This window comes from Arvicanthis niloticus, chromosome 16 (genome assembly GCF_011762505.2).
Source record: "Arvicanthis niloticus isolate mArvNil1 chromosome 16, mArvNil1.pat.X, whole genome shotgun sequence".
NCBI classification, from domain to species: Eukaryota; Metazoa; Chordata; class Mammalia; order Rodentia; family Muridae; genus Arvicanthis; species Arvicanthis niloticus.
In genome coordinates this window covers 50578433-50722611 of record NC_047673.1, presented here as the reverse complement: position 1 = coordinate 50722611, position 144179 = coordinate 50578433, and the positions used below count along the sequence as shown (strand labels likewise).

Below are 144179 nucleotides of genomic sequence, written 5' to 3'. Positions count from 1 at the left end.
AGTGAAGTAAAGGCTGGTCTCAGGAGTAAACATGACACCAGAAGTGAGATATAGAATATTACAGCTCGAAGTCCTCAACATTCACAGTGTCCCATCACTTCTGCACATTTTGTGGACTAGTGTTGATAATGCTGACAACATTTGACAGTTGCTGAGCTCGGCAGTCACCTAGGCTGTGTGGAGTAAATCCCCGTTCTTTGTGTTATGCTTGCCACCCTCCTCTGCTCTCCTGCAAGGTACTTCCTTTAGTCCTCTGCACTTTGCTCTTTGTCACAGTTCTTGGTTTTCAGCAGATTTCCTTACCTGCTGATGTGTATGTTAGCTGATATGCAGGGTAGTCACTGGCGGTCGTTTCAAATATCATCTTGCCTTGTGATCGAAAATGAGGAGGCGGTTTTGTATTCAAAGAAGTGGGTTTTAATGGCTCAGTCACACGTACTTTTGATATCACTTTCTAGGACAAGGAAATCTCACATTAAGCCACTTATAAGAGGAGTCAGGTCTTAGCCCCCAGAGGTGCAAGAATGGAATGCACTGAGAACCTTCCATGAAGCAGGGAAGGTAGACAGGGAGCACTTTTGGTTTTACGTCATAGATTTTCCCCTGTAGATCCAGCTACTTGTCTATAGGGTGCTGTGGTGGTGCTGAGAGCAGACTCTTCAGGTTTTGCACAAGACCATGCTGAAAGGTCATTCATTCATTCATTCATTCTCTCTTTTTCTTTCTCTTTCTTTCTTTCTTTCTTTCTTTCTTTCTTTCTTTCTTTGTTTAAAGAAATGACACAAAAGGTGATGGACAGATGGCTTCTATCATTAGGACATAAAGTGGACAATGTCATTTCCTAAATGTAATACAGAAATAAGTACTTGGAAACCAGCTTCCATAATTCTGATGACATCTGACATTTTCTTTGCCACAAAGAAGTCCAAAGAAGAATGAGTTGATGTTCTGGCCCTTTATAAATGTGTAGTTATTCTCTTCACTACAATGGCTAATTTGTCCTAGCTTAGGCACACCATGTTTGCTTTTCCGGTTTGGCGTAAAATTCTTGGAATGAACAGAAAGTAAATGAGTTGTTCTGTGTACCTTCTCTATGTCAAAGAGTTCTGCCACAGGAAACCTTGAAGAACATTTTAGCCATATTTCAACCATAGCAAAGAAATAAGAGAGCAAGATTCTTTTCTTCGTCTATAACAGTATTAAATCTTATACAATAATTACCGAAGGGCATTGGAGATCAACCGTTTATTTCTTTCCTCCTTACTTGACATTGAAAGAAAATCCCTAAGCCCTGTTGAACTCCTGTGCGTGCACACTCACATGCATTCGCCATCAGAGGGCATGTAGTATCTTTCTTTATTATTCTCCACTTTATTGCGTTGAGACAGGGTTTCTCCCTGAACCTGAGTCTGGAGTTCACATTTTAAAACTAAGCTGGCAGTCAACAAACCCTCATGTCTCTGTCCCCAGGTCCCTCCCAATGCTGAGGCCACAGGTGTAGGAGACCATGCCTAGCTTGCTAGATGGGTACCTGGCTCAGATCACCATGGTTATACAGAGCTTTCAAACACTGAATTGTCTCCTTAGGCCCCTATGCCTTATTTTTAAATCTTAGCATATGCTAACTTCTTTCTTCACTTTCCAACATAAGGAGTAACCTTAAAATCTTAGGAATAAGCCCTCCTTTCTTATGCTGGGTTCACGATCGAAGCTGAGAAAACTCACCAGAAGCTTAAAAATGAAAGCTTTACTTTTTTGCTTTCACAGGGAGGTGGCTACGCCAGGATCTGAACTGCATCCCTGAAGGGAGACTGTACAACATTTTTATAGGATGGGCACGCAAAGCAACATGGGTGAAGTGGAATGTTGCACTGACCAACCATATTTTGACACAAGGGAAGTTAACATCTGTGATTGGGCCTTATCTAAGTCATCTGAGGTTAACTTTCAGAGTCCTTGAGTCAGTTTTTGACTCAAGGTTCCCTCTTGGACTCTGACCTGGAATCTAAAGTGGTATGAGAAGAAAGGAGCGGACAAGCAGCTCTTAATCAATCAAGCCAAGTCAGCAACACTATTGTGACGCGTGTGTCTCAGTTCAGATAATGGAGAATGCATCTTCCCTCTTTATACTCTTTACTGGTTAACAGACAAACATGAAATATTGGAAGAAGCAGGATAGGTGTTGGCTTCAGGGCCCTGGGAATGTGAACTCAATTTTGATCCTGCCAGCATGGTAGGACTCATTCCTGAGATGGTTGAAACCATCTCCTAACACTTAGCCTTTCCCATTGAAACAAGAGAATGCCATATCAGAGGTGACCGTCTCGCTCAGTCTCTTCTCCACTCTAGCTAGCAAAGTCTGCATCCCCAATCAGTCAGTGTTTGTACATCTTATATTTATCAGTGACCCAGAAAATGTTAAGTTCCTAATTCAGGGTCTGTAATATTTTTTCATTCTTTTCTCTCATATAAAAGTTAAAGTTTACAGAACAGTATAAGGCAAAGAGGGATTAATTTAATATGAGACTCCTGGCCTTGGCGACGATATGCACAGCTTTGCCATCTGGGGTTTTGGTAAATTAGATTATCTTTTACAAACTGTGGTTTGCTTTCAAAAAGGCCAAATACTATTTCCTGTGAGCTTTCTTAATTACCTGTCAAGCATAATTCCTCCCTTAGAAGTGATTACAGTGAAGGCTCTCAAGTTGTAGCTGGTCTAGTCATTATTTACCAGCAGAAGGGAGTGGGTAACATTCACATGGAGTTGTCAATAGTTAAGTCTTGGGGAAACGTCTCTAGCTCCTCTCTTTAGGCAATTGTGCAGGTTTAGCAATTCCTCATTGCCCGAGTTTTCCAGACCTTCAGCACCTAAAAATTCCTAACAAATGTGCAAACTCCTTCTGTCTGTGTGATGAGCAAAGAATGGTGAGTCACAGAGCTCAGAAAAGCACAATAGTCCATTTCGGGCTGAGAGGATGTAGGTGTTAGGATCACAAAAGGAACCTGGGCCTTGCTTGCAGCTCAGTCTACAAATCCTAGCAGTGACTCTGTCTACAGTCTGGTTCGAGGCATAGTTCTCATTTTAGTCCTATGAGTCAGGGATTATGCATGTCTATTGGGATGCTATAGGAACAGGTGGCATTCAAAAACAGAATGCAGGAACAGGTGCAGAGAGAAATCAATTTTTTTTTTTGGTCCCCAGTGAAGGTGGGAGAGGGGAGAAGAAGGAAATATGAGTATCTTTGGAATTTCCTCTGTTTGTTTGGTGGGCAGAGTGACATCCACAAACACAGTGCCAGATGAGGTAATGAACCAGTGGGGTTATAAATCAGCTAAATGTGCTTCCAGCTCCATTTATCTTTGCTACTGAGGAGTTTCCGTGCTTTGCTCAAGGAGAGTGACATTGCTGGGTAGGGAGCTCTCTCTGGTAAATTACTTGAGCTCCTCTTCAAGATGCCAGTCATCCCCCATTGTGTTTTTCTATCCATCCACTTAGAGAAGAGAAAAATCAGAATGAAAAATCACATACACAAACACCTACATCTCTCTTCTGTAGCTTCCCACACGTCTTGCCTAAGCTTGTTTCTTGCCTCTTTGGAAACTACAACCGGAACTTCCTGGTACACCTACACACAAACATTCTAAGTTCAACTGAAGCCTCTGTCTTCCATAAAGCTCTTCACTAGACAGTTTTGACTTCTCTGTGTCACTATTGTGATGATTCCATATATAAATTTATAGTATATTTTAATTATATATTAAATATCATATATATTTATTTTTTAATATGTTGTTTATTTTTGTTTTCTATCTAGACTGTGAGCAATTCCCATTATTGGTACCTTTGGCAAATGTCTTGAATGTCAGTAAACAGAATGCACATGGGCCCCTCTACACATACTGGCTGGGAGTGTGAGCTATAGAAATCCAGTAAGGTTAAGAACTTAAAAGAAGAGGGAGAAACAGGGGTGGAGAAATGGCTGGAGAGGCCAAGCCCAGGGCTTCTGCAGTCGTGCACCTACTCATGGAACGTCTTCAGCTGTTTTAGAGGAGAGGGACTGCATGCTTGATCCTGTGCCCAACAGCTGAAGGGTAAAAGACCTTAGAAGGAATAACAGAAGCTGGAGACTGAGGTCAGAGAAACAGGTGAGGATAGCCTGGTTTCTATAACAGTTTTCAATGAAGTTGGCACTAGGCAAGCCAGGCAGGGGGTTGTCTACGCTATGGATAAAATGAATCAGGGACAGTTGCCTGACTGACACACACTGTCACTCCTGCTACCCAGAGCACCTTGCCCTGCTCACCTGCTTCTCATCCGCTTTAGAGAAGGACCTGGATGTTATCTCCTACCTATTGCATCTGCTCTGCCTCAAGCCGGACTCTGTGCTGTGGCTCTAACAAGCCAAGTTATTCCTTTGCTTCTGTACCTCCTGGCACCTGAATGGCTTTTGATTTATTTGTTTCTAGTCTTACTTAAATGTCATCTTTCTAGGGGAGTCTTCCCAGGGCACCCCATTCATAATCACTCTTTTTTTTCTGTCACTCTTCTAAGTATTAGTTGTATTGTTTTTTTGTGACAAATCTCACCTCCTTACTGTATACTTATTATGTATCTATAGCTATACATACATACACATGCACAGTCATGCATTGCTTAAAGACAGGGAGAACTCAGTCATTAAGAGAGTGTGTCATCATGTGAGCAGCACAGCCTGCTTCCACAAGCCTTGGTGGTACAGATTGCTTTTACCAAAGCTATGCTACCAACCCAAATATCACCGTATATGTAGTCCACCCCTGTGTAGTGTAAGACAAACATATACACTTATTTTTGTTTAATATTACCTTTTTCTTCTGTCCGGATGTGAGCTCCCTCTTTTCTTACTAGGTCCTAGCTTGTATTAAATACCTATGACAGAAATGATTAAAGAACTCTCTCTCTCTCTCTCTCTCTCTCTCTCTCTCTCTCTCTCTCTCTCTCTCTGTGTGTGTGTGTGTGTGTGTGTGTGTCTTGCTGGAAATCAAATCCAGGGCCTTGGGTATATTAGCTAAGTGCCAAACTGTAGGACTACGTCTTCAGTTCCAGAAAATGACTTTTAAAACAGGCCTGGTTTTTGTTATGTTTTGTTTTTTTTTAATAGACTATTTACTCTTGGGAAACTTGCTTAATCCATCTAACCTGGCTTTTGCTGTCTGTTGATTGAGTAGATTACACGTAATAATAAATTGTAGGGAAGGATATTCAACACAGGACACTAGGACATATCACAAGGTATAGGTGCCCACTGAATGACAGCTGGGCTTTTCAACTTGCTTTGGAATTTTCAAACATCTGTTCTTCGCTATGTACATCTGTTAAGGGCCTGATTCTTGCCTTTGAATGAGCTGGGTGTTGAGGGAGTTGGTGACTTTCCATTCACAAGAGACAAAAATTCTAGTAACAGTGGTATAGTTCAACGCAGAAAATCACAAGCCTTTGATTTCCCTTAAAAATACTATATCATCTGTTCTCTTGGGAAGAGCAGATGTTTTGGCTTTGTTTAGTCTGGTACAGTTAAGAGAAGGACATGAGAGTCTGCTTCTAGATATATCTTGTCCATCTCTGATCAGATTCTGGAGATTCTAGTCATTGACACACTTTGGCCTTCCAGGAACAAGATCTCGCCTGAGTAATTGCCCTGAAATATGAGTCTCCTTCTTTCCTGCATTATTCTTAGTTACACCGAAGGTCAATGACAGTTGGGAACTGTAAGAGAAAAACACCTGGCCCTAGAAACAATGAAATGAATACTAATCATGGCATGTTTTCTAGAGAGACAAACAATGCCTGAAATTATGATCCTGAGGACCTCGTTGAATAGAAACCACCATGTGTCTATTTCAAGAGCTCAATGAAGAAAAGCTTAATGGTTAAGTAAAGCAAATAGCCCTCAGTTTACCATGTGCCAGGTAGACTTACTTTCTTCCTAAAAGAAAACCTACAACATTTAGTGCTCCACAGTTTGTACTGTTTTATATGAGACTATAAATATTGGGACACAAGAGCATCATCAATCTTGAGTTACTACTGTTTGAAGTATGACATGTGAAAATATAATCTTTTATATTATATAGGAAGCTATGGGAAACACAAAGACAAAATGAAGAGGGAGAAGGTTTGCTTCAGAAAACATTGCTACACAAACATCTGAGCTATAACCCTCACTAATTTTGAGAAACACTACATATGAGATTTTATTTTAAAAATCAGTGAACTGTTATTTGAAATGTTTCTGTGAGTGAGTGACCAATGACTTTCTGACCTCAATGACTAGGATATTGACTCATTTTAATTTTCTCAGATGATTTAATTTTTAACAGATTTTTTCCTGGTGTCTTGACTGAGATCTGCTTATACTTTGCTTATGAGAACAATGTCTAGACAGAGTCCTGCACTGAAATTCAGTTATTCACTAAGCATCTAGCAAGCACACTGAGTGTGATGTTGGCCATGTGGGCATCTTTGGATGCTGACAAACTGTTTTGTTTTGGGTAAGCCACTCTTCTTTTCTGGGCTTCTATTATTAGCTTTACAGGAATAAGATTATTGCTTATGAAATTATACATTACAGGGCATTTGTGCAGTTATAAAAGAACCGATGCAAATGCAGAATGTTACTGAAACATAATTGTTGTTTTACATATGTTTTAGAGAAAGGTTAAAAGAAGGAATTGCAAATTGGATTCTGTTCGGCAATAAAAAGGGCAGCTGTCAACTAGTGCCCTGAGCCCTCAGAAAATAGAAAAGGATGCCACAAACCCAGCATAATTGTTCTATCTGACAAAGGACTTGGCTTTCTAAGGCCCTCACCCTGCTGTGACTAATTCATCTTGTTTTACATCTCCCCAGCTACCTGCCTAGCTCCTGAGAAGTTCCAGAAAGGAAGGCAATTTGACACAAGTCTAGTGGTTTTCTGTGTTAAGTACTAAGTTTTACTCTTTAGGTCTTGTCATTATGGAAATTAAAGGCATTATGAATTTGAAGCATCAAATGGCATTTGCTTGGAGACTCTTTGAGGAGACCTAAGTCTTAGCACTGTTGGAAATAATGGTCATCTTTCTCATGTACTCATCTAGATGTCAGATGGACTCTTGTCCTAGCATAAAGGGGGACAAGGAGTTAGACGTCTGAGAAACACTGGGGAAACATGCTGCCTTCATCCCTTCAAATCACCTTGCAAGAGCCCTATGAAAGTAGAGTGTAGGGAGCTGGGTGTTGATGGCTACTGTCATGTTTGTTATTTATGGCTGAATGACTCCGATATTGAAAAGAATCCTATAGACACTTGTGTCTGGCTTGCATTACCCATCTTTTTATATTTTGGGAGTAAACGATGGGTCTTTATTTGTAGAGGTTGACTGTATCTCCTGCTAATCATTTTGGAAGAGGGCAATCCCAAATAAAACATTTGAATTAGTAAGGAAACTTTATTCTGGGGAATACTGGCAGAAAGATTTGGGATGAATTCTTTTTGCGGAGCTGGCTGAAGCCTGGGTAGATGTAGGGATTGGGTCAGGCTATTGGGCTCTCATTCTATCAATAGTTGTAACTAAATGTGTGTGTGTTACATCCTTGTTCCTCTTTTCCATTAAAGCTGCAAGTAGAACTTTGTAAGAGGCTTTATTAGGTATGGGAATTTTTCTCAATGTCAGAGACCAGATAGCTTTTGGTCCTCTCTATATAGAACTGGATTCTACCTATTATAATGTTGGACCTAAAGATCCAAACCAGTAAAGGCACTCCCCCAGAAACACTCACAGTCAGCAGATTCGATGCAATAGCATAAGGTGTATTGATGATAAGATGATAACCAGTATACTGGGGCTCCCTTACGTGCAGGTAAGAGAAACCCCGAGCTGAAACTAAAAGCAACTTATATACCATTTTTACAGAGTTCACAAGGACAATTAATTACAATAACCATAAAGGATTTCAAACAGCTGTTCTCAGGCCCAGTTTCTGGGTAACTCAAATTTGCACCTTATCTTTACAACAAAGAGGGTCAGCTTAAGTGGCTTCTGTTTACTCAGGTGTACTGTGTTAAGGGCTCATCTCCCTGATAAACTCCTATCTTGAGCCCTTCCTGGAATGTTTGTTCAAGTCTTTGGAATGTGCTCCTCCCGGGATGTGCCTTGGGGGGCAGCTAATACTTGAGTGTAAACTGATACTCAAACTTAAGAATCTTTTAATTTTAAGTTCAAGCTGAGACCTGAAATTACATTCTTACAGTAACACATATTTTTATACAGACTCAAAAGCCCATCTCAGAGTCTTAACTGAGTTCTTTTTCAAATCTTACAGATTTCTAAAACTTTTCTTCAAGGCTAAGTTTATTACAGTGGATACTAACAGCTGTAGGAAAGTCTGTATTTGAATAGTCTCTTCTTGGAAATAATGTATGGAGATGTATAGCTAAGTGAGAGATTCAGAAGAATATTTAGCTTACGCTGTTAGCAGATCATCCCAAGGGTTTTTTTTTTAAAGCAATAATGCATAAAATATGGCATATTTTAGTTTTTAAATATTTTCACCTATCCTCTGTTGTGTGAGTACATACTAGGTGTGGCTAAGATACTGGGTATATGACTGTGAATAAGACATTAAAATTTCTGCCCTCAAAGAAAAAGAGAAAGCAGACAATAAGTAACATAAATCAGAAAAATATAATGTGCCAAAAAGCAATAATTGTGTAAGTTGCACACTGCACAAAGGTACCACAATTTAAATGAAGGCTTGGCATTTAAAATATCATAGTTGTGTGTACTTATCTTTATAGTATTTGGTGGGGTGGGAAGAAAGGGTGACTTTTTCTAATTTTCATAATGGCTTTTAAAAATTCATAGTTGGGGTGACTAGCAGATAGTTAATGAGTCTGTTAGGACTTGGTTGTAGATATTCAGGTTCAAGATGATGATGGTTGGTTAAAGAAAGTTGCATTAGAAGTGGCACAAGAGTTGTTCATAAGTCCGAATAAACTTTAAAACAGTTGCTGATGGGATTTGCAATTGGAGGTGAGAGAAAAAAAAGACAAAAATAATTTACATCACTACCAAGTCTTTGGTAGAATCCACTTGAGAATGGAGTAGTCCTTAAGTGAGGTAAGGGACACTTCAGGTAGAGCCTGCCTGAGGGGTGGATATCAGCAGCCATGGCCTGTACACTGAAGACCAGATGCCTGTTATATGTCCACATAGAGACTCCAGACAGGCAGATGGGTGAATAGGTCTGAAGTGCAGAAATAAGTCCAGACTGAAGACATGAATTTTTAATTGTATTATTTTTTGAGAGCTATTGTGAGCCACCATTTGCCCCTTAATGGATGACAATGCTGGTAAATCTATAATTTTTATATCTAATATTTGTAACAAGGTCACCTCTATGAATAACTGAATAAGTAAGCTTGTGTTAGCTTGTAAATCAGCCTCAGAAAGAATTTTAAAATGCTTCCTACGTTTCATTGTCGAAAACACACAGTTCTTCAAAAGTAAGAAATTAGGAGCAGTGGTTCTCAACCTTCCTGATGCTGGGACCCTTGAATACAGTGGCCCATGCTGTGGTGACCCCCATCCATATGATTATTTTTGTCTCTACTTCATAACTGTAATTTTGCTAGTGTTATGAAGCATAATGTAAATGTTTTTTGAAATATGTTTGCCAAAGAGGTCTTGACCCACAGGTTGAGAAACAGTGCCTTAGAGCAACCCCTTCTGGCTAAGGCACAGGGGATATCTCAGAGGAGGAAGAAGGGAGAACAGAAGAATTGGCAGATTAGAGGAAGAGGGCCGTGAAATACTGTCTTCTCACAGAACATGCATGTCACACTCATTAATCACACAGGATCACTCTAGACAAAATTCTAAGACAGAGTAGACCATCTCCAGGCTCTGTCTCTTACTGCCGAGCTATTGGCAGCAGACGGTTGCTGGGGAGAAAGAATCATTCTATTGCAGATGTGGCCACTAGAAGGATTCCCACGCTCCCATGGTTGGCCCCACACTCACACACATATGATCTGTACCAACTGGACTTAGTAAATCACATGAAAAAAAATTAAAAAGGTATGACATCATGAGGAGGATATTTTGGGTAAATGAGATGTACGTATGGTTGCATTTATGAAATTCTAAGAATACAGACACTTTTCTAAAACTGTAGATTTTGGAAGTATAACATGTGGGGGATTTTAATGTGATCATGGATGATAAACTATTGAAATAATTTATATAGCAAGAATAGTATTTACTGTGACCAGTATATACTGTTATCAATTCCTATGTCAATCTAATGCTAATTTTTTTAAGGCTTTTAAAAAGTATTGGCAAAATGAAATTGCATAAAGTAAGTCTTGCTATGAGGAAGAGGATGCCATTGCTGTCACCCTGCTGTCTGTGAAGGACTCTAATGGGGATGGGGCAGTTTACAGAACTCAGCCATGAACTCTCTGGGCTCCAACACATTCACAATCAACTACCTGTTCGTAGACAGTCTTCGGTTTCACCATCCATGCTCTCTCATAGGGAAGGGGTACTGTGGTGCATCACACAGGCTGGACGTCTGTGGGATCAGTGTTTCCAGAAGTCCCCTTCAGTGTTTTCAGGGCGGTTATAACGCTGTGATATTTTAGCCTGCTGCCGTGTACATTCAAGAAAGAACACCGCTGCAGGCAATCCGGAGTATTTGAGAATAGCTAACTTCAGGGACATCATTTTTTTTTTCTTGCCCACTAACAAAACAAATGAGCATTTTACAACAACACCAAAAATCCCATTGGTCTTTATTTTCATAAACCCAAGGGTTCATGTACTGACTGGTTGACATTGTTATTATAAGTAGCAGTTTGCCTGTATTGAAAATTACAGTGTGGAGTGTTAGTAGCATTTTGTCAGTTGACTTGAAAAAACAGTCTGCTTCTTGAAATGCAGTTCATATGTCATGCAATCCACCTGTTTAAACCTAGTGAGGCATGGTGTCTTACAGGGCTCTGTTACTGTCATCATTTAATTTTAGAACATTCTAATCCTCTAAACAAAATCTGGTATCTGTTCACTCTCAGTTTCCACCTTGTGGTCCCAAGGAGCTCTAATGCGCCAGTAATGCTAATGTTTGATTCTGGGAATACTATATCTTATTCCAGATATTTTATACAAACGAAATCATACAAGATGTGCTCTTTGGTCATTAACTTCTTTCACTTAATGTAATATTTCATGGTTCATCCATACTGTAGTATTATAAGCTCTTTATTATTTCCATTACATGAATATAAAATTACATTTTATTATGGTATCCATTTAGTTGGTGGATAACTGAATGATATAGATATAGATATAGATGATATAGATATGCATATGTATATATATATATATATATATATATATATATATATATATATATCAGTTAAGTCATTTCGATTGAAACAATTAACTTATGCCTCTTCAATGGTGACTGCAGCATCCCACTACTGGCTCAATCTGACGGAAGTGATCTGTTCAACAATCTCAGAAGGACTGTGTAAATCAAGAATCCTCTTGAGGATCCCCATTTGGAAATGATCCAGTATCTTGGAACCTTCACCACAAGGTGTTTTTTTCTGGTAGTGATGCTATTGGCGGGCATGCGCACTGGTCTTTTCACTTTGAGATTCTTCTCCTTTGCACCGCTGATCAAGTCCGCACAAACCTCCAGAGACTTCATGTTGCTGCTGGTGAGCATGATTCCAATTCCGTGAATCCTCACTTCGGGCTCCGCAGGGGGCCTCTTTCCCAGTCTTTTCCCGGTATCTTTAAATGCCAAGCATGGCTGAGGCGCAGCTTTCTGAATGACTTGTTCCTCATCAGAAGCAAACGTCAGTGAGCCAGGATGGAGCGGACTGGCTGAACAGAGCTCCACAGCACGCTCCACCATGTCTCAGAAAACGGTTTATAATATTTTCTTATAAATAACGATGTTGTTGATAGCTGTGTGTAAGTTTCGGTGTAAATATTTATTTTCATTTTCTTTGGGAATATATATGTAGACGCCAATACGCTAACTCTATTTTTAGAGGGCCAGGTGAACTGTATAATCTGATTTTTGTTTTGTTTTTAATCATTTATTCTTAAACTCGTTTGTGTGTGAGGGGTATGTGTGTGTTTGATGTGGCTGCATACGTGTGGATAAGCATGCATGTGCAGTGCATGTGAAGTCCCGAAGTTCACATTGGGTCTCTTCTGCTATCACTCCCTACGTTACATATGGAAGCAAGGTGTCTTGCTGAATCTGGGCCTCACCAACTCTGACTAACATTACCAGTCACCTTGATCAGGGGATGCCCATCTCTGTCCCTTGAGAGTTGGGATTAAATGGCTGCCACAACTGCCTGAGTTTTACATGAGTTCTGAAGATCCAAACTCTGGCCCTAGTATTTGCAAGGCAAGCATTTATCCATGGAGCCACCTCCCCAGCTCCTCATTTGTTAAAAAAAATATATTGTTTCTACTACTTCCACTACCTCTTAGATATAGTTATTTTTTATTAATTTACATATTCCCAGCATTATTTCCTGTTTCATGTAGATACATACACTACAAATTGCCCCTTTAGTCATATTTTGAAAATATTGGGATGGAAGGAATTGCTTGTTTATACTACTCAACTACCATTAGAGATCTATTTCACATACCCCAGCCCACCGAGAGGTTGCACCAATTTAATGTTTAATTTTAAGCTATTTAATTTTATATAATATAATTAGTTTTCTATAATAGTACTTGGTTCATTGGCTTCCTTCCTTCTCTGTGCCACTGATACCCAGTTTCCCTCTCTGAGGGCAAATAGTATTGCTTCTGTCTTGGGTGGTCTTCCAAGGATGATATTTTAAGGACATTTTAGTTTGAATAACATAAAAAGAACTGGAGCAGAAGGGAGTATAAACTTTGTTCTAAACTTGCTTGGCTTGGTTAATAAAAGTCAGAGTCAGAACAGCATGTGCCCCAGTGGTGACTTTGTCTCAAGGCAGAATGCCAGTGAAGGACTTCACAGGTTAATCATCATCCCAAGTAGCCCAAAGCCCTCGTCAAAGCCGCCCACTTCTCTTTGACCTGCCACGCGTTCTGCTGCCGATTTCACTTTGCCTACATTCCTGCACACACGGTCTAATGGTTTTTATCTTCCTTAACTACATTTCTGCTTCACATGCTCCTGGAAATTGTCTTCTGAACTCTCCTTGCTGTCTCTTATCTTACTTCCAAATCTCATCTTGCATTTTGCTCCTTTGTCCTCTCACAGAACTCCTCCAGGAGACAAGACTGAATATTTTTAACGAGCAAGTTCTTCACCACATCTTGGCTTGGATCTTGTATGGTTTCACTGTAAGAGGGCTTCTCCTTTGCTCTTCTGTGACTGGTTCTCGCCCACTCTTAGGTATCAGCTTACTGGGGACCTCATGGAACATCTATCTTTGCTGAAGCTGGCCTCCTTCATCTCACTCTTCATTGCATTTGGTAGTTGATTTAATTCAGGATTCATTAGATATTTATGTGTTCACTCATTTATTGCCTGGGTTAATTTATTCTAGAGAAGCCTATAATCTAAAACAAGGAGTATAGTATAGCTGCTTCCCCATTTTTCTGTGGCCCCAGGAGTAAATATCAGTATACACTATTGAAGAACTGTTTGCAGTAGAAAACAAAGAATATGCTGCTGAGTATTTTGCATAAGCTGAAAAATTTTGAATATTTACTATATGGCTCGCTTACAAAAAATTGTCAATTGCTGTCTAAAACAAGGGTCTCTAAAGGGATACACACACATATATCTATATATATTTATATTTATATATACATACATATAAATATATATTTATATATAATATATATCTATTATAGTATATGTTATATATTATATATAATTAAATATAGCTTATGCATATGATTTATAATGTATTCATTTTAAAGGTTTATTTTCATTTACTCACCTGTCTGTGTATGTGTGGGTGCCTGTAGGAGTCAGAAGAGGGCATCTGATCCCCTGCAACTAGAATTACAGGGGATTTTGATGTAGGTCCTGGGAACTGAACTTGGATCCTCTTGCAAGAGTAGCAGGCACTCTTAACCACTTGGTCATAACCACTTTCTTAACCACTGTCTCCAGTCTCTGATTTATAATTCATGTATATATTGTGTAGCTTTTGTGCCATTGAAAGGTGAGACTGAAGGGAAGCAGGGTTTCTTTGGTTTGTGGTTTGAGGTGGCACAACCCACAACAGTCAGGAAGGCATGGTGGAGTTCACAGAGGCTCACAGCTAGGGTGGTGACAGTGGGAGGGTGTTTGCTTACATTTCAGGGGACCAGGAATCAAGAGGATGAGTAGGAACTAGGACATGGCTATGACCCACAAGGCCCACATCACAGTCATTTACTTCCTATATATAGCCCCATTAGTAAAGATGCCACTGTATCCCCAAATATCACCCGAGTTGGAGACCAAATGTCCAGACATGTGAGGTTATGAGAGACACTACATTAAAATCTAACTGCACCTGTGTGGATTACAAATGACTTTTCTGGTGCGCACGTGCACCCACACATCTGTGTGTGTGTGCGCGCGTGCGCGAGCACATGCACCTGGATGGATGCTCATGAAGGTCAGGGAAGGATGGGTGTCTTGCTTTATTATTCTCTACCATATTTCCTTGAGATAGGCTCTTCACGGAACCTGGCGCCTGGCTGCTGACATCAAACCCCAGGACCTTCCTGTCTTTATCCCCTGTGGCACTGACATTACAAGTGTGTGTGGTCATGCGTGGATTGCTGTATAGTGCCAAGATTCCCACTATGTTCCTCATACTCATGCAGCAAGCCCTTTTATCCAGTGATCCATTTCTACTCCTGGTTTTTAAAATTGAGTGAGCGTTTGTGATAAAAACATGTGAAGGGATGTGGATTAAAATACAGTATCGATGGGGAGAAGCACCATATTATATTTCCTTATTTCTCTCCATCATCTGATATATACCCAGTACATGTTTTTATAAATAATGGCAACTCACTTCTATTTATTGAGTATATGTCAATTGCAGGCAATAACTAAGCTCCTGGTATTTAATATCAGGACTTTTATAGACAGAATCTCACTGTGTTACTCAGCCTGGTCATGTGCTCTTCCTATCTCAGCCTCTGGGGTACCCGAGACTGTAGGGACATGCTGGTGTCCAACTAGATAGCATCTGTAATGACCACAAGTATCATATGAGATATGTCTTCTGTACCCTATCTTATAAATGAGGTAACTGAGGCCTGGAGAGGCCAAGCAGCTCCCTGAAGGTCATATTGTTAGTGAGATGCTAGTCGGACTCCAAAGCTAGGGTTTTTATTACTAATGACTTGACTTTAAATTCCCTTCCCTTGATTCTGTCTAGATCTAGATCTAGTCACAATTTGAATTTCTGTATGACACAGAAATGTTACTTCAGTTTCCCATAGATGTAAACTAAAACAAAGAAGTTATATGTATGTGTGCATATGTTTGTGTATGCGTGTACATGTATGTTCATGTGTGTGAAGATCAAAGGTGAACATTGAATGTTTTATTCATTTACTCTCCACATTACTTTTTGAGACAGGTTTTCTCAATAATATCTGGAGCTTGCTGATTTGACTAGACTGGTTGATGAACAAGCCTCAGGGATCATCTTGTCTGGTATTGTCCACATGTTCTGCCACACTCAGTTCTCAGACATCCATGCTTATGTGCCAAGGATTTTACAAATTGAACTATTTACACACACACACAAACACACACACACACACACACACACACACACACACACACACACACACACACACACAGTTTTTATAAGGAAAGTCAACTTCAAGATTCTGATGAGAGCCTTTTGAATTAAAATCGGTGTCTGTCCCTGCATTTCAGTACATCTGCATAGCATATTCAGAAACCTTTAGCTTCAATGGGCCCAATTTCTCATCTAATCTTAGCTGCAATATTTATACTAGGGAAGTTTCCAAGAGTACATACACATTAAGGTCTGTATTGTATGGACTCTTCTCTAATAGCCCTATGTAGCCAGGCAGGGCATAAATTTTCAGCTTTCACAACTTGGATTATTATTGTGGCCCACTCTACCAGACAAGTGACTTGATTTTTTAAAAGCTAGCATCACTATTTTCACATAGAAAGGAGTCTAAACCCAGAAACAAATTTGACTTGCTATATCTTGGCTTCTTGCAACCTCTAGATCATTTGGTCTTTGTCAAAAGTGCACAGCTGTAGTGCAATGCAGATTTAAGTGCAGGTTGTGTCCTGTGCTCAGTCTCCCCCTCCTTTATTGAGATGACCAGGACCTGGAGGAACACAATGTCTGACTGCCACATCCACTAACATGGCAATGAGAGTGGAAGTTACTGTTTAGATGTTGCCAGTGTAACTCCGACTTCTTGGTTACAAAATAACCCTCAAATTCTTTTTAAAAACGTACAGTTCTTTATGCTAATTTTATATTAAGCTGTAGAGCAAAACCCAAAGCATGTTCATATTTCCATTGCAAAGATTATCATTCGTGCCTCTAAAATAGCAAGCTCCAAAGACTTTCAGCAGCTTCTGAAACCCAAACGTTGTAAAGGAAAACAAAGCACATGAAGCCATCAAATAGAGCTATGACAGCCTTGCCATAGACTTTCTCCAGCTTTCTCTGCATGTGTCAGATCGTTTCTCTTCTCCAGGACACCTTGATGGAGAAAAAAGTCACATAACTCTTTTAACACCAGTCTTGGTGCAGTATCTAGTTTGGGGGACTTTAAGAAAGAAATTCCAAATACATGGACTGTATTTACCAAAACTCGTAAATATTTATAGACCCCCCCTTTCCCCTAATGGTTATACCAGTTATTGTCTGATATCCATTTAGCAATTAATCATGTTCTGCCATGCAACAATTTTTCTCCCTTGACTTGTGCCATTATCTCAATATTTCATTGCTGTTTAATTTTACATGAATCTGTCTTGTTTTCTGATTGCTTTTCTGCATCTTAAAATGGCAGGCCTCTTGCTTGTTTTTATCCCACATAGGGAGCAGAGTTCCTGAATGCAGTGCACCCTCTGGTTTCCAACCCAGCTCTATTCTGTACTACTCCTAGAACCCTGATCAATCTAGTCGCTTCCATGACCCTTTGTACATCTCCAAGTGAGATTTATGATACTGTTGCTTCGGTTGTAAGCTTTGTGTTATAATCAAGCATGCAGCCTTTTGCAGCTTTCATACTAACATTCAGATAGACTCTGGTGTATCCATTAGTGGGGTTGGTATAAAAGAGGCACTCAATAGTAACATTATTTTCACGGCTCCTCTCCTACTTTGAGTCAAATATGATATACATATCAAGGAGCTTTGCCATTATTATGTTTCTCTAAAAAAAGAAACCCAAACCAGTAAAGCAAAACAGAGGTGTACTTGTCTATCTATGATCTGGTGTGAGCAGAGCAGGGAAGTAGATGTGTTGGTAATAATCCCTGGGTAGTGTGGTCAGTGTGATAATGACCATTGCGCACAATAGAGAGGTCTTCCAGGCTGGGAAGTCTGTTAACTGTGTCAGGCAGGTTATCTAATTGATTCTCACAGGAGAATCTTAGAGTTCTAATCTTAGAGTTGTGCCAGAGTATCTTAAACACAGTCTTTTCTTTTTCTGGTTGGAAACTTAGAGCACAGCCCAAATTCTTTCTGTCAGTGGCATAGAGTGAATTTAGGAGCAGCCCTGGTGTTCTGCTGCTGAGATGTGTGGAATAAATAGAAGGCTTAGAGAAGCCAACACCAAAGGGGCATGCTAATGTGGAGTCAAAGAAGCACAACCAGTACATACCGCACTGCTGCCTGAAACTGAGACATGTGGCCCCTCAACCACCTGACTGTAGGCAGTAGCATGAGCAGATAATCACACTGCCATCAGAGACTGAGAAGCACACCAGCAATAATGAGACAAGAGTCTTACTAAGAAATACATTCCTTTTCCTTTTATTGGTCACATCATTTCTCAACGTACATTCTCATCTCACATTTCCTGCCTTTCTTAGAACGCTGGTCTAGACCTCTGTGAACCCATGCCTCCTGACCTGAAGTTTGTATTGATTAACAGATATAAAGTGACTACCTGAAGCCTCAGGAGCCCCCTTCTCTCTCAACCACTGGGTTTTCAAGACTATTCTCTTTCTGTGGGATCCAAAATTCTTACTCTAGAAAGCAAATCTTTCTTTCTCTTTACCTTTCTGAAACAATTCTAATTCTCCCCAAAGCCAACACACTCCACTGGTTGAGAGGTGAGGTGCTTGCTGTAGGAAAAAAAAGAGGGAAGGGAAAGGACTGAGAGTAGATTTAACTCTATCGTCTTTCTTTTACAGAATAAGTTAGACACACACAGATATTTACATACTCATTGTCTTTCAGGAGTCAAAGCACACACTTACAAAAAGACATCTGTTTTGACTTTTTGTGACTTTACTTGGCGTTGTCATTTCAAGTGTTTCTAGCATTTGGTCCTATTCATCTAGAAAGGAGGAAAATGCTCACCAAAGATGGTTGAGTTTAGTGAACACTTCCCAAGAGCTTGAAAAAGATGTTTCCATATTGGCCCTTTAACATCTTCTCTCCAAGCTCAGATGATGGTGAAAACATTTTCAATGGTCTCCATAGCAAGTGTCACTTAAAGTCATGGACTTACTCACATTTCAAATATAGATTACTTCTAACTGGGCAATTTCAGGCATTAATGTTTTAAGAATGTTTTTTCCTTCTTTCTTTCAAGTTTTCTACTTTGTAGTGGCCATTGATTTAATAATCTTCCTTTCAGTAAATTAGCTGATTTTCAATATTGATTATAGTTTCTACAAGACGTTAGCAAAGATCTCTGGCTTTCTACATTTCTGGATTCACATAATATGTACAGTATATGTATATATGTATATATCACTATATATATATCATATATATATCACACATATTTATGTATGTATGACATTGTCCTTTGAATAACTATGCTGATGACAGTGATCCAGAATGCCTATGATGATGTCTCTGGTTACATTTAATATAGTAATATGATGGGGGAAACCATGTTCATTATAAACACGAAAGTGTGTCTCCCATGCTGGGAATTATGCTTGCTAAATTTCATGATACACGCTGTGAATAACAAAGAAGAGGGTGCTAGAATTAATTTGTATAAGCTGTTCCGCACATGAAATAGAAATATGCCACTGGAAGACGAAAGCCTCTTTCTTACCTTTATTGTGCTATACCCTGGTCACTTAACGCCTACTGTCCTAAGTCAAAAGCATGACATTTATTTTAAAAATGGGATTATCTCTTGAAACTCACATTCATTGTAGATGCAAGTGCAATCCTAGAGTCTGTCATCGACATGGCTGACTGATGTAATCCTTGTACTAGATGTCCTCCCCTCTCCTCCCACCATTACCTTAAATACATTCGTTTCTCTGACTGTTGACATCTCAACCCCTCCTCATCCACAGCTTGGACAGAGTGTATTAGGAGGAACAAGACAGAAATGTATTCTTTCATGTTTTTTTTTTTTTTTAAGCACTTGTGATCGCTCTATCTTTGGTGAAATTCCACCCTCTGCTATTCTTGAAGAAGAATACATTTCAGAACCACCTGAAATAACAGGGTGCAGGGTTCTCGGCAGATACTTGTATGCCTGGACACTGGATGTCAAAAAAACCATGGCTAAGTAGCATCTTCTCTTTGAAGTCCAGCTTATTTATATGAATGCACATAGCTCTTTCTCCTTCTCTGCCTCCCTTCTTACTGTTTGGTGATTCATTCTTCTTACTTTGTCCCATCCCTTGTACTCACTCTCCTTAACACCCAATATCTCCATTAGAGGATGGAGAGAATATGTTTACATTCAGTGTAGAAGAAGAAACAGCAGCCATGCCGCAGAATGGTGGAGAGTCGTAGCATTCACTGCTGTGTACTGGGTACATTTGTCACCATCTTTATTATTTATTATAATATACCCAATGATATACACGGCTTCATCATTGACCTGGTGCCTTAATTTCTGTTGGACCTGCAGGAAAACTTAGTACTCAAATGTCAATCATTTAACAAGATGATTTGAAGATTTTATTTACTTGCCTGGGGAAACAAGCAAAACCATAAATTTATTGATTTTCCTTCTGCATGCTTCTGAATTTCTTTTCCTTTTCCTTGGGGATGGTTGTCCTGCTGTTCACAATGAGATCTGCCTAACTCTGAGCAGCGTGTCTAAATCTAGATATTCACTGAGATCCTGGAAGTCCAAAAACCCTGTGGTCTTAATATGAATTATACTAGGAAAAGAGGAGAGATGGAAGAAATGAAGATTATCTACTATCTGTCTATCTATCTATCCATCTATCTATCTATAATCTATCTATCATTTATCTATTATTTATTTATCATCTGTCACTGTTGGGAATCAGCAGGTCCAGCTTTCACTGTCTTCAATATAACTTTGTTTTGGCCAGGCAATCACCATCATGACATAGGGCTGTAATTTCTCTTCTGAAACACAAAAGAAAATGGAAAAGCTGTGAGTTAGATAATAGAATGCAAGATGGTCCCACTGCTGTTGGAGTCTGAGTTGTCCCCGAAATGAAATTGGGGCGTCCCCGGAGAACATGTTGTGCTGTAGAATAGCCTGCCTGGGTGCCGGTATTTCAGCTGGCAAAACTCCCATCTCTGCTTCAGACTCTTTGTTCCGCCAGCCAGGCTCCAGACAGTGGCAACAAAACATTACTCTGCACGGTCGTTTTTCTGAAATGCAGCTTCAGAATGGTACCAGCTTTATGGTTCAGCAATTGGGACATTTAAGCAAAATTCAAAGTTAACCTTTAAGGAATCTGCTAGTGGAAAAAAATTCAACTTTAGTAAAATAAAAAAGTTTAAATCAGCCTCACTCACCATGTGGGAAGCAATAAATTCAGCAACAGAGCAGACAAAACTGCTGTTAAATATTTTATTCTAGACAAGTTTCAACCTTCTCATTCACTGGAAGCTTTACATTTCCCCCCCTTTTGTTCGGTTATGGATGAAGTAAAGTGATCAGTAGTCTTGGTTTGTCAGAAGTTTATTCCTAATGTAGTGATTTACTTGATTCAGTGCTCCCCACAGCTGGTCCCAGAGAAACCACTGTCTTGTTAATCATTGAAGGAAATTTGTGTGTGTGTGTGTGTGTGTGTGTGTGTGTGTGTGTGTGTGTGTGAAAGAGAAGGAGCTGGAGAGGAAACAACAAGGAGGAGGACGGAAGAGAAGGGCGTGGCCTGGAGCTGAGCAATCTGGATTGACTAACCCCCAAGGCAGGGTCAGGAAGGGAAGGAAGATAGACGGAGCCAGATGTGAGTGAGACATTGCAATGACTTTGCTCAACAGTTTTATTTTGCCTCAGGGAGGCAAAAATATTTATTGAGTACTTCCTATGTATAACACATAAAAGGGGTACAACAAGGAAGAAAGAGAGAAAGGGAGAAAGGCAGCAGGAAGGAAAGTAAGGAAAAAAATGGTCATAAATGACAATGATTACTTCTAATGTCAAATTTGCTGCAAGAACAGTACAGACTACAGAATTTCTAATATTTTTGAGCATGAGTCACTCTTTATTATCTTATTGAGTTTATAGGGATCAACTTTATTAAATTGATCAAGATGACAATTAATTTTAATTAAGAAGGTTAAACTTCTTATATAAATACACATACTTACTTGAGAGGCTATTAATTAGAGCATAGTTCTTACATGACATAATTTTATGTATCACCAAGTACAATTAATATGAAGAATGGTTCGAGTCCAATTATAACTTGCTAAAGGCCATAGCCAGGCACTACAAAGAAAATCATGTCCGCTATTACATAGTTATAACTTTGTTACAGTTAAATTTAGAGCATCTCTCAAAGGGTCATGTTTTGTGTTAAAGTCCATAGCTTATGGTGATACTGACAGGTGGTCAGACCTTTAAGAGGTAGGAACTAGTATAAGAAAGTGGGGTTATTGGGAGCATGCCCTTGAATGGGGATACGTTGACCTCTAATTCTCCCTCCTCTTCACATGCTGGTGGCCATGAGGTCATGCTTCAGTTTTAATGCTCTGCCTCACCACAGTCTTCAAAGCAACAGAGCCTACCAGTCATGGACTAAAACCTCCAAAACCATGAGCCCAAATGAACCTTTGCTCTTTATCAGCTGATGACTTCCTGGTATTGTGTCACAGCAACAGAAAACTAACTCTTGCAGTATCATTTGGTCCAATAACAGTGATTGCAGACTGTAGAGATTAGAATACAACCTTATTGTAGTGTCGGGTCTCTGTGAATAAATGGTTCTGAAGAGTTTGGGGAAAGGATTGTACTAGTCGATGGCTCTTGGAGGGAGATTTAATTAGTGAGACTGCACTGTGCATTGTGCTTGTCCTAAATTCTGTACCTTATGAATGTACTAGAAGATGCTGGGTGTGGTGGCAAAAGACCTTAATCCTAGCTCTTGGGAAGCAGAGGCAGGTGGATCTCTGTGAGTTTGAGGCTAGCCTGGTATACAAACTGAGTTCAGCCAGGATTATTATTCCGAGAAACTCTGCCTCAAAAAAAAAAAAACAAAACAAAACAAAAAAAAACACACATACACACACACACACACTCTACCACCACCAACCAAACCAAACCAAACCAAACCAAACCAAACCAAACCAAACCAAACCAAACCAAACCAACCCAACCCACAGAAGTACTGGCAGAAATCACAGTGCTAGGCTGGTGCACAGTCACTAGATGCTGTCAGAACTCTGCACACTGTCGCTACCAGGAAATGGATGATCATACTTCTGGTCAGACATGACTCAAGCTGGCATTTAAGTGTGAAGAACTGCTCCTTTTGGAACTCTGGGGTCTTAAACTCTTTCTAACCAGCATTTGCACTAGAACTAGGCTCTCTGCTCTTTAAAACAAGACCTCATTGTCATCCCAAACTTTCATATTTACATTTACCTCAGGAAACAGTAAAAAAAAGCTCTTAATAAGATGTGTAGCTCATAGGGAAGTGGAGTTGTCTTCTAAGGCTGTATAGCAGATGATAGTTTGGGGCAGGGGGAGGGTAACTGCCTAGCTTGTACCAATGAGCATCTGCCATCCATGCTTGGTCCATGCAAATTGGCCCTTGTCCAAGTTGGTTAATCTAATACACATGACCTAATTTAACTGTTTCAATTGTTCATTGTGGAATTTGACTTTTGGACCTGAAAGGCACGACATGGGGGAGTCTTTAGAGTTGAGTTATTTTTATGGTTTGAATAGGAATGGCCCCCATAGGCTCATGTGATTGAATACCTAGCCAATACAGAGTGGCATTGTGAGGAGGTGTGACCTTGTTTGAGGAAGTGTGTCACCTGGGGGCAGACTCTGAGGTCTCAGACACTCATGATAGGTCTAGTGTGGCATTCTTTCCTGCTATCTGTGGATCAAGACATAGAACTCTCAGCTCCTTCTCCAGTACCATGTCTGCAAAATACGACCATGCTTCCACCACGATGATAGTGGACTAAGCCTCTGAATTGTAACCCAGGCCCAATGAAATGTTTTGCTTTATAAGTGTTGCTGTGGTCGCGGTGTCTCTTTACAGCAACAGAAACTCTAACACGGTTGTCTTGATAGAACTTTTTAAAGAGGGAACATGGACTGTAGTTACTCATTCTTGAGCTGCATGGTTTACTTCAGTGTAGTCTCTGGACTCTCCATGCTTGTCACTGTCCCCCTAAAACCAGCCAGACGGGAGTTCTTTTATTTGCTGCTCCTCCTCAAAAAACTTTACTTATGTAAGTCTTTGAAGTAAGGGAGTGAACTATTCTTCTTTGAACTTAAATCCATAGCTACTGAAATATTTTAAATTTCTTAAAATTGAGGATTGAAGTTCAGGTGTACCCCCAGGAAGTCACGGGACTTGGAGGACCTCAGAGGGGCTCTGAATAAATATTTACATGGTTTATGGCCAACCTTGTGCTGTCTTAGAAGCTAATGATGAACTTTCTTTGGATCTCGCCCATCCTCCATAAGGCTTCCCTATGAGCAGAAAATTTCTTCCTTCCTATCTCCACTGAAAGCTTCTTTACTGGCTTTGGTATCAATTAACTTGACCAAGCTTCCCTGGCCAGATGCCACTTTTAAAGGGAAACAATGCCTTTTGGTGCCATAGGCAACAGGGAAGGTTTACACAGAAGTGTGAGGAGAAAAGGGCGCTCAATTCAAATAGCTAGTTCTATGTTGACAAATGTAAAAATGTGATCTTTTTTTTTTCTTCAAGTTTCTCTGTGTAGCCCTGTCTGTCCTAGAACTCACTCTGTATACCAGGCTAGCTTCAAACTCAGAGATCTGCCTGCCTCTGCCTCCCTAGTTCTGGGATAAAAGGCATGCACCACAGCCTGGTAAAAGAATGTGATTTTGTTGTTGTTGTTGTCTTGGTGTTTTTTTCTTTTATCTTTTCTTGGATATTTTATTTATTTACATTTCAAATGTTATCCCCTTTCCCAGTTTCTTCTCTGCAAACCCTCTATCTCCCTCACCCCTACTTCTATGAGGGTGCTCTGCCACCTACCTACCTACTCCCACCTTACTGACCTGTCATTCCCCTACACTAGTGCATAGAGCCTTCACAGGACCAAGGGCCTCTCCTCCCATTGATGCTCGACAAGGCCATTCTCTGCTATATATGCAGCTGGAGCCATGAGTCCCTCCATGTGTACTCCTTGGTTGGTGATTTCGTCCCTGGGAGCTCTGGGAGGTCTGGTTGGTTGATACTGTTGTTACTCCTATGAGGATGCAAACCCCTTTTCAGCTCCTTCAGTCCTTTCTCTAACTCCTCCAGAATGGAGTACTACTCAGCTATTCAAAGCAATGACTTCATAAAATTCTTAGGCAAATGGATGGAACTAGAAAATATCTTGAGTGAGGTAACTCAGTCACAAAAGAACACACACTCATGCTTCCTTGTCCCATGGTCCCCACAGTCTATAATAGTCCTGAGAGCTTGAGACAGGGAGAGTGGCTGGTTTGCACTCACTGATAAGTGGATATTAGCCCAAAAGCTAGAAATACCCAAGACACAACTCACAGACCACATGAAGCTCAAGAAGAAGGAAGACCAAAGTGTGGATACTTCAGTCCTTCTTAGAAGGGAGAACAAAATACTTATAGGAGGAAATATGGGAACAAATTATGGAGCAGAGACTAAAGAAAAGGCCATTCAGAGACTGCCCTACCTGGGGATTCATCCCATCTACAGACACCACATCCAGGCACTATTGCAGATGCCAAGAAGTGCTTGCTGACAGGAACCTGATATGGATGTCTCCTGAGAGGCTCTGCCAGAGCCTGACAAATACAGATGTGGATGCTCACAGCCAACCATTGGACTGAGCACAGAGACACCAATGGAGGAGTTAAAGAATGTGATTTTAAAAGAAAAACATAAATGCATACCTATTGTGAGGCTACCTATATAATAAAATAAAAACCAGAGGGTATGTACTAATACTTAAAAGGAAATGGTCATGAATGCCAATAACCACTGTGAAAGTGTGGTAGAACTGCAGGCATTCTCTCTTCTCAGTTCTCCTTGCTCTCATGCTTCTTGTCCCACGATCTCCACAGTCTATAATAGTCCTGAGAGCTTGAGACAGGGAGAGTGGCTGGATACCTGTCTGCTTTGAGATTTAAACAGAGAGAGAGAAGAAAGGGGAAAGAGAAAGGGAGGGAAGAAGGAGAAAATAAGAGAGGGAGAGAGGGAAAGAGGGAAAAAAGGAAAAAGGGAGATGTGGGAGAGAAAAAGAAGAGGAGAGGAAACAATCACCAGCAAGAGAAAAGTGAGTAAGATAGTCTCAAGTACTGTCCAAAGAGAATGGAACTAGAGAGAAATGTGAAAAAGTTTAAATTTTGATATATATCAAATACCTATATTTACAATATATAGTAAATATAGAAAATGTATGGTATATGTATAAATATTTAATACTGTAAGTATTCTATATATATACTATATACTATATACTATATATACTATATATACTTTCTCATTATAAGTATATAAATATGTAGTGAATATAAAAATATATAAAATAAATATATAGAAATGTTTAGATATATAAGTATATATACTTATATAGAGTATACAATATATAGTATATATACTTTGTATACTTATATGATTATACATTATATATAGTATATAATATAAAATATTGTATGTATGTATATTTCTGTTTTGCTTTGCCTAGAGGTTCTTGTGCTTCCTTTCAGTTTATGGTTGACTGATCTGTCAACATTTAAAGAAAATGGACTAGGCACTAATGGACTTGGGTTTTCTTCCCTATAACTTTTGAGCTGCTGAGTGCCTCAAGGGTTGAAGTAGCTGTTTCTTGAGGAACTGCCCTGGGTTTTATTTTGCAAGGTCATTTGGTTGAGTTGTTCGCTTCATCTATTTGTTTCAAATCAACAACAAAGTCATATGAGACAGTACTTGTCCAGCATGCACAAGACTCTGGATTCAATCCCTGGTTACTTCCCACTTCACACACAGGTTACGGGAGACTTCCTCTCTATGGTAACCAGCAGTGCCATTTCTCCAGTCCTTACCACTATAAAAACCGAGTTATTCTCTTAACAGATGGGAGGGACTAGCCTATGGATGAAGCCAGAGATAAATTGCAATTGTCAGGTTCAGGGCGGAAGCCAAGAAAACTCACCAGAACTTAAAAAAAAAAATGAAAGTTTTATTGTCTGCATGTGCAGTGAGGTGGCCACCTTGGGATCTGAACCACATGCCTGAAGGAAGAGTGTACAACAGTTTTATAGGATGGAAACACAAAGCAGGAGGTGGGGTGGGCTGTTGCATTGCCCGACCATCAATTATTTTGAGACAAGGGGTTAAGTAAGGAAGTTAATGTTATTGTTAAGTGAATGACTGGGCCTTATCTGGGTCACCTGGTTTCAGGATCCTTGAGTCAGCTTTTGCAGTCAGGTCCCCTCCTGGACTCTGGAATTTAAAATGATAAGGGAACAAAGGAGTAGGCAAGCTGCATGTAGTCAAGACAAGCAGCTTGTTTATGACTTGGGTTTAGATAACAGGATAACAGCATCTTCCCTCTTCACATCCTTTACTGGTTAACAGACAAACATGAAACATCTGAAGAAGCAGGACAGGAGTTGGGTTCTGGCCCCTGGGAATGTGAACTCTGTTTTCATCCTGTCAGCAAGGTGGGGCTAATTCCTGAGATGGTTAAACTCAGGAAACTACTACCTCCTTCCAGAATGAACCAGATGAATCTGAGGGATCCTATCATTAAGGATCATTTGATCTATGGATCTTCTCCCTCATGCTCTTCTTTAGTACGAGAGAAGAACAGGCAAATCAAATAAATCCTACAGGAGAAAAATGAAGATCATATTTGAAGCTAAACTGACATACAGGGGTTAGAGAGATGGCTCAGACTGTAAAGTGTCTTCCACACAAGCATGAGGACGGCTCAGATCCCACTACCACAAAAAGCGTGAATATCAGCATACATCTGTAACCCCAGCACATATATGTGTGCATGTACCAACACACATACACACCTATATACATACATAATATGTAATAATATTATATATAACACACATATATAGAAATAATAGGAGATACACAACTATACTGTGTTTCCCAGGGATGTCAATCTTTGCTCTCAGTTGGAGACATTGTTGCCCATCTGTTTCCATTAAGTACCACACCCTCTAAAGAACACTCCAAGTCAACGGGTCTTGCTCTTACAGATTATCAAAGTGGATAGAAAGGTTGCAAAATACATATTTGGTTGATATGGTTGCTGGCAAAAGGAGGGTGTAATATAATTTAGAGCTTGGTATCAAGAGAGTACAACACCTAATTGCTGCCATAATTGAAATGCTATCTTTCTCATTCTGGTCAGAGATTATAGCTTTGTAAATATTTGTAAAGTACATGTTTAACATGTCTAAGGCCATAGGTTCTATACCAAGTACCATCCACCCAAATATCCAGATTTCGGCAGAATGTGGTGCTAATGCCACCAAGATCACAGCTTTGATCTCAGGATAAGCCAATTAAATAGAAAGTCTAGTTCACATTTATAGATCAAGCCACCAACTGGGACTGGCCTTTGGAGCAATGTGCATCACAGGATCTGAGGTGACTGGGCTGTTTATGGCTCATCAGGGTTCCTGGAAATGGCAGCACAAAGACCTTGGTATTACATTTGAAGGAGGGCATGTTTTTAACACGGTGAGAAGACTCTAGAAGCAAGCTTGAGTTCTCGCTACTCATCAGCTAGCTTTACAACCTTGGGTCTTTCAACCTTGCTTGTACCATGTAGAAGATAAATAATTATGACTTTTCTTGCCTTAAGCCAAGTGGGGAATGAATGGAAAAAATCTCTTTGTAACGGTAGAACATTTTTACAAGTAGGGCGTGTAGTTAATATTTATAGAGTAAACACTAGGATTTTTTTTGTTATTGTTACAGTTGGTCTTTTGTGTCTGATTGCTATTCCTCTGGGGTAACTAAAACATTGTGGCTGCATTTCTTGAATGATGAGGCTTCACCCTATGCGCCGCCAAAACCAGGAACAAACCTTTCTGCATCTTCCATACTGAACTGGAAATGCCTTATGCTTCCCCCCAGTGGCCCATTATCACCCACAAGTACTCAGCTGTGATGAACGGCTGTGTTGCCGAGTTGGTACCTCTGCATAATGAACCTTCCACATATATTACATTGAAAACAACATGTTGGATCACCTGGTAGGTAAGACTGGCTTTTAAAGAAATTACTTTCTTTGGAGAGGGTGGAAAGTATGGTAACAGCAGATACCTCTTGAGGAACTGCAACACATACACACACACACACTCACAAACACACATGTGTTTGTGTGTGTATACATACATACATATATATATATATATGTAAAGATATGTACATATACATATATGTGCATTGATGTTCTGCCTGCATGGCTGTGTGAGGATGTCACATCCTGTAGAACTGGAGTTACAAACAGTTGTAAGCTGCCATGTAGATGCTAGAAATTGGACTTGGGTCCTTTGGAAGAGAGGCCAATGCTCTTAACCACTGATCTATCTCTCCGGCAAGCCCAAAACACAACCCTACTATTTATGAGGCTAAAAGTTATCACTAATTTGAGGCCAGCCTGGCCTGCACAGTGAGCTTGATGTAAGTTTTGACTACATTGTAAGACTCTGTCTCAAATAAATAACCCAAGAATAAAAGATAAGATGAGCATTTCTTTGATTTTTGTTCTATGCTTGTGACATTTAATCTTGATTTGCTATCTTGAGAAGACTCAGAATCATCAGGAGACATGCCTCTGGATATTTGAGGGCATTTGAAAACCCACACCTTGAAAGTTGACATTATTCTATGGGCTAGACTCTCAGACTAAAGACAAAGGTGGAAGAGGGCTGAACATCAGATTTGTTTCTTTTGGCTTTTTGAACATGGGTGCAATGTGAGCAACTGCCTCCTGCTTCTACTGTATAGTTCTATTCTACTGTATAGATCTACTGTATAGTTCCACTGTATAGTTCTACTGTATAGTTCTATTGTATTGTATAGTTCTACTGTATGGTTCTACTGTATAGTGAGGCTTTATTGAACCCACTATTGATATAAATAATAACTCAGAAGCTTTTTAATATTTTAAAACTTATGTCTTTTGCTAGGGCAGTCTCCCAGAGCTAGCTATCTAGCTTAAATGGACTAATCCTGGCACTACATCCTACCACGCTTTCTAGCTCTACCTCTCTGCTCCACTCTGGTCCCACTGTTCACCTCCGCATCTGCTGGTGAATCTCCTGGGTCTCATTTCTTTTCCCAGCATATATATATATATATGTGTGTGTGTGTGTGTGTGTGTGTGTATATATATTTATATATGTATGTATATACATATATATACATATATATATTTATATATGTATGTATATACATATATATCCCATACCCATACCCATACCCATACCCATACCCATACCCATACCCATACCCATACCCATACATGTCTTTCTCTCCCTTTCTCTCTCTGTTGTTCTGCTCTCCACTTCCTGCCCAGCTATTGGCTGTCAGATCTTTATTACAGCCAATCAGGTATGATTCTAGATAGTTTCTAGGCTAGTGCAGAAGCATGGTTACTTACAAAACTATGACATAGATGATGGACAGTAGAAATAACAATACCAAGATGCTACCAGCATTTACCTCTCTGCTGGCACAGAATTAACGATTGAATATGCAGAGACACACCTTCACACAACGTACCCCAACACTACTGCCACAGCAAGAGCCCCTCTCTCATCAGTCTTTACCTTTCATGGTGGGCTGTGAGCCAAAATAAATGCTTCCTTCCTTCAGCTATCTCTGTTAAGTGTTCTGTTCATAACAAGAAAGAACTGAGATGATGATTCCTTTTTTCTGTGTAGTTGAGTCGTAAAATTAAAAAATCTTAGTCTCTTCTTTTCTTCCCTTTGTTGAACTAGGTTAATTTAATTTGAAAGTTACATAGGATCTCAAATTTAGTCTCTGAAAATTTTACTTGGTTATGAAGAGAAGTGCTTCCGAAAGAAGGCGTGATGAAAAGGGTGATCTTGGATCAACACCTAAAACTTACACACTGCTGACTGAGTTCATCCACTTTGAATACTGGAGGGAAATGTGCTTAAGAGCAATACAGGATATGATATCAGCATTTAAATAAGTGACAGAGAAAAGAGAAAGGAGAAATCTCAGACCCATTGGGAAAGTTCATTCACATTTAGTCTGGGTTGATATCATGTCTGTTGGGGTCCAAAGTCACCTCACAAACCACATGAACACCGACCTCTGTCAGACAGGATAGTTTATTGAGCATATGCCCCAGGACTGATCAGGGGCTATGGTTCAGACTTGGCAGCTGAATCCTGGCAGCAAGTCAAGATCCTATAGGGCTTTTTAAGCCTAAGATCTCCAAACATTTGAGTCAATTAGGATTTAGGGATAGGGAGTTATGAACTTGTCTTTGTTCTACACGTATCTTGCTCCTATTGGTTGGCATTCAACTGAAACAGAGGACTTGCCTTGTCTAATACTCATGTGTTAACTTACCAAGCAGGGTGTCAGTTACCCATGTACATGTCTCCTTTCTGCCAAGTAGGATTTTAGTTCCCAGGGAGGTCTTAGGAACTTAAACTTTATTTGACCCTTACTCAAAGAGAAGTCTTATTCCAAAGAGTTTCTTATATTGGTGCAGGTGTCTCTCTTATGTTGGGGTCCATCTGAGGGCCAGCAAATACCAGAAAAACTTATACACAGGTGCAGGAAGTACTTTTGGGTGGTTGATTCAGATCCAAGATTATTGTGGATAACTATTCAAAGCCATTCTACTGACTTCTATCATGATTGGCTTCCAAGGGCACAGAACGTAACAGAATATTTAATCAGCTTGGGCATGAGTAAGTTTCCTAGTAACAGCAGAAGCAACATATGAGAAGTTTCCTTATAGTATGAATGATAAAACAAAATGTCAGGCTAACCAGGTAACAGTTACCTAGGCCTTAACATTCCATCTAGGCCTTAGTATTTTACCTAGACTTTAACAATCTTGTAATGCCCTTAAATCATTACTCTGAAGATTGGACTATCACCTTTCCAGCCACAAATGGAGCCATGCTCTGCCGAGGTCAAGTAGATAAACTGGGCCAAGCAGAAAGATGGTGTCCTACAACTCTAGGATTCATGCCTGATTTATTCTGTTCAGGACTTCTAACAGAAACTCCTTGGTCCCTTACACCATGGCCCATGCTGGTTGGAGGAAAAAACAAGAAATCAACAGGAAGCACTCTCTCACTAAGAGAGGCCATTGAATATCTGGAGACAACTTAAATTCTATCTTGTTTCCCACAGACTGAAGAGTCTTGCCTACCCTTCCTGCTTTTCAACCTTAGCTCCTAAATCTTTGCTAATGTAGTGAGAGCTAATGCCAATTTATTTTAAATGATACTATTTTGCTTAGGGTAACTATTAAAAGTGTTGAGGAAGAAAAGGTATACATGCTTTTATGTAAATTTTAGAATCCCTGTAAGGGTTCCATGCCAATGCTTACCAGCTCCTGATAACCTTCTATTATAAAATTCTTACTGTGGGTATGTGGTTTGACAGCTCATTTCTTCATTTGATATATTAAATGTATTAATGTATATAATGTATTAATGAGCTGTTGTGTTTACAAAGGGTTTAATAGATCTAAAAATGACAGCTATGTTTTTTGTTAATCTTTTTTTGGAATTAGCTCTTAGGGGATTAAAAATGCACAAAATGATCTTAAAGTTATTTTACAAATTGTTCTACTATAGACACACTTTAGGGATTCTTTTGTTTTCTTTAAGAAAAGAATTTATTGTTTGTTTTAATTATTCATGTGTGTATATGTATCTGCCTGAAAACTTATATACCTGAGCAGGAGTTAATGTCAGGTGATTGTGCGCTGTCTGATGTGGGTACTGGGAATCTTGGATTCTCTGCAAGAGCAGTAAGCACTCTTAACTGCTGAGAGCAATCTCTCTAGCCCCCTTCTTTCGTTTTCTGGTGGCTACTGCCTTCAGTATATATAAATAAAAATACTGCAATTTTATGCACCACAACCCCACTCTTTATTATAAAATGAAACCAGGAACTAAGTATTATTAGATAGCTTTTAGATAATTTTAGGTAATAGTAAAGAAGATGCATCTTCTAATGAGGTTCTCAAGGTAGTTATTTATACAAAGGAGAACATCCAATAAAGAACTTTTGAAAACAATTTATGTTTAACAGTTTCTTTCTTGCCTGTGTATAACGAAGGTCAGTTGTTTCGATCCCTTTCACCCTTTGTTTCCCATTGAGAGCCTTCTTCCCAACACCCCTCCTTTCTACTTTCATGTTATTTTTACGTGTGTGACTCAGTGGGTTGAATTAAGGTTGTTGGAGTGAGCATAAATGGAAGGTTATTTAAAAAAGCATCGACTACTGATCAGCAGCTACACCACTGAAGAAAGTAGCTCCTCCTCCTCATCAACTTCAACTGTCAGTCCCCCAAGGAGGATGGGCCTCATAAGCCCCGCCTTCTCCCAAGATGGAATGCTTATGGGCCCAATCCCAGGCAGGTTTTGGGCAAGTGTTGTGAGCTCATGAATGCAACTGCCTTGTCTAGAAGACACTGAAGTACATTGTCTGGCTCCTCCATATTTTTTTCTGCTCTTTCTTCTGCTATATTCCCTAAGCCAGTCTTTTTGGCTCTGCTCTAAGCCTGATACCTGTGCCCTTCTTCCCTCTACATGAATAATATCACTTCATGAAAAGATTTTTAGTAGTACAGGGCAACAGATTGAGATCACCTTGGAGGTTCTAACCTTAAAAAAAAAATCATTAATTGGAAGCTGCCAAGGCCACATGCTTAAGGAGCGGCAAATACTGAAACAATCCTCAAGAGACAGCTGTTTGGCAAGCATGCTTTTCAACGTCTTCTAACAGTTTATAATGTAGAAAAATAGAAAAAAAATTATAATGGCTATGATAGATATATAAAAATGTAGCCTCTCGATAGGGTGATGGCTCAGTAATAGTGCTGAGAGCTATGCATGAGGACATAAGTTCAAATCCTCAGCATGAGTTTCAAAAGCTGAGTGTAGCCAGACACCCCTGTGTAACTCCAGCTGTGGTGAGGAGAGCTTAGCTTTTGGTTCAGTAAGAGACCCTGTGTCAATGGAATTAAGGCAGAGTGATAGGGCAGGCCACCAGGCATCTTCTCCATGCTCCTGGACCCACACATATACATGTGTAAATACAACACAAACAGAATGCAAATAAAATTGACATAATTAAAAAACTTGGGCCTTAGCATCATATTCTTTTGGCCCTGCTACAATCAACATTTCGTTATTATCTACGGTATAGGATGGAGTTGATGTCATTTAAGGCAGAGTGTGGGATTTTTATTTTGTCATTTCACTTGAGAATTTAAGTTCTACAGTCTTTCCTCCAGATGGCTATATGGTAAAGCAACTTGAGAAACGACAATCAGCCTATTGACACAGCCATGTAGGAGAAACAAAATGACCCTGGTTTCCAAGACTGACTGAAATAATCTCAGTTGTTTGCTGATATACTTCTCAGCAGCTTTTTAAAAAGAGGTTCCAAGTCTACTCATGGCTGTATCCCTAGGACTCAATACATGAGAGTGCTAGCTTTCTCCAGTAGTTCTCCAATTAACAACAATGGGAAGAGGAATGGTTTGGTTTTTTTTTTTTAAACTTTTTATTAATTCTTTGTAAGTTCCACACGCACCCCATTCCCACTCATCTCCCCATCCCCTCATGCTCACCCTCCACCCTTGAAACTCCCTCCCTCCAAAGAAAATAAAAACACAAAAACAAAAAAATAAACAAAACAAAGCATAAAAAACATCTCATCGTATAATCTGTACTGTGTCACAGTGTGTCCCCCAGAATACCTCTCTGCCCACACATCTTTACTTGCAAATGTTCATTGCAATGAGTCATTGGTTTGGTTCGAGAGCTCTGGCTTCTATGACACCATCAATATTGCATCCTAACAGGGACTCTTCTGGGTTATCTTTTTGTTATACTGTGTCATGGAGGTCCAACAGCTTTGGATTGGCAGTGCCTACCCTTTCATGCATTTCAACAGTTCACAGATGTTGAAGATTTTGGGGGGCCAACTCGGAGGCCTGAATCTGGGCCTGGGTGATAGCTGAGCTGGTCAGCACTCTAGCTTTTGGATCCCCACCACCAGGACGAGCTCTCCAGCACTGCTCCATCCAGTGCTACCATCAGTAGGAGTCAGGGTCAGCTTTCTAGCTCTGGGTTTGGGTTTTGTTGTTGTTTTGGTTTTCTTTTCTGAAATAATAATTTTAAAATAATAATAATTATTAATAATAATTTTTTTAGTAAGCCCAGACTCACTTCAATTTTTTTTCTCTTGCCTTGGCTTCCCAAACTACTTGGATTATAGTATGCCTTAAATTGGCACTGTTTAAGTTCTTCAAAGTAAATATATTAAGGGCCCTGAAATAGGACCAATTAACCAGTTTATCTCTGGTTTGGTGAAAATAGTGAGATAAAAGCAAATAGAGATGTGTACATGAATAAACACTTGCAAAGCAGTCAACATACAAGTCTTGGGGCTTCAATGTGTATCATAAGGCATGTGTTGGGTGCTGTTAGAACAACTAAAGAAGTCCCTAAATTCTCAGAATGTTTTGCCTTGTGGGAACAAGACGTTACACCCACAAGTTAACCAAAGGAGAAATGACAATGAGTAAATGCAATAGAATCATAATGAAGGAAACGACCAGCATGCAGTGCAATCAAGCTCTGAGCTAAGTTTCACGGAAGAGATATGATGGTCTGGGATACATGGAATCGGAAACTCTGTAAAGACCAAGAAGAGCTTCCTGTGCAGAGGGTAGGCATGACCTGAGGAAGAGAGTTGGCACAAGTATTTGTTTTAAATAGATTTTGCCCTTGAAAGCCCATAAGCAGCCGGAACAGATTCTGCTCAGGCTGTACATCTTTAGTATTCTCAGATGGTTAGAGTCCAGAAGCTTCAGAAAGGAACAACAGGAATATGAGGGACTGAAGGAGATCTGTGGTGATATTCTTTCCCATTTAAGGATCTGGTCATCTTTAAGGAGGAAGGGGGAATGAGTTTCACTCATGGATGAAAAACATACAGAATAAACATGGATCTTCTGACAATGCTTTGCTCTTAGGATGACCCCCGGTTAGAGTGATTAGAAGAATGTTAGAAGCTACGTGCTGAGAAGAGTTATTTGCTTTCAATCTGAAGTGGTTCAGATTAGATATTGAATAGCTTTCATGAGAGCCTTTTACACAGAAACATCCAAAGCCTTCTCCAAGGCATTGCTACTTATGGGTAATTACTAAATGACCATTGATCTGATTTTGGTAGGAATTGTCATAGAGAATTATGGGATGTCTCAACTTACACTCACCTACCTCTCTTGCATTTTTGGAATTCAAAGGTGATCATTTTTGTGAATGATCACCTTTGATAAAGATCCAAATATTTCTACTTTGTTGTGTAGGTTAGTTTTATCCTGGAACATTCTTCTAAAACCTCCATGGTAGCCGGGCCGTGGTGGTGCATGCCTTTAATCCTAGCACTCAGGAAGTAGAGGCAGGCCTATCTCTGTGAATTTGAGGCTAGCCTGGTCTATCCAAACTACACAGAGAAACCCTGTTTTAAACAAACAAACAAACAAACAAACAAACAAACATCCCCACCCAAATAAAAGAAGAAAGAAAAAGAAATGAATCCTCTCTTTGAAGATATATTTATTTTCATAATACAAAGCAACCAACACATGGATTGGGACAGTCTCTGCAGTACAGGAGTCGTACTAATAGGAACTCTTAGTTTGACCCCAGGACTTATGGCTGATGTCCAAGACCTTAACTCTAAGGTAGGGGATGTTTAATTGCTTCTTGGTCTCAATAGGTTTCATGTGGTTCCTATGGTGGTTTGAATAAGAGTGGCTTCCATAGGCTTGTATGTTTGAATAGTTGGCTCCTAGTTGGTGAACTGTTTAGGAAGGGATAGGAGACGTGGCCTTGTTAGAGGAGGGGTGTCATTGGGGCTGGGCACTGAAATTTTAATGTCCCCTGCTAGACCTAGTTTCTCTCTCTCTCTCTCTCTCTCTCTCTCTCTCTCTCTCTCTCTCTCTCTCTCTCTCTCTTTCTGCCTGGTGGGCGTTGTTTCAGTATGCAAGCTCTCAGCTAGTACTCAAGCCCATTCTTCAAGCTTGCCGGCTGCCATGCTCTCTGCCAAGATGGTCATAAGATCTGAAACTCTAAGCATGTTCACAATAAATGCTTGCTTTGATAAATTGCCTTGGTCATGGTGTCTCATCACAGCAATAAAACAATAACTAATACAGTGCTATGTGATGTTACTACTCTACAATCTCAGACATTGGTCTTTATTTCAGTGGCATCTCCATCAAAGTCCCTGGGTACTCCTTGGCAGATTATTTTCTCTCTGAATGACAGCTTTTAGGTTAAACCTGCCCCTCTCGAATTCATTGGTCTTTTACATCCTAAGACATGAAAGACCCTTCTCTGTCTTCACAGAAGGTGATGGTATCTGGGCCAGATAATCCAGGCTGTCTAACTATGCAGCCTTTCCCCTTTCACTCAGCCACAGTGCCCACCTCATCTGGAGCCAGACTGTAGGGCATCCTCCCCATCATAACCCTCCCTTCTACTTTCCTTCCTCTTTGTCTTTTTGTGTGATATGGACATCTTCAGGATATAAGCCTGGAAAGGAATAGTCATTCTAATTGTATCTGACCCTTGTCTCTTGATTTATGGAAAGCATTACCACCAAGGGCGGTATTGAAATGGAAAAACCAGCAGAGAGGCTACTGAATTTCCCCTGACCCTTCTTTGATGAAACAGCTCACAGAACCTAGGAAAGTCATCCCTGTCCTTTCTTATTCCCTGAACATTTATGGATTAAGTGTGCAATCCCAGCCCCAGCGGGAAGGACAGTCACACAAAGACCAAGGAGAATTTGAATGAACAGGTCTTGTTGAACATCTCCCAGCACCTCAAGAAGCATCCTCCCATCCTCCAACCACATCCTGTATTTCTGCCCATTCATAGATTTCCAAGCTTCTCTGGATCTTAATTTCTTAGAGGCTTTATATCATATAAAGCTGGTATGAAGGTATGAAACACATTTGTATGCTTTCCTCTTGTTAATTCAGCTTTCATTAAAGAAATCTAGCAATGAACTAGTGAGAGTTGAATAAAGTACATTTCCCTTACTGTTCAGTCGCTGCCTTTTGAAATGTACCGTGTGCAGGTAGAAGGTGGGGGCCTGCTACTTTCATTCACCTGGTAGTTACTTTTCCTACTCTATGTCCCTCTTCCTGTTTCCTTTCCTAGGACTATCATGGCAGTCATGAAGCGAAGAGAGAGACTAAGAGAAGATGCAGACTAAGTCTTTTTGTACCATCATCCCTCAGATCTGGGGAACATCAAGAACCTCTGCACTTCCCAGGCACTAAAACCCTTAGAGGTTCAAATGCTTTAAATGATGTGAAGCCCATGGACTCACGTGTCTGAACACTTGGTCCCCAGTTGGTGCTATTATATGGAGAGGTTATAGAACTTTTAGGGTGAGGAATCTTGCAGAGGGGCCACTCCTGACTGGAGGTGAGTGTTAAGTGAAATGGCTCATTCCTGGACAAATCACACCAAGCCAGCACATGTATCATGTGAGAGGCTTTATTACAGAGGCACCTCTGAGGGGGACAGAGGGGGAAGAAGTGAAGAAGAGATTGTGCTATTATGGGTCAGGGCTCACGTCTTTTATCTGGGCCTGGATACAGGTAACCCATGTGCAGTGGGTTGTACGAAAAATGTCATTGCAGGAGTGGAACTGTGGCCTAGAGTTGACATTGTCGCTGGGTTTAGGAGCTGGCTAGAAACAGCTTCTAGCTGTCCAGATGGACCTGATACTAACAGTGAGCTTTGAGGTTTTATAGCCTTATCTCACTTCTCATCTTCTATCTCTGCTTCCTATGTGGGTCGGGATATGATTTCTCAGTTTCCTGTTCTGTTCTGGCCACTTGCTGTCCTGCTTTCCTTGATATAATGGAGTCTCTCTCTGTCTGGAACCGTGAGCCAAAATGAACTCTTGCTTTTGTAGGCTGCTTTTTGTTGATGGTATTTTATCACAGCACCAACAAAGTAACTAATATACATTTCCATATGGGGTCTGTTTAATCCAGGAATTCAGAACCTGAGGATATTAAAAACCAACTATACTACTATTATTAATAGCATTTAAGAATTTTCAAGTTAATTGTCTAAGGCAATGGTGCTCAAACTGGGCTTCCCGACTAATTTTAGGATCAAATGACCTTTTCATAGGAGTCGCTCATCGATTATCAGATATCCTGCAAATTAGAAATTTACACCGTGATTCATAACATTAGCAAAATTACAGTTATAATGTAGCAACAAAATAGCTTTATGGTTGAGGTCACCACAACATAAGGAACTGAATTAAAGGGTCGCAGCATTAGGAAAGTTGAGAACCACTGGACTCTGAGGACACGTCTGCTCCAAATCTAGCAAATAAGCATCCTATAAGTTACTCAAGAAGAAATTAAGTCTTCTGGAGAAGGTCAGCTATATGTAGAAAGTGGGACAATTACCCTCTTGTGGAGAAACAACACTGCTCCTCATGCTTCCTGGTTATTGTCTTTGATCTTTCTGCTTGGCTTGAAGGGGAATAAATTGGCTAAAGAGCTCTGAACTTAGAATTGTAAATGAGAAGCTTTACTCTCAGCCCAGTAAGCAGGCAGGCAACTTGACCTTCACTCTGCACCCAAAGCCAAAACAAATCCTAGACAATTCAAGCGTTAAGTGAAAAGTAAAATTAAACAACAAAATGAGAGCCCTGGGAAAACAGTCCAGCAAATATCTGCATGGACAAACTCAAGGAATAGTAGAAGTCACAATCAAAGTCATGGGCAGGTTTGTGTTAACGAAATTAATCTTTAAATGAATTTGTTTTATTCTAATTAGATGCACTGGGAGGGCGGTCTTAGGCAAATTGGCTTTTAAGTGAATTTGTTTGGGAGGAATTGGACAGCTTCTTCTCAGGGGAACCGTGATTGGAACAGAGCCAAGAAGGGGAATGAGAGAATAAGAGATGCCACTGTTAGAGGCAAAGGAAGACAGGTAGGAGGGCGGAGTTAAGGATGAATGGGCAGCGAGGGAGGATGATGGAACCAATCAAACCAGGAGCAAAGAGGGAAGAGCGGTTGACAGTTGGAGTTCATATCACCCAGTGAAGGGACCTGTTTCTCACATTTCAGGCTGAAGATTCCCGTTACTGGGCTTGAGACCCAGAGTTGCTGAGTTAGTAGGTCTGCATTGGGACTGAAGGGTTATATTTCTAATGGATTCTGGGATGCTGCTGATGCTGCTAAAACAGTGGCCTCACTTTGAGAGCCATCATGTAGTTTGGGGATGGAGGTGATGAGACGTGTTCAGCAGAGTAATGTGGCCAGAAGACCTGGAAAGAGATTAGGACTCTCTTTCTTCTCTCTCTCTCTCTCTCTCTCTCTCTCTCTCTCTCTCTCTCTCTCTCTCTCTCTCTCTCTCTCTCTCTCGTGTGTGTGTGTGTGTGTGTGTGTGTGTGTGTGTGTGTGTGTGTATGTGTGTGTGTGTGTGTGTGTGTAAAGCTTCCCAAAGACATACCAGTAAGGGATAATAGACTTGAATATTGAGTTAGGTGGTGACTTGGCAGAAGCTGGAGTGACTAGAGCACTCAGGACTCATTTCTTGGCCGAAATGACTTATTTCAGAAGCTATGCAAGCATTATTATCGAATTTCATTCGTGTGCAGTTCTCAAAAAGCAAAAACGCTGAAACCAAGCACTTATTCGGTGACAGGTTAAAGTGACACCCCAATGAAAAAGATTGTATTATTATCCAGATTTATAGGGGGGTGGAGATGGAGGCTTAGAGAGGTCAACCCACTTTCTCAGTGTCACATGGCTGGAAACAGACAGATTCAGGATTAAAACCCTTGTCTGGCCTCTGTCCAGTCCTTGAACTTATAATCACACTGTCTGGCTTTTAAAAGATTTTCCCATTATCTATATAGGGGTGAGATTTAAAACCATGACCCTGAAAGAGATTGCTTAGGAAGAGAGTGTGGAGACAAATACTGATAGGACTGATTCCTAGAGCCTGCCATAGAAATGAAAGCAACAAGAAGCAAGAAAGGGGTTCACTGGTGTCATGTGCCTTGGAGCTGTGAGGAAAGAAAAATGGCAAAGAGAAATCAGCAGAGGCTACAGAACTTTTACAGAAAGTCAACAAGAAAACATCGTCTATGTCAAAAGACAAACTTAAAATCACTTTAGTTTGAAGATCTTCACTGGCTTTCCCTTATGTCTCTGGAATTTGGAAACACCTCACTATTAGACAGAATAACCATGTGCTCCATGAGTTGAACAGATGCATCTGGAGTTAAAGACAGAAAGGGGCTTGGGAGAACAGATGCAGAAGGGGGACAGGTCATTTCAAGCTATTTTTCTTTTTTACAGATTAAAGAAAGGGGCGTTTCCTAAGGATGTCCCCTAAAACCAATTTATTTGGGGATTTGGCTGTTATCTCTTACCTTCTTGATTTTCCAGTAGGCCAGATAAACGACTTAGTTTTGGTCGATGTGATGTGAAAGTTTAATTAGCATAAGTAACTCCATTTTGGTTTGGTTTGGTTGTTAGATAGTAGAAGCTCAGTTTGCGGCCCCATGGGGAGAGCAACAATACCAACCAACCAGAGCTCCTAGGGTCTAAACCACCAGCTTGGGAACACATAAGGAGGGACCCATGTCTCCAGCTGTATATGTAGGGGAGGATGGCCTTGTCGGGCATAGGTAGGAGAGGAGATCCTTGGTCCTGTGAGGGCTGGATGCCCCAGTGTGGGGGAATTCAAAGGTGGGGAGGCGGGAGTGGGTGAGTGGGGGCACATCCTCATAGAAGCAGGAGGAGGAGGGATGGGATTGCGGGTTCCTGGGTTGGGGGGAAATAGGGAAAAGGGATTACATCTGAAATGTAAATAAAACATCCAATAAAAAATCAATCAAACAAGTAAAACAAACAAACAAACAAACAAAAAACCCCAGTAGCCTACAAATTCTAATAAGTATGAAAGGAGTAAAGAAGAAAATTACTGTGGAATGTTCTAGATATTAGTTTCTGCTTAGCAAATAATGCCAAACTCAGTGCCTTACAGCATTAGCATCTTTGTTCAGGGAGACAGCGCAGTGGGTAAAGCATTTGCTATGTTCATGTGGACCTGAGTTCTACCCCCACCCTCAGAACACATAAAAGAGCTGGGCATGGTGGCACACGCATTGATTCAAATGTTGGGGAGGCAGAGTCAGGAAGATCTCTGGGACTTGCTGGTGACCCATGTACTCTAGTTAGTGTGCCTCAGGCTAGTGAGAGAGTCTCAAAAACAGAGAGGGTCTGAGAAATGGCACTCTAGGTTGACCTCTGACCTCTACGTGTACCCATACACTCACTCTCATGCTCCTGCACACATAGGTACATATGTGTAAACAATCATACTCGTGAAACAACAGCATCATTTACTTTCTTCTCACACTTGTGGATGCTTACTGAGTTCACAGAGCTAATTCTTCAGCTCCCAGTGGTATGAGCTGGGGCATAGGACTGCTGCACTTGTAGGTTTGACCGGGCAGGAATTCTAGTATGTATATGACATGTGACAGAAGTCAGTCCTGGTTGCCAACTGAGAAGTGCACTGGGGAAGAGGACACTGGTTATCCCCACATAGTTTATGCATGAAGTTTGGTTCACAGCACGGTGATGCCAAGGAGCTACTGTCTAAGTGTAGAAGGTACACATGTGATAATTCCCTGTGATGTTTGACTATGGACCACAGTTTCGATGGCTGGAGGCAAGAGGCCATTTTCATATTTCTTCCCATATGATCATGTTCACATGGGCCTTCCCCACATGACTACTTGCTTTCTCCAAGCCATTAGAGGGGAAGAATGGTCTGTATGACAAGCATGTGTATTTTATGTACCATGTCTATCATAATCATACATATATAGAATCATATATACTCTGTCACCTTTGTTTTATCCTAATTAATAGAAGCAACTCACAGGGAACACACAAAATTAAAAGTAGTAGGAAATAGTTTTGTAGGGTTCATATTTGAATCCATGTGATTCAAGATGTAAATTTGATCATAAACTGTAAAAACAATGGCCTCACTAGAAAGAAAATCTATCTTAAGAGGCAATTGGTTAGTGATAGTTGGTAGGCCAGAGTCAAAGTCATGTGTAAGTGAATTACATTTGGAAAAGTTTTCTTGTTGTGTGCTTTCAATATACAGAGAAAGAGAATAAGTGAGAGGAATTCTGAAGTGTGGGAGGGAAGTCTCCATGCAAGGATCATCAATCAGCCCCCACCTCCCTGGTAAAGTAGAAGACAGAGTTCTTTGCTGAGTTTGAGAGCAGAAGCAGGATTTGTGGGTTGAGGAAAAGGGAAGATGGCTAAGACATGGACTATGGGGTATCGTATGTGTAGATGTTAATTGGGAAAATAGAGAGATGGCAATGGATAGCAGACAGAGTCATCTTAGCATGTTACATTTCTTAGGTTGTGAATTTCTTTTGATCGTTTGGCCAGTGATGCTGGATATAATAGAGAAATGCATGATTAAGGTGTTGAAGTCATCTAAAGAGACACTATGAGGTCAACAGTAAAGTTTTACGTCCTAAGAGTAGAGGTTCTTCAAGGATAGGTTGCTGTGGGGGAGACAGTAGTTCAGTAAGACCAGAGGATTGGTAAAGAGAATTAAAATTTTTGAAAGTATTTTTTGAATTAATAGCAAAATTTGAAAATTAGCTTTACCTCATCCTCGGCTTTCACAACATGGGCTCTGGTTTCCTCTATTTGTGTGAAGCCTTCCTCTTTTCTATGCTCCAGCTTGAGGTCAGCCTTGTGGATTTCATTACTCTCGAAATGCTGCGGTGTCCCAAAGTTGTGTTTTCTACTCCAGCTTCTCTCATTAGTTTAAACCTCTGCACAGCTGTTTATGTGACCACCAGCCATTATAAGAAGAAGAAAACATCATTTCTTTACTTCTGGGATTTCCCCATTCCCCACAGGCAGTGTTCTTTATCCCAGAATGCACCACTGCTTCCTTACTTACTCAAGCAGGAAGCTCAGTGTCATGCTTCATTGCCCTTTTCTTTTCCTTCACCCCACACTCACTACATCCACCTTTCTCCTGTCTCTGCTGTCACTCTGTTCTAACCACCATTGTCATTTTGCCTGATCACTCCATCAGGCCACACATTGCCTCTCTGCTTCTCAAACTTGCCGTGATTCCTTCCCCCTTGTAACCAAAGGAAGTTTGTAAACCGCAGCTCTTGTGAGGTCAAGACCAGTCCCCTACACCAATCCTACCTTACAGACATCAACAAATTCTTGTCACTCATAGGGTAAATAAGACACACTGGTAACTTATTTTATAAAGAGAGCCATTCAAGCAGCACAGTGCTAAATCACCAATCCTTTAGGAAAGCATGCTGTTTCAGGACAATGGTGATCTGGTCCCAGAGTCACATTCTTTAGCTTCAAATTGTGTATCCCAGCCTGTTTCAATTCACCTTTCAATTCACCAGCTCACAGTTATGAGCTTGGGGAAACTTCTTTCTGTGGGTTCAACTTTGTCTGAGAAACTTAAAATCCACAGAATTCTGTTTTTCATGCGTCTCTAACACTACTTGATTTCATGAGCTATTATACTTGCAATGTTTTTTTTTTCACATTATGTGGTGTATAACAGTTACCTAGTAAATATTTATTGAACAAATTAATGAACCTTGAATGCAAAATTCCAAAAATTAACATATTCAAAAGAGAGTCAGGTGTGATTACATTATAATTGGTGGGGCCATTGTCATTAATGTGGTCCATCACTTACAGAAACAACCATGAGGCATGTGATTTCTTTTCTTCTTCTACTTCTCTTTGTCATCTCTGTCTGTCCTTTCTATTCTACATGTAATGTATCTGGGCACTGGTGACCTCCACTACCCGAGATCAAATCTCATTAAACTGGTACCATACCAGTTGGTTCTGAGAAGGAGAGGGGATCTGGATAGAGCCTGGACCTGACTCAGGGCCTGTGGTTCCCAGTGTGAGGTCTTCAAAGATGCAGCATCTGCAGTACTTGGGAAGGTTTGTGAACAACATGAATTCTCACATCTGGACTGAGATTAAAGGACACAGTAGTCCATGTCATGGGCTGTTCACATGATCCTGACTGGTGAGAGAGAGTTAGAGAACCACACTGGGTTGGGTTATTGTTCATAACCACAGCTATCAAGTACTTGATCTGTTTTTCATTATCTTCTATAAAAAGGGTTTCTATAGAGATGACATTAGGAGGTAGAATTTTAAATAGTGATATAGAGAAACTATATCTTGAAAGCATTGAATATTAACCTGGGAACTCAGCAGTTGCCAACCAGGACTTGTGTTGAAGTCAATGTGATTAATGGAACAGTTCCAAAGGGTGCTTGGAGCAAAGCAAGGTGGGATGGGTTGTGGGTCATTCTGTTCTTGGATGGGGGCCGTTATTTCTTTAGTAAAAGCAACAAAGATCATCCCATATCCTCTTATTAATTAACCATGGCCATCCACATGAATCATACTTGATGTCAATGCAATGATAGGACATGTGTGATAAAAATATAATCATGAAAAAAGTCCCAACCTCAGAGGCTATCATTTAAATTTTAGGTGATAACTAGTTGGGTATATAGACTCTTAAATGTTGTTTTGAAAATTAGACATAAAAGCAGTATTATAATTGGTTTACATGTGATCACTAAGTCAAAGACTCACCTCCAACTGAGAAAACTATATGCAGCTAGAATAAAGCCTCCAGAAAATGAACAGTCCCCAACAATCCTGCCTCTCACCAGTAGTCAAATCCTGACCCTTTGAGTCTGATCTAGTGACTTATAAATATACTATATAAACATATACAATATTCACATATACACTCTCTCCCACCCATATCTCTTCCTCTCGATCTGTAGCGTTCTTATCCACAGCGTGTCTTCATTAAAACTTTTAGTAGAAATTCAGGTCTAGTATAAACTTTTACTTCCATGCCCTGAGCTCATTATTCCCAGAAAAACGTGGCATTTAGCAGTGCTGGCTCAGACTTTACTCAGCATGCACACGGCAGAGCAAATGAACAAAATTCTCTGAAACATCACCAAGAGTTCCAAGTAGAGACAAACACAGCCAGCTAACACAGTGGAGAAAACTTGGTGGAAACAAACATCCACGCTACTTACCCATGTGAGCACGTAACACAGATCTATGTATAGTGAGTGAGAGCTGGCAAAGGAAGCAAAGCTCTTTGCTCTTGGCTTACTCCAACTGCATAAAATCAGTGCTTGGTAATCACGGGAAAGGTTTGGAAGCCACTGTCAGTTAACAGGTACGCACAACCCATGAAAGAAAAAAATCTATCCAGTGTCTTACTGCCTGCCTTCTGCCTTCAGAGGCCACAGATCAGCTCTGTCTTGTTCTGTGATGGCTCAACAAGAATGGTCTCAAGGAACTCTTATGCACCAGCACTGGTTAAGTGGCAGGAAGGGAAGCTTTCTCTGAGCAGATTTAAACTGAGATGGCCTGGCAGGATGATCCACAGGTCTTGGTGAGGTGGGGGCAAGTATTAGGGCAGGACTGCAGTGGAGTGTGTGGATCCTATTGGGTGCTTGTATGCACACAAGCAAAGCTTTTTATCTATTACCTTTAGTGTTGAGAAGTCTTAGAATCTGAGTCACTAGACAAAAATTTCTGGTGATTGGTTTAGAGAGATAGCTCAGTGGTTAAGAGCATGTACTGATGTTGCAGAGGACCCAACTCAGTTCCAAGGACCCAGGTCTAGTGGCTTACAATCACGTGTAATTCCAACCCTAGGGGATCCAATACCTCTGGCTTCTGTGTGCTCACAGGTGCACACACCTTCTTCCTCCCTAATTAAAAATTAAATAAATCTTCTCTGCTGTTTATAAATGATTATTTTATTTAAAACGTAATAGAATGTTATTTGATGTAATATGATTATGTGATGCAATGCCACATGTACTTTGTTCTGCAGACATATCATGTATACAGCATGTCCGAGGCTATATGTCACTCCACATATAAAGATGACAAGCTGAGAGCTCCTTGAGGAGCTCATCCGGTAGGTGTGGCCAGTAGAAGCTACTGTTCTACAGTGTGAATTAAGCCTATAATGTATTCACAGAGTGTTTAGGATCACAGAAATTTGTTCTGGTTGCTTTTACTGTGTAATAGATTAGTCCCGGTCACACTGGCATAAAGCAATCATTTTGTTATTTCTCACAGATTTGTGGGTTAGGGATTTGGAGAGGGCACAAAAGAAACAGAGAGGAGCCAGCTTGACAGTTCTGCAAGGCCTGGGATGCCACAGGGGAGACGTGCTAGGATTGCCAAGGGGAGTGTGAACACGTGGTCTTTGTGAACAGCCAAGCTACCTCTTAGCAGGGCTGATTCAGGCTTCATTCAAGTATGCTCCAGCCACACCAGCCTGTTAACATAGTCATACTGGTTATCAAGTATGACTTCTGCCATACTTTAATTCCCTACTGTATTAAACATCCTCAGATACACTCTAACTCTCACTGTGGGGAATGCCAAAATAACCTGCAGGCATTCAAAAACTTCTATGAAAAGATACGTTCCTACATCTATCTAGCACTAGGAAGAGCACAGGATACATAGGCTACATCTGGGAAAAGGGACAGATGTTTACCAGAAGGGGATGAGGTTTTTTTTTTTTTCACAGGGAAGGATGAGGAGACTGAAATATACCTAGGAGCCTGGTGAGTCACACTCTGTGTCTGTGAGAGTGTCCCTAGAGATGCCTAGACTATGAAAGTTCTGATCTAATGAGTGGACTGATCTCTTGATGGATTTAGGATTTAGGCAATTAAAGAATTTCCAATTCAGGATGTTATGTCCATTGAGAGAAAAGAGACTACTGTGGGCATGTCCTGGGTGTTGACAGCTTGTTGTAACTCTTTATTTTTTCTGTCTACTTTGAGCTTAGAATCCCCAACTATCCATTTTGACTGCCATAATATTCTCTGCTTAATTTCATGGGGCAAAGTGATCATAGACTGAGCCCTTTGAAAATGTCAATTAAAAATAATTCTTTCATTTTTTAAGTTGTTTTCATCAGATACTTGATTGCAGCTATGAAAAAATAAATAATACACTAGCTTTACGCACAAAATGAGCATTTTTGTTATCTATCTATCTATCTATCTATCTATCGCCAGATCTCCCATCAGTATTCAATACAGTAACACATTAAAATTGATAGATTATAACACAGATGTGTGATAGGATACACCATCTAGATTTGTATGTATGTAACTGTGTGCCCCACAGTGTTTGTGTAATGATGAAATTACCTAATGATGAATATTTCAGACTGTGTCACCATCAACAGCAATGCATGATGGTGTCTACTTGGGAAAGCTTTGTGAACTAGGTAGATGTGAAGTTAGGGTTTGAAGTGAAGGTACTGCTCTCTTTTGGAAATATGCTTGTCCATCTCCAAGCACATGGTAATTTCAACTTACTAAACACATCCCTACAAGATAGCTATTCTTATTGGTCAATCAAAGATTAAAAAATTGAGTCCCAGAGAGATTGAATAACTTGTCCAAGGTCACACAGCTGGTTGGTGGCAGCTGTAGGACTCAAGCACTGACTGTCTGATTTAGCCTGGGCATCACACCAATATAAGCCACTGAGATGATTGGAGCAGGATAATGATTCAAGGTGAAGGTAACACTAGGAGCCTCAATTTGTTTTATATGCCAAATGAGAGCCACTTTGTGCATCATAAATGTCAGTGAATATGGTATAAATGGTGTTCACATAGCTGTTGGTTGGGTAAGGTGTGAAAACTCGTCTCTAGGTTTTTAGCATCCTTTACTATGCCTAACTCTCTTGTGCCTGTAGATAGAATTTCTGTTTTTGTCTTTGTGTTTGGCTCTGCATCACTTCTGAGTCCCATCCCCTTCATTTATCCTCCCCTCCTCCTCTTCTCGCTTTGTGCTTGTGTACATGTTTGTATATGTGAATAAACATCTATGGCTGTGTGTGCCCACGGAAGTCAGTAATTAATGTTGGATATTTTGCCTTAAGTGCTCTCTAGCTTGCTTGGGGGCGGGGAAGGGTTTATCACTAAATGAGGTACATGGAATTCAGCCTGACTGGCTGGCTGGCAAGTCCCAGGGGTCCTTCTGTTTCTGCTTCCCTAGTTCTAGGGTCACAGAAACCTGGACTAAGCTTTTCATATGGGTGCTAAGGATCCTAGTTTAGGTCTTATACTTTCCAAGCAAGCACTTTTCCAACTGAGCCATATCTTTAGGCCCTTGAATCTCTCATTAAGCAAAAACTGAAGGTCTGGCTTCTTGAAGAAGTCAGCAATAAAGGTAACTCGTGGCATTTAGGTTTGACTGACCTAAAGCTCGATTTTGGACCCAATCTAGAGTCAGGAAATACATGCTTCTTTCCTGTGATTCTCTAAGATAAAATCCAACATGTCATTGGAATTCAATTTTTCTACTATCAGTTCAAGCTATTTTTTTTACTGGCATGAATGGTAGTTGGCCTAATATTCTGTTACATGTTGTGATACCATTTAAACATGCATGATTATACAAGTAGTCAAGAGGCAACAGTAGTAAAAGAAATGTGTCTGAATTAAAATGAGATTAAACTATCAAAATGTCACATGGTTTTCTCAGCAAACAGAAGCTTGGGTATGGAAGCTGAGGAGAAGAATTTTGTTGTTGTTGTTGTTGTTGGGTTTTTTTGGGGGAGGGTAATAAATTTTAGTCTCAGATCTGGTTAGAATCAGTTGGGGGCAACTGTTATGTCCTGCAAGTCTTGGTCCTGGAAACACGACTGGTTCACTGGGGGAATGAGGAAATGATAGAAATTGAAGAAATGACAGATAAAGATACTAAAAAGCTGGAACTGAGTTATAGGTGCTCCCTCTAACGGATTGCACCTTTTATGTAATTCAGAAACTCATCTTGTAGAGTAATTTTAATCCAGTAACATGGCTGCTCTAGCAAGGGGTCACATCCAAAGACCTTCCAGGTTGATGTGATCTGGCTGGAATGACACAAATTTAATCCCTCTAGGTAGAATATAGACATACCCTTAGTACAGACCTTTAATCCCAAACAATGAAGGTAAAGATAGTTTGTAGAAAAAAAGTATCCATATTTGAAGTGATGTCTAATTGAGGGGCAGGCAAAGTGTGACTCAGAGAAACACTTGACAGAATGAGTTAGAGAAAGGATATGTCAACTCTCATGTGACCAACACGGGGAAGAAAGATGATTTAAGAGATTGTGCAGAGAGGGGTAACAATTTTACCAGGACAGTTTTATAGAGTCAAGATGCAGGTGAAGATGGAATGAGTCAGAATGAGAACAAGCCAGAAGATTAGGACAGATTGCCAGAGTTAGTTTGAGACCAAGCAGAGCAATTCAGGCAGAAGCCAAGAAGAGCCAGTTTAAATAAGTCAACTTGGAGAGGAGTTTTGAGCCATGGCAGTTAAACCAGCCAGCCAGAGTTCTGAAAGAGTTAGAAAGGGTGCACTTATTTAGCAATAAAACAATTATATGTGGTAAATAAAAGTCACTTTTACACCAGCTACATCTAGTTTATTATGTACAATATAAGAAGAAGGGGCTAGCTAGTACTGGTAGAAGGTGTATGTAGGGGAACAGTCTTAGCACATAACACATTGGATGCTTTCTGTACACGCTGTCAATATTTGCACATGGACCAGGGAAATACTTTGCCATTTCCATGAGACTGAAGTGTTGAAGTCCTTGACATGGATGTGGTCATAGCAACAGCATAGATTTACTCAGAATTTTATCCTTTCCTTATGCATTAACTTACAATTTCCTTCACTCCCACGGGGCATATTATAACAACTATATCAGAAAATGGAATTGTTGGCAGCTTAATTTCAGGTACTTAGGTTGCAAGGACTTAGTGCTATTTTTATATAGAATCTATCTATCTATCTATCTATCTATCTATCTATCTATCTATCTATCTATCTATCATCTATCTATCTAACAGAGACTAAAAAGAAATTTAAAAACTACATTTCTCATATGTATGTCTATTTGAATATATGTCTGTATTCCATGTAATTTCTTTTTCTCTGGTGAAATGACCTCCTTGCCCCCTTTGATGTTTTATGCTCACTCCCAGCAGGGATGGAGAAGGAGGATGTCCTGCACTGAATTGTGAATGAACCAATGCCAGCACCAGGAACTCCTTTATTCTCTTCTAGTCCAGTGTGCATCTGCATATATGTTTGCAGTATAAAAGAGCCAAGAATTCCATTTGTGTGCCACCAGCATTCTGTCCAGACTAGTGACTCTGAAAGAGATATCCACACAGGCTGTACTCATTTTCTGGTTAAAGTAATGAGACTGATGGCCGATTCTCAAGTTATCACTTCAAAGACACAATGGTGGGGAAATTAATCTGTAAGTATTAAAGCGTTTTTGGTTCCATGTTGTTAAGGTGATATGAAAAAAATAACATTCCCTTCTGGACCAGACTTTATTAAGCATCCTTTGGAACTTATTATCTACAGTAATTTCTCTCTAGGAAAAAAAAAAACCTTTTTGATTGACACAGCTATGGTATTACTAGAAGTGGAAATTGAACCCCCCTACTCACATGGGCCCAAAGACTATATAATGGAATATTGAGAACTTCCTATTGATTTGTAAGTTATGTGATAACTAAGGGGTGCAGAAGGGTTTGTGCTATAGACTGGGATCTCAAATCATCCTTGCTTTGTAGCGCTTCATCTTTATGTAGTCTAGGCTGGCTTTTATTAAACCTGGCCTGCTGGTGTGGTCCTTTCATGCTAAGACCATATATGGGAAAGAAGTCTAATAAACCACGTTTTGGGAAAGAGTTTGTTTTTTCTTGCAGAATGAGTTTCCTATAAGGGGGGGGGGGAGAGGTTATTTTGGGATTCTTTTTTATATTCTGTTAATGTCAGCTCTGTTGAAACTCTTTGATTCTTCTACCCTGTTGCTTAGAAACATTGTATTAAATGTTGTCAGTGCTTCAATCTGATCTGATTTAAAATGTTATTTCTGTCACTGTAAAATGAGCTCTTTGATTTACCATCTTCCATTTTCTGGAAACTGTGTTCTAAGTTATTTATAGCTATTAAAAATGTTCTATTGACAGGGCAGGATAGATTGAGGAGCCAATGTCTTGTGCTTATCTATTTTAGGGGCATTATATTTGAGGTTGGCATGGCAGAATTTGTGATGGGCAAAAGAGGAATGAGGGAATGTTTTGAAATCTTTGACCTTTGATCTGTAGATGAACCCAAGCATAGGCAGGGTTGGGAACGCTAAGGGTTTAAGCTCTTTCCTGTAATTTCCTTCAACACTTCTCAGGTTTCAAGCATATGTCATTATCTACCTGAAATTTTATTGCCAATAGCAGTAACTTGATCTTACTTAATCAGACATTAGAATCCAGCTTCATTGAAGGTCTGTTTGGTTGACTAGCTGGATGATTGTGAGTTTCAGGAGAAGTGGGACACAAGACAGAAAGTTGGTATAAACAATGGGATCAGGAATAAAAGAGAAACAACAGGAAAGATGGAAAAGAGACAAAATCAAAAATTTGACTTCCTCTGTTCTTCACCAAGACCTATAGGCTTTGGTGAAGTCCTTAGGCTGTGGAGATATGGTTCAAGTGCAGGGAGAAAATCAAGACAGCCTTCTGTGTGCAAAAACATGATTAAGCAAAGTCAGAAAGTAGAAACTAAGATAACTAGATTCTTGTTTTCTTCACATACCCAAAGAATGAGATTTGATTCAATTGTTTCATTTTCAGATAAACACACACACACACACACACACAGACACACACACACACACACACAGACACACACACACACACAGACACACACACACACACACACACACACACACACACACACACACACACACACACGAACAAACACAGAGTTCACATTTAACTAATGATTCCTGTAGCTCATACTCCGTTTTGGAGAGAAGGCATCTTCCTGATATTTTTATGGACCTCAGTGTTCTGATTCTACTAATTTGTATAAGATGTAATTTTCACCATTTCAGAGTCCTTCATCCAGCTGGGTAAGACATAAAATGGCACAGTGATTATGGCCAATACAATCTTTGATAATAGAAAGCATGTTACCATAACAGTATATCAGTCTGCTTAATGTTTAAACCAACAAGGCTCAGAATTAAATTTCATTTGTAAGAGGTTTTCCAATAGGTAACCACACAAACGGGAAGGGAATATTTCAACTAAATATAATTTGATTATGACAATATCATTTCTCAAAACAAAGAGATTTTTACATGATCCCAGTAGGAAAAGTTAATAATAACATAGTGTGGAGTTACTGTTTTTGCCCATGTGCATTTGAATGTCAAAGCAATCAGATTGTGTGATTAGGCACATGTCCAGGCTATAACATATACTATGGCATAAAATAGTTAAATAGAAAAGCACTGAAAATGTATTTCAGCTTTTAAGAGAGTTCCACCTGGTGAATCAGTATATTTCAATGTAGCCAATGTTTGTGTTTCATGTACTTCTCTCCAATGTTTTGTTTTGAGATAGGCATTTGCTATGTATCCTAGGCTGTTCTATAATTCCTTATTCTCAGAGTGCTGGACTTACAGGGGTGTGCCATTATACTCTGGCTGTGAATCTTAAGAAAGTGGTCCCTAGGAGTGGTATACCTGGGTCCTCAGGTAATACTATGTCCAATTTTCTGAGGAACCGCCAGACTGATTTCCAGAGTGGTTGTGCCAGCTTGCATTCCCACCAGCAATGGAGGAGTGTTCCTCTTTCTCCACATCCTCGCCAGCATCTACCATCACTTGAATTTTTTATCTTAGCCATTCTGACTGGTGTGAGGTGGAATCTCAGGGTTGTTTTGATTTGCATTTCCCTGATGACTAAGGATGTTGAGCATTTCTTAAGGTGCTTCTTGGCCATTCGAATTTCCTCAGTTGAGAATTCTTTGTTTAGCTCTGTACCCCATTTTTAATAGGGTTATTTGGTTGTCTGGAGTCTAATTTCTTGAGTTCTTTGTATATATTGGATATTAGCCCTCTATTGGATCTAGGATTGGTAATGATCTTTTCCCAATCTGTTGGTTGCTGTTTTGTCCTATTGGCAGTGTCTTTTGCCTTACAGAAGCTTTGCAATTTTATGAGGTCCCATTTGTCAATTCTTGATCTTAGAACATAAGCCATTGGTATTCTGTTCAGGAACTTTTCCCCTGTGCCTAGGTATTCGAGGGTTTTCCCCACCTTCTCTTCTATTAGTTTCAGTGTATATGGTTTTATGTGAAGGTCTTTTATCCACTTGGAGTTGAGCTTTGTACAAGGGGATAAGAATGGATTGATTTGCATTCTTCTACATCTGACCTCCAGTTGAACCAGCACCATTTGTTGAAAATGTTGTCCTTCTTTCACTGGATGGTTTTAGCTTCTTTGTCAAAGATCAAGTGACCATAGGTGTGTAGGTTCATTTCTGGTTCTTCAATTCTATTCCATTGATCTTCCTGCTTGTCTCTGTACAAATAGGACATATGCTCCACTATGTTCAGAGCAGCCTTATTTATAATAGCCAGAAGCTGTAAAGGACCCAGATGTCCTTCAACAGAGGAATGAATACAACAGAAACTATACCCAGCTATTCCTCTAGCTCAATAGAAAATAAACATGCAAAGAAATACAATCTAAAGTATATTTTCAAGCATTTTACATTGATGACCACAATCATGATGAAACATTTTATACCTCTGAGATGCTGGAGAACTTAGGATATTTTAATAGTTATATTTGTTCACTGAGACTTAAGCCAGCAATTCTTAAGTAATGGAAAGATACAATTACTAGTCAAAGCACAGGCTGTTCAAGTGGAGAACTCTTCATAAATAATAAATCTGTGGATAGGTGAGTTTGAAAGACATGAGCTTCCCTGTAAAATGGCTCTTTTTAGATGGATAACCCTCAAGTTGCAAACTTCATGAATAGTTAAGAAATGTAGTGGCACCAGCTGTGAGTTCCATCGGCTTCTTTTGTTATTTCTGTCCATTGTTGATTTCTGCATCCCTTGACCTACTAATCTAAAAAAGCAGTTGTCCTTTGACAATTCTAGTGAAGTGTCCTGCTTATGTAACCTGACCTACTAAAGAGAGCTGGAGGTTTCAGATCTGGCAGGGACTCTAAGAAATTCTCTCCTCTCTTGCAGCAATGGAGGCAGAGACAATGCTAGATAAGAGAAGAGGGAAAGTACACATATAGAATGAATTGACACAAAGCCCTAGAGCTACAGAACCAAGAGCTGATCTCAGGGATGATGAGAATAGAAAGACTTTAGGTTGAGAGGATGGATCTCTCTCTCTCTCTCTCTCTCTCTCTCTCTCTCTCTCTCTCTCTCTCTCTCTCTCTCTGTGTGTGTGTGTGTGTGTGTATCTGTCTGTTTCTTTCTCTGTCTCTCTCTTTCTTTCTCTCACTTTCCCTCCCTCTCTCTCTTCCTTCCTCCCTCTCTCCCTCTCTGTATATATCTGTTTGTGTATGGATGCCAGATGTAAATGCTAGGTGCCTTCCTCCATTTCTTCACATAATTGTTTATTATTGTTATTATGTGAGACATGATTGAGCATGCAGTTCACCAGCTGGCTGACGAGGTGTCTCCATCTTCCCCCAGAGCTGGTGCTACAGACACTGCCATGGTGTCCAGCTTTAACATGGAGCTCGAGATCTAAACTTGGGTCTTCATGCTTCCAACGAAAGCACGTTATCAACTGAGACATCTGCCTGGTCCTTCAAATTGTTCCAAGAATATAGTAGAAATCACTGAGATGTTCAGAATACTTCATGCATATGACAGAGGTATTTCCATATAAGGAAGGTACCCTTATTTACTAAATCTGTCTCCTGCATTATTTATTAAGCTCTATCTTTCTCCAATTTAAAAGCAAAACAAAACTGAGACCATTAGACTTTGGCTATTTAAGCGTGCCTGTTTAGTCATAAAAAAAGCCTGAGCCAACCAACATAAATTCAGACACAGAGGATACTGCCTGTTTATTTCATCTACTTAGCTAAAATTCATTTACTGTGAGTGGTTTTGCACTCTGAACTGAAGATGGATCATGACCTCAGATATCTCTCTCTCTCTCTCTCTCTCTCTCTCTCTCTCTCTCTCTCTCTCTCTCTCTATCTCTCTCTCTCTCTCTCTCTCTCTCTCTCTCTCTCTCTCTCTCTCTCTCTCTCACATCTTCATAGAGTTCCAGTGTTGAATGCATACAGGCTTATGCATGATTATAATATACCACCTGTAGTTTCAAGAACTCTTACAGTGAGAAGGAGATCAAGTCAGACCAGAGAAGAAGGGAAGGATTCCAGAGGTGAACCAGAATAGTGGGATGTTTGAAGGTAAAAAGGGAATAGAAACATTTCTGTACAGAAATTTTCTCAAACCAAGACCAAAGGGGAATATTTGAGTTATGTGTTGTTTTTGAATTGTAAACTAGAGATAAGAATCACAAAGCACTAGGCTGAAGGAAAAAATGAGCAGCCTCCAGTGAATGTGAGACTGTAGGTCTTAGGAACACCTAAGAATGTTTTCAAGAAGACAACGATCTTACATTAGCTGAACTCATAGATCTTTCCGTGAACAAGTTAGAGAACAGATACAAAAGGATCAAGGAAGTAGGAGAAGTAAGTGGGTAAGCCTGAGAAATAACTCTTTAAAAGAGACTGATGTTAGTGCCAGTCAAAAGAGGTAGAGTGTAGAAAAAAACACTACAGGTGATCTAATCATACAAATACTTTATTAGAGGCACTGGCTGCCCCACAGCATGTGGTTTAATAAAGGTACCCTCAGTGATTTTAAAACTCGGCTGCAATTTCTTTGATGTGCTTTCCATCAAGAGATGGAGTTGGTGTTATCACCTCTTGAACTCTGTGAGCTTGTGACTACTCTGAATAACAGAATATGGCAGAGGTGATACTCCATGACTTCCTAGCAGAGGGCTCATGCCCTTAGAAGACCTGAATCACTATGACTAAGGTCTAGCGTCTCCCCAGCTGTACAGAGTCATTTAAAGGAGAAAACTATGACTACAAACTAAAAATGTTCTGCCATCGCCAACTTCACAGCCTCAGATGTGAAAGAACCCCTATCCCAGACTATTTTAATGCCCAGAACACCTGCCCCCAACTGTTTAGAAATTCCACCCAAAAGACAAGATATTATGGGACAAATGTACACTTCTTTCATTGTGTTTTGCTTGAATTCCTGATTCATAGATTCTCTAAGTATGATAACATAACTGTGCCAAAATAGGAAATCAGGGCCTGGGGATATTTAGTCAGTAGAGAGTTTGATAACATGCTTTAAATCCTGAGCTTTATTTCCAGTATTACATAAACCAGGCATGGAGCAGCATTGCTTAAAATCCTACCATGGGAGGTAGAGACTGGAGAGTCAGAAGTTCAAGGTCATCCTCTGTTCAGCAAGTTCAAAGTCAATCTGGGATTTATGTGACTTTATCTTGACAGAGAGAGAGAGAGAGAGAGAGAGAGAGAGAGAGAGAGAGAGAGAGAGAATGAGAATAGGAAGTCAGAACATTGGACTGAATGAGGTTGGAGGCTGGGTAGAAGCCCCAGAACATACACCACTACCACCACATATAACATGCAAGTGTGGAACAGAACCCCTACCACTTCTGTCCCACTGCTGTCACTCCAGTCTTCGGAAGGATGAAAATATGTAATACCTTCTTCCCAGGTCACCATCCTCCTTCTCATACTGTGGGGAAAGACTTGTCTTCTTTGTGAAGCCAGGTCTTGAGATATAAGGGGAGCTAGTACAATATTAGCCATTTTCAACTTCTAGAGAGATGGGTGGGTTCTGGCTTATGGGTCAGGGGATTTGTGAAACACAGGAAAGAGGCTTCATTTCTTGGTTTTGTGTGATGGAAGGAATCGAACTTAGGGCCTCACACTGATAGGCAAGAGCTCTCTTTTCTCCTGGTATAGCTCTCTTTTGAGATTGGCTCTTGTTAAGTTGTTCAGGTAGTGCTTGAACTTGCCATGTTCCTGCCTCAGCTTCCTGGGTGGCTGGGGTGACAGGTCTATATCACACTTCTGAGCTGCCTACAAGAATAACAGATGTGCACCTCACGGTGTATCACCAAAACGAGTATAAACATCTACAAAGTGGTTGACTCCCTCCAAGACTCTGCATAGAATCCAGATAAAGGCCGAGGCATGGACTTCGAAGATGATGCACTAGGGCCAGCTAAACAAAGGCCAGAATCCTTATCCAACACCATTTTATTTTCATTCTTGTACTTTATTACTTAAGAGACTTCTCCACTTACAAATATCCTAGGGCATGCTGCACAGATGGCCAACCCCTCTCCACCAACAGTGTCCCATCTCAAATCGATGTAAAAGTTCTTATCGACATCAAGTCCCTGCAATATGTATCCCACCCCCACCTTCTGCCTTATCACCAGATATTCTTGTTTTAGGTGGCTCATGTTGAAGCCCTGGTGTTTCCACAAAATCCCATTCATCCCTCTTTCCAGTGTGTTTGTATTTCTACTATAGAGGCCACAGATGCAATAGAAACTGGCTCCACATCCCTTCTTCTTTTTATTAAACATCATTATCTGCCTTCGTACTTACTACATCCAACGTAAATATTTATCTTCTTGTCTATTGTCTGTCTGTCCTGCTAGAATATTATCTACTTGAGGGAAGGAATTTTGATTTGTTGGACAATTCATCTCTAGTGTCTTGAACCAAGCCTGTTTGGGAAACAGCAGGTATTCAGTAAACACTTGTTGGATGCACTGAGGACTTGTTAGATTGGATTCCTTTGTTTTAGAGGCAACTTGTTATCACTGTTAAACAAAGTCCTGGATGTGTTACTAAAAGAAAATTTTATGGGTCCCATGAAAAACAGATATTATAGATTCTTTCTCCCTAGCCTGAGTAGCTAAAGTTGCCCCTCTGGTTTGCCAACCAGAGGCCAGTTAATCCGCAAACAAAGAATGCAGAGTTACAGGACAATGGGCTACCCAGCCATCCCAGGAATGAAGATAAGAGATAAACATCCACCTGCAGGAACTGTTCCCCGCCCCCATGGACCGGTTTGGCCAGATGTTCAAAAATTGGAAAACAACCAATCGTGTGCACCCACATGAAAGTTTCTCCTTTTCCCCACCCCGAGCTTATATTAACCCTAAACCCTGGAGCCACGAGGTCGATGCCCCTGTCTCCTACATTGAGACATGTGTCAGCCGGAACGTTCCACCATTAAACTACCTCGTGTTCTTGCAGCAAGTTTGTCTTCCATGTGTCCTTTGGGTGCGCGCCATCCTGTGACTCGAGTGGGGTCCCCTTTGGGGGCTTCCCGAGCCTTACATTACAACTCTGAGAGGAAAGGTACCCTGGCAGTCCAGAGTCAAGAAATCCCACAAAGTCACACCCCACAACAATCATCACACAAGAGATTTATTAGAAGGGAGGAGTCGAGGAGGGTGACTGTGTCTGCTTGAGGGAGAAGCAGCAGGGAGTTGAGCAGAAGACAGGGTTTATATAGTGTTTCTTGGGGCAAGTGGGGAGGAGCTTTCTAGGGTGGAGATCGGTGGGATTTCAAGTTCTGAGCTTGGGCTTTATGTTGTTTAGGGTAGGATCTGGTTCTGGCCAGTAGCTCAGTTAGAGTGTTCTGTGGGTAGAACACAGCAGTTGGAGTTTCTCAGGGGTGGGACCTGACCACTTGTGTGCCTTGAGGGGTTTATGCTTGATCCAGAGGGAATTCTGGCATTTTCATTGAGACAGAGCTTTCAGTAAAAAAATTCTGTACAAGTTAACATCCATCATATTTCTGTATGTGCGTGTGCATGTGTGTATGTGTAAGAAGAAGAAATACCCATCCATGATAGATTGTCACTGATATACTTACTACACGGCTACACTGACCGATTTTTTTCCACATCACTTAACCTTTTGGCTATTCACACCAACTCAAGAGACAGCTGTGGACTCCCTTCGTGAACCCTCAAGGCATACAAGTGGTCAGGCCCTTTGAGGTGCTTCTGTGGCTAGACCCAACCCCCAGACTTTCCTAAGAGCAGTTTTCTAATGGCTAGAGAGTGGTCAGGCTTGGCCACAGAAGAAAAAAAAAAGCCCACCAATCCCTGAACTTAAAAACCTTGAAGGAGGATTTGGTATAGCCTGGGATATCATAATGCAAGAGGTGTGGGGGAAGGGAGAAGGGTCTGGAAGCCACCTGTGGGGATTTGAAATATATAACAGGTACTTGTGAATAGGGACTGAGAGAACCTGGGGGACAGCATGGATTTTGATACGCAACCACAGGTATGTGTGGGTGGAGAGCCGTAGGTCTCTTCTGCTAGAGGCAGGGTCAATGACTCTTTTTGGTGGATGGGAACCAGTTCACAAGTTCCTAAGGAATTTTGGATTTTATCTTATTGCCAGAAATTCTTCTAATACTCCAGCTTGAATCAAGCCAAGACTCATTTCTTGACATATGATGCATTTTCCTTGCCAACTGTGTGGTGTGACTTTGTGATATCCTTGGCTCTTGACTGTCAGGATACCTTTCTGAGCAGAGCTGTAACCTTCCTCTGCCTGAGAAGAGTGTTCTCCCTGAGTCGAGGGAACGTTCCTGGCAGCTGCAGCATTGCCTGAGACCCACCAATGGTTAAAGACTTCGTGAATCTGAGATGGAAAGTTTTGAACAAATGATTATGGGAGGGCAGTGTCTCCTCTAGGGCATGAGGGAAGTCTGCTAGACATACTTACGAGAACGATTCCTGTTCCTTAAGACAAAGCAGGACCCACAATCCAAAAAAGAATATGAAGAAATGGCTCTTTTGTGTTTCCAAAGGCCAGCATGAAGAGATGGTGTATACAGTTGTTTCTGCCATCTGGAGGTCAAGAGGGGCCTTGTTGAACCAGGGTGCTAATGGAACATCGAAGCCTGTAAAACGCCTTGGCATTTATTATACTGGCAATTTAACCAGTCTGGAAACTTTTACATCTCCAAAATTCTTACATGAGCTTAGAAACATTTAAGTTATAGTGAGTCATAGTTTCTCCTATTGACCCCAAAGTTTCGTAATAAGCCATTTCTTTCCTACTCATTTGCTTGATATGACTCCATAATTCCCTGCTCTTAATTGGCTAGGGACTTCTGAACAATCAGACTTTCTGGTAATTGTTACATCGTGATAAAAGACAGTAAGTGTTTGTAACGGTAGACCAGTTGTTAATTGTGTTTTTGTATTTTAATTTTAATATACAAAATGTTATTGAATGTTCTCATCTCTCTGTGGGCTTTTAATGTCCTACCGCACAAAGGCATTCTGCAGAAAAGCACTTTATAATTTCCAGTGTATCAAGAGGGAAAATGACTTTCTGTCAAAATAAATAAATAAAACTACAGACAAAGAGAAGATGTACCGAGTGAGAATGGATTTCCCGGGTTTCATTATGAACTTAAATTTATGCCAAATGTCTTCGTGCTAATTTTACTAACAAATATTCTCTTAGTCATAGAGGCTTCAAATCTCCAACTTCATTTTGATGCTTCTCCATTTTACTGTAGATACCATCGGTTGTCAGGTCTCTGATGACACCTTCTGACAAATATTTCCTACATCCCTTCCTTAAGATTAACTCTCAGGGTTATAGACTTAGCTCAGGACCCTCTCAATAAACTATCACTCTTGTACTCTTCTGGTCATTGAAAAACCCTGCCTCAAAACTGCTATCCAGGCCTCTACCTTTTGTTCATTTATCTTTCTCTAGCAGCTGCTTGCAATGTTTGCCCTGCTGTAAGGGCAGCCATGTTGCCCAAAGATAAAGGAAAACTTCTTTAGTGAATTCCAGGTCTCCTTAGCTGGCCCCAGTAGACCTTGGGCTTCTGGCCTGGCCACTGACTCTGTTCTATCTAGCTTTCCCATGGCCTTGCCTTGTGTCCTAATCTCACTTTCTTTAGATCTTTTCACCCCTCTACCTTTATTTTATCCTTTTCTTCTCAAAGTTTTCCAAATTTGTCTTAATTAAAGTGCAATGTCCCCTTGGAATTTCATGAAGGTTTTATCTCTTTACCAATGAAGTTACTTATTACTATTAATGGTCGTTTCTATCAGCACCATCTGTTAGAAATGCGGCGGGTCCCAAACAAATCACACCATGCAGCACGTCTCACGTGGGTGGTTTATTAGGAGGGAGAAACGGACGCAGCCTCTGGGAGACGGAGGGTAGAAGAGAGAGGGGAGCAGGGAGAACAAAGCTTTTATAGGCTGTGACACATGCATGAAGGGACATGTGCAAAGGGGCATACACAAGAGTGATGCTGTCGCCTCTTGGGCTGCTAGAGATGACATATTTCATCACCGGACCCCTGAGAGCTGGCTGTAAAGATGCCTGATTGTCATGAAGTCACTTCTTGCTATCCCATGTATGTGCCTGATTGTGAAGACCATCGGCGACCTTTCTTACAAATTCTGCTGGTAGGGAGAGTCTCTGAGAATATCAATTATTGTTGGTCTTTTTTCTCTTCGTTATGTCCATGGCTATTACAGACACCCTGCAAATAAATCTGAATTACTGAAGAGAAACAGGCTTTCTGTCAGATCTTCCACATATCATCTTGTCATCTAATTGCAGTTAACTGCACTCAATTTTTTTCTTCTTTTAAAAAATTTTCAAGAGGTTTCTTTGTGTCTGGGTCAAATATTTCTTAAAAGGAGGTGATATATTCAGAATCATCTCAATTTCATCTGTATAACCATGCCTTAGTTTTCTGGTCTAGGGACATTTTTTAAGGAATTATTTATTTACTTTATTTATATGATTACACCATAGCTGTCTTCAGATGTACCAGAAAAGGGCATCAGATCCCATTACAGATGGTTGTGAGCCACCATGTTGTTGCTGAAAATTGAACTCATGACCTCTGGAAGAACAGTCAGTGCTCTGAACCACTGAGCCATCTCTCCAGCCCTCTAGGGACATTCTTAACATGAAAAAGAGTTTGAAAAATCACACACAAATGCTTCAGGAATATTCTCTAAATTTATACATATTTTCTGACCCTCCATCTAAGCGCTATTTCTTAAGTTTTGCCAATAAATGAATACAGAGCACCACTTCCCGATAAGCCAAAAGTTCATAGCATGGAGATGATGGGTATTCATAAGAATGAATACTTGTTTCCCCTCTGGCAGACATTACTTATCAAGGTTAGTGCATGGCTTTTCGTTGTAGTTGTTCTCGTGTGGATACCTAATTATGGCATTACCAGTCAGATGAAGGGGAATCTTGTTTAATCTTAAATCAACTGAAAGCCTGTAGAACAAACATCCATGTGTGCAGGGATTCTGGGAAATACCTAAAATAGGCTTTTACATTTTATCTTTATGTTTTAAAGCTGTTTATATTAAATTTAATTCAGAGTGCAAAACAGAAACTGACCCGCAGGCCATTAGATCAGAAAAGCTAACTAGGAAATACACTCTATTCAGTTTCAGGAATATTTTCCCTTATGGAATAAGAAGATCAACTCAGTAGCACAGGAGGATTTGTTCTGATTCAATTAGTGTAAGGACAGATCACAAGAGAAGTGCCTTCATAATTGGCAAAATTAAGTTCCTAAGTGTTTACAAGAACAAGTCAGATTTCATTTGCATAATATTTTCATAGAAGTAAGAACACAACAGGCCTGCCTTTCACCTACATCTCTTTCTTTAACAGTTCCATTATCAAGTGCTGATCACAGAAGCCCATCGGGTATTCTAAGATATGGCTAGTAGGTCAGGAGATAAGGGGTTGACAAAAAGCTAAAAAGTATTTCTATTGTTTATTAAACAATCCCAAGAATCCAGATCCTCATGATTCTGAAATACTGAGAGAGCGGTTTTCAGGGAAGGCAGCTGCTGAACCTCACTTTCAAATAGCAGGTCATGGAGAACTCTCAGACTCGAGACCTTAAGTTAAGGACACGTTGTAGAATTCAGTTGTAGAATTCAGCTCTTCAGGACAGTGAGAGGCCATATCCTTAAGCAAAGAGGTTAGAGTGTGACTCTAAATCCTATCCTCATTGCTGTCTGCAGAATTGTTTGAACCTTTAAGATGGCAGTGGTAAAGTCAGGCAAAGAATGAGCTGCTTTGGATGCCATAGTGTTTGTACAGTTGTCCTGGATAACGCCAGAGGAAGGAGTAGACTTCATTCTTGGCACCACAAGGTCTCTATGTGCCATATGCTGGTATGATTCTGCCAATACAAACTCAGCACTCTTTGATTTTCCATAGTTCCTATTTTTCCGAGAGTTATCAGAATGGGTTGCAATCTTACCAAGACATGTTTCTTCTCCCGTCTCCAGTTTTCAGTGGTGTGCTGAACTATGTGTAATGTATGTGTGTAGGCAGCATAGATCACCATCTATGCTGTGTAGATCTGTAAGCAGTTTGCCACATGGGGAGACAGCCCAGGGTCAAATAGCTTGAGGCTTCTGGGATGTGTTTGATGTTGGTGTCATTGGCGGGATGCGTATCTGTAGAGGAAAGCCTCAGAGCAAGGGGGAGGAGATGAACTTGTGAGATCTTGGGGACCCGACACTAAGTTGGGTAAGAGGTAAATCAGGCCCCACGGCTTTCATACTTGACAAGTGTGGAAGAATTAAGGAGGTGTCCAGATTTAAAAAGCTTGCCTGTGTATGTATGTTTGGTGTTTATATATGCATGTTCTTACATGGTTGGATGCACATGTGTGTGCACATGCACATGGAAGCCCGAAGTCGATGGCAGGTGCATTCTTAAATCCCTCTCACTATGTTTTTAAAGTCAGGGTCTCTTTTTGAACCTGGAGCTGACTAGTTCTAGTCTAGCTGGCCAGCTTGCCCTAGGGATTCCTTCTTAGCCTTTGTAATACTGGGAACACTGATGGCCATCAAACCTGCCTGCCTTTTATATAGGTTCTGGGGACCCGAACTCTGGTCCTCCTGTTTGTATGACCAATACTTTATCCACTGACTCATCTTTCCAGACAATGGAAGATCCAACCTTGACTTGCAAAGACTTTTGTAAAATAAGGAGGAGAAAGATGGATGTTTACTTAATATTTGGACATTTTATGAATGTCAGTGGGTATGCATGGTGACTAAGGATGTTGAGGGTGGACTAGAGATATTTATGACAGTGATGGCCAATTTGAGATGTCAACTTGACTTGATTGAGAGATGCCTTAAAACATTTGCAAAGCCCACTCTCAGGTGTGTCTGTGGATATGTTTCAAGAGACAGTTACTGAGTGAGGACCACCTGCCCTGAATGTATGTTATCACTGATCAGTTCACTGCCAACAGATCTGAATAGAGCAAAGAGTAAAGGCAATGGGAGAGCTCCTGGGTGTGTGCTCTCCATTTTCCTCCCATGGATGCCCCCTTTCTCTCTTCAGCTGTCATCGGCCACTGATAGCACACTTCAGATTCTTCAGCCTTTGAACTCAGATTTGTGCCAGACTCTCCAGGGAGCTTCAAGGTCCTCAACCTCCTGTTTCATTTATTAGAAAAGAAATCTGGGACTAAGTCATGCCTTTCTGGACAGTTAAATGTTTTAACCTTATAGCTGGGTGTTTATATGGTTGAGTGTCTATATAGCTGGACACCCATATAGTTGGGTACCCATATACCTGGGTGCCTCCATAGCTGTATGCCCATACTGTCTCTGAAAATATCTGCTCTGTTGAAAGGTGATTGTTTTGTTTTCCCTCATCCTTGAGTGACTATAAACTGCTGACATAGGATATGACACACAATGGCATAGAAATAAGTTCAATATCACAATTTTCATGTCTTGACTTCAGCGGAGACTTCTAATTGCAAAAAAAAAAAAAATACCTTATTCTGACAAAAATGAGTGGGCAGGAACCTTTTAAAAAATTAGGCTAAATTAAAAAAAAAAAGAAAATGGGGAAAATTAAAAGTCATCATGGTTGCTCACTTGAGATCTGATACAGAGCTTTTCACACTCTAACCCAGGCTGAGATGGAACTCACTAGGTAGTCCTAGATGGGCTTAACTCACAGAAATTATCTCATCATGCCTCTTCAGTGCTTGGGTCACAAGCATGAGTCAGCCATTCTGGCTATTACTCTTGCAAAGAAGAGACATACTGAGAAAAAGCATTGCTGTTGTCTATTTGTCTGCTGTAACAGCAATACCATAGACTAGCTAGTATATAAACACCAGAAAGTTATCTTTCACAGTTCTGGAGATTAGGAAGCCTGGTATAATGTGACAGCAGAGGAGGTGTTCAGTGAAGTTCAGCTTTTCTCATAGACTGCATCTTCTCAGGACTCCTCTTGGTAGACAGGGCAAATAATCACCCTTGGGTCTCTTTTTGTAGACCTTGGTCCTGTTCTTGAACTTCACTTTCATGAACTAAGTACCTCATGAAGGCCCCATCTCCTTATAGTATTACACTGTGGTTTAGGCTTTAACTAACAAACTTTAAGTATACAGAAACATCTAGAATATGGAGGTCTGTACAAGCAAAGTTTAAAATTTAAAGAAATTCCTCAAAATGTGTTTTTGGAGCTTAGGAGCCCGCCTCAGTTGCTGAGAGCTGATGCATGAGGCCCTGGGTTTGATCCCTAGGACTGAATTTCGTTGGGATTATTTATTTAATATAATTCCAATAAATCCTGATTAATTGGAAGATATACTCTCTTTATTTAATCCACATTTAGTAAAGCCAGTAGTCTTTAGGATTTTAGAGGGAGATATGGTTTTGGTCATCCCTATGCAAATTGCTACCATGGGTGTGTACGTGCATATTTCTCTATGAGCATGTACATATGCATATGGGGCCAGAAGTCAAGCTTTGTTATTTCTCAGGATGGCTGTCTACCTTGTTTTTGGAACAAGGCTTCCCACTGGGATCTAGGTTGTCTGCTTAGGCTAACTGGGATCTTTCTGCTCTGCCTCTCATGCACCACCATGCCTGGCCTTTTACATCAGTGCTGAAGCTTAAACTTAGGTCCTTGGCAATCATGTTATGGGTTGAGCTACCTCCCCAACTCTAGTTAGTTCTTTCTTGCTGCCTATAAGACATGGAGTAAGGAGGATGAATATTATCATGGAGACAAACTACAAAAAAGACTTACAGGTTTATCTAGCTGTAGTGAAATATTCTGATATCAAGAAACTGAGGGGAAATGTCAAATCTTGCTGTTGATAAGTGGGCAAAAACAAAAACTTAAAACTGTAAAATATATCATGTGCAGAAAGAAAAGACAGAGCACAACTTAGACTAAATCTGAACTTCATAGTCGGAGTACGTTGTACAGAGTTTGATTCTCAACCTTGGGTTTTGAATGGCAGTATTGCTGATGAGACAATTTCAAGGAACATTTTTGAGGCTGACAAACCAAAGCATTCCAATTAATTCATCATGCTCTGAATAAATGAGCATTTAAAAGATGCCTTAAGACCACTACTTGACTGAAAGTCTGCCTTCCACTATTGGTGGAGATAACTTCTTGAAAAAGAGCTGACAATTTGATTTTTAAAAACAGTATATCAATTAGCTTATAACCAAATGCTTAAGCACAGAGGCTCTGTCTGTTGAAGACATAGCAATGGCTAAAACTGAAGAGATTTCTTGACTGAAAATTAGGTAGCGAATGCAATTTTTATGATTTTACCGATCAATTTATAAATGCTAATACAGATATGACATGCCCTGTGTTATAAATTGATTGGTATCTAAGCAGGGCTATCCAGCACGAAGGAGCTGCTTTTTTAATATTCTCAGGCAGTACAAAGAGACTGCTTTTAATATTCTCAGTCTTCTTAGGTAGCTCCTGTTTTCAGTTTCCAAGAGGCTGGATTCAGGATGCTCCCTTGTGCTGAGCAGCACCATCACCACCAACCCTCTTGAAGTCTTTTTGGAAACTTCAACATTTATCTACCACCAGAGATGCTCCCACGTCAGAGGGTCTGGTAGTCTAATAAAATCACCTCCTCCCCCCAACACAAATGAGTGTCTGAAAAAAATGGGAAAACTGAGTAAGACTGGTGTCATGGTTTGAAATGTGAAATATCTCTCACTACCTCATGTATTTGAACACTTGGCCCCTAGATGCTATTGTGGGATGTTTTAAGGGCTATTATACATGAGGCCTATTGGGCAGTCACAGAGGCAGGGACAAGGGGTTTTATAGGCCAGCCATGCTTCTTTCCCATATCTCTGCTTCTCAACTGCCCAAATGACATAACTATTCTCTTCCTGTGCTCCAGCTGCCATAGTCATGAGACACTCCTATTGCCATGCCTTGCCTGCCACGATGGACTGTGCTTCTAACCCATGAGTCAATCCTTCCTGCCTTATGTTGGCTTGTGTCAGATCTTCGGTCATAGTAATGAGAAAAGTAACTTACAGCCTAGGAACTGTACTAAGGTGCAGGCAGTGATGCAGTATAACAAGATTTAACAAGATATTGCTATTAGAGGGTAGCAATAGTAAAGGCTGCACTGGACACATCTTTCCTGAGTCAATGTGAAGCTATAGTTATAGAGAAATAAGAAATCTTGATGAAATATGTGTCCCAGATTTAGAGTATTCAGATAGAATTTATCCACATAACACATAAACAAAACCCATGCTCACAACAGTAGTCAAGATGTGGATAGGAATGTGCACATTTTTGTCACTAAATTCACATTTGGGCAACAGACTAACTCTAAAATAGGTATCATAAAGCATAGCCATCCTCTTGATCTTTTATTAAGATGGAAAAACTGTTTTAATATTGCCATAAGAGTCTGTCAGTCAACAGGAAAAGATAGAACTGTTTATCCTCTGGCTAAATCTGACTTGTTGAGAGGCCACATTCTATAAAGTAGTTACAAGATGTTCAGTCATTCCTTTCTTCTTAAATAATGAAGGTAAGTCCAGGCAAGAACAACTTTTCTATTGAAGATCTTAATGCTCTTGAGTAACAATGCCTATGGGGCCATTAAAAGCCTTTATTCTGCTTCTGTGTCTCTGACCCTTGGTAGACACCAAGGGTCCCAAATGAACCTTTGTCAACAGTTCATCCCAGTGTTAAATAAATGACTTGTAGTTCTTGTCATCAGTGTCCATGTTAGCTACACTGCAGAACCCCTGGGCAGCCTCCTTTACATCTTCCATATTAATTGCCAGTTCTGGCCTAGGTCACAATGAAGAGCACTGGTCCCTGTTTTCAACTATGTAGATATATATACCACAATGTCTTGCTAAACAGAATCAGTTTATGAGCTCCTAGACTGTCTAACAGCAATCCCTTCCTGCCTCATACGTGGTACTGTTGAATATTAACCAGCTCAGGTAAAAACCAAGAATAGTATTCCTTGCAAGTATTGGGATTAGAGGTGAGAACCAACAACAACTGGCTTGTATAAAGATGTGAAATGTAGCTATGTTGAACTGTTCAATAAAATCCAAGTATATAATCCAGGACAGGCTTGGGTTTCAATGTATTCTGCTCTGGTAGAACTGCCAACTAGCGATTTTATACATGTAATACTCTCTTCTACAGTTACAAATGATTAAGAGCTCATTATGTTTTACTGATTGGGTCTTTAAGTAGCAGCCACGTAAGTCACAGGATTCCCAAAGTAGTTACGATCACAGAGCCAAGTAACTAGCGAAAAGTGGCGATGTGTCACGTTTAATAACAAGAGTCACCAGGTGTCTACAGCCTTCCCTTCTCATGAATCTCCCCACCTCTCAGGTCCTCTCGACTGGTGTTAAGGTAGAATCGTCACAGTTTGGTTAAAAACTGACCTTAGGAAACATGGCTCAAAGAGGGCGGCTATACTTCCAAAAGAGGAACAGAAACTCAGCACCTTCTTAAAACTTAAACAAAATGAAAACAAACAAAAATCCAAAGCTAGCAAGCAAACAAAAACAAGCAAAGAACTTTGAAAGACTCCAAATATTCACATAGCTACTGAGAAGATCGTGACCTTCCCACTTAAACCTGTATTATTTGCAAAAGGATATTTGAGTGACTATCTGAGGCTCCCCTGTCTGTGATTCCAGGTGATGAGCTGGGGATTCACAGTGAGATCTGTGTCACCGGTTTCAGGACCTGCTTTCAGTGGCACCCTGGATTCTCATGCCTATTCCTTTCTTACAAGGGGCATCCTGTTTGTCTTCTATTACTGTGATAAAGACCATGACTCAAAGCAACTTGAGGAGAAAAGGTGTTTTTTTGTTGTTGTTGGTTTTTTGTTTGTTTGTTTTTGGCTTCCATGTCCCAATCACAGGCTATCACTGAGGGAAGCCAAGGTAGGAACTCAAGGAAGGCAAGGACCTGGAGGCAGGAACTTCAGCAGAGACCAGGAAGAAACACTGCTTGCACTCACTCTTCTACAGCTGAGGACTACCTGCTCAGGGGGGACACCTCCCACATTGATCATTAACAAAGAGGCCCCACAGCCTTGCCCACAGGCAATTGGATGGAGACAATCTGGCGGTTGAGAGTCTCTCTTCCTAGATGACTCTAGCTTCTGCAGGTAGTAGACTCCACCTCCAACTTCTCTAGTAGTAAAGAGATAAATTCCCCAGAATGGGAAGGAGTCCCGAGGGAGGATGGTGTCCTAGCTTGTCTGGCAGAGCTCAAATATTTATGCTTGTGTAATAGGATGAGTTCCCTTTCTCTCCAGAATTGGTTTGGGTTATTGTGGGGGATCAGATAATACTGACGAGGGAAAGGAAGCTGGCTGGTTCCTGACACAGGAGCTTTCCTGGCAGGAGATTTCAAAGTCTAAGGCAGAGGGGCACTAAGTTTTTGACTTGGACAGGGAGGAGCAACAGGAAGTTGGTCATGTTAAATGTTAACTTTCCTAGGGTCTCTTTCCCCTGTGTCTCTGTCTGCTGTGATCTGCTTGACTCCTAGTCTTTTGAGTGTTCTAGAAGTCTTTAAAAGATTTTAGAGAAGGAGAAATCTAAATCCATACATAAGGACTTGGAGGAAGCATGGAAATTTCATGGTCTGTGTCTTCCATGGTAGCTCCATTGTGAGGAGGTGCTATCCCTGTGTTATCTCAGGATGCCTTCCTTACTAGCTGCAGCTGCTCTGTTTTTATAGTCAGCCTCTAAATCCCTCTATGATTCAGCATGTCTGGGTGTGGGAAGTTTGATTAATGTAGTTTGGCTATAGAGAGCCTGCATGCTTGTCTAAAACACAGCAATTAGCAATTTCAAAGGATTCATAAAAGTAAAACATACTTAATACCTTCAAATTTGATAGGGGATGAGAGAAGGTATCATAAAATCCCCCAACAGATTCCAAAAATACACACAATTGTACATGTGCATTCTTTTCAGGATCTGGCAGTGTTCGCACACGTCACTAATGTACCTCATCTCTTATGAAGACAAAAATCTGGATGAGCTGATGACACAGAAAGCTATACCTTGCACATTGTAAAAAAAATGCAGTGGCCACAACATTCCCTTTCTTTTCTTCTCTACAAAATAATGGAGAACATGGAATTACATTATCCCATTATCTGAGGCCTCAAAACTTTCATTTTTTGCATCAAATGCCAACACAGTTTTTTCTAATGAGGGCCGTCTGTGGAGCTGGGACTCACTTCTTCAGACAGACTTTCTTTTGCTGTTTTATGTGAGAACCTTGGTTGTTAGGACCCAGAAGGCCCTTGAAGTTTCAAGACTTTGTTTATTCACTTGTCCAAGTTACAAGTCAGCAGCACCAACAGGCAGTCCAGCCAGCCATAAATATAAAGAGACTTAGTGTGTCCAGTGTGGAAGAACTTTGTACGAACCATGAACAATTCCAAAAGCATGCTTGTTTAGGGACAGATGACCCTATTTTTCCTTTTTCTAGTTAAACATAATGTTAAATTTTTATTTTTTTTCTATGCTGTTCTTTATGATGTCTTTCTCCTGTATATTCATGTCCTCAGCTAAAGGTCAACTTATTTTTGTTTTTTTTTTTTTTTCTTCAAACTTGTTCCTCCTCTATAATCTTGTGATTCAAATGTCATAAACTGTTTCCATTGTTTTTTTGGCATGTTACAGGAAGTGTCTGACCATAAACCCATAACATGTACCATTCCCATGATCATAAAAATAACTGCAAAATTCCACTTTTGTAATTACTTGCTTGCTTGCTATAAAGAGGTTTCCCTGCTTTTGTTCTGGGCTGATTCCTTTTCCAAGAGAGACTACAAGATTGGCCAGGCCATAAATAAAATGGAATAAAAGTAATGGGCTAATCAAGATTTGATCTTGGTTTTCGGCGCCATAACATACCGTGCAATATTTACAAGAAACAGGAAAAGGCTCCTAATTTTGCTAGTCTTCTATGCTCACATGATTTCTGTTTGGTTCACTGGGTTTCCTAGACTATTGTGAATTTTAAAACCAAAGTCAAATATAGGAAAAGCCATTCTATTTAGTGAGTGGAAATGAGGGCATGGCCACTCCTGGGTATGGTTTTAATTGCAGACATGAGGGAGAACAGCCAGAAGCATCCAGAAAAGTCCAGGTTGAACATGGCCAGCAGAAAAGAACAGGCCATGGAGGAGGGGGGGGAAGGAATAAGAAAGGGAGAGAAGAGAGAGGGAGGAGGAGAGAGGGCAAATGGATGAAGGGAGGAGCTGAGAACCAAGGGAGCATGTGGCCAAAATGCCTGAGTGATGTAGGAAGGAGAAGCTAGGCTGGGAGGGAGCAGAGGGCCTGGAGAGGTTTAGGGTAAGGATCAAAGGTGAGAAGTGCTGACAGGAGCCAGGACTTTGTAACAGTTTCTTGAGATGCCAGGGTGTCTTTGATGAGTTAATAGGCACCGAGGTTAGCCCCTTATCCTAGGTTTCCTTTCTTTGATGAGTTAATAGGCACCTAGGTTATCCCCTTGTCTCAGGTTTCCTTTCAATCAGTAGCAGATACTCATCAAAATAATGTACCCTTGTGATCAGTATTGGGCAAGAGGTAGAAAACACATGTATAATGATCAATTGAGTGACATTTACTGACTTAAGCCACATTACCATATTAAATCTTGTTTTAAATTTAATTGTATTTAATATTTGTCATTATCTTAGGAAAATTATTTTAACTTTGGTGAATTTACCTAACATAAAGGCAATTAATGCTGGCTATTTAAGAAGTATCTTGTTCTAACATATAAGCCATATTTTTTTTCAAGTTGATTCTACTAAATCCTTGAAAACATAATGATCTACTGAGGTAATACATCTGTAGATCTGTCTCCTCCCAGCTGTTAAACAGAATTTAAGAACAGATTGATACAGAAGTCTGAGGACAATTTTATTAGGGAAAAACAAGCAAGCAAGCAAGCAAGCAAGCAAGCAAGCAAGCAAGCAAGCAAGCAAACAAACCACCTCATGTCAGGCAGATGTAAATATCAGCAGCTGACCAGGAAAGAACAGTGGAGGAGAAGGTAAAAATCTCACACCATTTAAGCAAGTATGGAGGTCAGACATGTATGGCAGACAAGCAGCCACATGCCAGTATCAGTGAGGGCTTTAGAGGAAGATAAGGAAGCCCAAAGTATCAGAAAAAAAACATACTTAGGTTCTGGTCTGTAGGAGAAATGAGTTAGCATACGTTGACTGCCCACCGATAATGGCCCCCAATGCACAACAGCTGCATCCGCATTTTACAACTTTAAGATCTGCCTGGCACATGGAGACAAATGACGATAGAGTGCGTGACCTGGCCAGCCAATCAGATGGCACCAGCAACAAGGGGCCAGGTGTCATGGGCCAATAGGGCATGGGTGAAAGGTATAAATGATATTCCCCAATTCTGCAATAAATGAGTCTGCTTCTACTTCTCACCCGACTCCCAGGGTCTGTGTTGTTGATTCTGCACCTTTTTACCCCCTACCCCCAAGGACCATCCTGAGGGGCCAAGGTCAACATTGGTCAACATCTAAAAGAGATGGAAAAAGGGAAAAATTGGCCATTCTGATTCTGCCTCACAAAAGGCAGGCAGACCCAGATGAAGCTCATGGTGGCTTCTCTGGAGTGAGGGTTGGGTAGGGGTGGGGGATGGGAGAATTCCTGGGAGGGAAAAGTATAGCATCTCATTCAAATAGAAATTATCTCTTGTAGTGAGCCGCTGTGGCTGCACACGTGCGTTTTTCCAACATGGCGCTGGCCACATGTTTCCCCAGCAATAAACAATCATTCTGCGCAGCTGCTAGGCAGAAAGAGCGCCAAACCACTGGCCTATCCCGAGGTGTAATACTGGGTAGTGAGCAAGCAGCCATTCAGAAGTGAATACGTCACTCTAGGGTGTATTTAAGGGACCCTCTTCCGGTTTCTTGGGTCTTTCCGCTTTATCGTGTGCGGTAGTAAAAAGTTCCTCGTGGCAGTAAACCCGTATCGCCTCCTGTCCTTATTCGCGGGCGAAAAGGGATTTTGGGGGCGCGCGTTACATCTGGTGCCGATTAACCCGGGAAATTTTAAGGCGCTGCGGGAGACCACCCAAGCTTGGGGACGGGTTACAAACTGCGGAACTCGAGGTGCATCCTGGAAGGTATGCTTGGCGTGGAGACCTTTGTTGCGACCGAATTTTCATTCACTGCCGCTGCTGTAGTAGCTGGCCTTGTGTGGTTTTCGTTGACAGTCTATTTTTGTTGTGAGGAACTAGCTCGAGGCACAGCTAATAGGAGTGGAGAGGTTTCAAAAAAGGTCTGCTCTAAGCTATCAGAACCAGGATGTGGCAACAGGTGCTCAGCCATAGGGTTGGGAAAAGAGAAACAGACGAAGAAGTCTGGAGAGAGACTGGCCAGAGAGTTTGGTTATAGGAAAGAATGTTCAGGAGGGATACAGGCCACTGCAGGGCCTGTTAAAGCTAGCAAACCTTCACCAGCTGGTGAAGAGAAGCGGGAACCCCCGCACCCAATTAAGGAGCCTGCTTCCATACACCTTAGCAGCTCCGAGGAAGATCTAACACAAGGAGAGGAAGAGGGCCTGGGGCAGGAACCAGCTGCCTGTACTAAGGCTGGCGGTCCCAAAGTAAGACTAAGAAAGCCTTTGAATTCCTCAGCCCCACTCTTGCCTCCAACTTACGATTCGGGCGGAGGCCCTAACTCATTCCTCAGCCCGGCGGATCAGAGGCAGCTACAGCTTGCATTTCCGGTCTTTGAAGCGGCAGAAGGCACCCGCGTTTATGCTCCCGTAGATTATAGACAGGTCAAAGAATTAGCGGAAGCAGTGCGCGCATATGGAATTGGAGCTAACTTTACTGTAGCCCAAGTAGAGAGGTTAGCTACAGCCGCCATGACTCCAGGAGATGCCTTAGTATAAGAGAAACTAAGAGAAATCCTTAGTTCTGCTTTTTTTGTTTATTATCCTGTCCTTGGTGCACCAATGTCCACGTGTGTCTCATTGTATTTTCTGTCCACGTGTCTCGTATGAATGATTGGTCGTCTATGTTTCATGTTCTATGTTTAATGTTTAAAAGATTGTTAAAATTGCTTGATTCAACACTTGGTCTAGTCTAACTTGGTTTTCAAAGGCAGTTTTAATATGCAGAGCAGTGGCTAAAGAGTTGAGCTCAGCTGGAAAGGCTGCCTTTTCTAGGGACCAACATGTTTTTTGGATTAAATAAGGAAGTTAAGAGTTTGTCCTAGAAAAATCAAAGTGACAAGGTGCTTTTATCTTGAAATTACAGCTAGAGAAATCGAGAAATTTTGTTTGGTTTAAATATATAAGATGTGTTGTCATTTCATTTTTGCTTCCAACTGATTTTTAGAAATTATTGGCCTAAAGTTATTGGATATGATAAAAAGGTTTACAACCTTGATAAAAAAGGCTGGCTTAAGATTGGTGACTCAGGGTTGGAGTCATTCAAAAACCAGGTGTGTAAAGATAAGATTTAAGAACAGTGTCTCTTTGGTGAGATATTTAAAGCTGCACTATCGTGCATCTACATATAAGAACTGGCAGCAAAACTTTATAGCATAAAGGTAATTTACTTGATGTTGATTTTAAAGAAAATAAATTGCTTACATCGTTAAAGATTGGTTTTGTTTCTCAAAAATATGGTTATACTCTAACATTAAAAAAGAGGCTTAAAAACATAGTTAAACTGCCAATATTCCATTGGCTACAGTTGATAATTCAACCGAGAGTTTAAAAATTTTTGATTTGCCTATGTTTATAGAAAAAAGATACAACACGTGTCTTTTAAAATTTAAAGTTTAAATTTAAAGTTAAAAAAAAAAAATGTGCAGTTCAGGCCTCAGAGAACAGGCGGGAGATTAAAAATATTTACATTTGAATTAAGACAATGCAGACTGAGCTCTACAGCTCAGGAGCCGCTCCCAGATGGAATGGTAGTTTATACGGATGGGTCAAAAACAGGAATAGGTGCCTATGTGGTTAATGATAAAGTTACATCCAAACAATATCATGAAACCTCACCTCAAATGGTGGAATGCTTAGTGGTGTCAGAGGTTCTGGAAATATTTCCAGGTCCCTTAAATATTGTTTCAGATTCCTTCTATGTGGTTAATGCAGTAAAAGCATTGGAAGTTGCTGGGTTAATTAAGACATCTAGCAGACTTGTGGAAGTTTTTCAAAAGATTCAGCTTACCCTGGCTAAGCGTAGATCCCCGGTCTTTATAACTCATATTAGGGCTCACTCAGGCTTACCGGGACCTATGTCCCGTGGCAATGACCTGGCAGATGGAGCCACAAGGTTAATTGCAATTGCCCTTTCACCAAAGTTAGATTTGGCTAAAGCTTTTCACAAAAGGTTTCATGTGACAGCTGAGACATTAAGATGTCGATTTAACATCTCTAGAAGGGAGGCCAGAGATATTGTTACTCAATGCCAAAACTGCTGTCATTTCCTACCTGTTCCCCATACAGGAGTTAACCCTCGGGGAATCAGGCCCTTACAAATCTGGCAAATGGATGTTACCCACATCCCATCCTTTGGTAAATTGCAATATTTGCATGTTTCTATTGATACTTGTTCTGGAGTTATATTTGCCTCTCCTTTGACCGGAGAAAAGGCGGCCCATGTTATTCAACATTGCCTCGAAGCTTGGAGTGCTTGGGGAAAGCCTAAAATCCTTAAAACGGACAATGGGCCAGCCTACACTTCTCAAAAATTTAAACAATTTTGTCGCCATATGGAAGTGACACACCTGACGGGTCTTCCTTATAACCCCCAGGGACAGGGCATCATTGAGCGTGCTCACCGCACCCTTAAAACTTATTTGAATGGAAAGATGTTTTGACTGGTCTATGGAAAGGCCCGGATCCTATTTTAATAAGATCCCGGGGAGCGGTCTGTGTGTTTCCACAGGGGGAAGACAATCCATTTTGGCTGCCAGAGCGACTGACGCGGCGACTCGCGGTTCCTGAAAAAGACCCCCGAAGGATTCATCTGCAGACGCTCTCAGCTCCCATTTGGACTCTCCAAAATCGGGTTCCTAGTATATACAGTAAATTTAGATGGTTAACCTATCTGCTTCTCAAAAACCTATGCCCTTGCCTTCTTAAAAGGCGTTGCTGCTGCTAACTTGTACCAATGTAACTCGCTTTATATTACAGTGCTGGTCTGCTTTTCTATAAGCAGGTCTAATAGCCAGTTTACCACTCTGATCCCTATCCCCGTTCAGACGTCTGAGACCTTGATTTTATCCTGACAAGAAAGGAGATTCTAATATAACTGCAGCCCTTATCGCTGCTATTACCATCCCTACAAATTGCAGCTGTAACAGCTGACTCAGACATGGTTAATCAAATCACAGCAGCTACTGTTGCTAATCAAATTTCAGAAAAAACCTCTGAGGCTTTTGACCCTCCCACAGAAAGTGGATGTGTTGGTCAATCAGAGAGTTTATTCGCTCCAAGCACATTTGATACAGCTCGCAGATGTGGCTCAAATGAGCTGTGTCTCAATGACCCCATATCCAGGTATTTCACCTCTGAGATTTGTGAATGATACATTTATTTAAAGCCATAATCTTTCTGCTTACTTAAAAGGAAAGTGGAATGGGAAGTTGGACCAGATACAGCCGTGATTACAAGCTCGGATTTCCAGCGGATGAAACCTGCTGCCCGTGGAGATTTTACTTCTTAAAAATAAATTTCTTCTGCCTTTTCTTTCCTTCTTTCTTTCTTTCCAAAGAGCCGGAATAGGCCTGCGTGATACACTTCTAGGATGTGAACTAGTATTCATAGATGAATGGTTTGTAAGCTCAAGCCCAGCAAAAACGTGACAAGGTAGCTCTAAGCCTAAGCACGCGCAGCCTTGGGGCAAGCATCCTCCCTGAAATTTGATGATCTAGGCTAGAAATAGCCTATGACAGAGACATTCTCAGTCTATGCACCCCAAGAGCTCGGCTCATTTGCACTGGGTAGATGAGAAGTCTTGTCCAGTCAGCTCTTGCCTAAATAATTGTGATACCAGATAATAGGTTGACAGCCCTTGCACTCCTGGGAGCTATATATATACTCCATTGCACAGGGATGGGTGTCAATTCTCTTTATATTTCCTTAGCCCATGCACCCAGAGGACTCGTTTCCATGGCACCTGGAAGGGTAAGGAAAAAATCTTCGGGCTATAAGCTCTTGATCGCTTACTCCCCCCCAAGATGGAGTTTGCTTGATCGGGTTTGAGTTCGAATCTTATTTGGTACTACATTTAATAGGCAAAAGGCTGTTTCATATTAATAATTTAAACAGGGAGAGATGTAGATGTAGCTGTGGCTGCACACGTGCGTTTTTCCAACATGGCGCTGGCCACGTTTCCCCAGCAATAAACAATCATTCTGCGCAGCTGCTAGGCAGAAAGAGCGCCAAACCACTGGCCTATCCCGAGGCGTAATACTGGGTAGTGAGCAAGCAGCCATTCAGAAGTGAATACGTCACTCTAGGGTGTATTTAAGGGACCCTCTTCCGGTTTCTTGGGTCTTTCCGCTTTATCGTGTGCGGTAGTAAAAAGTTCCTCGTGGCAGTAAACCCGTATCGCCTCCTGTCCTTATTCGCGGGCGAAAAGGGATTTTGGGGGCGCGCGTTACAATCTCTGGCACAGCTTAAGGTGCGTCCCCTTTCTTAGGGGTGATCTCATGACCAGGTAATTGACTGGCCCTAACTGGAATGTTAGGTCTTCACTGTGGTCAGAGAGTCTATCCTCTTGACCAGTTGTTTTAATGAGATTTTATTGCTACTGGGACTACAGTTTGAATGTAGCTGCGTCCCCCAACATTTCACTTTAGAGGCTTCATCCTTAGTGTAGAAGTAGTGGGGCTTCAAAGAGATGGAGCATAGTAGGAGGCTCTTGGGTCACTAGGCAGTATATTCGTAGGAGGGAAGGAAGGTCCTCTTTGTCTTCCTGTTCTATGATCTTTCCATCTACAATCCTGCCATTGCTATCCATGCTGAGAGGGAATAGCCCAGGTGGGTTCTGCATAGACTCCTGTACTCTTTCCAGCAGCCAAATTTGTGAGCTAACTAAACCTCTTCTTTATAGTTAGCCAGCACCATCGTAGCATGAGAAACATCAAGAGCATCTCTTTTGGAAAAAAAAAAGCCATTCTGGAACTCAAGTCCACCACAAGGCACGGCTAATATAATAGTGTCAGAAGCGCTAAGTCTTTTGTTATAATCTCTATGTTGTGTGCATTAAATTTGGGTTGTGTTGACAGTAAACAAAACAGTTTTATTATGGAAGGACCAAGTCATGCTTCTTATTTAAAGAAGGACCATTGAAGACAAACATTTAAGATTTTTGACTCAGCACCTAAAACAGTAGAATATTGTACTTTCGGGCTAAAGGGTTCTCCCTTGTAATTCCAAGCAGAGATGAACTACTTGTCAGTGACATCCCAGGGAAGACTACGTCAGCTAACCTGTTGCTTGCTTTTCAACTCTGCAAGTATATGCTTCTTTGAAAGTCACAAGCACTGGACTCAACCTTATCCACTTACAAACACAGCATTCTAGAACCTGAAAAAAAAAATCAACAGTACAGTTTTGGGTCTTTATGATATAAATCAGCTCAGGTTTACCAGGGCAACTTTTCTCATTTTTTTCCTATCATGGTGCAGCTGACAATGTACTCAATAATGCCAATGTAAATCTCTTAAATCTTCTTGTTGTTCAAGCAAAAGCACAGATGGATACTATATGCAATGTGTCTTGGGTAACACCAGCTATTGTGTCCGGCCTACCTATAGTAGTAGTTGCTCTACCTATAGCAGGATGTTCTAGTTCTTTCCCACATATTTTTAAGTCTTTCTTACTCACCGATCATGCCATCTAGAGGGATGGGAGCTTCTGCAGTTGACTTGATCATGAAGAACCTACTCAGAGAGTCTTCGGATTCAACCTGAGTCTGGAGTTGTTCAGGTGACTCCAAGAATCTGTACTACAGATTCATTCTTCCTGTATGATGTTTGAGGTGTGTGAGTTTCCTGGTCCAAATTAATTCCAGACGGATTCTCTACTTGTTGATATAGCTAAAATTTATATGGTGTAGATAGCTGCTCTATAAAGTTTGTCAGGGCAGAGCTAAGAGCTCTGAACTAGGATACAAATTAATTAATTTTCCACTTTTCCCAAGAAGCATTGCAGGTACAAAAAAAGGTGAGGAAATGAGTTGAGAACAGATTTCATATCATTTTCAAGGGGTAATTCAGGTCACAATTAAGTGCTCTTCAAGTAAGATATGCCACACACCTGTGTAAACCCTTTATTAAAGCAACAATCAGACTACAGGATGGATCACAAGCCATGGTTTCTTTTTACTACAGTGATATCAACTTCTATCTTAGTCATTTGTTTATACCTTTAAACTATTTCTTATTTCTTTCTGATACATCTTCCATCTCATTTCTCATTTCCAGTTTAACAAAGAATGTTGGGAACTAGTAAAGCACGGTAAACCCAAAATTGATGCAAACATATTCTCTGAAACCAATTCAGTGTTCATGGTTCTATAGTATTAGAGATACATTTTGAGGCTTTTACAATTGGTTAAATAATAAAATTCATTTTTTCCATAATGTTCTTAGAATGATTTACTTTCTAGCTTTATTCTAGCTATCTTTAGTGATTGTAGTATTCTCAGAGCTAGCCCCGCTACATGCCCGTTTTTAAGGAAAAGAAAAGTCATTTAAAGAACATCCTTCTTACACGAGATTTTCTTGTATAATAATCAACCACTTAGTCTTTTGGGAAATATGATAAATAATTATGTACTATTTGGTTATTTTACCCACAGATTATTTGTTTCATCAAAACCTATTAATCTCTGAAGAAATCATAAAAAGGTCATTAAGAAAATGAGCTTCGTTACTGATCTGAAGGCTTTATTGGTGAAATGTAAAATCAATATCTTAAAGTTAATAATGTTCAAAACTCTGTGTGTGTGTGTGTGTAGATACATAATGGAGTTTGAGTGATATTTAAAGATTACCAGTAAGTGTTTAAGAAGCAATAGAAACAGAAATTACTTACAGGGTTTCTGAGAGGATGTGCTAAGACATATGGAGGAAAGCAGTTGAATGTACCGAGAAAATATTGTTTTAAAGAGACTTTGATGCTCCATTTCTTACCAAATGAGAACATTAAAAGGAAATCCCTAGTTCATGTAACCACAGGGACTGACATTTGAAAGTTCTAACACAGGAATAAGCATACTACTTCAAAGCGGGTGAGAAAAGGTAACTGATTTGTTTTTCTAGAACATTTCTTCCAGTGCCACATGGGTATCCCCATAGTCACCAACAGTGGCTGCACTAAAAGTCCACCGTGCCTGTTCAAAACATGCAAGCATTCATTCATTCTTCATGCCCTACCCTTTTTGTGCAATAGAACTGAGCAGATGCTGCATTGCCAGAGAATGGCACCCCGATCCTGGGATATAAAGCATGCCTTCAATCTGTTAATGTGATTTACATAAGCCATATCTGGATTCATTCCTCTTGCTTTCTCACCAGCTCTCATTTGCCCTTTAGAAGGATGCGTTCAGTTAAAGAAGGGACAAACAAGATAATGAAGGGAAAGAGAGTCTGAGAGTCACTGTGTAGGATATCAGGCCTTTCAATCTTCCTTGTAAAAAAGTAATATTCATAAGCACCCCAGACATTCTGGCTGTAATGACACAACAAAACAATGCTTGGCTTGGGTGGGAACATTCAGGTATTTCGAGAGCAATTTATATACATTATGTATGACATATATCACATTTGGTTCCTAGAGATTTTAGTCAAGTATTAGTGTTTCTTTTTGCCAACTGTGATGTACAAAAAGATGAGAACAACAGATGTGCCCTAAAGATATGAAAATATAAATATATAAAACAAACCATTATAAATTACATAGATTTTTTCCCCATATAAAATTTTGGGTATTTTTCCCATTCAAAATAAATACCATCCAAGTTTATAGATTATCTAAGAGAATTAAATATGCATATGTATGTGAATCATTTTCAGAATTTCAAGAAAAAAATTGCTAGAGGTATAATCAGGATGAGTCAGAAACCAGAAACTGATTTTTTAAAAAAAGAATGACTGACTATAGCAGATCCAAAGATTGGGATTGAATGTTGAATGCTGGGATTGAATGTTGAATGCTGGGATTGAATGTTGCACTTTTAAAACTGCCCAAATGAGTCTGTTGTGCACATGCATAGGTGTGTGTATGTTCAATGGGACTCCATGAATAATGCTAAGAATGTGAATGGTTTACTTTGGGGGGAAAATATCAGCTGAGTTGTTATGAGGTCGTCCACATTTCATATTCTTGTAAGAGGTTGTTCTCATTTTGGAAGGCTCTGTGGAGGGATGTCCAGAGCATAGAATCTGGAAAGAGAAATTCCATATGAAGCCAAGCTCCCTTTAAGGTAGGAGAGTCTTGTCCCAAGAACATTTAATGCCTTAAAGAGGGAAGTCTAAAAAATCATCCCACTGCAGGCTGAAGAATCAAAGCCAATCTGAAACATTCTTTGGTCATATATCTCAGCTCTCGTTTCATAGTAAATCTGCCTCCTTTCGCTTATTCTCCTAGATCAGTATCTGTATGGAGTGGGTACTTTGCCCTGCTGTTTCCACAAGAAATTCTGCACATGGGTTTGGATGGAGTGAGAACTGAATAGAATAGAGTTCACATATCATCACAAAACATTCAGTAGTCAGTCCCTGTTGTTAGTCTGGGCATATATATCAAAAGTAAGTATTTCTCAATCTTCATGAAAATCGTGGACTCTGTATATTTTAAGAGCTGGGAATAAAACTTTTCTTCAATGTGACTGTATAAAAATCCCCATCCAGAGAGCCCAAAAAGAAGTCAAGGCTTCTTATGGCTGCAGGCTATAGGTTTCTTTAGGTGACCCCTAAGAAAGTTCAACTTGGAGCTAATGAGAAATTTCTCATAAAGGTAAATCTGATCAAACTCCAAGTCTTGTTAGGTTGCTTTCCACATGAATTGTCCATAACCTTGTCCTGCAGACAATCGTACTAGTAACCCTCACTTACAGATACACTATAGAGTGTATGTTGTAGAGTGCGTAGCATACAAGCACCTCACCTCATGCGCCCACTTTTGTACCCATTGACTTAAAAGGATTGTTACAGTTTGAAGACTTTCCAAAAAATTCTAAGGGTGCTTCAAGGGCTCACCTACTCTACTGACCATTACCAACATAGTCTATTCCCACTCAGATGAAAAAAAGCAATACCTCAGTACAAAAGCAGTTGTCCATGGTCACTTCCTCTGATGGCAATCGTGTGGTCATTAAACACCTGGTTCTGTTCTGACAACCCCATTATGTCCTCTAGGCCTCTGATGCCTTTTTCAAAGTTTCAGTCTCCCTTGTTTGTATTTAAAAATAAAATAACAGCACTCATCATTCTTACTGAGATTAAATCTAAATCGGAGAAGAGGGCCTCATAATTTATTTTTGGAGGGGAACAATTCTTGATTTTGTTAAAAATGCTGTGATCCTTCTCATTTCAGTAAGTAACACAGCATTAAAACTGGCTCAGTAACCCAGAGATGAAAGCAAAAATCTTTAAAACAATTAGGAAAAGAGGCAAAAAATAGTTTTAATATTGCATTCTTTCTCTGAATGTGATGCGGGCCAGGGAGTGGGGAGGGGAGGGCGGTGCTCAGATTTCATTTCAATTTGCCCTGTCTTACTGAGAGGAAAACTGAGGCCTAGACTTGTCAAAAGCCTGGCAGCTGGTTATTGGCACAGTCAAGTATTAAACCTCAGGATGGCTGGTTTGTCTTTTTTCTCCAATATCAAGCTGCCTTTCACATACTGCATTTTAGTGGGACAAAGAATTCTATCATTTCAGGATAGAAATCATCTATGTTATTATCCTCATCTTACAATGACCAACAAGTCAAGTATGCAGTCTAATGGGGACCTGGTTCTACTGTTCACGGAGCTATGAGTTGTTGCCTTAAATCTACTGCCAAGCTGACAATACCCTATGGGTCCTGCAAGGCCTTGTGGGAAGCTGACGTGCTGTACCTACAGGAAATCACCAGACACCTCTCTCTTTGGAAGTAAATCTCCCAGGGAAAGAACCTGCCTTCGTTTGGTCTCACACATACATGTAAACCATTTAAATGAGTGCTATTGGCATATCTAAGCATTTATAATCTTGCTGTTTACCTCGGCTGAATGCTCTCAAAACTGGGCAGGTAAATGTTTTCATTTGACTCTTAAAGTGCTATCTGGGGCCAAAGTTTTTCCCAGTTTCACAATAGCAGCTTTGTTGGAAACAAACAGAAAGTGAAAAATAGAGATGAGGTTATTAATTTTTTTTTAAAGAGAAAATTAGGGAAAAGAAAAGGGAATGGAGTAACTATTTTGGAGCATTGCACATGACTTACAGATATCAGCCGTGTCAGCTACTGACACCCAAGACTCTTGAGGTCAACCTACTAAGGGAAAATAAGGACAAAGGTGACACAGAAGATTCTAGCAGAAAGAACAATTAATATTAATATAGTAACAACTACTCCATTGGAAAAGAACGGCGAAGATAATTTAAACTGAGAAGAAAGTGCAACAAACCCATATGTGAGCATTTGCTACTATAGCAGACCTGTAATTTTCAAAGGAAAAGCAATGCAGTATGCATTAGACAGGGCTCCTGAACTCAGAATGTCTTACAATAATAGTGTACTCTTGGCCAACAGGGTATCACCAATTAAGGAATTTGGCAGAGAATGGCCTCTACAATTCAGATCACATGGACAGATCCCTGCCCCATCTTATCAGTTCTGTACCCCAGAACTCTTCATATCCCTTTCTACTGGGGGTGATTCCAGTCACGTGAACTCCATGCAGGTGTCTTTCCTCTCGCCGGGGCATCACTCTTACCTAAGGGATGAGCGTCTCCTGGTAAGGCTTAGCGGCAAGTGCATACTACATTTGTATTAAGGAGCAGCCCCTGATTTTCTTGATATGCATAGCTTTTCGGAGTTAAGATTAGACATGGCTTTCATAAATAATGCAGGTGTTTCTGTCACATGTCACTGCTGGCTCTGTTGTTTCTGGGTGTGCTGGTGGCAGTCCTCGCTCTGGTGCCTCTACAGGTGACGTCTCTTCAGACGTCAGCTCTGTGGTCGTTATGTCTGTAGAAGGCTCTCCAGTCTCTGGGGAATGTTCCTCCGATGGTTCTGTCTCCTCTTCATCTTTGACCTCAAAGTGTCCTCCCTCCTGGTCATCCACATGATCCTTTTTGGACTGGGGGTGCACTGAAACCTTGATGGCAATCTGCTGAGGCTGTTCATGCAATGACGAAGCATCCGAGTCGGCAGTGGGGGACTCGCTTCGTTTCAGAGAGTTGGGGATTGTGTATACCTCGTCCCTATCTGGGGCTTCCTGGCCTTCTGGGGTATGCCTCACAAAATTCTGCCCCTGCTCTTCCAGCCCGACCACTTCCATGATCTCCTCCATGATTGTCCTGCAGTTCATGATGAGGGGAGGCAGGGGCACGCTCCTGGCAAGCTCTTCAATGTACCTAGCAAATTCCATGGTTTTGAACTGAGTCACTTTGGCAAGCTCTAGAGTTTTGGCTGAGGTTATGATGGGGATGCGTTTAGCAATCTCAAAAGCCTTCTGCAGCTTCTCTGCACCTTCTGTCCTAAAGAACTCATTGATGGCTTTCTCCGTCTTCTTCAGGTGGCTGCTCATCATACAGAGGCGGGTGATGTTGAGGATCATGACAATGGTGAAGGCCACGAGGCACACGACCATATAGTACACACCCATGTCTCCAGAGGTAAAGATGACTCTCAGGGTCACCGTGTTGTTTATAGTGCCATAGATGTTAGACGCCACACACGTGTATTTACCTCTGTCCGAGAACGACACCTTGGTGATGTTCAGGAGGCCGCCATCCAGCATTTGCCATTTTCCTGTCAGAGGGAGGGAAGAGATTTCAACCAAAAGTTATGATTTCCATAGCCACACAATCTCATGCCCATCTTAAAACATTAAAGGGGGCTGATGATAACATTTTACGTGGGACAGATGTGCCTACTTGTGACACCTTCCCATTCATGTCCACTGGGACAGTTTGAGGGCGCGCTAATATTGGCTCTATATTATGGGCAAGAAAACGGAGACGCAGTTGAGCAAATTCACCAAGATGACCTATTTAGAAGTAGCATATATAACTAGAGGGTAGATTTGTACTTGAAAAGCTGTATTCTTTTCCCTTTCCCTGATTCTTTTTGTGGTGACAAGGTTCAACCCAGGGCCTCAAACATACTAGGGAAGTGCTCTACCAACAGGCTATGTCCCCAGTCTCCAGTGTCCCACTGCCCCATATCCCTCCCTCCCAACCTCATGTTCTCCTTTTGTTGTTGTTATGAATAATACCCTCATTCCAGTTAGTTCTGTCTGTATATGGGTGTGGGGAAATTCACTGGATTTTGGGCAGCCTACCATAAGCAAAGTCACCTAAGGAGTGGGACTTCCTTTAGTAGACAAGGTTCTATTGCTAATTACAAACTATAGTGTAGAATTCCAAATCTTGGTGGTAATAAAGAAATAGTTCCTTAAGGTACCATCAGCCTTTCTACCTGGACTGTGAGCAGACCTTCACTGAACACACATCACGTGAGAGGCTAAGGCCTCCTGGAATGGAAAACATTTTAGGCTGGGCAGTGGTGGCGCACGACTTTAATCCCAGCACTTGGGAGGCAGAGGCAGGCGGATTTCTGAGTTTGAGGCCAGTCTGGTCTACAGAGTGAGTTTCAGGACAGCCAAGGTTATACAGGGAAACCCTGTCTCAAAAACAAAAACAAAAAACAAAAAACAAAAAACAAAACAAAAAACAAACAAACAAACAAACAAAAACAAAACAAAAAAACAAAGAAAAAGAACAAAAACAAAAAAAGAAAACATTTTAGGATTAACATAAAACCTGGAGAGAATCAATTCTTCATAATCATTTGCTTAGGCAACTTATATTTGGGGTTGATATCCATCTGTGACTTCAGTTAATTAAACATAATTTGTGTCATGAATTTTGAGAATTCACAGTAAGTTATCTATACTGTTTAGAGTTAGAAGCAGGCAATGAAGACTCAGAGGTTGGATATAAACTCATATCAATTAGCTTTAGCCTTGGAAATAAATGAAGCCCATTAGGGTGAGGATAAGCCTGGTAAGAAGTTGTTTTTGGTAGATATGACCTCATGCTAGCCTGGGAATAGGGTTCTATGTCCAGTGGGATGAGATGAATTCTGACTCTGTGTCCCTGCAGCTCCCAAGATTTCTGTGAAGTAGGACATTAGGTTTGGCTTCCAAGTATTGGGTTAAAGGTAGTAATTAAATACTAATCCCCACCTCATATTGTCTCCCACAGAACAAGGAAGTTCCAAGCTAAGGCTCTTGGGGGTTTTAAGGAATGAGCAGATATTCTTCACAAAAGGGCTCTTGTGCTCTGATCCAACCAGAGAAGGTGGGATCATTTAATGCAGCTTTAAGTAACTACTATAGCCATGTGTCTGACTGCTTTTTTCCATCACAGAAGCCGCTTTAACTTGCAATTAAAAGTCTAATGAGGTTGGGACTAGCTCAACTCTTTCTAATGGCAGAGCCCATGCCTTGCCCACACAAGTTCAAGCCCCAGCACTGTTGACTTCTAGAGCTCATAAATAGCCATGGTCTCAAAGGACTACTGTATGGGGTTTCGGATGATCTGGTGTCTTCTAAGCCAAGGAACATGTGTAAGAGGCTAGGTTCACCAACGTGGTCCTTTCCTGGGCTCACAGCACCTCCCTATTACCCACCTCTGGCAAAAGACCCCCCTTTAGAAGCTATCAAATTTCTTTGCCTTCTGAAAGGACATGTGTAAAGGGTGGTTCCTGGGGTTCCCAAGTAAACCTGTTTAACAATCCAGCCAGTGTACTTCCCCCAAGAGTAGAAAGGGCTGGCTTAGAAAGTCTAGCAATTTCAGTTTCTTGGGTATTCGAGTAAGCAGACAACACAGCATGTGGTCCATGATCGCAGGATGCTCTCCATTCTGATGCAGCTAAGGCAACCTTTCATTCCCCAAGCATGAATTTTCATCTTTCTGCTGAAGCTTTAGCTGCATATACAATGACTGGAGGCCAGGGCAACTGCTTCATCTATTTATTTTCCTATAATGTGCATGTTTCATGTAGGTTATAGCAGGCACAGGAAAAAAAATACTCTCATGGATGGACAGTTTATTCTACGTGAAGGTGCCTTGGAAAGTGTTCTTGCATCATCTTCCTCCCTTCTGTTGGAGATGGGATGGGTGAGGAGAGTGAGAACTGAGTAGGTCAATCTGTTTCTCTCCACTCTGCCTTTCGACACCCATTACCTGGCGAAATTACTGTAAACATTAAGCTTGGGCTTGGGCTTGGGATAGGAGAAAGCAGGTTAGTAAACCAGAGACAGAGGTGCCTGACAGAAGTTAACAATAGCTTTCTCCCCATACTCAAATAGGTTTAGTGAAGTTCCATCCGCTTTCACAGGAAGAGAAAATGCAAAAATACACAGTAGCTACAGGGAATGTTTTCCTCTACTGAGTATTTTGGAATGTTCTGAAGTTGACCTTTATACTTATTCCAGACATACTTAACATTTTCTATTGACTCCCACTTATCTAATCTTGGGCCAAGCAGTTAAATTCAGATATACAGACACTTTGAAACTTGTCTTCTTATGTTGTTAAAAGGAGCGTAGTTGGGTACCAAACACAACCTGATTTGTTTGCTCTCTGCAGTTGATTATGGTGAATTATTTCTTACAAATATATTATGGTTTGTAGCTCAGAACTATGATTCCTTAAACTAATGTCTCTTAAATAATACGTCCAACACTTAAATCTCATTTACTCTATTTTAAAAGCATTTATTTATTTATTTATTTATTTATTTATTTATTTATTTATGTGTGTGGGTGTATGAACCTACATAAGTTTATATGCACCATGTGTGCATGCAAGAAAGCCAGAGAAGGGAGTCAAGTCAGGTCTATGGAACTGGAGTCACAGATAGTTATGAGCTATCATGTGGGTGTTGGGAATAAATCTGGCCTCTCTATAAGAGAAGTTCAGTAAGTGCCCTGAACTGCTAAGCCAACTCTCCCAACCCTTGTTTGCCTTCAAACGTTGAAGCTCAAACATATGTGTGAAGTAAGCATTATGATTTAACTGTAACAAATATAAACACATATACTGTGATCCCCATAGAGTTTGATCTTTCACCATTAGTTTAGTTAAATAACAGCTATTTCTTTTCCAACTTAGTTCTTGAAACCAGCAGCATGTTTGTTTCATGAAGTCAGGTAATATCAATGCCACTTAGGGTCCTGCGCATGTATCATATTAAAAAATGAATACATGATCTAGATTAACAGTTTGTCACTCAGCCACAAAGCAAGTCAAAATACTGGGAGTCTATACACACATACACACACATACATAAGCATGCATACACACACAAACACTCACGCACACATATTCACATACCCACACACATTCATGTACACACATAGAAATACAGTTATGGACACATGAATGCATATATATATATATATATATATATATATACACACACACACACATGTACATACATATACACCTTCCAATGCTTATGTAAGATGAACTAGAGTTCTGATCCTCTGATCTTAAAGGCTCAGTACATATTTGGGTTTTGTTTTTGTTTGTTTGTTTGTTTGTTTGTTTTTTCGAGACAGGGTTTCCCTGTATAGCCTTGGCTGTCCTGGAACTCACTCTGTAGACCAGGCTGGCCTCGAACTCAGAAATCCACCTGCCTCTGCCTTCCAAGTGCTGGGATTAAAGGCGTGCACCACCACTGCCTGGCCATATTTGTTTTTTTCTCTTTACTGTTTTGTAGACAATGAGGCTCCAAAACTCTACTCAACCTCAGCTTTCCCTCTGATCAGTGAAAAATAGCCTACTCATGATCAACTAACACATTGAGACCTGCAAACCAGAGAGATGCCATGAGTTATGCTTTGTGGTTTTCCTCCCTCAGGTTGGACCAAGCTCAAGAAACATCTCCACAGGGTAGCTCCCCAGCTGGAAGAATGATGGGCCTTGTCTTTGTGCCAGAACGTTCCATCCACCTCCATCTGTGAGAATGCCCTCCCTGAGACCTATTCTGGAAGGGTCCCAGCTTTGGCTGCCGGAACGTGAAAGACATAAGCACACCCACAGTGACTGTCACAGGAAATCTTCGGTGCCATGAATACGAAGCAGACACACACCAGGCTGCTGCCGGGTGGTTTAAGCTGTAGCTGGTGAGAATGTCAGAGCTATGCACTGAATTTTCATGAAGCTGAGGCCACTTCAGTGCAAATAAAACCCTGAAGTGTCAGCAGCTGAAGCCAAGGCAGCTCCACAGGCCATGCTTTGGGTGGCAATGAAAGGGCAGGCTGTTAAGGATGGCGACTTACCTTCTGAAATGAAAACAGAAGACCAAATGTCAAGCATTTCCCCAGTACTCATGAGTTCCTTCTCTTACCCACTTTCTGTGTCTTGCTCAGGTTGTAGCCCCCACCCTCAAATTCCAAATTCTTTCCCTCCATTGTCTTTCTTCCCGGTGCTGCCTTGCAAAGTGACAGCACCTCTGAGGCTTCAGGCTAAAATACAGATACATTCATTAGTGTAGATTTGTGGTCACCTAGCAATCTGTCACTGTCTTCCTCCAGGAACTCCCAGGCACACGGACATCTCTCACGCGTGAATGAACGTGTTGTGACAACCTTTCCTTTACAAAGAGAGGAGCTAACAGATGTGCAGTTTGAGCTGGGCTGCAGGACATGTGCTGGCCTTCACAAGGATGCTGACATTTTCGTAAGGATGGTGATCTTCTTCATCTTGCTCACTTGTTCAGTCAACACATATCATGGAATAATTGTGTGTGTACCAAGCTTGGCATTAGATGATGAGAACACAAAGAGAAGCAAGACACGAATTCTGACTACCAAAATCATTCAGTCTCCATGGGGAAAGGACTCTGACAGACAGCTCTAGCACTGAGTGCATTGACATGCCGAGGAAAGAAGTCAGAGGTGGCAGCAGGTGGAACCAGGACAAAGAGAAGAGACCAGTGGGGGATGGTGAAAGAGGAAAGAGAGAACACAGTGAGAGGTGCTGAGCTCACAAGCCATGTATAAAACCAGAGCAGGGCTTGGATGAAGACAGGTTTGAAAGGAATGCAGGCTAGAGTTTGGGTGCCTGTAACACAGAATGAAAGAGCAGGAGGACTTTGGCCCCTTCAATTTTTGTGTTTTGTTTTAACTGATTTTTTCAGATACAACACACACACACACACACACACACACACACACACACACGTCTTATATTAGAGAGGACCACATGACTTTCCTCCCAATTCCTGTTTGAGACCACTCTCCTCCTCCTCCTGTTCCTCCTCCTGTTCCTCCTCCTGTTCCTCCTCCTCTCCCTCCTCCCCCTCCTCCTCTTCCTCCTCTTCTTCCTCCTCCTCTCCCTCCTCCCCCTCCTCCTCTTCCTCCTCTTTCTTCTCCTACTCCTCTTCTTCCTTCTCCTCCTCCCTCTCGTCACTGGAATCCACAAGGCTGGTTCAACCCTTATATCCCAAATCTCATGCTTTGGGTGGCTGTCTCTGACCCTTATTAAGTCAGAGAAGGAACTCTGAAATTCCCGATTAGAAGGAACTAGCAGTAGTTTTAAGAATGAGTTTACGAAGGCATTTCAAAGCAGTGGAGAAAGACCTTTGGGCTAACCAACCAGACACTACGTTAAGAAGACACACAAATCTCTGTTTTATGTAATAAATAAAAACCCAATCACACACTCTTAGGATATGAAATTAAAACTATGAAATTAATAGAGGACATAAAACTTTGATTAACTTGGGGGATGGAGGTTTTTCTAGGCATTTCCAAGAATTTCAGGGGCTGTAAAGGGAAATGTGGATGGATCACATTTTCCACCAAATGAACAGGTTTTGAATCATAAAAATTTATCACAGAAAAGTTGAAGAAATCTACTGAATGGGAGAAAAATGCTAGAATATGTGACAGACAAATGCTTAACAACTATGAAACATAAAACAACAATGACACAACAAAACCCCAAACAACAACGACAACAACAACAACAACAACAACAACAACAACAACAATCCCTTATGAGTTAAGACAAAATCCAAAAGAAGGATAGGGAAAATATATGAACAGGCAATTTGTAGAAAACAAGAACCAGAAATAGTATCAGAGTTTTCTGGCCAGGATTGATCAAATAAACCATAATTAAATTTAAAGGGATCAATTCTATTTTAAAACATTAACTTTCATTTTTCATGTGGACAAAATAAAAAGGAGGGCAAAGACTGCAAATTGCATCACTGAGAATGTATGGAAGGATGCTACCTACACTCAGGTAGGTTAACCAGGTTGGATAAACTTTTGGAAGCATGATTGGTGGCATCTATGATCTTCCTCTAGGCCTCTTGAGACTTACTAAAACAGGCAAGCCCACCGAACAACAAGCAAACATTAATAGAGACAACAAAAATCAAGGCAATTAAAAAAAAAAAAGATCATTTCCAAAACAATGCGTCTTGCTTAGATGACATCTCCTCCTGGAATTTCCCCTACCACCACTATGGGATTGGGGCACAGTTACAGAACACCATCAATGAGTTTAAGAGCTAAAGAGTCACAAGAAAAGTGAGGGTATAACCTATCAAGATCCCTTGGGTGTCATAGCTTATCTCTCCAAAAACCTGTATCTTCCCTGCCTTTCCTGAGCATTAACGAGGAGTATTATTGCTCTCAGAATGTCCACAGATGACTTATTTAAAGGAAAGGTATTTTTCCTTCAACAGTATCACTCTGAATATACTCCAGCTGATACGTTACTCCCCTCCATCTCCAGAGTGGTAGGGTAAACAGACTAACACTGCTCCCAGTCTCCTTTGGGTACTTAGACTCTTAAGTGTCACAGCCTTGAAAGGAGGAGATCTGACAAAATTAGTATGCTATTTTCTAAAGCCAATATGCATAAAAATGATGCAGTGGCGAGCATTCCAATGCACGTTTATGCAAATGCAAATAGATGGTCTCTTGAATGAGTACCACATTGCATTGACACTCTTCAAATCACCATAGAATGTGTGTGTGTTTGTGTCTATAATTGTGATGCATATTTTCAACTGTGAAATACAGGCTGGGGAGGAGAGAGGATCCCATGCCTTGCTTCAAAATATAATTGAAAATAAATTTAGTACTGCATGGCTGCACCTGTTCCAAGGGCTTCAGCTGCAGATGACAGCTCCTTGAAGCCACTGACAACTCAGGTTACAAACACTACAAGCTGCAGGCATGCTGGGACTCTTATCCCCACTCCTCAACCCTCCTAAGAGTCCTCTTCAGAGTGAGTGCTGGGGTAGTTCTAAGGAGCCATTTCCTATGTCACATGGAGCAAAGGTATCTCGGGATATTAGCTCAGCTTTCAGGGCAGGAAGGTCAGGGTGGAAGAATTTGCTTTCAAATCTACAGTTCTGTTATGCTTGGAGGAATTGATATCTGAAAGAAACTTCCTGCCTGTATATCCTGGTAAAGGGAGAAAAAAACCCCAAAACAAACAGAAACAAACAAACAAACAAACAAAATCTGATCCTCTTGCTAAATTGATATGATAATATCAATTTATGCACAGGCTCTTCTGAGAGCAGCTCTTGCAAAATAGGGGCACAATACACTTGCTTCAGTAAAGTGACTTTCATTTCAGGAATCTCAGTTGTCATTCTAGTGTGACATAGATCTAAAAGGGGTCCTTTCACGGCTAAGACTGTAGCTGTCTGGGCTTATATCCCAAATTAAGCACAATTTACTAAAGAGACACTCAAATGATGGTTATCAGGTTAACCTTTAATATGGACCAGTCTTGAAGGTAAACTCAAATGTCATCAACTGACCCCTCTTACGGGAAAAATACATTAAAGGTTTGAAGACCTTACTCAAAGATCTACTTCAGAAGGTTTTAGTGAGTAGGGGGTTCTCTCTGTGGAAGGCCAGGCTTCTCGATCCTGGTACTTCTGCCTGTGGTGCTGCTGTTGTAGGGTTTATTCTACCCATTGTAGGCCTTCTAGCAGCATCCTTGGCCATTGCTCATTAGATGTGGACAGTGGGGCATCCTGTAGATCCCCAGTTATGAGAAGCACACTTGTCTCAGAATGGACCACATGGACTCTTGGTGGTGGTAGGAACAGGCTCCAGCTGAATACCCATTCACAAAAGAATCAAAATGGAATGTTTATCCTTCACAGAATATACTTTGCAATTTTCATATACTTTGCCTTCAGGAGAAGAAGGGTAACAGCCATCAAAAAAACAGTTTGTACACAAAAATGGCCAGCTACTAGATGGACAGGATGATTATTTTGAAATTTCAAATAGCATTCAAAGGGATATTAATATTTTTGCACTTACTGGAAAAAATTATGCTTATTATTAGTGTGTGGAGGTCAGACAGGGCATCTGGGAGCTGATTTTCTCCTTCTACCGTGGGTGCCAGAGGCTCAAACTCAAGTTGCCAGGCTTGCAGGGCAAGTGTTCTTACCTACTGAGCTGTGCTACCAGGCCAAAAATAAAACTGAAAAAGGTTCACTTATTTTGATATACAGGTATGAATGTTTTGCCTTTATGTTGTATGTCTGTGTACTTCCTGGATTCCTGGTACACGTAGAGGCCAGCAAAAGGCATTGGAGCCTCTGGAAATGGACTTACAGATGGTTATCAGCCATTATGTGGATGCTGGGAATTGAATATAATCTCTGTAAGAGCAGCCAACACTGTTAACTGTAAACCATCTCTCCAGCCCCCAAAATGTAACCTTTTGAGGTTGAAAAAGTGAGACAAAAATGAGAAATTATCCAAAATTTCTTTGTATTACAAAAGACTCTGTACTAGGAAATGGGGATTTTAGCACTTGAAGCATATTATTGTGAGGACAGAGCAGAATATTAACAATACTAGCAGCTGTCATATACTGTGAGCTGTATCTTATGTACACTGAATGTCATGTATGTTAGAGGTGTGTGTGTCTGAGTGTGTGTCTGTGTGTGCATGATTGTGTGGACGTGTAAGTTCTAGGTACTGTGCCAAGCATTAAACAGACAAGTGTCTATTCAAGACTTGCAACTCAGCTTGGTAGTAAAGGAAGGATTCTCTCTGTTTTACAGAAGAGAAAATCTGGGCTTAGAATAGCTCACCACATAAATTGCAAAAACTTGGTTGAATGCCTTTGGGTGAGTATTTTTAAATTCTCAACTATTTAATGTGCTAAATGAAGAAGTTGTCGCATTTTTATAAATCTATTTTCTACTTTACACTGAAGGTAAAAGAAAATTTATATTTAATTCTGTGGGAACTGATATTCTACATCTTACATACACATTATATTACATATGTGTGTGTGTGTGTGCATGAGTGTGTATAGTGTGTGTTTGTGTGTCCATGTTCATGACTGTGGGGGTATGTGTGCACATGCGTGATAGTGTATACATGAGTGAGTGGGTATATATGAATGAGTGTGTATATGTGTGAGTGTGTGTGTGTGTGTGTGTGTGTGTACTTGATAAAGCAGAAAACAGAGAAATGACCCTCTTAAACCCTGAGTGACTTGCACCTTGCAAAACAGGTTAAAAGGCATTTCCACTCTATTAAGAGATTCTGTGATACATTGAAGCAATGTAGAGAAAGTTCTGGTCAGTTTTCTCCTATGCTGTTTAGTCAAAACAATTCGTAAATAATTTGGACAACAGAGTATTAAGTAAAATAAATCCACAGAAAAAGTAGATTGTAAGGAAGGGAGTTTAAAGGAAGAACTTGCCATCCCTAATAGCCAGAACTGTTTCCAGGGTCTTGCACGAGTCAACTTTCTTGAAATACTTATTACTTTTATTATATACACCTCTGATGGAGGTGTTAATGTGAATTTAAATGGTTTAACATTACAGTAAGAAAGCATAGCGAAATAAGCTAGAGAATTAGCTTGTCTGAAATAATCGGGGACTTTTCTTAACTCTTCTCAGTCAAGTAGATGTTTCTACTCATCTCCAGCAAAAGAAAAACCGGAAAACAGTACATTTCTGGCCAGTTGTGCTCACGCATGTTTGACTTCTGATCCCGGTTGGTGGACCACCTAAAACACTCTTTTAGTGAACTTCTGAACTGTAATTCTCAGATGGAGATTACACTTTATGCTTTCCTGGTCCCATGGAAATGAACTGAGGAGAATCAGGAAAGCCGAAACGAACCAGCTGCTGCTGCGCATGTCAGGACAGGAAATGGCCCCATTCTTTCTAGCACAGATGGGACCGCCACACAGAGTAGCTGTGTCACAATTTCTGCATACACGAGATACGAAATTGTTTCTTTCCAGGCTAATCACAAAGTCAATGGTAATCAGCTCATGTGAGCGAGCTGGCCAATGATTTTGAACACATTTGTGTGGGCATGACACACACACCCTACAGCAAAAAAATAAATAAATAAATAAATAAATAAAATAAAATAAAATAAAATAAAATAAAAAAATCCTAACTCTAACTAGGACAATAGTGGTTAAGTAGTCTCTTCTCTGTGGGGATTCTTCCCACATTCATTCTATCTGTGTTAGATGATCCACAATATTTTTCATTGATAGAGACCTTCAGGCTGAACAGACTCTGGTCTGACACAGGGAAAACAACTGGCTTTGCTCTGGTTGCATAGTGTCTTCTCCAGCCTTCTGACCTCTCATCTGCATCCCCTTACATGCTTATCATAAGGACCGCAAGCTTTACACAGAACTTAGTACACGGGCTTATGTGCAGTAATTGTTAATGAAGATGATCTATCTCACTTAAACAGTCCCCCTGTAGGTACAGAAACTCCTACTAATGGGATACCAGCACGATTCTCATCCTGTATCCAATCACCCTTTTGCTCCATTCTAAATGAAATGCTGCCCAATTTAAACCCCCTAGTGTACTGGCTTGAAAACAGAAGTCTATGTCTGTGTTATAAAACGGACATTTATATAATGAGAAATTAAAGGCTGTGGGCTCACCCAGACTGCCCCAGTTCCATGGCAGTGCTAATGCTTCCTGAGGAACTCTCCTTTCTGTCACTTCCCACGTGCTGCCTACTTGCTAGGTGTGATGTTTGCTGCATTTCCCCATGTGCCTTGTGCACTGAAATTACTATTATTATGCATTGTAATTACAAAAGCTGTGTGGGGACATTGAGTACTGGCATCGTGCGTTCTTTTTGAGAAATTGAAAATACATCTTCTTTTATGAGATTTAAAACAGCTAGCTGATTTATCAGCACGTCTGCAGAGAAGATGTGAGTGCTGACTGATGCTGCAAATTCTCACGCTGCTGGGCAGCTCAGAGTAGACAGACAGGATATTCTAATAGGCCACTTGAGCTCCCACAAGCAAAATACATTTAAAACAAATGTAACTACCATCGAGTATAGCTCAATCATCTTTACGAGCTGATGAAGAAGGCAAGCCAGGGTGTCTGCTTGCTGAGACTGATTCCATGGTTCCTAGGACCTTTGTAATGAAGACACTGCACATTTCTCTGAAGCAGTAGATACTACTCTGGAACAACATTCAAAATGATGCAACTGAATTTTAGGCTCCAGTATTACATTGTTACCATGGGTTTCTTTCTCTGTAGGACTTGGTAGTCCAGAGCACAAATGCCTTCTTAAATACCAAGGGGTAACATTTGCTTCATGATTCATGTGAAAGGTGGAATCTGGTCTGGAGTTCTTGCTCCTCTCGGTTTAGTTATCCTGATGTCTCTAGGAGTGGCCCAGCCCTGTATAAAGACCTGCTAAGGTTACAGAGGCCTGCATGTGTGTTACCATGGCTACGGGCCTCCCTTCACTAGTGTGATGTCATCCTTTGACTTATGGTTGTGGAATAGAGGAGGGTGTTTCTCATCTCTCCACTGTCAGTGGTGAAGATTCTAGCAATAATTTGATTGACAGCAACACCTCAGGCAGATTTCAATAAAGGAGATGACTATGATATCTATAAAGTCCATTCTCCCTTAGAATTCCTATGATAGCACAATTTGAGTTGGTGGAGAATGGCTGTCCCTTGTCTAGGTTAAACGTACATATGATATATAAAATGTATAATATTTTGATTGAAGAGAAGTGGCTATATGGTATAGTTGGGAGTAGCTAAACAATACAAGGTCAGAGGTAATGACAGCCAGGGGCACATCCCAGGCAGTGAGACTTCCAGCAGCCTTCTCCACTGGGAACATAACGGTGACACAGAAGTGTGCAATTACAAGAACCTCCTAAGGAGATGCAAAGCATTTGGCTTTCTCCGTTTGCAGAGCAATTAAGATAATATGAGGGGGGAAGATTAAATATGGAGCTTTTTTTTCTGGAGCAGAAACTCTTTTGGGGATTGCTCATTGGTTAGAAGGTTAAGGAGTGGGGAGGGCAAAGCAGAAGAAGGGGAGGAGAGGGCCGCTTCTGAACAACCGTCTTTGTATTCTCCCACCCCCAATGCCCTACTTCATTAGTCAAAACCCTAATCAAGCTGATTAACTCCTTCATGTCAATCACAGAGTGCTTGGGTTTTCATACAATTATTTCTCACAAAAAGAAGAGATTCTGGATGCTGAGAGAGCCTGTCTCTGGGTGTGATCTCTGGTAAAGTAAGCTCAGGGTTCAGGGAGAGAGGATTCACATTTTTCGGGTGAGAAACTCGTTCATTATAAGCCAAGTGTCTTATATGTAGCTCCAGGCAGGCTGCTCCTTACCGCTGACCTCAGCTAGGTCTGAAGGAGCATGGAATGGACTCTGCAGGTGGCTGAGAGCTTGCACAGACAATTCTTTAAGAAGTTGGTCATTAAATGCATAGTGGATAAGTTGAACTGACAGTTAATGATAAACCAGTGATCTACTGCTTATTTGAACCATTTCTACAAAAGGAAACAGAAGTCTTATAAATGGAACATATACTTGGGGAAAATCTTTCTCTAACCTCTACAATGTCTTGAGTACGTCACAGCATACCATTTCTAAGAGTTCTTTCTAAAGACATCAGTGTTTGCCCTTTGTCTTCCAAGTCAATGAATTGTAAAAATGAATTACTTACACCTTTGAGTCCTTAAGAGTATGCAGTCTCCTTTATGCCTTTACATAAGAAGACAAAAACGAATCATTAAGTGACTTGTATGAGGACTGCTCACATTGAGGGTGTGGGCTCTTATGTCTCCATTTCTAATTTATGACAATAGAACTTGAAGCCTACCTCCTCCTCTCTCCTTCTCGTCGTCCATTTCTTTCAGCAGCTTGCCAACAGAATTATACCACTTAAACTCTAGGTCAGGAATGCCATAAGCACTGCAATTAATCAAGGCACTGTTCCCCTCTTTGACTATGATATGGTCAGTTCTGGCAATGATTACGGGCACAGAGCCCAAGACCACATCAGTGCCATTTAAAGTGCTGTTGGTCACACTCTTAGCAGTGGCTAGAGCGGATACTAGGATTAAAAAGGGCACAGAAGGTGGTAAACACACAGTCAGATGGCTCTTCAGAAGACCCATCTTCTTTGCTTGTTCTGTAAGGCCAGAGATGGTTTGCAGGTGGAATCTTCTATCAGACACACTGTTCAGAGCAGGCCATGGGACAAACCTGTCCTGGATCCATGGAGTTGGTACTTGATCAAGAATCTGTTTAAAAGAAAACATATACATACAAATATCAACATTGATACCATAAGTAAAACTTGTAAAAAAAAAATAGCAATCCAGAAAAGATACAAAGCTCTATCTTTCTTAACTAAAACATTCTAGTACTCCAATATTAGTTTATATGACAGTAATCTTAATTGTACACATTTACTTTTCTGTATTAAAATTATAAGAACAAATACATTTTTATGCTAAATTCATATTATCTTACTTTTTTTGGTTTTTGTCTTTTTGCTTGTTGTTCTTCAGACATGATATCATATCGTCCAGTTTGGCTGCACATTTGCTATGTAGCTGAAGATAGCTATGAACTCCAAGTTCTCCTGCATCTACCTTCTCAGTGCTGGGATTACAGACATGGACCACTATACCTGAATACTTGTTAATTTACATTACTTCTTCTTAATTCTACAATCCTTCTTGACTTCCCTGCTTTTCACTGAGTATCACAAGGTTCTTTCTACCCAACACCCTGTCTTCCTGCTAACCCAAGGCTTCCTTTTTCCTTTTCAAAGCACACATCTTCCAACACATTTCACTAGTCTCAGCTCAGACTCTGTAAGCATGAGGAAGGACTCCCTCAAATCAGTCTGGTGTTCTCATAACTCATGATAGCATCTATCCCTTACCCCATTTCCCCATCCCTATGAACTGCACCGACTTGCTCCCCTCATCAGCGTTAGTTACCAACTGACCAACAGTCACTCACTGAAGTCCCTGGTTTTGATTTTCATCTGCCTCCCCAAGGCTGGTAACGTCATCAGGATGTATAGAGTAACATGATGGCTTCTTCTATGCCTAAGCTCTAACTTTCACTTGTTCCCTTACCCCCTTTAAGCCCCCACTTCAGTCACTACTCCTCTAGCCACACCCAGTGTCCAAATTCTAAATTCTAAAGTTCCATGTAACTTCCAGGTTCTAAATAAACGACCTCTGTTGCTGTCTTCCATCTCTGCAGATATCTTTCTATCTTCCCTGGGCTCTTTGACCCTTGTTTTTCTCAGTCTTTCTCCCCATGAGTGACTTTCATATTTTATTTATGTTTCATTCAGACCCAACCACATAGACCACAGTCTACAATGTCTTCTCTCTTTATCTTCCTGACACATTTACTCAGCTCGTAGATGACCTAGATCAAGCCAACTGTCTTCCTCATTCCTACACTTAGGAGCCACAGCACTGCTGGGAAGAACCGCTCAACCATGTAATCACTATGATAATGAAGGAATGAGCGCTGTCTCTTGCCAGGCATTGGTGACATCTGGCAGCCAACCTGCACTCATTTGGCTTAGTATTGTCTTTCCACAATGCTTATGACATCATCAGCTTGAGAATCAAATATCTTAAGCCAGTGGTATTCTAATCTTAAAACGGCAGAGACCATCTTTCTTCTACCAGTGCTTCAGGTCATAAATCCCGAGTACTCATTATTCTGCCTTTTGGAAAGCATCTTGTATCTCCTGCTTAGTTGCTTACATGCCATCCCTCCCCCATAGCCTCATGTTCTATAATTTACTTGCTCTTTCATTAAGTAGCCCTTGTTAAGCCCACCATCGCGCCTTGTTGCCAAGTGATTGTCTTCCTCTACCCAAAGCATTATGGCAATTGGTTCACTTTCCAGAATTGTACATTTAGTTATTCCTGAATGCTTTTTTAAATATGAGGTAGAGCCTCACTTTATAACCTAGACTGGCACTGAACTCAGTCCTCCTACTTCTGAATCCCCAGGAGAGACATAAGCCACCATGTGCAAGACCTGCTGTCATTCTTGCTTCTTAAGCTTCTATTAATTCCTAGGGTTCATCATTAGCTCCGCCCCTATTAACGCATAGTCCTTTTAAAGGTTTTATCTAATGCTTTTATTCTCACCCAAACCCTATTGTGACCAAGGCCATTTCTCCAATCTTTTTTCCTGAGTTTCTTCTGCTCAGTGTGGTCAACTTTCCACTAGACATCTTTGGCTAATTATTCTGTAGAGAACTCAAATTTAACATTATAGAGACAAACACATTTTTATCCTCAAAATATGCTTTATTTCTTAGATCCATGATCTCTGCTCAGGGTCCCATTATCTGGGAAGGTCTGGATGTGTATCATTTCCTAGAGCTTCAGTAGACACATATGGTTGAGTTCACTTCAGGAACCACAATGACTAGCCCAGAAGGATGTTCCCAAATGGTGCAAATGTGGCATTTGTATCTGAGAAGTAACAAACAGCTGCCTAACTTGAATTAAGGCCTACTTATTTTGATGGAGCCTATGCCTATGCCCTACACACGACTGGAGAAGTCAACAAACCCTAGTGGACAATTTACTACTTCTATCTGTATTTGAAAGTCTTATTCTTATACCCAAAGACAAATGGAACTCCTATGCTTCAGGCAAGAGTCTAAATACTAGGCTAGAACAGAGAAGTAATTTAGACAAGAACCTAAATTTTAGGCTAGAACAAGGAAGTAGGCTTCAGACATGAAAATGACTTTGGGCTAGGACAGGGAAGTTGGCTTAGATATTTTGGTCATCCAGAGAAGCCCTTAGAAACAGTGATCACAGGAATGTTCAAGGAAATTTGTTTATTGCCTTGCTTGCTCTTTGACTATTTGTGTTTATTGTCCTGCTTGATTCTTGACTATTTGCATCTATTGTATTGCTAATCTTTCAACCTAGAACTGACCTTAATACTTGCATATAATTATAATGGTATAAAAGCAAAACTGGAAGAGGGGGGATGAGATAGGGGGTTCTAGGGAGGGGAAATAAAGGAAGGGGATGACATCTGAAATGTAAATAAATAAAATATGCAATGAAAAGAAAAAAATATGAAAAGAAAGCTTCCAAAAAGCAAAAGAAAAAAAAAGGAAAAAATCACACACACACACACACACACACACACACACACACACGAAGCTTCTTTTGACAGCAGATGGAGACTACTATAGAGATATAGTAACTGGTCAAAATGTTGAGAATAAGTGTCAGTGAGGTACCCAACTCTTACAACAAAGACTCAGGGAACATGATGGAAGAAGGGATGGAAAGATTGTAAGATCAAGAGAACCAGGATGCCTGATGTTAGAAAGTGTCTTCTAGACATGACAGGGAAGCTGCATACATGAACAGCGTGGTTCCCTACACGAGGCCTTCAAGATAACCCTACAAGTAGACAAGATAATTTGGATGAAGAAAATTTCACCAGGCCCCACCCCTAGATGAAGAACTACAGCAATCACAGCTGTTGCGGGAGGCAGAGCTGGACTAATCCCCAGCTAGGTTATCTCGTCCCTAGTGGTTGGACCTAAACACAGGGACATATGAACAACAATAAAAGGACTCAGTAGATTATCTATAAGTATGTGACAATAACAAGTTTAGAAGAAGAGGCCATGAACCTGGGAGCCACTCACTGTGAGGAGAAGTTGGGTGGGGAGAGGGACGAAATAAAAAAAAAAAAAAAAAAAAAAAAAAGCACGGTGTACTTGTATATAACATTCTCAAGAAAACATTCAAAATGTAATAAATGGATGTGACTTCTGATAGATTGACCACGTTGAAGTGGATAGGTTGCATATCCAAAAATATATAACAGCATAAATTGGACTTGATGTTCTTAAGGAAAAAAATAGATAATGAAGCTGTGTGCGCCTAGGAGGAGGTGTGGGAGGAGGGATGAACAGGCTCAAAAATAAATTATATGAAAATTTCAAAGAACTAATAAGAATAAGTAAATTAATTAATTTAAAAAACAAACACTTAAAAATATTGGTTGGATCTTTTTTCCATCCTTGCCACTGCTCCTTCTGGGAATTGTGTGGCAGTAAGAATCAATTCTGACTTCATATCATCTTATCAGACGTTGTGTGGCAGTCTTTTGCAGCATCAGTTCATTCTGTCTGTAGCTCCCTGCCGGAATTCTATAGCCTTCTACGAGAAACTGCCTTCTATAGCCCAAACCATTTAGTGGTGTTCCTTTGTCTCTCTTTTCCCCATCCCACAAAATCTGAATTCTAACCCTTTCACACATTCAAAAAAGTATTTATTGAACAAGCACCACAGGCAGACTCTCCTCTCAGTCTTGGAGATGCAAGAGTAGACAACAATGGCGGTTTACCGTAAGTGGAGTCTCCTGGGAGAAACAGAAAAGAAGTACATACTTTTGAAAATAAGAATATCAATGGGTGATGCAGGTTTAGAAAAACACGCTGTGATTACTTGGTGCTGAATTAGGTAGTTAGGAAAGACTTCACTGAGCAAGTGACAGGGAGCCAGGGCCTTCAGTGCCAAGACCTGGGGGAAGAGAACTCCGGGTAGAAAGGAATAGCAGAGGCAGGTCCTGGATGAGGAAGCACCACGGACTGGTACTGCAGTGTGGGTGAGAGCAAGGCAGGCCCTGACCACTGACTTTGCAGGTCAGAATAAGGAGTCTTCATCTCAGATAACACTCACTGAGAACATTATGCGAGGGAATTGAAAACAATTTTCAAACTCATGGAAGTATCATTTACATACAGTAATCCTCACTCATTTTAGGTATCCACTTTATGCACCTATGCAATTGTCACAATAAATACAATTAAGACACTTTTCTCACCCAAAGTTCCGTGTTACTCTCTTTCCAGTTTTAGCATTCTATGATCCAGCCTAGCGATTACCGAGCATAGCTCCAATGGGTTAAGGCTCACTTCCCCATATGGACACCTAGTTGTTTTAGCACCATCTGTAGAAGGCTCTCCTTTCTCCAATGGATTACCTTGCCTTCCTGTCAAATACTATCACGTGGGTGGGTCTACTTCTAAACTTATTCTGTTCCACTGAAGTTGCGATCATCTCCTTATGCCAATACCATACTGACCATACTTTCTCCCTCATTCATCTGCACCGTCTGCTATACCTCTAACATACAGGATGCTCAGCATATGTTTGGTGAATGAACAGAGATCTCTCCAAGGGAAGGGATCATGCCTCTGGTTTCCAACACAATCAACCCAAAGAGGTAACTATTGATGGTAACATCATCAAGCCATTTTTTATTTTATTTTATTTTATTTTATTTCATTTTTTAGAAGAAAGAAAGAATTTTCTCCAGTTTCCTCGGGATTCTAGTGCCTGATGTCTCAGCATAGCCAACACACACCCCATCAATACAAACCTTATGGGCAAGGCAGATAACGTAAGCTACGAGGCATGCTAGAACCTAATGTGACTCTGGCTGAACTTGTGGTTTCCTCTCATGGGGTGGTTACAAGTTGACATGTTCAGTGCAGAAGAGTGACTAGGAGCAGGGCTCCAGCTAGGAGTGGGACTTCAGTTTCAACATAGGTTAGACTTTTATTTGCTGTGTATTTTTTTTTTTTTTTTGGATAAGTACTTACTGAGCACAAGACAGGTCTAAGTACACCGAGCACTGCACATTGCCAGCCTTGATAAATAAGAATAACTGGATCCACATACAAAGCTCCCTTTACTGGAGCTGGGCTTCTTAAGTCTCCTTTTTAAGTTATGCTATTTAGAGAATGTAGCTTGGTGACTTGATGCCATATTGATTGTCTCTCTGGCACCAGAAGCTATTGAAGTAGCTCCTAGGTTTGGATCCTTTGTATGTGCATTGATGCTTTTGCCTACATATTTGTCTGTGTAAAGGAGTTGAATCCCCTGGAACTGAAATTACAGACAGTTGTGAGCTGTCATGTCGCTGCTGGGAATTGAACCCGGGTCCTCTGGAAGAGGAGCTTGTGCTCTTACCTGCTGAGCCACCTCTTCAGCCATTGGTTCCTTTGTAGGTACTATAGTTTGAGAATTCAAAGGCTTGCTTCTTTGGGTATCACACTGAAGTGAACATGCTGTGCTGGATTCTCTGTCTCTGTCTCTCTCTGTCTCTCTCTCTCTCTCTGTCTCTCTCTCTCTCTCTCTCTCTCTCTCTCTCTCTCTCTCTCTCTCTCTCTCTCTCTCTCTCTCCTAGGACAGAGCAAATGCCCCTAGGCTAAGGCCAAGATAAAATGGGAGAAGGGCTTTAAAAAATAGTAGGAGTATACAAACCATAACCCTTTTCACAATTAGGGAAACTACAACTGTATGATTTTCATTAAAAAATAACGTGCATATCAAGAGGTGTTTCCTCCCAGAGTCTGGCCTTGTTGGCACTGCATTCTCAAATGTATCTTTTGTGCTAGCAAGAGTGAAGAGGACACTATGGTGCTGTTTTAATCATCTCAATAGGTACTTGGGATAGATCATCGTAGCTCCTGTACCTGGCTCTTCAGAGTCTCTGAGATGGGCAAACACAGCCACTTGCATTTTAACGTGGGAGTTGTAATTAGCAAGCTGTCAAAACCCCCTTCTTACTCCTAGCCCCTATGTCATTGTGAAGTTACAAATGGGAAGGTAATAAGATTTATTTTACTCAGGGAAAAAAAAAAAACCATGAAAATTTAGTTTGAAAAAAAAAAAAAAAAAAAAAAAAAAGCACCAGCTTCTGGAGAGTCATTAATTAGTGGTTATTTTAGGAAGTCAGTCTATTGCATGCCATGCCCTTTCACTACATAGCATTTGTTAAGTGGTCGATATATGGCCAGGCACATGGGGGATTAACAGTGCTGTAAGCTAAATAAATTATAGGCCACCTCTGCTCACAGTCTAGGTGGAGAGGGACAGCTGCCTCTAGGTGACATGGCCGGCTGGAGAGGTACATCTAAGTCATGTTTGTTGAATGCTCCTCCGAGCTTAGTTATCTTCCACCTTGCCCTTGTGGCATGTCCCAGGGCTCACAGTGTCCCTGTGGCATCTGCTACTCATGTGGAACTTCTGCTACTCTTCCTACCCCCACTATCTTGTTCTTTTTCTCTTTCATGGTGAAAAATTGTCACATACAGACCCATAGGATTCGCTTAGTAGAGGGCAGTAGGAATCACATTTACACAAGTGCTTTATGAAGCTGGACTTCTGTGGAATCCAGTGATAATTATTCATGGGTAGATGACAATGCCCTGCCCAAAGCACAAAAGGTATCACATGACTGGATGTTGAGGAAATAATCTACAAATGAATTTTTTAAAGAAGAACCTATCAGACTGGGATCGGACAGCATCATGAAGTTTAGTTAATAACACTCTAACTTTGTGAAAGACAGTTGAGGCGGCAAAGCGTAAATCTGAGTACTGTAATCCAGCAGCTTTAAATGCAGTTCTTCAAAATGCAAGAACAAAGAGCATGAGTTTCAAAGGCAGGGCTTAACAAAAGCTACAACGGGTAAATTGTTAAGCTCTGTGTGTTTGCTTGGGCTCTCTGGGAAAACTTTCATAGGATACTTTCTTTTCTATAAATCGGAAAAAAAGAGAAAATGTGTGGCAAACATCAAACGTTCTTTCGTTAATTTGACCCTTCCCCTATTTCCCAACTCTTGTATTTTATCTACAAGTATTTTATAGGATGCTCAGTTGGATCCTGTTTCTTTCTTCTCCATCTAGAGCCTGCAGGACTATAGATGATGGATTTACGGAGTTTAGGGAAAAGGGACATCTTGTTAAGAGTGTTTTAAGCTAAATGAATATAGACTATTGTTTTTTTTTTCTTGGCTGTATTATTGCTGGCACCTTCCATCAATGGGGACGAGTTCTCTGTTTAGTCACACAATGAGGTTTTGTCATAACATCTGAGTCAGCACTGTTTTCTCTGGTGCACAGGTGATTCAGGGAGTCCAAGAAACACCTTTGGGTTGAAGAAACATTCCTGACAAGTTTCCACGAATGCACGAAGGAGGAGACTGGAAAGGCAGGCCTATCCAGATGGTGTGGGTGGTGGTATGGAATGCTGAAGACAGGGGCAGTCTGTTTACAAAGGTCACCCTGCTCAGAACTCAGTGGCTGCTGATGCAGAGGTCGCTGGGAGAGTCCACGCTCTCCAAGGAGAAAAGGAAGAGCCAAGAGTCTGAATGAAAAGCAAAAGGGCAGGAAAGCAGTGGGCAATTCAGAAAGAGGAACAAGGATTCAAACGTGCAGGACTTAAAGACTAACTGCAGGTTATGGTAATATCAGACTTGCTGAGCTGTAGAGTCTATAATTAATCGATCTAAGAAATATCTCATTTGCCAAAAACCAATGCAGCATTGTTGGTAGAATACACATGTACACACAAATTATGGATTTCAACTAACAGTGCTATCCAGTGCAATGGCCCAGGAGACTCTACAGTAGTTCTGGCCTGGTCCTCTCATTTCTCCTTCTAGCTCCACTGGTCCTGTCTCCAGCAGATATTTCAAGGACAAGCAACAGTGATAGCATCTAAAGGGATAAGCTGTCATAAACCAAGATGCATGGCAGTGCATGTTCAAAAGAGTAGAGGGTATGATTGACCCCTCCAAAGAGAAAGACTGGGGGAGACCCCACAACACTGTGAGTATACCTTGGACTATTTCTTATCTTAGGACTTATCCAAGTATATCTTCGGACTATTTCTAGCTATTCATTGGACAGAACAAAATACACATCCGACTTACTGGGTTGCTGTGGATAACCACTAGACACAACTGAGAGGACATACTACATAAATATCTACCCATCACTACTCTACCAACCACACCAACATGAAACACTCCAAAGAATTGTATGCTTTGTTAAGTGTTTGATGTAAAAGGTATACATTTTTCAAAAAACGATCTGTTTTAAATCATGGCTTTTCCAACTTACAAAATAACTATAAGGCCCCATATGCCACACATATACAGTATATGTGGCTATTTACCTTGAGAGAAAAGATTTGAGTGGATGGTTTTTAGCTGACATTCATTCTAAAGCCAAGGAAAAAGCCAGGTTCAGAACTATCCTAAGAACTTAGGATAGATGACAGAGGTTCTTGTTAGTCAACAAAATGACGGACTGGGTATTAGGACTATCTTGTACCTCACTGGTACAAATTGGCATAATTATGCTCTAGTTGTATTTTGAGAGAAAAGTTTTATTTTAACAGGAAGGGTGATATGTAGGAGGAGCTAAGGTGGGAGGAGTACTGAGAGGAAGAGAAGGAGTAAGGAGAGGAGGAGAAGGAGGAGAGGAGAAGCTAGGTGATGAGAGAGAGAAAGAGGGGGGAGACAGGGAGGCAGATGTTCACGTATCTCCACCAGTCAAAGATAGTTGATATATCTAGGTTGGGTAGTGGGTTACACCTCTGATTGAGTATTACTAAACTTATAAAGCCTTTGATTAACATTTTTAAAAAAGTGTATAAATGCAAAAAGGAAAAGGGGGCATGGGATAAGGGTTTTCTAAGGGGGGAGGAATGGGGAGAGGGGATGGCATCTGAAGTGTAAATAAAATATACAATAAAAAAATGAAAAAAAAAGAAACTATGAGTTTTTATTTCATCTTCCCGATGTGGTCTGTTGTTCTGATTACACATAATTATGTTATAGGGGCTGGAGGTGTAGCTCAGTTGGTAGAGTATTTGCTTAGCACGCATGTTGTCCTGGGGTTGATCCTGAGCACTGAGATCAGTGGCTATGGTACCAGAACTCAAAAGTTGTAGGCAAGAGGATCAGAAGTGTAAAGATAATCCTCAGCCTCATAGTGAGTTCGAGACCACCCTGAGCTGTATGAAATTTTGCCTCAAGAGAAAGAGTGGGGCTTTAAAACATGTTTAAATGCCTTACCCAGGGTCATGAAATTATTTTAAAAGTCCATTTAATGCACAGGTAAGATACTGTTGGCAATTTATTAAATACAAATGCTTGTTAAGCCTGATCATTTGAAAGGATGTATTCTAGGGATTTGTCTCTACAGTCTTTTAAGAGAAAAAAAATCACAAAGCTGTATAAAGGAAGAGAAACATTATGAAAGGTTTTCCTCTGTAGATGTAATTGCTAGAAAAGTTGAAAACAGGTCTATTATATGTATTTGTTCACTGAACTAGAACATTATTCCTGGAAAACCTTAGACATTGTTCATAAAGGTTTTCTTTATGCAAGATACAAAAGAGAATGTAAGAGAAGGCAGCCCATTGCCAAGGATTCGTGGCATAGAACCAATATGAAGAGCCTGTGGCTGTTCCTACCTAGATGGGGCACGTTAGAATCTCTTGTCACTAGAAAGGCTGTGTTGAAGTTGTTCCGGTAATTGGGACATGAAGTGAAGACCGTAACCATAGTTATGTCCTTCAGAGGAACTGACCATTCTTGTAGCACATATTTAATGTGTACTAACTCTCATGCTAAAGCAATGGCCCAAAATAATTTGTGTCTCAATAAATATAAACCTTTAACTGAGCACCAGGAAACCTCCTTAGATGCATGCTGACAGGGAAGAAACCTGCGAACAGAATTTACACGGGAAATGGGTACTACTGTAATGCCTTCATGCTGTCAAGCCAATGTCCAAGATTAAACTGCAGATTTTTAAAGAGTTTTCATGGAGATAGCCAAGTATGGTAGCATACACTTATAATACCAGCACTCTGAAGGAGGCTAGGCAAAAAGATTGCTGTTACTTTGAGGCTAGCCTGGGCCACACAGTGAGATACTGTATGAAAAAAGCAAACAGGAGAAAGACAGATGATTGCAGTGGTCAGGATGCTTATTTTGGCATTTATTATTCACCTCTTACATTATCCTTACTAGAGTTCATAGTCCACCTAAGGCCGAGCCAGAACTTCTAGCTGCTTTCTGTAGTCTATGCTTCTAGCATTAGAATATATTTTCCCCAGCATTTTACTCTTAATAAAAACAAAACATCTTACCTATTCATTTGTAGTATACATAGAAGAAAATTCAAATTTCCTATTCCCGATATTTTTCTATGTGTGTAAGTATATACCTATGTGTACATATGCCTGTGTGTATGTACATGTCCATCTTGCTTGGAGGCCAGAGGTTGACACTGGGTGTCTCTGCCTTAACTTTTGGGACAAGGTCTCTCAGTGAGAGGCTGGCACCCTCCAGTCTCTGTCTACCAATGCTGGGATTACAAGCTCACACCAGCACACCCAGCTTTCTACATGGGTTTGGTGGCTCGAAAGTCTGGTCTTCTTTATTCTCCAGTAAGCACCTCATGCCTGAACTATCTTCCTAGCTCCTCCCAGTAACTGTTTAATGCTAACTTGATAATCTATACTACGATGACTGCTGATTTTAAATTTCTGTTTGTAACCTACCTCAAGCCCAGTTCCCAACAATTTCTTCGTGTATATGATTTAGAGCCTCCTCCAGTCAGAGTAAAGCCAGAAGGATATATCAGTGGGTCAGAACTCTTCCCAGAGCCTAGTAAGAAATGTTCAGAGGATCCCACAGAACCTGGAGGCGTTTTCTTGGAGTATTAACTCTTAGCTGTCTACAAGTTGAGTGACTGGCACCATGCCTGTGTCCCTGTGCTAACTTGGAGGTCTATAAACCAAAGAGTGGCACGGCACTCCTTTAAAAAAAAAAAAAAAGATTTAATTATTTTATGTATATGCATGAGTACCTGCATGCATGTTAGGGTACCATCTATGTGCTGGTGTCCAGGGAGCGCAGAAGGAGCCTCAGTTCTCCTGTAACTGGAATTAAAGGCAGTTGTGTCCCACCTGATGTGGGTTCAGGAAACAAACCTGACTACCTTGGTCCCTCTGCAAGAGTGGCAAGTACTCTTAACTGCTGAGGCATCTCTCCAGTCACATTATTAAAATATTATTATTATTATTATACATGAAAACCATAGCATACACATGGAGGTGAAAGGTAAGATCGGAATACAACACTTGGGAGCTGGTTCTCTCAGGTCGTCTAGTATGCTTAGCAGGTGTTTTTACCTGGGAGCCATCTTGCCAGCTCAGGGAATAATATTCTCAACACGCTTTCTTAATTGTAAAACAGGCCAGGATCAATTTTGAGTTCCGATTTTTTTTGCTAGTCCTGGGAACTCCATCAAGTCTCATGGCTGGCACAGTGAATGGGTCTTTGTGCCTACACAGCTTCCCAACCGGCCAAACGCAATTAACTCTGCTGCTCTGGAGTTGAGAGAGCAGTTTTTCCCATGCACTCTTTCCGAGGGCGGCTGATTATTTTGCAAGGGCACAGCCTGTAATAAAACTATCAAACTCATTATGTGCCTTGGGATATTAGTAGCTCTCAATAAAGGGAAGAATGACTGAATAACATCCAATAGGGGCATGCACCGTATTCTAGGCTGCAGCTAGAATTAAGAACACAACAAGGACCTTTCTGCAGCCAAGGAGCTGAGATTATAGGAGGGCAGAGGCCAGATGGGGTTTCTGGGAGGAGAAATAGGATGGATTCTGAAGTTAAGGTGGAAGACAGAAATCCTAGGGAGAGATGTGAGGCGGAAAGGACTTTGGAATTTTAGGATTAAGGTCTACAACCTGGGATGAAGACAGCAACTCATTTCTTTACTTATACAATTCTCTCAATAACACCAAGGGTTCATCCAGTACCTCTGAACTGCAGGCCTTTCTCTTAGCTTCCTCCCAAACCCATGGTCCTCTAAGCATAGCAATCAAGGCTGTGACTGGCCAAGGGAAGAAATGACAAGCATGGGGAGACAAGAGAACTAAGAAGAGAATTGTTAGCACACAGACAAAAAAAAAAAATCTCATCCCATGGTCAATCTTCACTATTAGCTTGACTTAGTTTGGCATCCCCATAGAAACACATATCCAGATGTTAACATGGTGTTTCTAGAGTTCTTGGTTTAATGGAGAAAGGAAGATGAGGTTTGAATGTGGGTTGTGCCATCCCATGGGCTGGAGCGGGGGTGTTGGACTGAGTAAAAAGGTGAAAGGTAGGTGAGCCCCAGCCAGCATTCATCTCTCTGCTGCCTGACTGCAAATGCTTCCTCATGTTCCTGCAACCATGTTTAAACCCCTCCTTCCTAAAAAAGGAAAAGAAAATTTCATCCCAGGATCAACAGGTCAAACTGTGTCCACAAGCCATTTGAGACTTGAAGGATGGCTCTCAGGGGCTGCTGGTGCGACATAAGGCATGTGATAACTTCCCTTCTCAGGGAACAGAACTTCCTGTGTACACATGGAACATGGACTCATATTCTCAAGCAAGGCAGGAAGGTTGTCCACTTACACCCTTTTGGGGACTCAACCCTGATCCTAGCAGGGACAAACCGCAAGGCTGGCAGGGGCTATCCTTCTGGGTGCAACACAGGCTCCAATCTCTCTTCTGAAAGAGAGAAGAGCCAGAACTGAGCCCCAGGGACTATTAAGCTCTGTTCAGGCCAGAAATACATATTCTTAATCAGTGTTACCAAACATCCAAGCACCTTTTACTCCCAGTGCATCTGAGTATTTGATTAAAGCCATTCAAATTCACAGGACATCAACCAATTAAGGCTTTTCATTGGAATAAGATTTTATCCATTTGAAAAAATGTACCTAATAACTGAAGTGAGTTAAACAGCTTTCCCTCTTTCCTGGTTCACCAGCCCATTTTTACAAAGTCGAGTTGCATAACCAACATTCCACATGTGAAGTCGTTCGGCCACTCATGCTAACACAACTGGACCTCTGCGACACAGATCAGACAGGACTCTGTAATTCAAACTCCACTTGACTTAATTCGTATTAAGGGAGTAACAATGACTTCCTTTATCATCGACAACATTTATAGCTTATAAAACATTCAACCCTCAGAAGCCCCCTGTGCTCAGGGGGTTGGGGCAGGGCTATGTGAGCCTGCCCATGTGACCCTGGAAGAAGCAATCTGAAGCTGCTGGCCCTAGCCCAGGAAGCCTCTTGTTGGACTCAGTCCTTCAGATTCCTAGTCCAGGGTTCCTGAAATGTGTACACAGTGATCACTGAGGATACACCTTGGCTTAAGTAAGCTGTCCAAATACTAGACACATATTTAAATTTAATACATTTGCATCCATTTCTTAGTAATCATTATTTCAAAGATTTGGGGCAAAAGAATGACTCTTTTCAGATCTTGGGCTAGATCTGAAACTTGGGTTTGTCTTCTAGCTGGCTTTATTATATAGATTAAGATGATTTTTCCCAGCAAGCCTATGTGTCTTTCAGTGTGAAAAGAAAGCAAACTGTTAGAAACAAACAAAATCCATTTGCAGTTGAGATAGCTCAGTGGTTAAGCGCACTGGCTGCTCTCCCAAAGTGAGTGGGTATGATTCTCAGCACCCATGTGGCGGGCAGCTCTCAACCATCTGAAATTCTGCAGAGGATCTGATGCTCTCCTTCCTCAGGCCTCAGCGGGCAGCAGGCACACAGGGAGATAAGCATAGGTAAGCACAGGCAAAATGCCAGGATGCATAAAATAAAATCAGTGATTAAAAAAAAAATAACCAGTTGAAAATAGGAATTCCCTGGTTTCCACAGAGTTTCTCCCTGCTGTGATGGACAAAGGCTTTGTAGGCCCAGAACAAGCACCAGGTGTTTTTAGTGATTACCTGAGCAGTCAGGCCTAGCTAAGCAATAAAAGCACTGGAGAGCTGATTCTATTAGCTAATTGAACAAATTATTTATAAGGCAATTAGTATCAGTTTAATACCAATTGCTTTGGTAGGAAAAGTTCAAGACCAGGTTTCTACCTTCCAGGTGCCTACCAATGCAAGGCACAGAAATTCATGCCAGGCAAAATGGAAAGGGCATAGACTATTCCCCGGGCTTGGCCAAGACCCAGAAGATGAATAAAAGGACAGCATAGTTTTCTCAGCAGAGATAATGGCTTTGCTGTGGAAGGTAAGTGCAGAAGTAAACTGTAGTAAAGTGCAGAAGTAAACAGTGAGGAAGAGATGCCGTTGCCTTGGTACATTTTCACAAAGCTCTTCTTCGTCTGCTGTGAGCGCCATCCCGAGAACTCTGGGATGTTGGGGTACACTCCAAAAACTCAGTATAGCAAATGGCCTGCTGGAGCTTCAAGACTCTGGGATCTTCAGAGCAATGTGAAGAGCACTTTGGGTTAGGTGGCCCATTACTTAGGGAGCAAAACCGAGCACTCCTGTGAAAGAAAGGGAGGTGACCACATCCTTGAAGTTGGAATGAGATGCCCGTCAAAGGCAAGAGTGAGCTAAAAGTCTAAAGTGGCACAGTGTACAAACACCCATGGAGAAATGCTGAACCTCTATGAAGCCAAAAGATGGGCATAAGGCCAATGTTTCTGGAAATGAATCGCGGGCTTCTGGAAAGTATACTGGAATAGAGAAAAGTTGGTTACTTTTGAGGCATCTAACTACAGTCTACCTCAGGGATGAGGTTGCCTAGGGTTGTCCAAAAGCTTGAAGTTAATAAAAATAAAAAATAAAAAAATAATTAACACACAGAGGCAGAGGGGACATGAGAGGGAGGAAGAGGGGGAGGGAAGAGTGGAGAGGGAGAGAAGGAGAGTGAGAGAAAAGGAGAGAGAGGGAGGGAAGAGTGGAGAGGGAGAGGGAGAGAGGGAGGTGGAGGGGAGGAGGAGAGGGAGAGAGGGAGAGGGGGAGAGGGGGAGAAGGGGAGAGGGGGAGAGGGGGGAGAGAGGGAGAGAGGGGGAGAGGGAGAGAGGGAGAGAGGGAGAGGGCGAGAGGGAGAGGGAGAGAGCGGGAGAGAGGGGAGAGGGAGAGAGGGAGAGAGCAAACAAGGACAACAAAGCCTTTTTTCCAAATTAGGCTAGTAGCAGAAGTGGCAGGGGACAGGCAGAATGACAATAAGAACCACCCTGGCCTGTGGCAGGATGGGCCATTCCAGTGCCTGTACTTAGAATATCACAGAAATATAGAACCTGAGAGATGAGTCACAACAGCCAACAAGCAGGAAGTGGAATAGTTTCTAGAAGTTGAAACTGCCCACTGTCATCCCATAAGCATACTGGAAAGAGCCAAGTAGCTTCCTCTGCTAATGATAGAGAAGATGGGCTTGGCACCTGTCCCCAGGGTGGCTGTGTGTGCATCTGTCCCCAGGGTGGCTGTGTGTGCATCTGTCCCCAGAGTGGCTGTGTGTCTGCCTACTTTCCTTGCAGAGACACTGGACCTTTGGGGAAGAGGCATCAGTCAGACTTAGTGCAGTACCCACCGCCGCAAGTAATGCCTATGCTAGCAAGCAAGTGCCGTTGTGTGTGAGTGTGTGTGTGTGTGTGTGTGTGTGTGTGTGTGTCATCTGAAGTAGCCAAGTCTCCAAACTCTGACCCTGTGTGAACTGGGTAAGCCCCATCAAGGCATAATTCTGGAGCCTGTTGCTCCAACCCATTTATTTCTTCAAGAAACAAACTTTACCCTTTGCTTTCCCTCTGACCAACAGCAGCTTCCAGTCCTCAATGGAAGGAAAGGGCTAGGATTACTCTTAAGTATCTGTTACAGGAAATATCCTTCTTTTCGCTGATCACAAGGTCCACTGTAGCAGCCCATCCTCTAAAGATGCCCTCTCAGTGCAGGCTCCACATACTCCCATCTAGAGATGGTGAAGAACTAGAGAATGGATTCCTTTCATTTGTATCCCTTTCACAGTGTTGATGCCCTGCAACAGTACATAAAGTTCATATACACGGTCTTGGGCTTGGGCATTACCTCCTCTTCCTACTTAAAGTGTATACAGTGGAAATTAATTTCTCTGGAGCTTCCTGTCCAGACCTGGGATAGAGCCAGGGAGTGTTGCACCAAGTAGGTGTGCCTTTATTTATATGCAACGCCTGACAATCTAATTAAGTGCACGGGAGTTGCTTTAAACGCCTCCCTTCGTTTCCTGTCCAAATCGTACAAATCGATCCCTGAGTTCTAGCAAGTCTCACTTCTAGGCATTTGGCCACCACCCTGATTCTTCTGCCCTGGTGATCATCACCTCGTCAGACACCACCCTAAGAGACTCCTTCCTCTTTGATTTGCTTCCAACCCGCATGCCCACGTGCCTTCCTCATACAGGTCTTGTTGCTGTAGTCAGCTGACTCTCCAAAAGCTGATTGAAAACATACTCCAGAGGCTGGGGAATACAGTTCAGTTCACTGAGTGTTTGCCTGGGTTCAAATCCCTAGGACTGCAAACAAAGCAAAAGGAACAAATAAAATATCATTTTTTTTTTCAGAGTGACTCTGGACTCTTGAGCAGGACACGCATGAATTTTTATAATGTTCTTCATTCTGAGCCCCCAATTTATTGTCATCTTGGTTTCCTCTCTCCCTCTGCACTATTCCATATGTCCCTCACTGACTTCTTGCTGTTCTCATAGAACCTCTGTGACCTCCAACGCCTTCTTCCTCCCCTTGCCCATCTGGAAAGACCATACCTACCTAGGAAGTTTTGGTCAAAAGGCCCCAAGGTACCCCCAAATTCCATAATTTCTGCTGATTACCTTTGGTGTATGACTATCCCTCCATTGGATGATAAAATCTCAGGCTGTCAACTTTTATTGAATGCATGCATGAGTTAATGCAAGGATAGAAGATGATGAGAGATGTTAGTTAAATATGTAGACATGGCAACATTGGGATATGGTGGATGACTGGTGTCGTCACAAGGGAACCCAATTACTCAGAAAGAACACAGTAGCCTACAAATCAGAAGACCAAGGCTGGAATACCAAGAAAGTCCAGGACAAGCACACCAAGAAAGAACAAAAATAAAAGAAAGGTCCAGGGATTGGAGAGATGGTCTGTGGTTAAGAGAGCACTGGTTACAGAGAACCTGCGTTGGGTTCCCAGCACCACATGGCGGCTAACCACCATGTGAAGCTTCAGGTCCAGAGGATCTGGAACCCTCTTCTGGTGTCCTTAGGCACAGCAGCATGTGATACAGACATGCATGAGCAAAACACTCATACAGAAGAAATAAAAATAAATAAATCTTAAGAGAAGAAAGGTATATAACTAAAGGCATAATATTCTGAAGATTGACTAATGCAGAAGAGGTTCTAAAAGGAGGGAAAGAAACGTAAAGGACATACGGACGTCAGAATCAAAATGGAGTTGCTTGATCAACACTAACGAAACCAACACAGCCAGGAAGTCATAAAGGGCAGGTTCTTAACAGTTGATCATCTGAGACCTAACATCGCACAGACTTCTAAAACTGTATACAAAGTATGTAATAAGGATGCTTACCTAGTAACCCTGTGGGATCTTAGATGGAAGCCACTCCTGCCAATGATAACTGTGATCAAAGATTATCGTCTCTGAACGCCCGATGTAATCCTTCCCGTCTGGGGGTTTAAACCTCCTCTTACCTCAACCTCTTTGAATATGCTCACTGTTTAATATTTCCAGTGAAACATTGTCAGGCCCAAATAAATATCATTTTTTTTCTTTGTGTAATCTCTCCCTGATTGCATAATCTTTCCTTTTTCTTTTGATTGACAAGTTTATTCTGAGCTAGTAATACCACAGAGGACAAGAATTACTGCATCCTTTTTCAAGGACATATGGGTAAAAACACCAAAACAACAGCATGATATTATGTAAATGGAACCTAATATATATATATATATATATATATATATATATATATATACACTTCGTTTTATTAAGATAAATTTTAATAAAGCCCCACAGCTGTTGTTTTTAATAACAAATACTGATCACAGAGAATAATGGACATCCTCTGCTACACTGTCTGAAAAACTACTCTTTGAGTCATTCTTTTTAATAATAAGATAGCTTTATCCAGTTTAGATTTTCAAGGCACAGAGCATTACCAGCTCAATGAGACTGTAGGTTTTTATAGAGCAAGAACTGAGGTCTTGTCCAGAAAAGAGACTAGATATGTTGGGAAAGAGGAGCTGAATTTCTTATATTTAAGCATGAGGCTTTGTGATCTCATATTAGCAGCTGCCCCAGATCTCCCCAGAAGAAGGAAGCCAACAGCAAACATGGCTGATGGACGATAGCAGTCTCCAAATGAATCAGCACAAGTACTTGTATAGGAAATACTTCTATAAGGACATTTACCCAGCAACTCTGTGGAATCCTAGACTGGAGCCACTCTTGTCAGTAATAACTGTCATCTGAACAGCCAGTGTAATCCTTGTAGCCACAACGTTGTAAGCAGCCACCAACCGGGCAGAGGAGGCAAAAATCTCATCACTCTCTATCGAACGGTCCAAAATTTGTGTTTCCACAACTCCCTCAACACTCAAATGTATTTGATGTGGAGACAGCAGAATATTGCTAAGATGGTACTAAGCATAGATAAAGAAGATGGTCCTTCTTTAAAAATGAGGCCATGACCCAGTCAGCCACAATAAAATCCGAACATACTAGGTCGAACCATCCTGAACCAGGAGCTGTAATTTGGATGCAAAACATCCCCATACATGTATGTGTTTGAATGCTTGGTTCACAGCTGATGATGTTGTTCTGGGCAGTTGTGGAATTTTTAAGAAGTCTAGCTGGAGGCAGTGGGTCCCTTGTGAGGAGGGAAGACAGGCACCAGGCGCCATAGTGGGGCCCTACTCCTGAGCCCACCTACTCTGTTTCCTATACTTTGCTGAGATTTGAGCATGCAGCCTCATGATCCCGTTGCTGGGCCTTAAGGACTAGACCTTCTCAAACCAGGAGCCAAAAGAAATACTTTTCCACCAGGGTTGTTTTTGTCAGCTGTTTGGTTTCAAGCAAGGAGAGAAGTGTAATTAACACTGGAGACATCTCTAAGCTATAATTAACATGGGTCTATTTGCTTTCATTTTTATAACCTTCTATAAAGAACTGTAAATAAAGGTTTTCTTAAACTATTGACTGCACAAATACATGTGAATGATGTTATTTCAGAGATCTCTACTGGCCACTGACTACGTTGGGGTAGATTCCCTTATTAAACTGACCTGTGAAATTTGGGGTGCCATTGTGGTGGTTTTAGCCATAAGCTTGGGTAGTTGAACACTTGGTTCTCTAGCTGGTGGTGCTGTTTGGGGAGGTTGAAGAACCATTAGGAGGTAGAGCCTGGCTGGAGGATGTACATCACTGGGGGGCAGGCCTTGAGAATTTGTAGCCCTGGCCCCATTTGCAGTTCACTGTTTCCTGTGTGCGGCTAAGGATGTAACCAGCCAGCTCTGTGCTCCAGCTGCCTGCTGACATCCCTTCTCTGTCCTTATGGATTCTTACTCTGGAACCATAATCCAAAATCAACTCCTTCCTCCATAAGTCACTTTTGGTCGTGGTGTTTTATCACAACAAAGAGAATTAACTAATACGGCTACACTTTGTCATTTTAAAGAGAAAAAAAAAAAAACTGGTAGAAATATTTGTTTTGGTTTCATTGCTGTTGTGACAGATACCCAGACAAAAAGTAGAATAGAAGCGGAAAAAGGGTTTACTTTGCTTACAATCTCACGCTCAGCTAGCTTTTTCCTTTTTCATACTGTTCAGTACCCCTACCTAGGGAGTGGTGCCACCCACATTGGGCTGTGTCTTCCTACATCAATTAAATTAGACAATGCCCCACAGGCATGCCCAGAGAATAACATGATCTAGATATTCCTCATTAAGACTCTTTTCCCGGGTTACTCCAGGTTGTGTCAAGCTGACAGGTAAAACCGGCCAGCAAGCTGCTTTGTTTCACATTGCTGTTTAAAGCCCTAAACTTGTTTCCCATTGTTTACCTATAATGGGATAAAATCCACCCTCCTCTGTGTGTAGTTTAACTCATCACTGCGAAGGGAATACTTTGTGTCTCTTATGCTGCCTCTGCCTGTTATCTCATTACACCAAACCTCCCTTTGAATGAGGCTGCATGAGCTTTCTATGGCATCCATAAGAGATTACCATAGTTTCGGGGACTTTATACAACACTCATTATCTTATTGTTCTGTGGTTTGGAAATTCACCACAGCTTCTAGCTCCCTTTCTGTTGTAAAATATTCTGACTGGAAGCAACCCAGGAAGGAAAGGGTTTACTTGGCTTTGACCCCCGAGGCCACAGTTTGTCATCACAAGGCAGCAGTTCAATCAGAAGCTTAAAGCAGAAACCTTGGGGGACCATGCTTGCTGGCTGGATTGCTGGCTTATTCTCTGACTCATGCTCCGCTACCTTTTTATACAGCTCAGGCCCTCTTGGCTGAGGAATAGCGCCTCCCACAGTAGACTTGGCCCTCCTATATCAACTAGTAATCAAGAAAATGCCCATAGTAACCAGACCTGAAGTCTGTCTTTTCTATAAAATCAGAATTGGCATTTAAAACAAAGGCTGTTTCCATTCAATTTTACACTTTGAGTACAGAATATAGCTTATGTCCTTGTGGTTAATTAGGGTGTGTGATGCTTTTATTTATTTGCAAGGTTTTAACAACAAAATTCATATATATCATTTTAAAGGTCAATGCCCCACAGATACACCCACAAGGCCAATCTGATCTGGGACATGTAAGTTGACAATAAAAACTAATGTATCTAGGCACACATGCGTCTTAGCGGGCTAAATGTGGAGCACTGGTGGCGGAAGAATCTTCTTACTTGCTTTTGCAACTGCCCACATTGGCTTGTGAGACCCTTTCATCTTCAAAGCTGGCAGCAGCCCATGGAGTTTTCCTCAAAACACCACCACAGAATTCTTCCTTGGCCTTTAAGAGCCCTGGGATGACACGGGGCACACATGGATGATTCGGAATTATCTTCCTATCTCAAGGTTCTTTCTTCAGCAAATCGAGAAAGTCTCATCATGACCATGCACGGAGGCATTTTCCTGCCCAGCATTATAGGTTCTTTCTGTATAGAGGACCTACTTCTTCACTTAAAAGACTCTGAACCGATTCTCAGTATTCCCAGAAAGTCTGTACAAAGTCACCGCTTTCACAAGGGCCTTTCCTTCTCCAAACCCAAGGAGGTCATTTTTCTCTGCCTCTTTTCAGGCCCACACACATATACGGATTGCAACACTTATTTTGTACTCTAATTGATTTGTCTTCGGGCACATCACTCCAAACTAGATGGTGTGAGTCATGATGTCTCAGTCATCCTTGCAGCTTCTGAAGCCTCGCCATAAAAGTTTGTGGGGAAGAAAATTTAATGTGATATTTTAATGCATGAAGAGACCTCGGGTGAAGGCAGAGGCAAGACCAATAAATGTACGGAGCCTCTGTTTGGAGCATAAATGTTAAATGGCTCTGTCAGCCTTTAATTAGTTCTAACCACATAACCAACCAACCCCTATTCTTTCACCCATTCCACGGAGTTATCACAGCAAATTTAAAACCAAGCATTTGCACATTAATGCTGATTTTAACTATAATATGATTGGCTGTGGAAACTGTCAGAATTGTAAGTGTTCCGCTGGAGTTTGCTAGAAAAGACAGTTTGTACCGCAAATGCTAGAATGGATTCTAAGTTAGGCAAACACTACTACCTACATACTTTCTGAATTCATACAAACACACTTGACTACTGACGCTAAATGAGTTGGTCGGAGATTGAAAACAATTAGGTTACTGCAAGTAGTCACTTGGTATTTAAGTGTTTGGAAGCTCTTGAAAAAAAAATATTGAAAGTTCAAATTAAACAATAGCTGTGTTACTTAAATTGTCTTAAAATTTTCAATTGTTAGCCAAAAAGGGCGAGGGTGTTTGAATAAGGTCACACGAGTGTGGGGAGATTTATTTTTAAAATAAATGGTCTGTTACGTACATCTAGTGTCACTTGCAAAACCATGGGACACAAAAATACCAACCCAGTAACACTCCTAAGACCTATATGCCCAGCTCCCTGCTATGAATCGGAAAAACACAGCTAAGGAAATATCCTACTGGCTTCTTTCTGAACAGCATGAGGAGACGGTGTATGGAGCAATCGTGACAGATTTTAAACGTGGTGCATCACACAGAACCAGGAAACGGAACCAGTCATGGGCTGGGGTTCCTCAAACTTGTAAATATTTTAATAGATGTGTATGGGTAGCCGTAGGGGAAAATTGCCTTAGAAGGTACTGATGGCATTTTTGTGCACCAGCTCGACGTCTGCAAACCACCCTGCTCTAATTTAGTCTCTCCTGAAAATAATTCATTTTCTATCTTGCAATTTTTCATCCTGAACATTTTACTATGTTGAGTATAGTAGCAACTTAAAAAAAAAAGTGTTTCGTCTAGAAAAAAAAAAGTGAGAAAACTTCAAAACCACTGTTTCTGCAGTGCCGTTTCCAAGTCTTAATATAAAGCTAGCGCAAAATAAAGATTGCTACAGTAACCACACTTTGAACAAGTGTCTTTCAAAACAATGACAACGGAGCCATAATATTTTCTACAGGGTGAGCAGCTAATGCACCTGCAAACATTTTCTTTTCTTTCTTCCAGTTTGCTTGATAAACCTTGGAATTTGCGATCCCAGGTTATTTTAAAGAGGGAGACAAGCAATGGTTGGGTTTAAAAGTGATTGATTTCGCATTTACTTTTTTAGCCAAAGAAGCACGTTCCCCTATTCCAGGCCATGAGACAATTTCGTGTCAACTTGCTATGGTGGGAAATGCGACAAACTCCAAGAGCTCCCGTGACTAGGAGGCAGCTCTTAGCACCCGCTGCTTCCCACAGTCCTGCAGCATCAGGACTCGGCGCCTCGGCGCTCCCCACGCCGCCTTCCGGGCAAAGGCCAGTACACCCCTTTCTCTGTCTGGGGAAACTGAGGCACCGTGACAAGAACGATCCACAGCCCGGCGAAGAGCCCTGTCTGTGGGGCGTCCTTCTTCTCCCGGGAGATCCGGGGGGCTCTGTGCTAAGGCGCAATGGACAGCGCACTCCTGGCCCTCAGAAGGTTGTGGCACGAGCCTGGGACGCGGCTGTCACCAACCCGCCGGTCCCCGCCCTGCATATATTTCCAGCATCCTGCCACCAGCCACGAGCTGGGAGCGCAGGGCACCTCTAGGCGCGTAGCCTCCGCCAGCCCAGGCGTCTGAAAGTTCTGCAGCTCCGGCGGCCGCTGACCACAAACCCGGCGCGGGGCTCCCTCCTACCGTAGCCCGCCGCCCAGGCTCGCCCGCCCAGTGCCCTCACTGACCTGACACCGCTGCGCCACTCGGGTGGTCTCCGTGCGCTGCTCGCCATGGCCACCCGGGGAGCTCTGCAGCACCGAGCGCGCACCAACCTCCTCCGCCGCCCGCGCCTCTTCTCGATGCGGGTTCCGAGCCCCGCCGCCGGGAGCCGGAGCTTCCACCTACAGGCGCCAGAGCCGGCGAGAGCCGAGCATGCCCAGTGCGGCTCCGGGCGGCGCCGAGGTCCGGTGCTCTCTGAAGAACCGGGTTTTCGCGGCAGCCGCGGGCGGGGGCAGGCCGCTGCGGGCGGTGGGCTCCGCCCACCCCGGGTGAGCCCGGCTGTCTGCAGGAGAGCATCTCGCTCAGCAAGCCCCGCCTCTGGGCGGGGCAGGGCGGCCACTGGGCGGTGCTCTTGCGAGCCACTGTGACTCTTCCACCAGACTCTGGTGACTGGTAATTGTCGGGGGCAGGGCGCTGCAGGCGTTGTCACCGCAACTTTCCGGAGCGTCGCGTCGCAGTGGCGTTCAAGGACACGCAGGCAAAGGCGTCTTCGAGTGTCATCCTGGATGCCACCGGCAACCAGCCCACCCACATATTAACCTACCTAGTCTCTAAGGCTGTTTTGTCACACAACCTCGGGAGCAAGAGCCTCTGGGGCCTCCTAGGCAGTCAGGCTGTCACAGCAAAAGCACAGTGGACGCCTCGAAGTGACACGGATAAGACACAGCAGGATGTTTGCAGTGGAATCTGAGTGATGGGGTTCTGCGAGAGTTTATAAAACTGCCCATTAAAATTATTTGCAGTTTCGATATTCTCTCTAAAGAGCAGTCTTTAAGTTGTTGTTTTGATGGGGAAAATAAGTATTCTAAAAATATTTTTAACACCTTCATAAGTTTTCTGGGTACAGTCCTGAAATATTAGTGGATCTCTTCCCCGCCCTCCCACACCCATTTAAATATTTATATCTATCTACCTATCATCTATCATCTATATTTCTGTCTGCCTATCTATCTATCTATCTATCATCTATCTAATCTATCTATCTATCATCTATCTATCTATCTATCTATCTATATCATTTATCTATTTATTTTAGGGAGATCTTGTCAGATTCTGGGATAGTGACCAGGCTCCTCCTACCGGGCGGGCTCTTTTAGCCTGGCCCCACCTCCGGCCACGCCCCCATACCGTGATCTTTTTTAAAACTCCAGTAGCCCCGCCCCCCCACTCCTATGTTGGTCATAGGCTGCTGGAAAAACACGGAGGTGGATTATGCAAATTAACGCTACTAAAGTGGCTCCGGCTGTCAGATCCGGCATATTCCACTCTGACAACTGTCAAGGAGACAGGAAGCTATTTATTCGCGATAGCAGTCTACCTTCTTCTCTGTGACTGACAAATCCAGAGGTAAAGTATTGCCTGTGACCCCAAGCCCTGAGCTCGGACCCGCAGAAGTGGCTGCAGGCAACTGAGCATGCTCCGAACAGTGCCAGACAGCTGCACGTGGTTGCCTCTGGCATCTGACTGCCCAAGGTTGAGGCGCATCAAGACATCAGGGCTCAGGAGCCCGGAGGGAGCTGAGCTTACAGCAAGCAAAACATGGGTACGTGGACGAACGCTGGTGCTGAGTGTCTTATGTGCCGATGGCTGCATGGGCTCTGGTTTCTAAGCATATCAAAACCCAGTCTTTCCCTAAAAGCCTGAAAAATTTGAAATCATACTTGAACATTAGTTTTCATAGCATCTTAGCTCAAAGAACCTTCCTGCCTCTTTCAAAAAGCCGAATCTTTTCAAGTTATTCAGTAAGCGTTCTGTACAACCACACGGAATCTGCCTCCCTTTGTTCAAGTCAGTCATGTGTATTCTTGTAAAGTATTTTGGTATTCACTTTGGCTCTATTTCTTTACCTCCCCACTCTTTTTTTTTTTTAATGTCGCAGATCAAACAGAATACTCCTGTTCTATCTTAGAAGTAAATACTCGCTGCAGCGTGCTTGTGTGTGAGGGGGGGGTTTGTTTAAACCTCAGTGACAGCAACCTGGAGTGGGGGAGACTACAGGGAAAAAAAGGAGTACAGATTTAAGATGAATAAACTCAGAAAGAAGGAGGGAGAGGGGGTATAAAGGGACAACGGGGAAGAAAGGAGGAAGAGGTGAAAGGAGACAGAGAGACTGAGGCTCACTGAGTTAGAAAAGTTGAGTGACCAGTGAGGTTTGTTGAGATTCCAGCAAACAGCTCAAACGAGAGTGGCCCTCGATGTCAGCCTCTAGACCAGAACCAGCTTCAGTGTGATTGAGGTCACCGTGTCTAGTGGAACTCTACCTCCTTGGAAATATGCTTATGTGCTTCCCCTTTGAATCTGGGGCCATTTTAATTCACCCCCTGGGTTTCTAGAGTATTGCTTAAGTTTAGAACACTGCACTGGGTCTTGCTCGGATCTCTACAGACATGAGTATCACAAATAGTGAAGCCTGGGGAAGGGTGGGCAAGATGTCTTTTCAACAGCTATACTGGAACTTATGTTTGAAGCTCTCTCCTCCCCAGTCTACCTTGTGTGACATGTCTTTGTCCCGATCTATTATCCTTTATTATTCTCTGGCCTCTCTCTTCTCTCCTGCTGCCTTGTGATCTTCTGAAGATGGCCACACCCAACTGCTAGAATCTTTTCAGGTGGGTCAAACACCTGTTCTGGATGGTCAGTATCTAGTGTTTGTTCATATATATCAATATTTTATACCACCTTTTTCCCTAACTGTATTTTTTCTCTATATATCCCTAAATTCAGACTTTATTTGTAATCTAACGAAACAGCCCAAGTGGTATGCCTCAGGAAACTCAGACCCAGCATGTCCGAAGCAGAGTTTATGAGCTGTACTGCTCTTCTGCCAGGATGTCCTAGCAAGGTTCCTGGTACCTCCACTCATCCAGAGATCACAAATCTGGAAATTTCTAGATCTAGTCACTTGGTTTCCTTCCGGCATCCTGCTGGTCACAGGCACTCTCCACTGGCCTGTAGATGACGCTGCATAACTCTTGTCCCTTGTGTCTTTACCTACTCTGCTCTCTTCAGCCCTCCTCATCATCACTAGACATTCTTAACCACAGTCCCCTCTGTACCCTTTAACACACCCTCCTCTGTGCCTCCTTGGGTTTTTCTTTCTCAGTAAATTATATTACAGTATGTGCGTGCCTCGCCCCTGAGGTGAGTTTCCAGCCAGCGGTCCCAGCATGCAGTATCCTAGCCAATCCAAATGACCTGTTGTGCAAACTGACACCAAACATGCTTGCTACTTCTCTTGTTCCTCTGTCACCTTAATTCACCTGCCAAATCTTAAGCAGTCAAGAGTGAGTTCAGACTGGGCATGCTCCAGCCTTCCTGCTTGGATACTCCATCTGTGCCTTGCCTCTTGTCACCATTTTGACATCTGACCTTGAACTGTTTTTTTTTCTTTAGTTGTCTTCAGGGCACTGTGGGGAAGTTGATAGCCACGGCTGCATCTCAACCATCTATGTTCCCAGTATCAACCGAAGTTTACCTGATTGATAAATGATAGATGTATGTATTGATATAATGCTGAAAGTTTGTCCCTTTAAAACAAAATTCTTCCTGCAGGGTTTACATAGATTGCAAATAACATGATGTCAGAACAAAGTCACACCCAGTGCAGACAGAGGAACCTAAGTGAGGTCTAAGGTTTGGCTTCCTTACACTTGGGGATTTTCTTCACCTTCAGAAGTCAGGAATGCTTTGTGAGCCATCTGGTACCCTTCCTGCTCTGGCACGAAATAGCACAGCATTGCTAATTAACCCACAAATTCCATCATTTTTTCATTACCCTGATTTCTTCTGGCAGTGTAGTTGCAACCCTCTAATAGGCTGAAGGTTATTCTACTATTCTATTCTAGAGTTGACTTTTTTTTTTTCTGTTTAAAGCATGGTGCCCCAGAAAGGCAAACTAAACATTTGGAAATTAATACGATTGTAATACTTCTCTCAACTTTCAGCGTCCACTGATAGATACCTAAAACTACACCCCTGGTGTGGGGGCAGTCACCTGCTTCTGAGTCACCTGGGGGTGATAACTATGCTGGTGGTTAGTTTTTGTCAATTTGATACAGATCTGAGTCTCCTGGGAAGAGGGAGTTGCCTTCATCTTCAGATGAAGAACTGCTTCCATCAGATTAGTGTATGTGGGGCATTTTCTTGATTAGTGATTGATGTGGGAGGGCCCATCCCATTGTAGGCTGTGCTGGCCCTCTGAAGGTGCTCCTGTTTTGTAATAAGAAAGCAAGATAATCAAACCATGGAAAGCAAGCCAGGAAACAATGTTCCTCTGTGGTCTCTGCTGCAGTAAGTGCTTTCGTATCTCTGCCTTGAGGTCCTCTTGCTTTGGCCTACCTCAGTGATGCACAGTAGCCTAGAAGCCAAACCAATCTTTCCTTCCCCTTGAAGGCACCCAAATACTGCATGGTGCTCCCATCCAGACCCCAGATTAGGCACAGACCACACCCAAATGCCAGTTTCAAAGCACAGACCAAATTCAAAGAGATCCTTTATTGAACAAGGCAAAGAGACAAAGTCGCTGAATCTGAATTGGACAAAACCAGGAGCAGATAGCTTTGTAGGTGTTTGATTTTAAGAGGGAAGAGGGAGAGGTCTGTGTTAGAATGAGCTAGGATGTGTTGGTAAATTCTGATTGGGAGTTTTAATTAGGGTAGTCAGAATAATGGATTTTGATTGCTAGACCATGATGCCTTGATAGGTGAACCTTGATGACCAGTCTCCAGAATGAGTCAGCAGCCAAATAAGGGAGTAGACCTTGGGGGCGAGCTTTAGGAATGTAGTCTCACAGTTTAGCAAGGGAAAGAAGGGTAAAGGGCAAAACCCGTGGGTGCCATGTTTGTCATGCTCAGGCCTGCTTAGAGCCCTTGCCCCTAAGTTAATTTTGCAACAGTGACTCTCCTGGGAGGATCATTCAAAGCCTTTAACAAATCCTGTAGGAGATTCTGCACACTATATTTGAGAAACAGTTCTCACTCATGTGGATAAGGGGTGGGAGGAGTAACAGCCCTGTTTGTGGCTTTTTTTTTTTGCCTTGAAGTATGGTAAATAAACTTGTTTTCCTTAAACATAAAAAAGTGAAAAGAAAAGAAAGGAAAAAGCAAGCAAACAAAATAAAATCCATTAGTGCCAAACTTTATGTGGCCCCTGTTCTTTTCCTTTTGGTAGGCTCACATGTATAAGAGAACAATCAGTTAACCTTAAAAAGTGAAGCGTTATGCCTATTTCTGCTCATTCACTAGCCTACGCTATATCCGAGAGTCTGGAGAATGGAGAAGAGAAACCTACGTAAGGAGCTGGCTTGGTTTTTGTCGTGGTCGAATCATATAGGGATTTTCCTTGGTGACTGATGAAGGACGAATGTTACTCTCCATCACCGTCTTTCCTAACTTCTGCCTGCTTAGAGCGTGATTAGGGCAGCAGATATTTTGACTTTATATTCTTCATAGAAGGGATCATTAAAAGGCTACATTATTATTAATATAATATGTTATATACATTTCCACATCTGTATCTTTTAGAATTTTAGTTTCTTTTAAAAGACAGGAATATTGTAAGAGTGTGTTTTCATTTTAACCCCTGATGTGGGATGATGGGCTGCTTCAGACTGTCCAGAGCAACCGACTATGATTTGCCTTGTACTCTAGCAGGGGTGTGATTTTGCCAGGAGCAGATAGTTTCTGTGATTGTGCAACATTTGGAATTCTGGGGACTTTTCAGAGGGTATATAAAGGCTAGAGCCCTGAGGGTTTGTTGTTTGTTTGTTTGCTGTTGTTTGTTAAGTAATCGTGTGCAAAGAAGAAACAACAAGAAATTAGATATCCTGACAAAAACACCCCTAATCAGCAGGAAGTAGTCCAACATTAACATTCCCTTTTCCCTCAATTTTTTCTCTCCTATCAAGTGTTAATGCATTGAAAGAGTGGAAGAAGTAAGAACCCACGAAGTAGATAAAGGTCCAGTTAAAACATGTAACTCTTGCTTTAGGCTTCTCTCTGTTCCTGGGAGTTTGAAACAAGGTCTTCAGGTCAGTGGGGTGTGTGTGGAGGGAGCAAAAAGAAACAACGGCTTCTTTCTGAAGTCTTGGTAGCTGAGGATAGCAAAGCCACTTGAAAAGTCTGAGTCATTATTAGAAAAATATTCCGCTTCCTCTTACGAGTTGAGCTTGCGCACTGAGGTGGTTGAGCCTTTGGAGGTGTTGGAGCATGTGTGTGGTCTAACCAGTTATCCAGCTGGAATAATCTGGATATCAAATGGCATACTTGAAATTAATAGGAGGCAGAGGGCCCAGCTGAAACCACACCCTTCCGGACCTCCTTCCACACTACAGCAAAGCCTCCCCCACCCCCACCCCTGGAAAAGTTTACCAGCCTATGATACTAATAGCCATTACAACTGATCACTCCTTATTTATCTCTCCCAAGACTTCATTTACGTAGGATCAAATTATTAACAGGAAAAAAAAAAGAATGCACCCAGGATTTTGCCTCCTATAGGCAGGTATCCTGAAAGCCACGTAGCTGTTTGCATGGGATGGTTAGAAGCCACTGGGGAGATGGCCACTCTCGGAGACCCTTGGCAATAGTTTTGACTTTGTAGGTGTTTTTGGCTTGAATACTGGAAACATTTTGTCATATATATATATATATATATATATATATATATATATATATATATCTCAAAGACATTCTCCAGGAGTATTGTCCACTAGCTGACTTTTTTTTAATACTGCTCAGAACAAAGGGTCTCTCATGCCCAGAAGTCTGGCCTCTTTGTGGAGACCTCTGTAGGAGCAACTATAACTTTGTGCCTGCCTAAGAAGAAATTCAAAAGTAAATGTGGCAATTCACACCGTTCTTTTCTTTCTGGAAGATTTTCAAGACTTACTCATTGATGTAGTTGCTTATTAAAACTAAGAGGAAGGGGAAGGGAGTTCTATATTTTATCCTTTGAATAGACATGATACCAAATTCTTGGAGTGGACACAGGGCTCTTATGGGGAGAAAGATGAGAAGCCCCAAGGGGGCATAAGGTCCTGTTGGAATCCCAGAGACTTGCAGAGGTAATGATGGAGAGACATACAAAGAGCTGGTGAAATCTATTCTCAGGTGGCACTAAGAACCCAGGGTGACTAAGTGGATGTCTGGCTCCTTCTCTGGGGACCAACTGGATAAAGTATGGACAGATCTGGAAGCTAGATAGCCAAAGCCTAGTCCTACTTTAGGGCCTCTGTATGGGGAGCTCGAAGACCCAGTGAATGAGTTAGTTGTCAGAGTGGGAAAGAGGATTTGGCACTTATTTTTACTTTGGATAATGTCATTATTCTAACTTGATCCGACCCTAGAAATGAAGTTTTTCAACAAATAGAAATGTCCGTTCTTTCTCACAATAAAGGGCAGAGTCCAAATGGTAACCTTCGGGATGGGGCCCAGGTTCTCTCCACTTGTAGTTACAGGACTGTTTGGCTTGACTGGTTTTTGTCCAAGATACATTTTCTTATGAATAGCAGACTTTCTTTTTTAAATCTAGGGGTCATGTGAGTACTGTATAATAATTGCAATTATTGAAAATCACAGGTGATTTTTCCAGACAGATATCAAATGCAGTTTCTCTTTGGCTGTTTTTTTTTTTTTTTTTTAAATCTAATCTCACACAGTTTCTTGCACAATGTAGATTCCAGTAAGTTCTGTTGAGGCTTGCCGACTGAAGTCCCCAGAAAAAGCTGTGCCTGTGTTAGCCATTCTTCAAATCTGGTTGGTGGATTAGAAGGCCAGTGGTTGTGGGAATTAGAAAATATTGCAGATCTATGGGCAAACTAGCTTGAGTTATCTTAGCCCCTTAGACAGACATCTGTGTCTGATGTGGCATCCTTGTGATTATCAGGTAAACCCTTTTGGAATGTATGAATGGAAAACAACCCAAAGGATAGTAATGTCATCAGGTAGCATCTGAGGCCTAAAGCAGAGCTTCCCTCCTTTGCTATAACAAACATGCCTATATATGACGTCTCCACCACTGTATTTTTAAAGTGTCTTGATCTATGGCATTTATTTTTGTTCTGTTACCATAAACGCTTAGCTGTCAAATTGTTGGAATATAGTATTTGGAAGAGAACTAAATCGGAGTTCTTGAACCATGTTCACACTTATTTAGTTCCAGAACAAACCTCCTTTTACTCTCTTTGAGATGAGAGTTGTGTTTGCTGTGTTGTTACCCACGTGGTGGTGGTTTCTTACAGGAAGAGGATCTCCACTCACTTGGTGGGTCTGAAATGCCATTCGGACTTTAGCCTCGCTGCCTTTGAGTTACTGATTCTGATCTTCTCTTCGTTGAGACTGTTTCAGGTCTGTTATACACGTGTTTTTCGTTGGCTTGAGCCAGTAGATAAAAACCTAGGCTACTCACAAGCTGGGGACGAGTGTATAGGCAGATACTCGAATAATAGCTAAGCCAGCCAAGGCATACTTAGCAGCTTTTTCTTTCAGTACTATAAGCTATAGGTTTCTTATTGTAATAGGTTAGTATTTCTGTTGTTATTATTGTTACTATTGCAGTGCCAGGGATTGAACTCAGGACCTTATGTGTGCTAGGCAAGTGGTCTGCCACTGAGCTATGTCACCAGTCTCTGTTATTAATTTGTTAAGAACAAACGTTAATGAGCCTTACAATTTGCTTTAATTTTAAAGACATTTTAAAATTGATCACTTTGAAAACTCGAGGAATGTTGTGATTGTATTTAATGAATGAAATGAGGCAAATTTTCTGAAACTGCATAGAATTTACAGCTTCTTTCTCACATGTGTAGAACATAGGGCAGAAGATGCCACTGAGAATTAACCAATAAGCAAGATGACATGGGCTGGCACGGTGAGAGAGAAAACAGAGGGTAAGATAGGACCAGGCACTCTGCAGGTCTCTCTCAGCGTGATTAATGGCAGTCATTTATTGTGCCATGCATATGCTTTGGCCTATAATTCTAATTACTGAAAATGGACCAGTCATCTTCAAGAACCTTTCACTGTTACATGAATATCATATTTAATTACATTAAAAGCCCACTATCGCTCATTGGTCAGAAAAGACATAGTAAGGAATGAGTTCATTCTGGGTCAATCTGCCTCTCATCTCCCAGCCATTTACTTTACCCACACGTAATTCATCAGGAGCTGGACCTCCATCCAGGGAACACCAGAACATCCAGAGAATCAAAGATAGCTCTGCAGGTGTATTACAGAACATCAAAACAGTCACCTACAGAGTAAAACACAGTGTTCTGCTTTGCTCTCTATGTGCTTGACAGCTTGGTGTAGTTTGCATTTTTCTGTGGTTTCCTTGGTTTTTGGTGTTATGGGGTCCTAACAGCTTCAGGCTGGTTGTCTGTGTCAGTTTCTTGCATCATTTCTTTTTATGCTATTCACTTTCCTTGGTTGTGTCATTTGCTTTCCTTTCAGAGTGCTATGGGACAACTTAGGAGAGTCTGGATGGAGAAGCGAGGAACTGCATTTATTCAGAGAAGAAGGTGAGATACTTTTCAGATCCAAACCAGCATCAGCTCTGCCCGAGATAGCTCTCCTATGGCCAGATTCACGGGTTGGTGTGCAGAGTCTACATCCTGAAGTGGCTAGTAACATTTTCAAAGATACCAGTTCAGGTGAAAGATTCCTTTAAAGAGCTGTAGTATCTAAGATCAAAACTATGATGAGTAAGAAAGAACACATAAATTGTAGAATTCAGGGGTCTCTGGATCTTTCTTTTCCTCCCTTCCTTCCTACCTTTCTGATTTTTCCCTCCCTTCCTTCCTTCCTTCCTTCCTTCCTTCCTTCCTTCCTTCCTTCCTTCCTTCCTTCCTTCTTCCCTTCCTTTCCCTCTTCTTCCTCTGTCTTCTGCCTCTCCCTTTCTCTTTTCCTCCTCCCTTCCTTTGTTTCTATGTGCTTTATGTGTCTTTAAAACAAAAAAGACTGGGTGTCTATGGAGCCCCAAAGAGCCCCGCTCCCACCCCAGCACTGAAATCAAAGGCGTAAGCCCAGCTTTTCACATGGGTTCTGTGAATCTGAATTCAGGTACTCATGTTTTCCAGGCAAGCACTTACCGATGGAGCCATCTTCCCCAGTGTGATGCAACTCTCCCATTCCTTTCTGTGAATCCTGTTTATAGGATGCACAGAATTATGAGGAAACCATTTTAAAGAGACAGCACTGCCAACTTCAAAGACACTCCTGTGTCTTTATCTCCTTATGCTGCTTCTTGCATTCCTCTTCAGTGTTCCGTCCTAGTTTCAGCAGGGACCCATTTCCTCTAGGAAAAGGCCATATCCAATTGTCCCTGTCTGAAGGCCATGCAACACGAGGTGGAAGGAGACTGGGAAGTTAAAGCACAGGCTCATAGACACTTCTAGGTACTCAAGACTGCTTCTGGGTACAAGTTTCGTAAACTCCCTGGCTGCTCCTTGGTTGGTGTCCTCTGTTATCAGGGTCGAAGGGAATGTAGTGGTCATGTGACCATGCCTTTAATTATCTACTATCTCTAGATCCTCCTGATGGCTTCAGAGGAGGAAGCCTCGTGTTGTGGCTGAAGGGACTTTCCTACCGCCCTCTAAATGTCCTGCTTCCCAGAGGCTGTTCTGATGGTCTGCTACCTTTCTGTGCTGGAGTGCTGTTATACCCACTCCCATCTTGTTCAGTGTATAACCTCTGAGGATTTCCCAAGTGTACTGGCTGGCTCTTTTTTTGTGTGTGTGTCAACTTTTTATTTATTATAAAATACATATGTCATATTTTTCTAATGATTTAGGTACACTGCATAATTTATAGTGACAGTTCATTTAAAAGAGAACTAGTGTATCTTTTTTGAAAGCCATAAAGCTAATTAGAGAGTGACTCTCATCCCATGATTTAATTATGGCGGGAGAGCTAGAAGATGAGAAGATGAATAAAAATATTAATCATGATAAATCCAATTTCAATGACTGGATTACAACAAAGAAAAATATCTGCAGTCATAAAGTAAAATGAATTTTACATTTTAAATCAGTCTATAGAATTTGGTTAAACATCAAGTTATGTAATTTTATTTTTCTGATACAACGTTGAAATTGTTTTACTGTACAAAGCACATTAAGTGTGTATTGTTCTACTTCACCGTTTAGTGTGAAAACCCCTTGAAACAGAGGTAACATCTGTTTTTCCAGCTTTGGCAACCAGATTGGATCCTGTATCTAAGGTAGCTTGCTAAGTGTCTGTTAATTAGAATATTAATTTGTTATTGATTTATGTCGCTTTCTGATAAAATGTTCTATACTGGGAAATTTAGCATATGAAAGAAAGCCAATGACTTCATTTTGAATAGTTATTCATTTGAGAAAAGGAAACTATGATTATTTGGTTATTAACAATCCAATGTTTGGGGAGAGATTGCTGAGGCAGGAGGAATAAGTTCCATAGTTAGTAAGTAGCAAAAACGAATGTGGAAGATTTTTTAAGCTGACCACAAAATTTAACATACCATTTATACATATGTTCCAAATACTAGTTCTTGCCTGTTGCTTTTTGTTTTCTTTTGAGGCAATGTACTGTAGCACAGGCTGGTCACAATGTCTTGCTACCACAGGTTAGTCACAATGTCTCCCTAGCACAGGCTGGTCATGAACTCTGTCTTTTTTCCTCAGCTCCCAAGAAAGTTAGAGGTGTATATCACCACTTTATATTCTAATTCTTACGCACAAAACTCCTTGAACAGCAGGAGTGAAAGGATGGTCTGGCCAGGGGAGCACTCATATCTGGTTTAATTTTAATTTTGATTATTTTGATTTTGAGACAGGGATATAGCTTAAGTTGGCCTCCGACTCACTAAGTGGCCAAAGGTCAACTTGAACTTCTGATCCCCCTGCCTCCACCTCCTGAGTGCTGGGATTATAAGCACGTGTCACTCTGTCCATTTTAGGCAGGTAGGGGTGAAGATTGAATTCAGTCTTGTCCCAGCATTCTATGAACTGAGCTGCCTCGCCAGCCCCAACCAGGCTGCCTTGAAGGTGTCGATCAAACTCCCAGGAGAATGGAAGCAGGGAAGTGAAATCATAGTGTTTCTACTTGCATAGAATTTACTCCTTTGTGTCTCAATAACAAAGCTTTATTCTTTTAAAGGTATCTCTCTTAGGAGAGTCAGCATGGTAAGACATATCTTATGTAGGGAAGGCTCAGGGGCTAAAGTAAGGTAGTCTACTATCCTGTAGATAGTTCCCTGTGATATGTAAGGAAAGATCTTTTCCAACTGAATTTAATTGTTTCAGAGTTGTCTTAGATCTTCGTTCTTACCATCCAGAAGTGAGCTTGCTCCGTGAGATTTTGGTGGATTGGAACAGTAGCTCAGTGGTGGTGCCTGCCTGTCCTGCACAAAGGCCTCAAGTTCCTTCCAAGGTGGAAGAAAACAAAGCCAAACATTGCTTCTGGAACCCTTGCTCTGTTGGTTATTGTCCTCAGATCATAATGTGCACATGGTGTGCCACAGTGTGGCAGTAACACTCAAAAGTCATTACGTTTAAAGTCCAATTTCACTTTACTCTGGGTCTACTCAACCATTCTAAGATTTCCAAAAGAGAGAGATTACATAAGGTATACCCCACTAGTTCACTGTATCACCATTATAAGCAAAAGCATGCAAAACCTGAGCGTCAGTCTAAAGTTGATTATGTGTCTTGAGGTTTATCATTAATAGTGTTTCTGGGAACATGAAGTGCCTGACCTGAAAGTCTGAGGAACTGAGTTCAGACTTTCTGTACTTGTGTTAAAGCTGGGCCTGGCCGTACATAAGTCTAGCAGTAGGTTGGAGAAGGATATATACAAACCTAAACCTGGAGTGTTTGTGGAGCTAGATGGTCAGTTAGCTTACTTGAATCAATAAAACTCATTCAAGAAAACAGTTCCCATCACCTCTGGCTTCTATATGCAAACACACATGCATGTGTACCTTCCACACATGCGCAGATGGTTACACACACACAATTTTGTACAAAGGCACAGTGCTTTTATTCTATAGTTATGACTGCATGGTACTTGTCCAAGCCTTTCTTTTAATAACATCTTTATTAGTTTAAGTACTAGGACCACCTTGTTAATGCTGATTTAAAAAAAAAAACTTGGACACCACAGCTTTCGAGCAATTCATTGTGAAAAACAAACAAACAAACAAACAAACAAAAAACAAAAAAAAAACTTTATTTTTTAGATGCCAAGAAAGCAGAATTGACTTTAGCTTCCAATAATGACTATGAAGGCTTACCTCAGCAAAAGGATGCATTCCTGGTCACTCTGCAGAGGTTTTCATCTCAAACTGGTTTTCTTGGAGGTCACATGGACACTTACACTTACCATATTACTGAACATGGACTGAATAACATGTTTGTGAACATCATGAATTCTTGTACTCCTATCATACAATCAAGGACAATTTTTCTTTGATTATTTGCTCCATGGAAAGGGTAATATGGCTGACCAGGCAATAGTTTGGTTTCGAAAGCCCAGCCTGCTAACAGAGTGGATAAAGCACAGATTGACATTTAGTATTCCAGTAGATTTTATAATGCTATAAAAGATGACCCGATTCTTTCGGAGCACACATTATACAATGAACATGAAGGGCAGGATTTTTCTGCCTCACACCCCAATCATCTGATGAATGTGGATATGTCAATTAAATAAGTGAAGCAAATAAGCGTGGAGAAGGGACATTTTGTTTTTGTTGGGACATTTTGTTTTTGTTGTTGTTGCTGTTTTTATTATTATTTCATTTCATTTTTAGAATCAGCACAGTCTTCACACAGAAGAAGGAAAGTCCCAAGTCCGAGGAGCAAGATTAGGACCATTGTGGAGCATCTTTTTGGGTTGGCATTCAGAACTGAAATCTCAGCTCTGTCACACAAAGGGTACAGTTCCAGGTGATGTGCTTCTTGACCAAGAAGGATAAAAGGGACTGAAGAAAAGCCAACAGGACAGCCTGACGTGCAGCGATGCTAACACCAAGCTCGTGATTGGTAGAGGTGCTGTTGCTGCGGTAATGCCCCGTGAGCCTCCCCAGTGACCGAGAACTCAGATGGGAGCCTCCTCAGACCTCATCGCCTGTGTTCTTCCTGGTCTTCAGCACCCTCACACTTCATTTTAAATTGGCAAAAGAAGATCTGCCCAGAACCTCTGAATTTATACAACTTCCTCATAAATTAGCTTTTCTTCCTTCAAGCTGCTTTTCTAATTTATGTGTGAACACTTATGTCAGATTTCATTGCATTTATGAATGTATGTAAGGTACGGAGATAAAGGCAGTGTATCCTGTTACTTGGCTGGAGTTCTTCTAACAGAGTACCACACATCCGAGTATGATGTAATCCTAACCCATGTTGCAATCCAATTTCCACGTAAGATCGGATTCCGAGATACTGGGAATTAGGAATTTGTTATAGGAACTGTGGGCGGCACAGTTTTTTTCCTTCTGAAAATGTGGTTTTCTTGAAGAAAAATTAGTTTCCTGTAAGAGACCCAGCAAATATTTTGGGAGTAAATACTCATTTGTCACGACTGCCAAGTGGATTTTGCCATTTTAACTTTGAATAATGTGCTAAATACACCTTGAAGTATTATAAACAGTGTAAGCATATGTTGACCTTCCTAAGAAGTGTGTATATATATACACACACATATATACATATGTATGTACATATATATATACATATATATATACACACACATATATATACACATATATTGTGAAGTCTTAAAAAACAAAAATAAGATTTCAAGAATATAAAATATTCTGCCAGGCTCACATAAGAAAACAAACTATATTAAGTGTGTAATTGTAAAAATCAACATTTAAATTGATTCTGTTTCCCACCATTCCTTAGAATTGTTTCCACCTTGTATCTTTATCTAGTATGCACCAGGACACCATTGATGAAATCATTAAATGCCTGTATACAGTGGCGTGTAATTTTGAAGTTAATTGTATCGACAGGTTTAGTTGGCATTGCTCACAAAACTTCATGCTATGGTATGATTCAATCATATTAGATGCACAATTCTTTCTAAAACTTGGATTTTTTTTTTCTAATATCAGAATTTCCAAATTCCCACTGATCTTTTCTGCAAGGCTGCCACCTGCTGGTAACAGTTTGTTACTTTACTTTACTCGGGAAACAGTTGCACATTTCACTCACGGAACACGGAATTTGAAACATACACTTAGGCTTTGGGGTGTCCTAGGTTGCTGTAAATGACTGAAACTCAGAAGTCTCACTAGCCATCATTTCTACAAGGTTTCATGTGTATTCTTTCCTGTTGGCTGTTAATCACAAGCCTTGAGTCCACACATACTTATGAGTCTTTGAAAGACAAGCCAATTGGGACTCGGGTTCATTTCTTTTGAATGTTTGTGAAATAAATATATGGCTGTGGGTGAGAGGTCTTTAACCATTGTCAAACCTTATGCATCTTTGAAGTTATTTCCTAACCACAATTTTTCTAACATACTGAGCTTTGTGCTCTGGCAGGACTGCCACCAGTGGCTGCCTTACTCTCCCGGCTGGCAGTGGCAGCCCTGTGATTGTCCCTGAGGACTTCCTCAGATCTTTATAAAGTGACACAATTTTGCATTGTGACTACAGGGACTGTTTACATGTGAGCCTGAAAGTCATTTTACAGCAATCTCCTATTTCCTTGTCTGTAACAGGACTAATAATTCTGTTGTAATAGGACTAACAGTTTCCAGTTGTCTTCAAGTTTAAATTAGATTTCAATATATACATGAAAACAGTTAACTTTGTTATTGGTATCTCAGGGCGAGATATGGTACTGATACACAACTCTATCACCAGTCATTAGAAGATTGATCAAGATAAGACAATGGCCTTCCCTCTTATCCACAGTGACAAGTCCATGTTTTATATGTAATTACTCCAGTCCCTTTTTGGAAAGTATCCCTTCACTGGTAAACAGAATTTAAAGTTTCTCGAACCTGTACATCACTAGGATCATGATAGGTGACTGGAGAGATGCCTCCCAGAGTCATGTATGTTAAAAGCTCCTTTAGGTTTGTTAGCATGTTCCCTAGTCTTTGTTCATTAAGCCCAATTATGTATTTGTTAGAAAGAAAGGTTAATGATGAAGACCATTGCACGGGCAGGAGCAAGAGAGGCGATTAGTTCAACGGCATGATTTAACTCTACCCAGCTTCTGTGAGAGGTGCTAGAAACCATGATCAGGAACAAGAGACCTCACCAGAAAGACAATTCTCTTCCCAATGACAATACTAATTCCCCCAGTGAGGCAACATTTTAGGTACTATATCATATCGTGGCTGGATTTTCCCAGATTTTTGTTTTGTTTTTCCTTCTTGCTCTTAGCTTCAAGGGCCCAAGGTTTCTCTTATTTTTCTGTATCCCTAAGAGATTTAAACAAATACAGCTGCTGGAAGAGACTCCTGGCTACACAGAACAAACAGTGCCCGCTGTCTGAGTTTGAATTAGGTGTTCAGGGAGAACGTTCATCTTTTTTAAATGCAGTTGTTGATCAAATTCTTGTTGCTTGGAAAGCCTCCCTTAAATACTTGTTTTGGTCATTGGCAAAGATTCCCAAGTTGTCAGGGTGACATTTAACTTCGGCACGATTAGTGTTTAGATTTGGAGGCATCAGGCACAATTCGGTACTCATGGGAATACAAAGAAGGCAGAGTACTGCCTTGGAATGGAAGCTGGCACCCCAGCAGTTCAATCTGCTCTGTCTCTTTCTGAGACCTACATCCTTGGAACTCCAGCATCAGCCTCAGGTCTGGGCGGGTAGGGGATGAAGTGTTTAGGAAGGAACGCTTGTAATAACCTTGAATTTGTGTTTGTCATAAAAGGGCTGTGTGTTCAATCCAGTTACTCAGCAAAAAGATACAGAGAAAGGTGTTGGTATCCGTGACTCAGAGACACTGCTTGTCCACGTGTTCAGGGACACCACCAGGCTTTTTGCTTTGAATATAACTGTGAACAGTTCTTTTCCTTTTGTTTTATGCTAAAACCACCATAGTCAGGTTTTCTTTTTGTTTTTGTTTTTTAAAAAAGTGCTTTTGAGAGACCACTTTTTTTTTTTTTTTTTTTTTTTTGGTTCAGATTCCATCCTAGAAAACCCGACCTAAGTTTAAACTCAAGTAAACTAACAGAGTAACTCAAGTAAACTAGCTTCAGTTTCCAAGTTTTCTCCCAACTAAACCTGAGCCTAGCTTCAGTTTCCAGCTTGTTCTCCCCCAACAAATCCAGCATCTAGCATCAATCTCCAAGTTACAAGGCTGCCCTGCCTAACAACCACCAATTAGGAGGGAAGCAGAAGTTAAGTTTGTGGTTTGGCTCCCAGCATCAGCCAATTATGCTAAAGGCCACAGTAGCCCCCCCCCCCCCCCAATTAGATGCTTGCCAGGCCCAAAACATTCACCCCTTCCTTGTCATTTCCTATAAAACTTTGTCCTAATGAGTGTTCTGGGCTTTTCTCCACCAGAACCATTCTATGGGTCGGCAGTGAGTTAAGCCCAAGCTTGAGATTATGAATAAAAGACCCTGGTGTGATTGCATTGGGCCAGCTCTTGGTTGGTCCTTCGGGGTTCACAAACACTTCTTTAGTACTACATTTTGGTGTGTTGGTGGGGAAGCTCCTCATGACCTTCAGGACTACCAATCTGAAGTGTCTTTATGCTGGCAAATTCAGTCTAGGTCCGTCCATATGTGTATTTGTAGTGCTGCGACAAATTTCCTGTTTCCTGTCTGCCTGTACGCTAAATCTGTCCACACTAAGAGCTTCTTTTGTCTCTCTTCCTCCTCGGGATCAGGTATGGGAGGAGACTGGGATGATATATAGAGGGTCAGGAAATTGAACAGAGGTGTGTAGCAATGGGGGACAGTGAACGGGGGTAGTCATCAGCAAGTCCCAGATGCCAGGAAAGCAAGAGGCTCCCAGAACCCAGTGAGGATGAGATCAGCTGAAATGCCCAACAAAGGGGAGGGAGAACCTGTAGAGACTATATCCAGAGGTTAGGCAAGGCCCTTGGTTGGGGTTGGGGCCACCCACTCATCTCCAAATTTTTAATCCAGAATGGCTCCTGTCTAAAGGAAATACAGGGACAAAGTGTGGAACAGAGACTGAAGGAAAGGCCATCCAGAGACTGCCTCACCTGGGGATCCATCCCATATACAGACACCAAACCCAGACACTATTGTTGATGCCAAATACTTGCTGACAGGAGCCTGATATAGCTGTCTCCTGAGAGGCTCTGCCAGAGCCTGATAAATACAGAGGCCGATGCTCACAGCTAACCATTGGACTGAGCACGGGGACCCCAATGGAGGAGTTAGAGAAAGGACTGAAGGAGCTGAAGAAGTTTTTAACCCCATAGGAAGAACAATCAACCAACCATACCCCTCAGAGCTCCTAGGGACTAAACCTCCAACCAAAGAGTACACTTGGAGGGACCCGTGGCTCCAGCTGCATGTGTAGCCATTTTGACTGAATACCTTATATGGTAGTTTGGCAAGACCTCCTAGAGAACATGCCCTCTTGGCTTAAACCTTTCCCCCCCAGACAACAGGCAGAAGATCTTGCCTTGGCTACCAAAAAGCCCAAAGATACAAAGGAAGAGATATCAGACCACCCATCTCTTTCAGCACCATCTCTCTACCCTGTTCTCCAAGGAAGAACAGAAAAAGGATGCTATCTTTCACAACTAATTGAACCCCTCAGGTGGAATAGCAGCCACCACAGGCAGCTCTGTCGCAGGCAGCCTTATCCCAGACAGGGGAGGGGACCTGCGACAGGGACATGAAGTCAAATAGATTCCCGAGCCTGAGTCTATTGCCCTTGTGCATAGCTAGGCAGGTCAATGACCAAGGGAACCAAACGTGTCACTATTGGCTCTTTGCCACTAGTGACTTTTATTTTCAACAACTTTTGCAGGTTCCCTACCCCACAGAAGAGAGGGAGAAAATCCAGGCAGAGGCAAGCAACTTGGCTCCTGGACCCACAGGGGAGCTCTCCAACCACCTAGCAGCTATTAATGCTTGCTTTCCCCTAACTCCCTAACTCACTCAGATGGAGACTTTAACATCATTGAAGGTAAGACAAGGTTTACTGTCAGGCTCTGCTGGCAGGTCTCAAAGCAGCTGAAAGACAGCCCACCAATCTGGCCAAAGTGAATAACATTAGGCAGGGAGAGAGGTTAGGAGAAGAGTCTGAGGGACTTAGTGGCAGTGTTAGTGGCAGAGATAACGGCAGAAGAGAAGCAGATGAGAGGACAAAGGCAACAGACTTGAGACCTGGGAAAGATCCAGATGGCAGCCATGGCCAACCAGAAGACAGCAGGAGATGCTTAAACCAAATGGCTTCTGAAGAAAGAGGTAAAGGAGGCTCTAATGATGGAGAATGCACCCACTTAAGAAAGAACCAATGGGCTTATTGTAGGGAGGAGGACACTGGGATGGGGAATGCCCCCCAAAGAAGAAGCCTATTCAAGCCCTGGCCTCAGAAGATAACGAATAGGGGGCATAGGGTTAAGAGTCAACTTCCTTGTTGATAATTAATAGAGCTCAACATTCTGTCTTGCTGGAACCTGAAGATAAAGTCCCTTCAACAGTTTATAAATGACCTCTTGGTGACAGCAGAAATAAAATAAAACGGTCTAAAAGAGACTCAGAATCCCTTGGAAACCTTGAGAAATTTGGATTATGGAACCAACCACAGGGTGCTGCATAATCACTGAGCTCCACTGTGAATACAATGTAGCAGAATAAGTATCTTGCTACACTGATGCAGCTCCTCACTGCTTGTACTGAAGAACCCAACCACCACAAGCCCTATAATCTTACCTGGGCCCTTGTCAGTATGGCCACAGGGAGGATTGTCATGTTCACTTCCTCAGTTAAGCATCTGGGTACCTGGTTCTCCATGTCGACCTCTGTGATCTGGCAGGTAAAGAATGGGAT

The 144179-nt window shown here is 41.3% G+C and overlaps 1 protein-coding gene and 1 long non-coding RNA gene across 6 annotated transcripts; one reads left to right on the top strand and one right to left on the bottom strand.

The window, feature by feature from the left end:
* Nucleotides 1-80703: 80703 nt before the first annotated feature.
* On the bottom strand, nucleotides 80704-124473 carry Mfap3l (microfibril associated protein 3 like). Its single transcript, XM_034520432.1, has 3 exons — nucleotides 124153-124473; nucleotides 99836-100259; nucleotides 80704-86423 (listed from the first exon to the last, which is right to left on the bottom strand). The coding sequence occupies exons 2-3, from the start codon at nucleotides 100131-100133 to the stop codon at nucleotides 85492-85494; spliced, it is 1230 nt and encodes a 409-aa protein (XP_034376323.1). The 5' UTR covers nucleotides 100134-100259; nucleotides 124153-124473; the 3' UTR covers nucleotides 80704-85491.
* A 911-nt stretch (nucleotides 124474-125384) lies between these two features.
* Nucleotides 125385-141232, top strand: LOC143434704 (uncharacterized). 5 transcript variants are annotated; one of them, XR_013104418.1, is made up of 4 exons: nucleotides 125385-125533; nucleotides 132426-132531; nucleotides 133639-133706; nucleotides 137981-141232. It is a non-coding gene; the product is annotated as an uncharacterized LOC143434704 (long non-coding RNA). The 5 variants fall into 5 exon arrangements; XR_013104416.1 differs by having other exon boundaries at nucleotides 125385-125729; XR_013104417.1 differs by having other exon boundaries at nucleotides 125385-125729; nucleotides 135333-141232.
* The last annotated feature ends 2947 nt before the right edge of the window (nucleotides 141233-144179 follow it).

Coding starts and splice junctions, on each gene's coding strand:
- Mfap3l (XM_034520432.1), bottom strand. CDS start 100,133: ATGGGTCTTCTGAAGAGCCATCTGACTGTGTGTTTACCACCTTCTGTG. Junction 86,424..99,835: donor CGAGAAGGAGAGAGGAGGAG/GTAGGCTTCAAG, acceptor TCCCTCTGACAG/GAAAATGGCAAATGCTGGAT.